Source organism: Polyodon spathula, chromosome 12 (assembly GCF_017654505.1).
Source record: "Polyodon spathula isolate WHYD16114869_AA chromosome 12, ASM1765450v1, whole genome shotgun sequence".
NCBI lineage: Eukaryota > Metazoa > Chordata > Actinopteri > Acipenseriformes > Polyodontidae > Polyodon > Polyodon spathula.
The window spans coordinates 33,443,565-33,587,743 of NC_054545.1; the positions used below are offsets into that span (position 1 = coordinate 33,443,565).

General features: G+C 37.7%; 2 protein-coding genes across 11 annotated transcripts; one reads left to right on the forward strand and one right to left on the reverse strand.

Annotated features, from left to right (window-relative positions):
* Positions 1-11,215: 11,215 nt before the first annotated feature.
* LOC121324437 (rho GTPase-activating protein 26-like) lies at positions 11,216-69,053 on the forward strand. 6 transcript variants are annotated; one of them, XM_041266305.1, is made up of 25 exons: positions 11,216-11,790; positions 36,431-36,526; positions 37,270-37,331; positions 38,056-38,127; positions 39,176-39,277; positions 40,293-40,403; positions 40,521-40,625; positions 41,228-41,357; positions 41,930-42,030; positions 42,939-43,033; positions 44,302-44,380; positions 45,097-45,133; positions 45,537-45,602; positions 45,856-45,930; positions 49,505-49,592; positions 49,824-49,882; positions 50,664-50,769; positions 52,055-52,214; positions 53,826-53,967; positions 54,321-54,480; positions 59,978-60,025; positions 62,589-62,624; positions 63,663-63,773; positions 64,201-64,292; positions 68,557-69,053. In XM_041266305.1, exons 1-25 carry the CDS (start codon positions 11,637-11,639, stop codon positions 68,643-68,645), a joined length of 2,376 nt encoding a protein of 791 aa, XP_041122239.1. In that variant the 5' UTR covers positions 11,216-11,636; the 3' UTR covers positions 68,646-69,053. The 6 variants fall into 6 exon arrangements, with proteins under 6 accessions (XP_041122239.1, XP_041122244.1, XP_041122243.1 ...); XM_041266310.1 differs by lacking the exon at positions 63,663-63,773; XM_041266309.1 differs by lacking the exon at positions 59,978-60,025.
* A 10,465-nt stretch (positions 69,054-79,518) lies between these two features.
* Positions 79,519-127,574, reverse strand: LOC121324080 (glucocorticoid receptor-like). 5 transcript variants are annotated; one of them, XM_041265534.1, is made up of 10 exons: positions 127,172-127,574; positions 123,498-124,649; positions 94,374-94,528; positions 91,192-91,218; positions 89,225-89,341; positions 84,822-85,100; positions 84,401-84,545; positions 84,022-84,152; positions 82,311-82,468; positions 79,519-81,860 (listed from the first exon to the last, which is right to left on the reverse strand). In XM_041265534.1, the coding sequence occupies exons 2-10, from the start codon at positions 124,619-124,621 to the stop codon at positions 81,708-81,710; spliced, it is 2,289 nt and encodes a 762-aa protein (XP_041121468.1). In that variant the 5' UTR covers positions 124,622-124,649; positions 127,172-127,574; the 3' UTR covers positions 79,519-81,707. The 5 variants fall into 5 exon arrangements, with proteins under 5 accessions (XP_041121468.1, XP_041121466.1, XP_041121467.1 ...); XM_041265532.1 differs by having other exon boundaries at positions 126,896-127,574; XM_041265533.1 differs by lacking the exon at positions 127,172-127,574 and adding an exon at positions 126,257-126,458.
* Between the last annotated feature and the right edge of the window lie 16,605 nt (positions 127,575-144,179).

The window sequence follows — 144,179 nt, forward strand, 5'->3', positions numbered from 1 at the left end:
GGACAATAATATGTGATGCATCAAAAATGTGGCTCATATTTCCATCATAGATGAGGGAGATCCACCATCAGTGTGGCTACAGCTTGAATCAGGGGAAGACAAACATGTGGCCTCAGTTCACTTTTAGCTGGAGGGGACAGTAGAGTGTTTGTGTGATTTACTGACGTTTTATCTTCCTCACTGACACAGGTCTGTCAAATTGTTTTATGATGGCGGAGTCCTGGCTCCAGTTCCTGCTCTCCTGATCACGGGAACCCCAGAGGAAGCTATACCTTGTTCAGTTTTATAGTTAATAGTCCTCTTCCTGCCCCAGCTGTGGCCTGGTTCTGGGGGTGGGCTTCCTGAAGCACCCAAACTGAGGGTAGGCTCTGTGGCACTCAGCACTCTGGAGCTGCCAATACTGAAGACAAATAGTATTCTCTCTGGTTGTCTTTACTGTGTCTATGAAGACTACACCAAGTATTTAGTGTCGGTATGCCTTTGAAGGAATACCAAGTTTTCTAATTAACGTATTTCAGCCTGTTGTAAGATTAAATAGTTTTACATGTTCCTGAAGTCTTAAATTATTAAATGACAGTAGTTTTTGAAGACTATTGGAATATGGCATGTGAAGACTATTGTAAGGACTGGTTTAAGTCTGTAAAATGTTAAAGTCACTCTTTTTATTCTGGAATGACAGAATTCCAGAGGTCTGTTATTTCCTGACAGACTGACAGCTGTTCTAAAAACAGACTCTGCCAATCTGAAGCAAATTGAATCTGTGTTCAACTTTTCGCAAAGAAAGGGCTTGTTTTTTAGGCTTGTAAAATTTAAAACAGATGTATTTTTATCCTAAGGCTCATACCCCGTTCTTGGCTATAACATGTATAAATTGTATGTATGGTGTGGCCAATCACATTTTCAATGCATGGTATTTTGTAAAGTAGTATATAAAGATGACAAGAGTGTTTCAGTTATGTTGCCACATTGGCAAATTTGTTAGCCATTTTTAAATTTATATTGCAATATTTTCTGATGCCTTATAGTGTAATAAACAAAACACTGACAAAAAACATTAAGTACAAGTGAATTTAAAAACATGGAAGTAAACTATGGTAGGTACATAATATAACCACGGGGGAAGCATTAGGAAAATGACTGTGCTAAACAGGGCACACAGCATGAATAATATACATTTGAAATAGAATTAGAAAATGGTGCTATTTGCACCATTTTTGGGAAAAAGGAAACACATTAGTTTCTCAACACATGCTATAAAACTTCAGTAGTGAGGGACAATTTAAGTGGACACCAGAGACCTTAGATTAATCTGTGGTTTGCAACACTGACGTTTATTTTCCTTTCACAAAAAACGATTCACATGGCAGAAAGCTTTGACAAACTGGGGAGAAAGCAGTTTATCAAGTACCTTTCAATTTAAGTCAGGTCTGTTGAGATACAAAAAAAGAGTACAGCACTGGCTTTGGGGAGATCCCCCCCCGTATTGTACATCACCATACATTGAGCATGAGATCAGCTTGACTGGGGAATCCTGTATGAATTACATTCCCTACTGTCGAACCAAGGTCAGAAAACACTTTGTCAATTGGTAATTCATTTAGCACAATATTTTAATTACGTCAACCTCTCTGAATGACACCTGGCCTTACCTCTGGTCTCCTTGCATATGATCTGCAGAAACCTGAAAAAACATTAAGACTCAAAGCTCAGGTGATGATACTGTTGAACCCCACAAATGCTTGTGAAATGACTAAGGCCAGCTACCGTACTTACAGTCTTCTAATGCTATTTATCTGTGTTGCAGCCACAGCATTTTGGCACAATCCTGCCTAGTGGCACAGCTTTGAGGACCACTGGGTAATGCCTCATGGGCTTGTGATACGTGCTGTTTTTGAATTCCTTTAGTGAAAGCCAATTATATAACCTGACACTGGAAAAAGAATCATCTGCAGTATGGCACAATAAGAGCTCATAACTCTGCTCATAAGACCTGCTCAGCCTAGTCAAAGGTGTTCAGTTTACATTTAATAATGCATACGTGTATTTGTTTAAATATGAGCTCTTATAGTGAACTCCCTCCCGGGTCATATAAATTTTAATTAGAAAACATGTTTTGAAAACAAATGCTGTGTTTGAGTGCCAGCTGTCACTTCTGATCTAGTACTGACACCTTGTGGCTGTGCTAAGCAACAGCACTAGGAATGAGCCCCAGGCATGCTGCAGCAAAAGGTAATTTAGCAGAAATGTCTGTTATAATAACATATGCTTGGTGGCCGTTGGTTAAAATATACCTTTGCTACTTTGCGTATTTGTAAGATATATTCTTCTTTTTATTGCAGTGTTTATAGAATGTTTTATTGTCCAATGAATGTGTATGAATTATGTGCTTTACTGGCATTCAGTGTCTTAATTGACTACTGTTATGCCAAAGAGTAAAGCTTGAATCCTATTGTCTCAGTTCATTTGTACAGCTGTGCTCAGATTAAAACAGTGGGGTGTTAGCTACAGCTGGTTATTGTAATCTTCCCTCTTCCTGTTCAAATCTATTCAAACAAGGACAGGACCATAAAATTGCAAAACATATATTTATTGAACATCACATAATCAATATTAAAAATGACCCGATTGAATTTGGTGATGGTATAATCCCACACCTAAAAGATGTACTCACACCTGAGGCACAGGTTTACTAGTTTTATCAAACTGCTGTGTATATAGCTCAAAGACAAACTGCAGGTCCATATTGTTTCAATAGAGCCAAGTTCTTTAGAGGGGATAAGCCTGGCTCCCCCATTATACAAGTTCAGTGTGAAATACTATGTGACAAAAAACATAGTGTAGAAAGCATAATGCAAATCTGGTAAATGTTTCCATGGTAACGCATAGTAAAAAATGTCGAGTCATCGTAAAACCAGTCCATTCTAGGCTACTTTGTTTAATTGTGGCATTTTAATGGCAAGCAGCCAACATCAGACCATGAAGCAGATAAATTAAACTTTTATCTCCAGGACACCCCTGCACCTTGCCTTCTGGAAGACCATGCTGCTGTTCTCTGAGAATGTTGAGCATTCCCTCTTCCCTTATCTATGACTGGTCCATAGCAATAGTGTCCTAGTAATGATGCATTTTCAGTCTCTTTTAGTGATCTGTATGTGTTTGTGTTGAAGGATAAACATTACACTGTATTTAATAGAACAGCACTTATTTTCAGGCTGCTGTTGGCCCCTGGTTCCAGTGGTCCACTCGCTGCCGGCTGAAAGAGGGAGGAAGAGAATAGCCTTCTGTCCGAGAATCTTTTCTCCAGACTTGCAGCTTCCATTCTTCTTGATTCCCACAGACCCGTTTCTGTCTTGGTGCTTTGTAAGTGGTGTAATGATTGTATTCTAGCGTTTCCAGAAAGAAGCATTCACCTGTCAGTGTCTGCTAAAAAAAAAAAAAAGCAGCAAGCTGACTAAATTAAATCATAATTATATCACAGCTCACTGCTACACTGTGCCCAGAGCAGCACTATAATTGTTCCTAATTGTTCAATTAATAATTGTTCAATTTGATTAGCACAAGCAACCCTGTTAACAAAAATACTACCAATGCCACTGTACAGTATGCATAAACAGTATTTTAAAGTGATATCATAAACTCTATAAGTCATGCCTTCAAATCCAACTTAGTCATTAGCAAGGGAAAGGGGGCACATGGCTTGAAAATATATTACACCAGTTTCTATTACCGCATTCAATTAATAATACATTAGCGCTCCCTGTATTGGAAGATTAGCCTACGGGCATTTACCGATCTGCACAGCTGTCCATCTGTGCTCATTGCTAAATATTCTCAGCTTCTAGTCCCCTTATGGACACCAACATGTGACCTGCAGTTGAACTGGAGGGACAGACACAGTTACATTCTTGATTTCTCAATAGGATGATGCTGCCCAGACACAGAAGTCTAATTAGCCGGGTCTCTCAAATATTTAGTTCAGCAATCCTGAATGGCAGTGAAAGAAACTTAAACTCTAATGTGAAAAGCATTTTGACAAGACCTCTTTTGCAGTATCTTTAATGGTGAAATGTGTGTGTGTCTGTGTGTGAGTGAATGTGTGCATGTGTGTGTGTGTGTGTGTGTTTGTGTGTGTGCATGTACAGTATGTGAGTGTGGGTGTGTGTGAGTGAGCATGCGTGCGTTTGCGTGTTTGTGTACGCGCGTGCATGTGTGTATGTGTGTATTTATGATTCAGAGGTTGATTTTATGGCCGCTTCATAAAAAAAAAAAAAAGTATTGACATTCACAGACTTTGTACCAAGCAGGGGAATATCACAAGTTTCCAGGTTGTGATGGTGCGATTGTGATTTTAAAGGGGTTATATTCGGTGGACCTTGGCTTGGACTTATCATTAGTCAATTTATCACACCAAAACAGATACTGATTGAGAGCACAGCTGCTTTAGAACCACCACATGTGTTCTGGGATAGGACTAAAAGAGTAGAAGTACCCACACAGTCCTGGCTCGTAACCTTAATAGATATCAAGTTGGGTACAACCTGGTCAAGATTGGAGGCCTCCAAGGAACACCAAGGAAAGCATATTTGAATATCTATGTAACAATCATTTATTTATTTAATCCTGTTTTCCATCTCTTTTCAATTAAGAGTTTATCACATGTTAAAAAAGTTGTATATTTTTGCTATTGCAGGGTAGTGTCTTGAATGTAGCGAAGAGCAGAAGGGAAAGTAATACTTTTAAATCTTTGTTGCTGCTGTCCCCACTGTCATTTTCATTATGATAATTTTCATTATGCTAATTTGTTTTCTGTGAATACCCGTTGTCACTGAGAAGCTGGGTGTTATAACTAACACACCAGGAGCGGAAAGCAATGGAGCCGCACACAAGTTTTGAAAGATGTCATTTTTCTTGCAATGAATTGTAGTCCTGGAAGAAAGTCCCACCATAATATCCTACAAGATAATTAGGCCAACCATGTCTGTTGTCCAAATAGCAGGCCTACATATGAGGCTGTGATGCATAACTAAAAAGGCTTTTATTTTTCTACTGCTGTTTTTGGAATATATATGTCATATAGAGATAAAGTTGTACAAACTCTTTCAGAACTGCACAAATTTATGGCATTTTGATAGTGAAAGTCCCTACAGATAAAGTACAGCACAGCACATGCTCATATTGCTGTAACATAACCTGTAAAATAAAAAAAAAAAAAAAAAAAAAAAACAAGAAGTTAAAAAAATAAGAAGTTACTTACCTATAGACCATGTAGGACCTTTGTCTGTTACGTGCTTAGATGCCTTCCTATCTGAATGTGAGTGATGCTGTATATGTAGTGTCAAAATGCCTCACCCACTTGATGAAATATATCTCCATTATATTACATCATATGTCTATATTTATACTTGAATCTCAGCCTGTTGACTATTTATGCCTAAGGATGGTCTAACTGGCCCAACACCAGCTAACTTTACCTGACAAGCAATCATGGAAAGAACTAGAAGGCTGCATCACTTGCTTTCATTTATTCACTGTTAATATGAAACAGGACAAACATGTGCTGAAATTGTAAAAGGCAATCAATCATAAATGCCAGGACTTTCATTTTTATTCTGTGGAATGTTAGTGCTGTCTCGTTAAAATTCTGAACACATTCCTGTCAAGAAACTCTCCTACAGATTCCAGCTGTTAGCAGTTGTATCACAGAGGTAGTGAACAGATTTTTGAAAGGGTGAAAAGTTGTAGATATAGGGTTTTAGTTGTTAGGGCTAGATTCATGGAAATAAAGTAATTATTGAGTCTATGAATCTGGCAACTTGTATCACAGTTTGTATTATTTCCTTTGTAAAGTTGGGAGTAGGTACCTGATGACTAATCATGCAAAGTAATATGATATCTAGACAGTTGGATTAAGGCATTTATGATTAATGATTGATCTAAATATGACACAATTTACCACTTCAGGGTCTTTGTAGAGGTTTGATCTATCACAGATAGCAACAGCTGAGCCCAGCAACACTTCTCTATTTGATTTACTGATTATTATTTTCGAAAGTGCTATGTAACTCATTCATTTAGTCGTTGGTTTTATAAATGACTGAGTGTGACTTGCTCAGCTATTGTATTCCAGGATTTTTAAGTTAAAAATAAATAAATAAATAAAGAACTGAATGTGAATTCCAGTGTTTGGTAACATAAAAAGGTAATACAAATGTGGTTTGCTTGTTATTCTAATAAAACCGCTTGGTAAATAATCAAAAGCTAAAGCACAAACAAATTCTGGATCTTGTTGCAGTTTGGTAAGCCTCAAACACAGCTCTTAGTAAGAGGCTTAGTGAAATGGGTAACATAAGTGATGCTAATAGCTGCCCTCTTACTGGCTAGCATTTGAGAGAAACAGTATAGTCCCTGGTCAGAGTCTGGGGATACAACTCATATTAAAGACCTGAATGTTGAAAAGCTGAAACAGAAAGCCAACACCGGCAGTGTCTTTAAAGATTATTCCTCACACCTGTGTTCAAGAACTTGCTCTGGATTAACCTGAAGGTGAAGCTATTTAAAAAAACAATGTTTTGTAAAGTTGAGGAGAGGTGTGGCTCTAACCCACAATACAATGCTGATTGTCTTTTGCAAATTAAAAGGCAAGATTCAACTTGCTAAAAACAAAACAAAACAAAACAATCACAGGACCCCATTTTGTCCTGTTTAACCTGTTATATCGGATAATATTGCCAATAATATTGAATTTAACTTTCATTCCACCCCCCCACCCCCCCACCACCACCATGTGGGAATTGGGGGTGCAGTGAGACAACTAGCTCTTTAATGGTCTTTGCTCAAAGGATGCAAAACAGCAGATTACACAAGTCATGACATCATAAGAATCCTCTCCAATATTATCTTCTGTATTATTTATGTTTTTTCTGATTTGAAAACATCTACAATTTTCTCTACACCCAGTTGCCTCAGACCAGACTAAAGAAATAAAACAACCCATTCACTGATTGTTCAGGTAACCGAATGCGTTGTCCTGCTGGTATATCAATAAATAAAGATTCACTCACAGGGTCACTTCAGGTATGTCACTCCGTGTCACAGCTTACTTTAAAAGATAGATTCTACCTCATCCCTACCTGCTGGAAATGACACCACACAAGCGCTGGCAGGGGGACAAGATCAACAATAGATATTTATATACATGCAGTACAGCTCGTTCCATCCGTGACTGAACTCCCTGTTCTATCTGTGTCAATAGCACAGCTTTTATTTATTTTTTAAGCTACCTCATATCTTTCAACCTGTCTCCTGAGCACTCCCTTCAGTGTCTTGATTCTGTGGCTACTGACTGATCTGTGCATGCTCTGGTTTGAAACAAGTCAGAGCATCTAATGCTGATTTTTAGCTGCAATTTAATTAAAGAACAGTTGGTTATAAGAAATGACAAAACATCTGCAGTCTCTGACTGTAAAAGTCTACCCAGTGATGAAAAATGATATATACACCAACGCCCCCTGCTGGACACTAAAACTTAACAGCTCATTGAAATCAAACGTACAGGTGCAAGTGTAGATTCCACACTTGGGCTGATCTAGCCTGTGTTACATTTATCAATGGCAGGCAACTAAAACAGAAGAGAAGCTCCAGAAGTCAGATGAAAGCAGCTTAACAAAGTTCTATCAACAAATACAATGAGAGCATTGGAGTCATTGCAATCCGGACCATGCCCCCAAACCACCCCCTCCCCCCCCTGAAGCTGTTCTTCAACTTTGTACCACCAGATGGAGCCGTTGTCTTCCTACAGAACGGTATCATAATTTAAGGCACAGATTTTATTTATGTTAAGAAGATATTATAATATTTTTTTTAAAAGTGGAGATGGACTTACTTAGAATATACAATAAAATGTGAAAAACATGGAACTTAGAAGATGTAATACATTTATATTTGCAAGAACCGGGATAACCACATTAATATTCAGTGGTCTCCACAAATGTCCATATTACTGAGCCATATATTGTCTTAGATATTGTTAATTTTAACTAAACTGTAAATATAAGTAACACTACTGAGAAAAATAAAATTATGTTGTCCGCAAAAGTGATTTAAAAATAAACTCGGACAAGCGTCTTCCTGTTAAAGATGTTTAAAAAATAAATATAACCATGGCACTGGTTTTCAATATACAAATGTAATTAAAAATAAATTAAAACTAATTCTAATAATAATAATAATAATAATAATAATAATAAATGTTTTTGATTTGGAGGTGAAGTAAGTGAAGTTCATCCCTTAGACTAGGTATGCCAAAAGAGTCCCTGACTGCACTTGATCAATGGAACAGACCATGTCACATCACTACAGCACTGTGTTTAAAAGAAATGGCTTAAAACATGGAAGACCTTGTAGAGGGGAAACGTTAAAGAGGATAGATTTTCTTTTATGAGTTTTCGTTCATTCCCCTGGGGAAGAACCACAATATTCCAGCTTCAACATCATTGCACGGAAAGAAGTAAGAATTCCCCATTGTATCTTGAGTCATGCTGGCTTTGTAGGGCTATTTTCCTGATCTTAAAGGAAACAAAGCAGGCCGGGACAAAGACACTCTTGTGTTTCCTCTTCTCTGGCTTGCTGGTGATTAATTGTGAGGAATATTTTTGCATTGATTACAATAATAAGAACTTTTTTTTTTAAATTCAATTTCCCTTCATTTCTTTATTTCTGAATTAATTCAGATCTGAATTAATTGGATCTATACAATAGTTACTGGCTTTGATCTATATAATAATAGACAGAAAGTCTATTATTATATAGCAATATTAGAATTTTAGTTTATTATTATTAACAACAACAACAACAAAAACAACAAAACAACAACAACAATAATAATAATAATAATAATAATAATAATAATAATAATAATAATAATAATGCAGAAATGAAAATATTTGCTTATGTTCTGTTTACCCTCTCTAGCTGGACAAACAATCTGGCCAAACCATATATTTCCGTTGGTAAACAGTGTACAATTACAGAGACTGAAATGAACTGCAATGCACAGCTTTGACGTCTGACCTGCTGAAAAACAATACATAAAAGTCACCATTTCAAACCGGAAAGTGCAACAAATGGCAATAAGAAGTATGTATTACAGCTGCCTTTGGCAATGTTACAGGCAGCAGCCAGCTTGCCATTGATGGAAAAGAGGCATGCTTGGCAGACCTTGTCCTGTCTTCTAGTTTGCATTGTGCAGGGTCATACAGCATACAATCTTGGTAGGAGTTGCTGAGTATTGCTTAAGGTCCAAGATCTGGATTAAGCAGAGGTGGTACATTAAACTGTTTACAAAGCATTTCCCAGGAATGTATCACAATACTACAGTACAGCTAAACTCATTAAACTACCCATGCTTCTTTACAGGATGCATGCACGGAGAAGCAGCCTCTCATTTACAGGGATGTCCTGTCTTAAGACCTGACAGGACACTAATAACAAAGTTACCTGTAGTACCACAGTGTGATTACTGGATATTGTAGGAAAACTCACTACAAGAGACTGGCAAAGGGTCAGGGTGTATCTGAGTGTGAAGGATCAGGGCCTGTCAAAGTAGAAGACACAAGGTATTTACAACCAGTCAATGTTATTTAATCGCTTTTTTACAAAATGTAAGATAGTTCTCATGCTTTATCAATAATGCTTCTACATCTAAAGTGCAGCAGAAAAACAGGGCTGGGCTGTATAATGAACGCACAAGAGGATATTTGCAGGTGTAAGAGTAGCAGCTGGTCACCTTCAAATGTGCCATGCTCAGGGTTGTGGATTTCAGATATGTTCGTTCCAGCTGTTCAGATCATAGGGTGAGAATATGATCATTCATTGTCAGTAGGTTGTACCGCAACTGCCTGGTCTGTTTATCTCTTCTTTATTTATTTTGTCAATACTAGAAAGCAATGCATGCATGCGACAACGTGACCATAGCAAGAGATGTGTATCTACAACATGTATTTCTTGACTTCTAGAATATTTATGTACATGACTTCTAGAATATTTATATAAGTGAGGCTTTGCAAGTGGCTTATTTTAATAGACCCCTGTTTGTTGCAGCAATAACACCAAACAAAAAGAAGCTTAGCACCACCTCTTTTACCTGCCCACAGACCATGTTGTCCAGTGGCATATCCACCACTCTGGGTTGTAGGACTACATGCTCCCAGATTCTATTTAAAATCTATGGTTTCTCCAGATGCAATGACTGGGTGTGATGTTTGTACTGAACCTTGGCATTGGTGTACGTACCTGATACAGCTGCATAGTCTAAATTGCATACAATTGTGAAACATATTTTAAAGAAAAAAATATACATGCCTGTTTCAGATAAATGCACATGAAGGGAAATTGCATAACACTGTGACGCAAAGGGGATGTGGAACCACCAGGATCCACTGTGTGTGGCCATGTTGTGTTCAAGCTGGTGGAGACACGGCTTGGAAAGAAAATCCTGGCTTGGTAACTCAATAGAAATTCTCCTGCCTTATTCAAAAGATTAGGGAGAGAAACACAGGAGTTTTATTTATTTATTTTTTTTTACATATTATAGTAAATCAGATTGTACCATTGGTATAGCTTTATTGGCACAACAGCGTGTCCAGACATTTCTTTCTGTAGTCGTACTACATCAATTCCAACAACAACAATTAGACATGAATTATAATTCCATACAAAGGAATCCCAACCCTGGCCTGGGGACCCCCTGTGTCTTCTGGTTTTCATTCCAGCTGAGCTCTCAATTACTTAACTAGACCCTTCATTGAACTAATAATTTGTTTAATTAGACCTTTTTTTAAAGTTGTTTTCAACTCTTAAACAGTTGCAGATTTCAAGTTAGCATTCTATAAGTAACTTGAACTCTGCAGCTATTTAGGAAATGAGAACAATGAGAAGCACAGCCTTGGAGTCACACAGACAGGAATTCATCTTTGAACGTTTTACCAAGAGCCACAAACCTCTATTCGTGTAACACTTGGGAGATTAAATGGTAAACAGACATTTGGGTTTTTTGTTCAACTGAAAACCTGACCCAGTGTTATAAAAAAATATAAAATAAACTAGATTTCGAAATTGTGCTCAGTCCGTTTAAAAGGCCGAAGTTGCGTAGCCACGCCCATAAAAACAGTCAGTCCTCTCGCCCAACCAACCTAACCTAACACTCCCTTGAATGATAAAGGAGAGGATCGTGCGTAGCAGCGTTTCGTCGTTTGAAACTGTTTGGAATAGGGCAATGCGATTGGCCACATGCTTTAAACATCACAAGATTATCTGTTTCAGGGTAGGTTGGTGTTTTAGTAGGATTGATGGGAAGAAACTGCTGTTGAAATCGTACAGAGGATACCGCTACTATCACGAATCACTTTGCACGAAATTGTCTTCAGGCATTCTGTGTATGCGTGCCAGAGCTGTACTGTTAACAGTGCATCGTTTTTAACATGTTATAGATTTGCATTAGGATTTTTTTAAACATTCTTTGCTTAATCTCTTTTGTTGGAAAGAAAAATACAACATTCTTTGAACTTTTTTTGTTTGTTTGTTTGTTTTGCTAATAATTATTTATTCGCACTGATCATATTGCTGTTGTGGGGAAAAAGATGGGACTGCCTGCTTTGGAGTTCAGCGACTGTTACCTGGACAGCCCACAGTTCAGGGAAAGGTTGAAATCTCACGAACTGGAATTGGATAAGACTAACAAATTCATCAAGGAGCTGATCAAAGATGGGAAGGCACTCGTCCAATCACTGAACAGTAAGAAATTAAATCAACTCTTTTTCAGAACACGCTGTAGCTATGCCAGTTTGCGGTTCCAGTCTGATCACTGGACTATTCCCTACACTGTACTTCTAGTTAAGACTGGGGTCCTATTTTGCATAAGGGCGACATGCATTGATCTATTTATTTTTTAGTCTTGGTCTAGTTTATTAATTTTAAAGATGACAAATAATGTACCGCAATTGTTAAAGAAAACACATAAGTACGCAATGTATTAGTGTAGTGTTTTAATATCGTAATAGCAATCATCTCCAATGCATATTGACCTGACAAGCTGCATAAAGTACTATACTTAATGTACTTTTGTGCAGCAGTAATGTTCTTAATATCAACATATATCGTTTAAAGTTAGCTTGCTCTGTCGCCAGTAAATTACTTACTGCTGACGTTCTTATCAAACACGCAAATATAATAGATAATAGTGTTGCTGTATCCTTTTGACAGGAAGCGGATAGATTCCAAAACTTAATCTGGAAATCAAGTACAGTAACAACAGCACTGGCACGGTAGGCATTATGACATTGAACGGTGTAAAACCCACCAGCAGCTCCACAGTATCCAGCATCCCATTCAGATAGACTGCAGTGGTGCCGCTATGTTGCAACTCAGATCTCTCTGGTCTTGCCTGAAACAATATACAGTGCATACAGGAGATGACATTCACAGAGCTGGAGGTCTGTTAACTACTGGTGCACTTCACCCAGGTGCAGTTCCATTACAGTAATAGAGCTGCCCCTCCACCTTGCCAATGAACCAGTGTACTTACTAAATGGCTTATTTGTATAGAGTTATAATTCATAGAATTGAATGAAAGCAGTACACCTTTTCTCCAGGATGCATCAGAACCATGGTATCATTGTACAAATGTAAACATAAATAAAGCTGTTTAGCACAGGGCTTTAATCTGATAGTCGCTCATGTATTTTGTTGCTTTAGCAGGAACTATTATCTCCTCAAACAAAACACAGGGCAGCAAATAATGAAGTATGTATGGATTCAGTGTTATGTGAACATGTGCAAGTCTGGTAAGCTTCTTTGTTTCAGGGAAATTTGTTTATTTTGTTTTTCCAGAAATTATATACAGGCGTGTTTTTTTTTTTTTTTTTTAAACTACTTTACCTTATGATTTAGTTCAATTATTGCTATTACTGGTACAATTAAAGCAATGTCCCACAGAGTGATGTGGCAGCTTTATGCCCTTGAAATATGTGCACAGCAAGAGTTTTCTCGATCTAGCTGTGTGGGTCTGCCGCTGAAGTAGGTGTTAGTTTCCTTCATATCTGGGGTGAGTTTTTCTTTTGGTGCTAACAGATAGCAACCTTCATGGCCAAGTGCATTCAGAGTGGTAGTGTGCATGTACAGTAGTGCGGTTACTTTGTGTCTGCAGCCAGCCAAGCTAACCCATGATTTCTGGGTGCTGGATTGGTAGGGTCTATTGGATTCACAGTAAAGCTGTGTTTGACAATGGAAAGTCTTTTTTAAAAATTTTTTTTTTTTTGTTAGGATACAAAGTGAATGGAAATAAGAGCCCTATTGCATAGCAGTTTCATCCATTGCAGGTTTTACTTTGAGCTTGATTAGCCAGAGTGTATAGGCACTGTAACAAGCTCAGGTGCACCTTATTAAACACATAGTAAAACCAGGTATTGATGAAAATGCTGTACAATGGGAGTCTTATTTCCATCCTTGTACAAGAACAAAAATAAATCATCATGCTGCCCCCTTGACAGATTCAGGCGAAATAAGGTTCTTAAGTTGAAAAAAAGCAAGGAATGCAGAGTGCACTGCGATTCACAAACCTGGAGAAAAAACAGCTCAGCTCTACCCTCGGAATCGAATGTTTTTCATTCAAGAGTAAGTTAGTCCATGCAATACCTTTGAAAGAGTCTGTAAATACAATGACTAGAGGAAGACTTGGATTTGAATGTTTTGCTCCTTACACTTCCTAGATCCTGCCACATGCTGTACAGATATCGGACAGGTAACGGTACAGAGTGCTTGGAGTCCAATGATTGGTAACACATTAACCGTATACCAAATAAGGATCATGGGGCTGTTTAAAAATCAATGATTTAGAACGAGGCGAGACTACAAACAGGGAGTGACCGGTTCCATAGTCTCTTCCCATTAAAAAATGCAACCCATTATTAATATTGTCATTTACTGTGCCAGCAACAAGCTAAAAGTTACATAAAAATAGAAACTTACATTATTAACTGATTGAGGTGTGGGGGCGACCACCTGACCAAGGGGAACATTCTTTGAGAAATCTCTACAATAGTGCTGCGATGAAGTGATACCAGGTAAGCTTCATTGATAACACCAAGTGTCAAAAGCCTCTTTAGTAAACGATGGAGATTACATTACAGGTGACAACAGTTTTCTACCTTCTTGAAGAGTTGCTGGAGAGGCTGCAGAATTGTTGCCACTTTACACGGCCCTGTACATTGGCCCAGTTACCAGTTAAGAGTTGGACAAACTGTAGTGCATGACACAATCACTCTTCTGGCTAAGGTTGGAAGTTACAAGGCCAAAGTGCTAATTTGTCTTGTTTATAAAAATAATCTGCTTTAGAAACTTCCCCACATTTAATCCTGATTCTTTTGGGATGTAATTTATTTAAATAGCGTGATCTTGTAATTGTTATAATAACCCCTGTTGCTGGAAAGGAATCATCTGGTGTTGTAATTTTGACTGTAGTCCAGCTTGTTTTTTGCAATGTAGGCTAGTTGGTTATTTGTAGGCAGTTGTAAAGCAAGGTTGCTATTGATGAAATCACCATCTATTTTGCACAGGTTGTAATGTGTTCTGTCTTGAGTGTGGAAATGAACCCTTGAACATGCTTGTATTGCCTTTGGCTACAATATATAGTGGGATGTGTTCTCACATGTTTCTGTTAAGGCCCTGACATGGTGTATGGTATTAAAAGCTTCTTAATTGAGGATGACAATGTAGAAAATGCATCTTTTCAGTTTTGGTTTTAAGGCAGAAAGCTTGCTGGCGTTAGGGTATTTCCATAATCCACATACACCGTAGCTTAACTCTCACGTTTCACATCCTCTGTCAGAATCTGAAGAAAACGCCACATAGTTTCTGGTTATTGAAAAGGTTTAACTGCTCTTATGAAGTGACTGTTTATACAGTAGGTCTTCTCTGCCATATACAGCCCACACATCTACAATCATCTAATGCTCTGCTTCCAATTCTTGCAGCCCGGCTCGTCCCTGGGTGGGACGACTTTCAGCTTTTATGCTTCATTGCTATATAGGTCTAATCTGGAAGTAATCTATGGCACCAAATATTTTATTATAATATTTGACCTTCAGGTTATTGAATTACATTAGAGGTCACAGCAAACACTTTGATGTTAACTAAAATAATTAGGATAGCTCCTTTTATAGCAATAAAATACATCCCTCCAGTGCTGTAATTGAAAAGGTGTCCTAGTATTCTAGGTTTAAATACATGCTGTATCATATGGTTCACAGTATGTAGTTAAAAGAGCAGCACGTTTTCAGTGCAAAGCTGATTTATAAGAATTGAGAGCAAAGCTGAGAAATGACTCATTGTGGTTTTTAGCTTCTTTTAGCTTCTTTTTTTCAGGGTCAAGTTTAGTCTTCAAAAGGCCAGTAATGTGTTTATTTTTGTTTTCAAGTAGTACATCTGGCACACCGTGAAAGGGTGATGTTACAGCATGCTCTCCTCTTAACTTAACTCTGTTTGTATTGTACTTGTAAAGTTCAACCCATGATCTGCATTGCTGCAGCCCTCCCTCTTTCGTTTCTCATTATTTGGATGGGTAGGGAACATACAGTGCCCAGCATCTTCCGTCTCTGACAAGAGCTGCCTGCAGCCTCGCTGTCCCCAGCTATTTCACGCCTCAGATACTACAGCAACTCCTCTGCTGTCAAAGTGACACGACTTTCCTCCTGTTGGACATGGGTGTCACTCATCACTTCAGTGCTTTCATGTGGCTATTAGTGTAGTCAAATTGAAGTGGCTGTCAATTGTATTAGGATTCATGGCAAGGGAAGTAGCCTGCACAAGGGCTTTAGTTTACCTTTCAAAGAAAGACTAGTTCAGTTGCCATTGCTGCTATGTTTGATGTTTTCTTTGGGACATGAATAAAGTAGCTTAGTTTATTTGAATGGTTATTGGCCATGTTAATTTGCTGTGCTAGCTTTTGAATCCACCCTTTTTGAAGATCCAGGTTGACGGATGTAAACACTGCAGGTAGTAAGTTTTGCACAGCAGGTACATTTGTGGGCCTTGATGATTATTTTAGGGGGGCTGTTCAAGATTAAGGTGCATTGGTTGGAGGTTTGAAGCATGTACTCTGCTCTATGCCTTGCAGTAGCCAGTACTTTTCCAAAACCTTTAGTCAGCAATACAAATGCTGTTGATATTGCATTTATATCTTGTAAACAAGCATTTATCTGGATCAGACTTTAGATGTCAGCATTAGCCAGGTTTTGTCCTTGAGCTCGGAATTTGAATATCGGAATGTGTTTTTAGCTGTAGATGTTAAAAACAAAACGAATGCTGACACATTCCATGCACAGTGTGCTAGTGAGTTTGCTTTGCTGCAAGCAGCTGCAGGGTATTTCATAGTGAAGCGAGGCAAAGCTTGCCCTTCTCTGTTGAATTGTATTGCAGGGATGAAGACATCTTGCTAAAGTCCTGAAGGCATGATTGCTAAATCATGAGAAACAGGATAAAACACTTACTTGTTACTATACATCTACAGGTCAAAGAGGTGTACACTGTAGCCAAGCAGCTGAGTTGTACTGCAGTGTCGGTAAAAAGACTCCTGGCATTCTAGGTTTTACTGTTTGCTTAATTAGGCCCATCTCCCCTCTCTGTGTGGTTTGCCTAATTAAGATCTGAATGTGCCATGTGCTTGGTGTTGTGCTACGCTTGTGTAATATTTACTTTTCTGTTGCGATCCAATTATGCTTAACGCCTGTAACATACGTGTGAGTTAAGGGTTCAGAAGTTTGAGTAGGTGAACCAATTCCAATTGTACTATAGGACCGATTGCTTACTGTATGGCATATTTTTACGTACAGTACTGTACACTGGATACATTAAACATGTGCTTTCTCAAGAACACCAATTCATGGAAGCCTTACAAAAAAAATTAAAAATGAAATGAAGCACTTTTATAGTAGGATACAATATTGTCCAATTACAGATAGTTTGGTAGGTGAAATGCTAGTATTTCCAGATACTGTTGTTAACATAAGGCTGTGGCCTGTCATTAAGCATAGAGGATTTAAGGCAGAGCTCTGCTATGGGCAGTCCCTCACCTTGTGGCGACTAACCCACAAGACAGCGTCTTGAGGGGGAAGGGGGGAGAGGGTTACACATCAAGAACGAGGAACGTGCTGTCAAGGCAGCTGCAAGCATCACTTGAGAAGGAAAAGGAAAATTAGGCCAACAGCCCCTGAAGATAAAGGTCACTTCCATGGCCTAATGTATTTTGACATTCAGTTGTGCAGGACTGGTATAGTAAAAGCATGTTTTTGAAAAAGAAGCCAGCAAACAGATTAACAGAACTGTACAATATTGGTTTTACAGTTTATAAACAGCCAGTGGATAATTTATAGGTTGTATTTTGCATTCAATAGCCTGGTGTGTTGTTGCAACACCCATAATGTTACTCAAAGTATACGCTGAGTTCGACCACATTTCCATCAGCACCATGAAACCATGGGGATGTAAAACTCAAATCTCGCCTCCTTCCAAAATAAAACTAGGACTGTCCCCAGTTCTGTCTGCAGTCTACAATCCAACCTGACACCCGGACACAAAAGTCCTAGATCACCTGTATGTATGTAGTTCTTTTTTTGCAGGCAGTAGTGGAATTGGAACAGCTTTTTTAGAGAACCCATTAGTGTAGATCATTGAACAGTGCAGCTGAAGATGTGCACAAAGAGCCATGTTACCGTTCATTGAACAGGACGTTATAGTGCCATGCATATTGTAGCTGAAAAGTAGGCTACAAAATGCCAAGGGACCCCTTCAAGAAATTGAAGCTGAACAGCAGCATGAAGTAGCAGCAACATTACTTGTGTGTTTAGCTTGGTGAAGGAAATTAAGTCCTTTTCCCATTCTCTTACTTTAAATACACTTGTAGCAAATAATTAAAGTCCAGCACCAACGTGGTTAAAACACAGCTGGGCTGACAAACTTTATAGATGTTCCCCTTTTCGTTTGCTTGCCTAACAAGCTGTCAAACAGTAGAAGGAAGTGGGGTTAACTTACTCTGCGTTATGATTTTATTTTTAGATTCCAACTTTTGAACCAAACTGTCGCTTAGCAACAAAAGTGTATAACAGCAGCCATGGTGAATGCAAAGTCGGAACCGAATCATTGTGTGATGTGGGCTAACCAATTCTTTTAAAATTATTTTTCTGGCCTCTCCTTTAATCTTTTTCAATACATTTTTCCAGCTGTGTCCCCTTAAAGAATAAATAATGTTTTACTGCTTTTTCTGGCTATACTGTAGCAGTAATTGAAGTTAACCCAAACAAGAGACTATATTGTACAAATCATTGTGGGGAAGACAGTGCAGTATACATTTTCAAGTCACTTTTATTCTAATAAATACTGTGTGGTACATAAATTCTTCCCTGAAGGAGGTTTTCACGATAATCCTTCCTCACTGCACACTTTAAACACTTTTAAGATCCACTTGTTAAAGTGAAAAGTGAGCTCCCTTGCTCACAGTCAGTGGCAATTTATTTGGTAAAAATAATTACCTTCGCAGAGATGTTACATGTTACTTTTTTTTTTCCCCCAAATTACAGTTCTCAAAATACAGGGTAAAGGTCCAGTTCCTTTTCCCCTGTTCTTTGTAGTTATTGGAGATGTCGCCGAAGTGCTTCAAATGTCTCAACTGTGTGTTGTTGAGAGTGAGAACTTGTACTTTGAACTTTGTATATACTGACTGTATTGATCCAGGGTAACTTCCTCATCCTTGTTGGGCTTGTGAATTATTTACATTATTGTAGAAACACAAGAATGGCGTCATTGGGACCCACTTGGATGCCCAGGAAAACATTTGTCTGTTCTTCTTACCTTACTTGGCCTAGTCAATCATTCACCCAGAAGAAAATACCTTCAGACTGGTACAGAACAGTGTGGGGCTGGGTGGTGCAGCTGCCTTACTTGGCCTTACCTTGGGCTGAAGCGTGAGTTTGGTGACCTTAATTTAGTGCCATAGACATGCAGGCAAGGGTTTTGAGGGTACTTTAAATAATGTCTGAAGACAAAAGGTGAATGCTGTATAGAGGATTTGAGTCAATGGATATTTAGATGATACGATATCTACAAACTGCTGGAGTTTACAATGTTTGCAGAGCTGAATTAGGAAACAAAACATTGACTTCTCCTTTGTTCCAATATATAAAAGGGAGATTGATTAAATAACTCCCTGATAATTACTAATTAAGCTTCCACACACACACACACACACACACACACACACACACACATACATCATCTATTGGAGTGATTGTGCACAGCCATTGACAAGCTTCTGGATTTAAAATACAATGGCCTTTTCAGATATTCTGTAGGTTTCCTGATTTGTCACACAGTAACTGTTTGTTAACTTGAATACCCAAGCTGCATCAGAAGGGTTTGGCCAGCTCCCTGTTAGGGTTCTGTGATGGAGCACCTCCATGGGAGAGATTAGATTATTCTCCAGATCCTGGTATTGCGTCCCCTTCCTAACCCCTCCCCTAATTTGAGTGCATATCCAAACCCTGTTTCCTAAACCAGATGATGTCCGGAGGTTAGGATCTGAAGATTGAACATTGAAAATGCTTAGTCATTTCAAATGTAGGTCTGTGTTGCATTGAATGATTGCTGTACAGAATGAATACCTGCAGACTAACTTGGAGGAAATAACTGTAAAAGTGCCATTCTTTAAGAATGGATGAGGCTGAATCATTGGAGTCCTTTAGGACCTGTGTGTGATCGATGAGCCTCCTGTCTTTCAGACATTTTCTTACACTTTCTTTCTTCTTTAAAACTTATTAGTAATCAGAATGTAAACTTCGGAAAGAATTTTGAGCAAAGGGTATGGATCAATCAATTAATCTTTATTTTATATAGCACCATCTCAAAGCGCTTTACAACATGCAATAAATACAAGAAAATCCATGATGTTAAAACCTTAACACCCTCCCCCCCTTCCTACCAGTGGCTATACTAATACTCTACCACTTCTTTCATGCTTGAACTCCTGTTCATAATGATCATTTACATCTCTTTACTGATTGCCTGACCTGGTTGATAGGCATGTCTGTACTGTTTTGCCAGTGTGTCTAGCTTGCAGCACTGCCTTCTGTTTTATGTTTGTGATCCTTTGTTATGTTGAATAAGGCACGCATGGAATGATTTGTATTTTTCAATAGAAAAACTAAAATAATCACCCTGGTAGCATTATTTGTTATCCAAGTCTTAAATGTTGTTTTGACTTAATTTATTCACCACATTTATATTCCTAGTTGTCCTTGCAGAATGTGGCAGTTTTGCCCTTGAGCCACACTTTCTTTTCCATGGATCGCAGAAAATCTGATGGAAATTTCATTTTGCAGGGTCTCAAAATGACTAATCTGTAACGGCTGTGATTTAGCTTATATTGGCGTTTACTGACACAGTATTTATTTTCAGATTTCTGTTTCTAGCGGTGTCCTGGACAGGCTGTTCTTGTGATTGATTATGTTGCAGCATTTTCACAAAAAGACCCTCACCACACAAGTGAGCCCCCATTGTGTCCTGGTTCATTGGAACTGACGTCATTGTGTTCTGAGATGTCTATTGGCCAGACACTGGTGTTAACAAGTTGCCAGCTTCTCGACCACCATAGACCTACAGTGCGTAGCCTAGATCATCAAAGTGTCAGTCATAGTAAGGACCAGCGTCATCTTGTGGCAATCTACTCTATATCAAGTTTTCTTTTGTACTGCTGTCCACACACAGTAGTTGTTCTATATGGTGCTGGTTCTTACAGTTTTCTACTGTATATAATAGTATGCACTGATGTCATACAGTACAGCATGTGCATTGAGTGTAGTCTTGTGCTGCACCCATGCTTTAGCTGGATAAAGCCCTGCAGGCCATGCACAAGCAAACTTCTTACTTGAGCCCCCCTGCTGCACCGGTTTTGGCCCTTGTTATTTTTGCTTAATTCAAATCCAGGTTACGCACAGATTATCACAAAGCTTTTTGTTCCTACAAGAAAAAGAAATTGACCCTCAAAAAACACCAAAAGGTTACTGGCTGGAGTCTTCATTTTACCAGGCATAAATACAGTATATTGCTTTCAGTGCCTTTCTCGAACCCCACCTACATTCCCTGTCCTGGTGAATTTGGACAAACACACACTGTTCAGCTGTCTGTGTGTGCTGTGGAATGGGGAGCAGCAGCCAGTCAAATTTGCTGTCAGGTGTCTGGTGGTGCCTTCATTTATAGATCCACTGCACCGTCCTAGCACCCTGCTCTTCGGGGAGATCAAACATAACTGCTCTTGTCATTGCTATGTCTGTGGAAGGTGTCTTGTCAGCAGCCGCGTGCTTGCTACTGAAAGTGACTACAAGGCAGGCATTCTTCTCCCCTTGTGGTTGAATAGAATGGTCTTTTACAAATCGACTGAGATGCTTAAGGGTAATAATTATGAAAGTGGTCTGTACTGGGCTTGAGTTGTGGAATATTATTGATGGGGTTAGGTTCTTTAAGCTATTATTTACTCCAAATCGTCACGAGCATTTTCTTTTTCTAAATGGATGAAAAAACACAAACATCTAAAATGAAAACAGTAAGAAACAACTTGCTTGTAATATTTAATTTGAGTTAAAAATCTTTTCACTGTGAGCAAATTGCCCATATAATACATTTACTACATTGAGGGTGATTTGCCCATAGGGGAAAATATAGGCCTTAGTTGTTTATTTCTGGTTTGGTAACTTTATTAGGTGCAGTTCTCCTTTCTGAATAAATTGTGCTTTTGACGAATTGGAGTAAATACAGTAGCTTTGAAAATGTAGCTCTGACTGTTCTAAATGCTGTAGCACTGTGCCGTTCTGTGGCAGTGAGGGCTGCAGTGGTAACGTCAGACCAGGAAATGAAGTGGCGCTGCTGCGCTGGTATTTTAAATTAAATGCAAAATAAAGATTTGAACAAAAATCAACAGACGGAGCAAATTAAATATTAAAAATAAAAACAAATCACGAACACTAAGGTCAGGCTGAGCAATTGCCTTCACTGATCCTTATCTATCTTTAGCTTTCTGTTTCAGACTCCTCCTCTCGCTTTCATTCTCTCCACTCGGAGCGCGGAAAACTGCAGGCTTTTATGCAGGTTACCTTCTTCTGATTAGCAACAATTAATCAAGGAATTAACTCTGGAGATGGTCACCTTCTGCAGAAGGTTTTTATAATGGGGTTTTAGCCCCATTCGTGCAGACAAACAGTAACAAAACACACATTGCTATTTGCCGTCATTTATATACAGTAAATCATAATAATACAAAACAACATATCCCCTTTTATAATGCGCAGGGCTCTCCTACTGCTCTGCCACAGCTTCTTATTGAGGAAGGCACGTCAACGAAAACAGGTGAACCAGGATTAATGTACAGAACTCCTAAATTCTGCAATTACTGTAGGTGCTGTTGGATATTTGAGAATAAGGAAAGTTTTACAAACCACATTAAATAAATGAATTCATCCATTTTATTAAAAAGGTCCATTAATTAAGAGAGAAGAGCAGCCAAGCTTAGTCTCACCAGAGTAGTAGGAGCTATTGAATCTGGAGCTGAAAAGCTTGGAGCTGGCGGGAGCTTTTTCTTTTCAAGTTCTAACCCATAAAGATACCAATCTAATGAGTTTCTATTATAGTTGATAGTCTTGTAATTGAAAGTTTCTAGCAGTTCCCAATGCGAGCATACGTGAAGCGCAAGCTTCAGGACAGGGTTTGTTGGACCCTAACAGCACTGCTATTTATTAGTAGCCTGTATACAACCACTGTGCTGAGTGCTATTTTATTATTTCTTAATTGCAGTAACAAAAACACACAGTGTGAGAGCCATGGGGCTGCGTGATGTCCACAGGCCCAGCATATTCTGTGTTAGGATGTGGTTACACAAACCCAAACGGCTTGCAGTACAGTAGCTGTGGAAAGCTAGCAACATTTCTCCTTTCTGGTTCAGCTTCTAGGGAAAAGCCCCTCTGTGCAGTACAGTGGAGTTTTCACAGCAGACTAGTTTTCAATTAGGCTATGACTGGTCAAGTGCTGCAGTGTTTTCAGATGGCAATAATAACTTTGTTTCAGTTTTAGTCACTGTGGTATTTATTCTCAATGTACTACCTTCTGTATTGCAGGTCACAGTACAGTGGTTCATTTGAAAAAGGTTGATTTTTAAAGATATGTAAGGGGACGTGTTAAAGAAAACCAAACAAAAATAATTGTTATAGTCATGTTTTAATATGTATAAACCAAGTTTAATTGCCTCTAGCCATAGATTACAAGCCACATTAATTCCCATACTGCATTGACCCTTTTGATGTTGGTAAATTTGTTTGTTTAACTAACTTGTCTGAAGCTGCTGGGCAGTGTGCACACTTCCGGGAAGGCACAAAGATACTGCAGGCACCCACAGATAACCTAGGAACTTGGATCATGAAAACACATGCTCACTACGTACTGTAATGTGTGGTTGCAATTTCCTCTTGTGTCATGCCTCATTGTTAATCTTGGCCCTTAATCTAATCCTAAAGGACCTGGGATTGAGTTTTCCCATGATAAGGAAAGGTCATCTTGTTATTCTATCACAGTCCTCTAGTATTCTACCCACTCATGTACAGTAGACGGCTATTAACAGCTTCCCTACCGATGTCTATTTATTTAAAATGCAGAGTATTTAATTTTATTGATTTGTATATTTAGTCAAACTGTTCATTCTGATGCTTGCTGGAACCTGCCTGTGTGTGATAGAGATGCCATTATAGAAGCCTCAGATAAGGCACATTAAACTGCTTTACCTGGATAATAAGTGCAGCAACTTGGGTGGATTAACAGTATCCCCTCTCATGCTAGTACTGTAGATACAGATACTGGACAAAGTTTTCTTCTGTGTTCGGTCACCATCAGTGGTATTTTATCTAGCCAGCAAGCCAACTTTTCAGCAGCGGGCTGAGACTCTCTCTGGGACAGGCTGCTTTCATTTGGAAGGAATTGCTTTCTTTGGCTTGAAACACAGCCTTTCGTGCTGCCGGTACTGCAGAGACGGGTCTGTGCAACCCACCACACACACATGCAAACACACACACACTGCAGGGGCTTCCAGCTACATCCTATGTTCACTGTTATGACTGTCTTAATAATGAGGTTACTCTACTGACCTAGAATTCTGCTGTTGACCTGGGCTGCATACTAGGTATATCAACCCCTACAGAGATTCTGCAGGAAAAGGAACTTCCGTGAATGCTGCCTGGCATGTTTAAAAACAACAGTTTCAGTTTCTGTGTTTTTAACACAGCTGAGAAGGGAATCCACAGCTTACTCGTTGTAAACTTGTTCTCTTAGACCTGGTGATGCACATTGCAGGCACCTGATACCAGTACAGTTGACCCTTAACCTTGCAGGGATGGAAATACATTAAGACTCTTACTGCATAGCAGTCTCACCCATTCCAGGTTTTAACACAGGCTTGATTAGCTGCAGTGTATATGTAACAAGCTCAGGTGTGTCTTATTAAAATTCTGCAGTTGACAGAAGTGCAGGTAGTTACCATCTCCTCTAGTGTGTACGAGACGCCTTGGATTTGCTTAACTTAGACTGTGCTGTATTTGGTTGCATAGTACAGTCATTTTGGGGGGAGTCAAAGCGGATCTTCCAGCAGTAGTTCTTGAGATCCAGTCACGTGTGTGTCTCAATGTCTCAGCCAGTGCTGCTTTTACATTCGTTTTACATATTTTCTGGGAAATTCTATGTCGCTTTTGATGTGTCACTTTTAAGTTTAAGTCTGGCTCTGTTTCCAAAAATAAAGGTAGACAGATTTATCACATCTGGCAGCTAAAAACATACCCATGTGGAATGCAGATTCAGGTAGTGAGGACTCCTCTGTTTGTGTAAATCACAAGAAAACCACATTAACCTTTCTTATTCTTGGATCTAGAGTTGAATAGCTTGCTTAAGTATTGCTTTGTGTTCCCACGATTTATACTGTTTGCACCTGCAGGCTCCTGTCATTACTGGTCTGGGCAGTTAAATCCTGCATTTTCCTGAAACTAGCCAAGAAAACAAATCTAATTTTGTGTTTTACAGCATCACAAAAATGGCTTGAACCAAAGCTGACGTAATGGGGTCACTGTGATAAAGCAGTGGCTAACGATGGTCAAGTAAAAGATGAATAAACAGTGTATTTAACATAAATTGGGGAGAACTAAAGATGCCAGAAGGTGTTGCAGTGTTTGTCAGTTGTAGTAAAAATAATTGTGGTGGTGTTTTTTTTTTTTTTTTTTTAAACCCAAGTTAATTCATATGTCCCAATTTAGAATCACATGTCCATTTTCCAGTTCATAGACTTGCAAGACCCATTCCCCCCCTTACAGGAACTTTTACAATCTAAATTAAATGGAAGACCTTCGGAGTTTTGCTCATCTTCAGAATGGGTTAGTAGCTTAATCAAGTCACAAAGAGCTATATCTTTAAGGCGGCAGTGTGGTCCAATGGTTAAAGCCTTGGGGCTTGTAACAAGAATGTCATTGCTTCAAATCCCACCACTGACTGACACGCTCACTGTGTGACCCTGAGCAAGTCACTTAACCTCCTTGTGCTCCATCCTGCAGATGTGATGTTAAATTGATGTCCTATGGTAATTGACTGTGCATATAATGCACAGCCTACCTTTGTGAAGCACTTTGTGATGGTGGTCCACTATGAAAAGGTGCTATAAATAAAGATATTATATTATCGTGCCCACATTTTTTATTTTCTTTAAACATAAAATACAAATATTTCCATTAACTCCCATACATCTGTAAACCTATTAGAATGTTTCAAGATCTGCAACGATTCTGATCTATTTTCATATCCTTTGTGTTCCATCACTATTTTTGTAAATCCATGGTTGTCAATTCCTTTTAACTATTTGAGATGTTGACTTCATATTTTCCATGCTATTGAAACTCTTCAGGCTACTTTTATCTACTTGTACTTATTTACCTATGTTAATACCTTGTTCAGGTCAGGTTACCTTTTAGCGTTCTGCTATGCTGCATGAAGACTTGCTTTGTATTGGTTTGCCTCGTTGTTTTAACCGTTGTCATATCAGTGTTACAGGTCACGTTCTCATGTATCCATGTATTATTATTATTATTATTGTTATTATTATTTATTTATTTCTTAGTAGACGGCCTTATCCACGGCGACTTACAATTGTTACAAAATATCACATTGTAAAATATCACATTACAGATAAGAGTACAATAAATGCAGTAGAAAAATATCAAATTCAAATAAGAGCAACAAATACAGTAAATTATTACATGTAAGAGCAGTTAACTTATATTGAAAGTATTTGCTTATACGAGTCCAGTATGAGCACGTAGTGAGTGCGACGCATGAATGGCTGAGAGTGATTTCAAATAAGAGCAATTACAAAAAACGTGAATATGGATACCTATAAGAGTAAAGTCAAATACAATATGCAGGAAGTAGTTATAATTAAGAGCAGTAGTAGAATACGATAAAGTAAGGAGCAGTGCAGTGCCAGTACAAGCTCATGCAAGTAGGGGTACAATTGGGTGCCATATAGTCCAGTATAGTCAAGAGTTTTGAGGTTTACTGTTGTAGGTTACAGGTTCAGTTTCAGCTGACCTTTTTTCTTCAGGCAATGTAGTAAAATAATTTATTTCTGGGTACCTTTTCATAGACTTTATGACCAGGGAGTTCTGTCCCAGCCCTAGGAGAATGTCACCACTTGCTAGCTTCTGGCTTGCAGGACAAATAGATTAATCCTAGGGAACACTATGATATCAATTACAATTGGGACTTTATTCCTTCATTGGGGGCAAGCCAGTGTCTGTTACTTTATTACTTCTGTATTTGTCTCTCTAACCTCCAGTGTAACCCTCTGCAACAGTAACCCTCTGTGTCTGCCACTACACTAGTGGAGGAGTTGGTACAGTTAATAGAGGTTTTGTATGAAGATGATCAATCTGTTATTGTATCCTGGACCAGGGGTGTCCAATCATGGTCCTGGAGGGCCATTTCTCTCCAGGCTTAACAGGTGATATAATGAACTACTTCAGGGTTTGGATTGAGGTTTAATTTAGAACAGGGTTGGAACAAAGACCAGGACTGGAAGTGCCGTCTTTGAACACCACTGCCCTCAACCAGCGACTGTCTCACAGTTAAGGTTTTAGGACTTCTCAGACTTGTCTTGCTGTTGCTTAGCAGCCAAGCATGCTTGAAGTGGTGGGGATGAGTAACTGAGAATATAGACTCTCATGAGTACAGTACAGTAGCTCACATACCCCCAGGTGATGTCCTTCACCTGTTTTTAATATACCCCATATTCAGGACGCTGAAGTGTAGGGCTTTGGGAGTGTGGGTGAGGCCCTGTGCTGTTTTGTTTGAGTGTTTGTTTTAAATCACGCAAGCCAGTTGTTGTAAGCTAAATACATACAGTAAAATCAGGCCCGATTTTTATAAGCCAGTAGGATTTTACTTGTGTAACAAATGGCACCATGATGATTATGATGGCACTTTTCCTAACAGGACATTTTTTCCAGTAAATCAGCAATGATGTTAGGGCTTGCATTTCATTCCAGCATCAAGTAAGTTTGTGACGGCTTCTTGGGAAAGCCAGTGCATGCAGCAAGCCATATGTACTGTGCCCTCATTGGCAGTCCTGCTGCTGGGCTCAGCAGTACAGTTTGCATGGCTTAACTCTCTCCATATACAGAAAGAGATACTGTACTGGCTGAATAAAAACTAGCTTCAACTGTGCTGGTTCTTTTTTTTTTTTTTTCTAATAGTGATACTTGCATCCTCCAATAATTAATGCTTTTAATACAAGACATTACAAAGTAATTTCAGAGCATTCAGTCCTTCGCCCTGTTTACAATCAAATATCATTCTTTGCTCATTGTAGATAAATTAATGTGGTTTACTTTCTAAATGTCCAAACAATAAATCTGTCACCCATAATTTTAATTGTGGGAACGTATCCTAAGTTTAGCATCTTGTTTTCTACTTTATTATATTATTTAGTTTTGTGGCTTAACCTTTTGAACTGCAGCATTATTATTAAAACTCTAAATAACTGGAACGTTACTTGTGGCGTAAAAGGCGGGAACATTACTTGTGGTGTAAAAGACTGTTTCATTGTTTAACTCTGGTGTTTTCTTCTTTTAATTCTCAGTTCCTCCTCTCTTGCAATCTTGCATTTGTATAATTTATTGATCTTGCATTCAGTAATGATCTTTTGGGATCCAGACATTCTTATTAATTAATGGCTTTTCCACTCCTGTCATGTCATTTAAAAAGTTCCTACTCGTAGATGGCGTGGCAGTGTTTCACTTCTATCGTTTAAAAGCGGACTTATTTTGCACCAGTAGCTTTGCATTTCTACAGGAATACTGTACAACTTTTGGGATTTCACTTCAATGTAGTTTGCAACCTGCTGTACTGTATGTTGTCCAGATTTCCGACCTAGTTTCATTCTGTCTGGTCATTTTGAAAGAGTTGATTCGCTTAGTTTCGAAGCTCAGCAGTTACCCGGTCTTCGGGGAAACTGCTGCCTTGAAAAATCTGTCTGTAGGAATGCAGTAGTTACTAAATTAGAAATTTCCAGTAAGACATGTACAATAAAAGAAATCGCCATGTATCTAAATAAATGGCAATACTTCTCATAGTAATTGCTGTACCCTGTGCTGCCTGTTTCTACAAGTCCTTGCAATCTGGTCTTTAAACACCACTCCCATTGTTGAAGAAACCAAGCTGTTGATCAATCATTGGGAAAGCTTGGTAGCAACTTCTGCTTTTTAAAAGATAAAGCTGCAAAACGTCTGTCTCTCATAGAGTACTGTAGTTCTACTGTGTCCCTGATCAAAGCACTCTGTCTCCACTAATGTCAGTGTTATTTATTCACTGGACGTTTCCCAGAGATAAAGATAAGTGGAACCAGATAGTGAATGCCTCAACTTTAAGAAAGTGGTGATATTTCAGTGCCTCCTGCTTTTATTGATGGCAGTGTTGCTTATGTGACTTGGTCAATAATTAATTATATATTATATATATATATTATATATATAATATATATATATATATATATATTATAATATATATATTTTTATATATATATATTTGTTTTAATACAATGCAATAAAACTGTCATTCAATCCAAGGCTTAAACACAAGATAATTAAAACCATGGAAGTGCATGGAACACTGGCCAAATGTGGTGAAGCTGGCTTTGAACAGCAATCACGATCCAAAAAGCATGTCAAGCTTCCTGAGCAAAATGTAGCCTAGTTTATAAATTAAGTGAACGACACCCCAACAAAAAACAGTGTGTGTGTGTGTTCTCAGAAAACAGAGATTCTAAGGGTCAAGAATTACTGTTCTGTTGGTGCTGTCCTACATATAGCGAAGGCCAAAGAAAAGTTCCTTGCAAAGCCTCACAGTCCATCTACTGAAGTACCTTTTTAAGTAAGATCACTGCTCAGACTTGTTCTGGACCTAGAACAATACAATACAGAGATACAATGGTAATGCAAGCCCTGATGCTACATTCCCATCCCATGTTGTACATGGCATCTAAGCTACAGAATTGAGAGTTATCAATGTGCTTCTATGTACTTGCTTTTTTTTGAAGACTGCTGTGCTGTCGTTGGACCTCCTCTTTCTAGAGTAACTTATGTCACAGAGAGCCTCCTTTGAAAATTCAACATCACTAAAACCCTCAGTTTTTTACACTTGTATTTAGTTGGGGCATGTAAGGAGTTTTAATGTGAAGATTTCACTTTGATCTACTGTAGGAGCAATGAAAATTGGTGTTCTGTAAAAACTGTTTTGATGGATGCAAAACTTTTTATTCATTTTTTTTTTTTTAGAAACCTCTGTTTTTCTGCTGCTGTGTCAGCAGCATGCGGCTGCCAGGAGCTTTGTAAAAGAATTCAGTGAGGTTTAAAAACCTCCAGTTCATCATGGCATCAGCTTTGTTCTGGTTGCCAAGAGACCAACGCAGTGTGGCTGTGCATTGTGTGTGAGAGATAGCCAGCAGAATAGAGGGGGAGAGAACCAGAGGAAAGTACTGGTGTTTTGGAGTCAGCATCCCCTCTTCTCTCCCTTTCCACAGCTTTAACTTGTTAGAATTTTACATTTTGTGCTGGGGGGGGGGTGGGGTTAACATGTTTGCGATTCTAAAAAGAACCTAGTGGTTTCTGTTGTATTATTTGAAATTTTAAATAGAGACATAAAGATTAAATTAATACGGTGCCTCCTTTCAGCTTATTTAGGAACCCAGAAATCGTTGACAGGTTAAAGGTGTGTCCTGTTCTGTTTTAAAAAAAAAAAAATAAAGCTTTAAGAATAGTAAATACTGTTCCAAACTAATCGACTTCAGCATTGGAATAATATTATAATGTAAAGTTAAAAACGATTCTGGCCCCTAGTGACTAATACTGTGTGCGTTTGCAGTGGTAGCTGCTGTGTTACTCGCTGCAGTGAAGGGAAAGTAAAACGTAAGCGTTTGTGCTCCTGACTCTCAGCCCTGCTGTATCAATAAATGTGCACTGGTTCCTTTGATGTGAGTGTCATTCTGCTGACATGTGCTCTTGTGATGAAAGCCAGCTGTTTGGCAAAACAATGGACTTGTTTCTGGTTTGTTTGGGCGTGCTGGTTTTGTTGGTAGTGTGTTGGAGTTGGACTTTTTTGCGCAGGCCTGCCTTTAGAAAAGTTGCAGTCCCTGATTGTGGCTCGGCACGCGAGAATGGGCTGTGCTCCTTTGTAACGGAGCGGCTTGACAATCATTTGAAGCATTGTACGTGTCCACGGCAGATATGATAGTTTGTGTGTAATAGAACATGCCTGATGTCCGGTTATGCTGCTATATTCAAGTGCATTGGGAGTGCTGGGTCGTTGAAGCAACTGAAATACTGTATCTGGAAAGCTTGCTTCTACTACTTTTACTAAAAAAAAAATCTTAACACTGTTAGAAATTACAACTAATAATGTTATTCATTATTTAGCAGGTCATTTTAGTTTCCTTGTTAAAATATTGTTGTAATTTCTGTATAGACCCATTGTCCTGTAACAAAAGTAAAGGTCTTTCGTGTTTACATCACACCATGTAGGACCAGACAAATATTGGCCAGGCATGAGTATGAGGGAGCTTTTAATTGCAGATGATTAACTTCTCAGAGTTTCCAGTGGCTGCTTACATAACAGGGTGCTAATCCTTGTGTCTCAGACTGCTGTAGCAGAATGTGTGTCGGCATTGCTTACAATCTGAGAGGTGTATCCCTGGTTATTCTGGTAGGATTACTGTATTAGCAGCAGACCAGATACAGCATTGGCTTCATGCTATACTGCATTGTAAATTCGTGTCTGTTGGGCATGCTCAAACTGCGTGAGAATTTTTGTTTTGTCGCACCTCCTTTTAAAACCTTCTGAATTTAGGAAAATGCATATGAATGGGAGAGCTGAGACCAAAAACAATTGTGTTATTCTGTAGTTATATTTGCTCAATGCTCCTGTGCACAAATGTACAGCAAACAGACACAAACTGCTCTCTAGTTTTCCTTTGCACACAAGAAAGCAGAAGGCAGAACCTGAACTGCAAACATTTTTAAATTGAACCAAAAAAAACTCTAGTTTCAGTTATGCACACTGCAGATTCTTTTTTGAGATGCTGTTAGGTTGGTGTGGTTTGCAGTATTTTTTCAGGCTTCGTGTGGCTAGTGGCTTTGCGCCGGTGTCTCACGTCAGTTGTGTTTGTGTGTGTGTGTGTGTGTGTATATGTATGTGTGTATATATATATATATATATATATATATATATATATATATATATATATATATATATATATATATATATATGGATCTGTGTGCCAGGAGCCACTTAGGCGCAGTTACTGTAGAAGGAATTGCAGAGAGCTGAACCAAGCAAAACTCAAGGGCTGCTGCATGGTTTACTCCTGGGCCACACCTAGTGGGTTCTGCTCTTGCCCTTTCAAGTCTGTCTGCAGTATGTAGTTATTTCAGCTCTACTACACTACAGCTGTGCAAAGAGTCACACTGTTCTCATAGTTAATAATAGTTCTTGTTAAGGCTTCTATACAGTGTTGTGCATGTGTCTTTGGGACACGCAGGCAGTACAAACGCCCCTTGTGACTGCAGTCATTTGCTTGGGTTGGAAAACGGTCAGAAAGGAGCAAGAAAAGGATCACCGATCTCTGTAGGGGGTGTATTTGTATTTGGTGTGCAGCAGAATATAATAGCTGACTATTTGAGAGGAACCTTTGGATTAGGAAGTCATGAGTTCTGGCGACCTTGTCTGGGCTTGAAGAAGCTGCCTGCCTGAGTATTCTAATACAGACTGGCTTGCTGGTTGGCTCTAAAGGAGTTTGCTGTTTTCTCCCACATACTGCAAGTGGAGATGGGAGATGCAGTGTGCTGTGCAGTAGGCCCAGAATTACAGGGCATGCACAGCTTGCAGAAAAGGATGCAGTTTCAGTAAGGGTTGAGGCAAGAATCTATGTGGAAAGCACTGTTAACATCACTGCAGGTGCCAGTTTCACCTGGGAGAAACCCCAGTTAGAACATTCAACCACAGACGGCACTCTGGTTGAGCTAAAAATAAAGTTAAGCAAGAGCAAATATTTTGTCTTTTTTTGTTTCTTTCAGTGCGTGTTTACTAGTGCTTAGTGACCAGTAATACTGTAAGCAAGGGTTAGCTGTGGGAGTTCTTGTATCTCTTCAGTTCTGAAATGAAATGCTGATTTAAGCAGAAGTACAGTACGGTATTTAACAGAGAATTCTCTCGAGAAATTAGTACAGTGTGTTTACTGTACACCTGCCCGATTTTTCTTGCTCACTAAAACAAATCAGGAACGTACTGCAGTAACTCACCTGAAGTGCAGAAACCTGTTTATTCTCCACTGTCTTCTCTCAGTACCCTGTCTTTGGGTGGCTACTTGCCATGTTTCTGGTTGGTTTGGCATCTACTTAAGGGAGCCACAGAGCGTTCTGCAGTATGGAGAAGATCTCTCTGCTGCTTGGCTGTTTATATTTATTGTCTTTGTTGTCATGGGAATAGTCAGCTTTCTCATTTCGTTGTTTTAACATAGGGTCAGTTGATAAACCAGTAGCATGCTTTTGAATGCATAGAACTTTCAGGCATGCTTCCTGCATACTGTGCCACTGAATGTCCCTTTTGAGTCAATGGTTAGTCAAGTTTTAAGGTTCTGATTAAGGAACATTTGCTTTGCAGTTGAAATACAAACAGAGAAGAACCGTTCACCCTTTAAACTGAATAATTCATGGAGTTTTTCATTGTGCTCTGAATTAATAAAGTCTGTTAGTAAGAGGGATGAGGAATGAATAAAGGTCTAAGTGTACCGCTAATATTTAACCTGCTGTAAGATTCCAACATTAAGCGGGACTACGACAGTACATTGTGCTGTTGATTTTGGAGTTTCTTCCTGTTAAAGATCTCAGAATGCTGTACCTCCTGGCCCCCTGTAATAAATATATTTCATACATTTTTTTTAAACTTTTTTTTGTGTATCTACAGTCTATTGCCAAACAAATAAACACTTACAGTAGCTTAATGTGTAATACTTTTGGTTTTAGTGTGTATAGTCTTGGTGGTATCATATAAGTGTTCTGCTGTGCTGTAGCTCTTGTCAGCCTGTGTCTATCTGTCAAACTTTAAATGCAGGATACTATTGTAAGTGTGAGGTACATGGTAATAAGCACTTTGCTAAGTGTTTAATGTCCTGTATAATGATACAGTATAGAGATGTTTGTTTAAATATTAGATGTCTTCAGTCTCCTTGGTTTCTCCATGCTCTTGGATCCAAGGACACCCACTGACTTTCAGCTAAATTATTGTTGGGATTAGCTATTGTGAAGGAACTGGATATTCTATTAACTTGGGGTAAAATAACTGGGCACTGTAAATTTGAAAAGTAAAATAGACCTCTGTTTCTTGGTACAGCACTAGTACTATACAGTCTATTCCTGTCTCCCTGCTTTCCTACACCAAGGTTATTTAGTGCTTAAGGTTTGCTCATATCTGGCAAGCATCCAGTTTTCCGCAGCACTAGAAATCTACTGTCAGATCTCATCCCGATTACAGTTTATAGACAATAAAAGATGTAGTAAATCTGCTTTGAAAATGAGTTCTGCATTAACTAATGCGACCAGGATGTTGCCAGGCTTATGGGTGTGTAAAAGAAAAGCAGTAACTCCAGTACAATACACCATCTGCCTCGGAGGCCTGCTGTCAAAGTGCCCTCTGACAGTGTCCTGTGGTGACAGTACTGTACCCTGCTGTAAAATGAAATCTCTGTATTGACTGCACTTACTGGAAGTGGGATTGCTTTGCAATGCTATGCTATTGTTGAGTTGTCAGTATCGGTCAAGGGTCACTTCAGTGCTTGGTTCCTGCCCAGAATGTACTTAATACTGCCAGGCTTTAAGGAATATCAGTAGTACAAAAAGGGCAATATTTACTGTTCTGTAGAATTGCCCCCCAGATAGAAACCTGATTCTTCCAGTGTTTCAAAACAACACAACTGAGTCCATTCAGACTACCTGACTATCAAAACAATGAAGTACTGTGTTGTAACTGTCCGGTTTAGTGCTGCAGGGATATTATACACAATATTACAAGAATGCCATACAGTATTGTAATATTGTGTATAATATCCCTGCAGCACTAAACCGGACAGTTACAACACAGTACTTTTTTTAATTGCTTTTACCAGCATCACATGACATTATTTCTGTATTTCTATTCTACGCTGTAAAATAATTATTGCCTACTGTACGGCAGATTGATTTTTATCAATGTGACTGTTTTAACGTATTGACATATTCATATTCAGAACCTAGCAACAATAATTCAATATCTCCTCCTCAATCTAACACACCAAACTGATACAGGTTATATACAGTATGCTTAAACTGTATAGCTTTTTACAGTCATCTGGTCACTGGTGCAGGGGCATACACAACATTGGAAGCCTGGTATAGTCAGTACAGTTAAGTCACTTTTCACTATTGTAATAACGAATAGACAGCAGCAAGGTGTATTGTAACAGTTAACCACATCTTGATGATAAATGGAAGAGGACACAGCATTTATTACAGCTGCACATGACTTGCATCATTCGCAGGCCCCTCTATTGCCTGCCTGCCTGTGTCCTTGAGTGGGAGGACAGGTGTATCGACCTCTGTGTGGCCTTTGAGAGCGTTCTGCCGCAGTGCTTGTCATGCACACTCTGGGGAGCTGATTAATGCCACACTGACCTACTGAAGGATGCGAGCTGCTCCATCCGCCCAGAATTAGCAAACAATGTGTGTTCTGTGTCGCAGGCCCCTCTATTTGCCTGTGTCCTTGAGTGGGAGGACAGGTGTATCGACCTCTGTGTGGCCTTTGAGAGCGTTCTGCCGCAGTGCTTGTTTTTGGGAGGCACTCTCTTCAGTTCTTGTGGGCTTGTTTTACTTGCACTACTGTACCCTGGCTCTACATCTCATCATTCTCCAGATTTCAAGAGTCCCGAAGGTGCTGCAGAATTTCACCTCCTGCGTTGACCTGCTGACACATTGCACAACTGAGCTAACTTTTGTAACTTGTGGCCTGTTCTTGTTTTAATTTCAGAAAATTTCTTTTGACGCTTTTTATTTACTTTTTTTTTTTTTTTTTAATTGAGATGTACTCCCATCTGTGAGAGTACATGAAAAGCTAGGAGAGGGTTTATCCAGTCCTTTGGTTAATAACCAGGACTGTTTTTTCAGATGATCTTCTTACACTTGACTTGCTCTGGATATTGAAGTCAAATTGTTACCTGTGTGTTCATTTTAAGCTTTAACCAGTTATTGGTGATAATAATCCTGGACATTTTGGTGAAATCTTGATTTATTTATGTATTTATTTATTTATTTATTTATTTATTTATTTTTCTTAGATTGACCGGTCATAGGTGACCAACTGTTTGCTTTACCCTGAACAAATCCGTTTTTTTGCCAGTGAAAATAAAGCTTAAGACTTCAGCTGCTTTTGTTGCAGTTGTTTAGATAACTGTTCTAGTATAAACTCCTGAGTATAGTTTTGTCTTTGTAGTTTTATATTGATACTGGTAGTTTCCTTCACACAGACTGTATATTCATTTCAATTAGCCGACCAGCCTACAGTAAATGGCCAGCTCGTAATTACTGTATCTGCTTTTAGAGGTTATGTACACTCCTTTGCTTCAGTAATTTGCATTACTACAGCGTTATTCACAGGTGTATTTAAGAGTCCAGAAGCTGATGATGTATCCTGAAACCTGTATTAAAATGTTCCTGTGTTTTTTTTTTTCTTTCAGATATGTCCTCAGCGAAGAGAAAGTTTGCTGAATCTCTAAATGAATTCAAGTTTCAGTGTATAGGAGATGCAGAGACTGATGATGAAATATGTATTGGTAAGTAACTTTTTTTTTTTTTTTTGTCCCCCCCCCCCCCCCCCAATCTGAACATTAGTGTCTTTTGGATTTTTATTCTCACATATGTTGTTATTACTGTATATTATCTATATAATTACTGTATATAGAGAGTTCCCATTTATAACTCAAAAGTTCCTAAGTAGCAGAGGGTGCAAAAATTATAGTTGCATACCCCTCATGGTGATGTCTAAAAAAAACACCCCCAGGAATCCAGCTTTTTCAGTGGTTAAGTAATGATCTAAGCAATAGCCATATACTGTAATGATCGAGAACACAGATCAAAGGATATGAAATATAATATAAGAAATATAATAATATTAATATTAATATGTTCATGGTATGAAGACCCCACTGCATTCCCTATGTTAATTTCACCGAATTATAATTTGCATCACTTACTCTTTGTATTTCAAGCCCTCCTGTTTTAGTACAGTACTGCTCCTTCCCCTTACTGCATTGCACATTGCAACATTCCAGCATCATAAGAAAACCTAATAGTACTGGAACTGCGCTGTACTGTCATGCAGAGTGACTTTCCCTAATGGACCGCTGAAATATAAAAGAGCTGGTTTAATGTTTGGCATTCCAGCTGGTGAATGTTACAGTGTGCTTCAGCATTACCCTACATTGATGTAAACGATGGTGCACGTTCTGGTGGTGTTGTGTTACCCTTGATTTGTAAACTCTCTAATGAAGCAGTTGCTGTTCTTTCTCCCCCGCAGCGAGGTCGCTGCAGGAGTTTGCAGGGGTGTTAAAGAATCTGGAAGACGAGAGGACAAGGATGGTGAGTTAGGGATGCCTGGATATTGTGACCAAAGCTTATAAAATACAGTATGAAACAGACCAGTGCACTGCAGAAACAGATGCTGTGATACCTGGTCCACACTACTGAGAACACTCACTAATAATCCAGATTTGTCAGGGTTCATTCTCTATTCAAGAGACTAGCTGGTGTTTTCCAGGGCATAATTATGCCTTCATAATGACAAGGGGAGGGTGGACCTCCAAATCTGTCAGTGCTGCTGGAAAAAAGGTTGAGGACTTAGTAACTGCTGAAGAATCTTTCCTAGCTTGCACAAATTCCTGTAAAGTATGCTGTCCAGCCGCAATCTTTCAGTTTTAAATGCTGCTACTGAGGTGCTTATACGTTTTATCTGATTAACAATGTTCCACATGTACAGTGTAAGAAACACATTGCAAAGCATTTTTATGTAGTATGAATTTAGTGCATGATTTTAACGGAGTAACACTGTAGAATATTGTTAGCTTATAACAAAAGCTTATGTGTGCATGGAATCTTACTTTTACAGTACAGTGCTTTATTACAGTTAAACGACAGCATGTAAATGGAAACGGTGGTGGCGTGGGGTATGAATATGTTAATATCATCAAACCATGGGCTTTGCTTTTTATATCCTTTATAAGTCAGCAATGCCATGCATGCATGTCTAATATGACCTGCTTTTGGCTCCCAAGCAGTTTTACTGTCGTTATAAAATGTCTTTCAGATTGAGAATGCCAGTGATGTGTTGATCACACCGCTAGAGCGGTTCCGCAAGGAGCAGATTGGAACGGCAAAGGTAAACTGCTTCCTTTGGGGCTTCTGTGTGGTGGTGGTTATATTACATATCATTAATACTGCAAAATACCTAGTTCTAATGCAATAACCATTAATGTGTTGAATATACTGATATTTGCTGCAGTAATAATACAGTGTGTTTTGCAAGGGAGGCATCTGCATGATACAAATGAACTTCAATACAAACAGGAACATAAATAAAAACTTTACACTTTCTCCACAGTGCCTCCTTCTTGTTGAAGAGGCATAAAGGGGGGAAGCTTGGAAAGCCAACTTCAAAAGCGTCACAATTCAGATCAATTTACAGTAACACCCCCAGATTTGTTTGTTCAGAACCAAGCAACAACTATGAAATGTTAGCACTTATCTAATGTAGATACCTCCTGTATTTAGCATTACAGCACAGCTATTTGTACAAAGATATAGTATGGATCAGTTATGCAGTACATTATGATGTGTTGCGTAGTATAGCAGTAATGTATAAGATTGCAAAACTTGCAGAAGTTAATGCAATAGTATGAAGAGGCTAATAGTATTTAAATTTTAAGATACAGCATTTTCTAATGCAATGTCACATTCATTATTAAATTAAATTTAGTCCATTAGTGGGGCTGTATCAGGAACACAAATTAAATAAATGTGCCCAGAGTACTGGTCTTCGCAAAGGGTGTAGTAGAAGATCTAAAGCAACATCACCACCTTCTGGAAAAACAGAGAATTGCAACTGTTAACATGAAATATGATTTTATAATTATTCGTTTATAAGAAGTGACAAAATGGCTGCTTTTTTGTTTGCTTCGTCTCTTCTGTAGTGCAATGCATATGCTCAGAAACAAGCCTGAAAAGGGTGCAGGCGTTCTGCAGGTGCTTTGAGGTGCTACATAAAGTTTCTATTCCATTCTGTAAATGAAGCATTCATGAAGGGGGTTGTTCCACTGCCTGGTAACTGCACTCAAGTTTACACTCTCTCTGCTGGAACTTCTCAACACTTCATTCTTCGACACTTTATCATTTTAAACGTCTCTTTCCCCTTTCTGTCTCCTTTTCAGGAAGCAAGAAAAAAATATGAGAAGGAAACAGAGAAGTACTGCAGCGTCTTGGAGAAGCACCTGAACCTGTCTTCCAAGAAAAAAGAATCGCACCTCCTTGAGGTGAGGGCGCTTCCTCCCAGTGCCCCTGCCTTATTGCGATGTTGCATTTTAATGTGTCTCTGTGCAACTGCGAACTAACTTTGTTGACCTAGTTGATTTTATTACAGTAAATCCAGACTCAAGTGCTTTAAACAACCTTATCAAAACTAAATGCCAAGCATTTTGTTTGCAGTTTTTTTTTTTTTATAGCCTGCCCACACTGTCTGGTCCCTGACTGCGTTGATTCAGCTAGACACCAAAGTCTTTGGTGTGTGGTATTTGTATCCCACATGTTTGTGAATGGCAACCAAAGCTTTACCTTTGTTAACATTACATTTCATTTGACACATTTCTGTTCAGTTCTGAATGCAGACTAAATCCCTTTTGGATTTCCTGAGCATCTGGCCACTTACCCACACTATTATACTGTGACTTTCAGTAATCTAAGCTGGGTTTATTTTAGAGATGTATCAAAAATAATTGATATAGTGTGGTAGGGTATGGGAAAAAAAAAACAAACAGAACCAAGCCTAGACTCAAAAGCTAATTGTCCTAAAATAACACTTGACTTTTCCCTCTTTGATGCACTCTGAATCATACATGGCCTCCCTGGGGTTCCAACGAGAAGGACATGGTGTGAGCACGAAGCTTGGTACAAAACTACAACAGGGCTTTATTGAGTGAAAGTTGATGGATACAGAGTGGTATTGAGGGGCTAGCTAATGAAATAGCATTTCAAAATGCCTTTATCCTGCTTGTTGCAACACACACAGACAGAGAAAAAGTTTGATCAGTTTAGTGTAGTAAATGAAAGAAAGATACTATTTAGACAGCAAATGCTACAGGAGTTCTCAATCTCGCAGCTAGAAAATGAAAAGTCTCTGGGTGTGACATGGGCCCAGTCAGCCTAAGCACTGGAATAATGTGTTGAGAACAATGAGTATGAGAAAGCAGTCTGGCAGCTGCCTTCTGGACAAGCTGAAGCCCTGTGAGTTTAGTGACAGGTATCCATTCAATGTGTTTATTTCCTTTGCAGGCAGACACTCAGGTGGACCAGGTCCGTCAGCATTTCTACGAAGTATCGCTGGAGTACGTGTTCAAAGTGCAAGAGGTCCAGGAGAGGAAGATGTTTGAGTTTGTTGAGCCTGTATGTCTACTGTTGCATTTTAATTTTGCAGAATATTATCATAATTCATTGTATTGCTACCGAATCTTTGCATCCCGTCATGGTAGCACAGCTAACTCTGTCTTTTTGTTATTGCAGTTGCTGGCTTTCCTGCAAGGGCTGTTTACATTTTATCACCATGGCTATGAGCTGGCAAAGGACTTTAGCCACTTCAAGACAGAATTAACCATCAGCATCCAAAATGTAAGTGTCACGTACTGGACGCCTTTCTGTGTCTGCATTATAGGAAAGGAAATGCAATGTCATTCACCCAGTCTTTTCTGAAGTATTCTTTTGAAAACAGCTTGTGGAAATTGTCACGTTGGGGCTTTATATTGTTCAACAAACTGAATGCTCCATTTGGCAGTGTGTACCTGTTCTTTCAGATAAGCTTGCTTTGCTTCAGTTGGTTTGAGAATAGCACTCACGCCATGGGTGCATTAAATAAAAGCTGCCGGCTAGAATCTGGCAATACCATAGTAACGGCTCTGTGCTGTTCTTCTTTTTCTGTGTATTAACCCCATGTTGTCATTTGGGAATTTGGGGCATTTTAAGTTCCTTGTTCCTCACGCCAGATATTTTCCCTGGTAATAAATATTTTGTATTTGTTTGACCACCTACAGTATGTAACCTTTGTCAGAAATTTCTTTTGAACTAATAATGTAATTTATTTATTTATTTTTTCTGGTTGTATAAACAATCTTGCTGTCTTATACGTGTCCGGATACCCAGTATAACTTCTAAGCTGCGAAGAGTCGTGGTGTAGCAGAGTGATATTAGTGCAGAGTTGGTTTTCCTCTTGACAGACCAGGAATCGTTTTGAGGGGACGAGGTCTGAGGTGGAGTGCCTGATGAAGAAGATGAAGGAGAACCCAGATGAACACAAGACCATCAGCCCCCACACCATGCAGGGCTACCTGTTTGTGCAGGAGAAGCGTGCGTATTGTATCTTTCACACTCGCTCTTCTCCACCGGCCTCCCTGGCCCTCCACATCCATCCATCTTCCTTTCAGCTCTTCTTTTCTTGTTTATTTTTTCTATCGATTCCTCTCGCAATACTTCCTTATGATGTTAGTTTGCTCTCTCTGTGTACCATGTTAAAGACCCCCTTTTAAAGAAAGACTGCCTGTTTCTAATCACTGTACACCATGAATCCAAGTATGTTGAACTTATTAACTTGCATGCATGTAAAAATAGTAAAGAAGCTAGTAAAATTGATGTCTGTATATATGGATTTATAGATATGCAGTAGATTTTAAACAACCATTATACATAGTAAACTGTATATAAACTGTCTATTAACTGTAATAACAGCAGACTTGAAGAGGAGACTGTAAAAGCAAATTACAGATCTTTTCATCCATACTTCTGGACAGACCAGAAGTATCTTGGTAGTGAGAGCAGGCTTGACATGTGGATTTTGAGAGAGATTTCAGATGCCCTTCTGTGCCTCCGTATAGCCCACAAGCTGAGCGCAGTCTAGCTCTTTTCCACTATTCCCTCGACAGGTTCCTTTGTGTCCACATGGGTGAAGCATTACTGCACTTACCAAAGAGAGCCCAAGAGGGTCACTATAGTGCTGTTTGATCAGAAATCCGGAGGGAAAGTGGTGAGTATTCATGTGTTATGTGTTGCTTTTTCTGATGGGTTAAACCAGCATATTGACCAGAGAAAGACTAGGAAGTGTTACCCAAGTATATGATTTGCATAAAAGAGCTTAAGAAACGTTTTGTTCAAATAGAGGGCCAATTTCTAGCATTAGCGGTTTGGATTGGAAACATTTTAATTAAAATATACAGTCAAATAACACAAAGTAACTTTTGTAAAAATGTACCCGGTATGTATGGGCAAACTGTACAGAGTGAAATAATCCTTCGATTTAATGAAGCATCTGAGAGAGTTAAAAGGAACATCATGTTTACATGTCCTGGTGTTTATTCAGGAAGTAATGATTGTTTCATAAAATAGTATTTGTGTTTGGTCTGTCTGTTTCATAGTAAGCACATGAGCTCTAATGTTATCAGAGAGCTGGGTTCATTACCCACAATGTCTCTGGTGAAATCCCCATCCTGAAATTCTTGGTCATTTCATTTGTCTATCCCTGCCAAATCCATGTGCAGATTTTGGCTGGGTCATAATTGATTAACTGGTGGTCAATAGAGCCTGGCCACATGGCATATAAGAGGAGCCAGCTGCTTTGTTCTGGGGAGTTAGTTTAGGGAAAGGACTGTGAGCAGCAGGTTTTGCTCCCTTTCTGTGCATCAGGAGAGCCTAGCTTGGGTGCTGTCTTTGGTCTCTTTGTTAAACCTTGACCCCAATGCCACTACCACAACAATATAATAGATAAAAAAGTTATCTAAATGGCGTTACAATCCAGTTCTTGAAGGTTGTGAACAGTCCAGGTTTTTGCTGTGTTAACCTTTAACAATTTTAAACTAATGTAGATGCCTAATGAAGTAGATTGGATATTGCAATGAGAACTGAACAACTCCAATGATCACTGTTTACTGTTCACAGGGAGAAGAAGAAACGTTCATTTTGAAGTCCTGCACTCGCAGGAAGTCTGACTCCATTGAGAAGAGGTTCTGCTTTGATGTGGAGGCAGTGGATCGGTGAGTGGCAGGAAGCCATGCCAGTCACAAGGTGGCAGTGTTGAGACAAATTTGGGCTGTCATGGGGATCCAACAGCTACAGTCCTGCATCCACCCAGGAAGCCCACTGGATGGAGCGAAACGCTGGCACTTGTCAGGATACATCCATTTAACATTAATTACCGAATAGGTGACTTTTGAGTTATATATAGACCACATTATTTTTGGTTTACATTCTTATATCCCAGGGACCACAGCAAACCCTGGGATATAAGAATGTAAACCAAAAATAATTTTAGTATGACTAATGCCACCATTGAGATATAAAGACAGACCACTTTATTTTAATAACTAACAGACTTCCGACAGCAATAACTCCACAGAAGGCGTGGCTCAGCTTTGTTTTGCCAACAGGGAAGGTGACTCTTCTAAAGGCTGAATATGGAATAAGTAAAGCAGTTTCTAAACTTGTTTGATCAATTGAGTGTTGAGGAAGAAAACAATGTGCTATACTTCACATCCTCCCCAAAAGGATAACCTGCCTATAGTGAAAAGGCTTGCCCACCTGGAGTGTGCCAGGAAACAGGAGCGGTTTGAAATGATTTCTCAGAATGAATCAATGGCTTTCCCTGGGCTGCTGCCACGTCTTAATTGTGCAATAGATAGGAAAGCGGCGACTGTGGTGAAAATGTACAACCCTGCTGTTATTTTGTGAAACTGGAGCATGATTAAAACATCTTCCCTGCAGAATAGAATCTGATCACTCTGCATGTGATCTTGCCAGTTCTCATGGAGATTGATAGGTGTCTCCAGCTTGATTCTTTCCTCTAAACTGCAGTCAGGAATACAAAGATGCATCTTTTATCATGCGCAGCTCCTCAAATCCACCTGCGCAGGGACTGTGCTGCAATACATACCGTTACTCATCTCGTTTAGTTATGGACTGGTCACTGTACTCTTCTGTGTGGAGGCCTCCTTCCTCCCGCTTGGTGTGCTTTCTCTATAAGACTGCTCAGCACAGCGGTGTGGTATTAAAGGTTTCAACATTTGCTGTCTGGTGCACAGCGAGAATCATCAGTGTCAGCTGCACTTTATAGGTAGAGCCACAGTGTGACTCATCCCACCATCAATAGACCTGGGGTTTGTGCAAAGAAAACTACAGTTATGGGCATCTTCTTTCAATTAGGTCTGCAAACCTCTTTTTTGGATGACTGGTAAGGTATTCTGGCTTGAAGAGGAAAATGATTATGAGCTTCCTGAAATTCCATTATTGTGTGTTTTGATTCCAGGCCTGGAGTGATCACCATGCAGGCTCTCTCAGAAGAAGACCGGAGACTCTGGATGGAAGCTATGGATGGTAGAGAGCCGGTAAGTTGCTAGATAAGGACCAGGACCCTGTTTGTGCTCATAACATCTGCAGCACTGTAACAACCTTGTCCCTTGAGAGAGCATTCATTCGATTTTTATTTAATGGAACAGGAGGTGTAATAAGAGTAATGGTTGGTACAAGTGGGATTAAATATGCTTTTGAATTCAAATTGGGTTTACAACAAGAACATTTGTGGCTGTAGTAATGCCTGTGTGCATCTGGACTCAATACGTTTTCGGGCCTTATTTACTTTTGAACTGAGTAGTTTGATGACTGTGCCCATTCTATAGTTTAGTACATGGATCCCATCTCCCTTTGCAAATTGCAGTTCACTTCCCTATGGCAGTGACAATGTTGTGGACACTTCTGAGCTCCTTCTGAAAACTGCTATCAGATCAATTTAAATGCATTTTTAGCCTAAGCTTTAGTAACGGCATCTTTTCACTACATCTTCCACTTCTTGGCCTTTGACCAAAACCTCTTGTTTAGTGGTAATAAAATCAGATTATAAGCATACCGTTCCATCTCATGAGCATGCTGTGTGAGCAAGGAAGCATTTACCCAGAAAGAAGTGCAATGTGAGGCCTGGGCTGGCAAAGCCAACATCATGGACCTGACTAAAGATGCCCAAAACCATGCACTCATTAATATAAAGTTAATGCTTCCCATTAGATTGATCTGCCAAGTACTTTACAATCCGTCTTTTCGTTTTCAGGTTTACAACTTGAACAGAGACAATCAGAGCGAAGGCAGTAAGTACACTCTGTGTATTAAGAGTAAAACCAGTGGTAGTCTATGATTGCTAATATAGAGTTCCCAGCTTTGTGTAATTACACTTTGTAACATGCTTGGGGCTGGCATTCACTCATCCCCCAGAAACACTGTGCTCGCCATCATATTATTTTTCTTTGTCAATCAATGTTTTGTATTGATTTAGCAAGCAGTGACCTACAATAAATTTGAACTGGGAGACAGTGGTTTTACAGAACCTTTCTTTGTAGAACAGTGGTTTTTCCTAGAGCTATCTTCTGCGGCACATGCTTCTGGTACAGCCTTGTACAATTGTATTTACCCTACAAACTGGATAATGATGGCACTTTAGAGAAACTATTCTTCCTTTTGTAGGCGATACTGAGGCTGTGCTTTTTGTTTCAGCTGCTCAGCTGGATAGCATCGGCTTTAATATTGTAAAGAAATTCATCCATGCCGTGGAGACACGAGGTAATGTCCTTTTTTTTTTTTTTGTCTGATTTTTGTAGTGATGTACTTGCAAGAATTCATTATGCTTGGTTGTCGGTATATTCAAACTGGGGCTAGTGCAACTTTTTTAATGCACACACATGCCATGAGTATTCAGATGGGATATTCACAATGCAGTTATGTACATTTGAAATATGAGGGCCTTTAATTTAATAATTAAAAAAAAGACTTGCTAGAAATAATATTTCTAACAGGTTATGTTTTAACCCAACAGGAATCAATGAGCAAGGGCTGTACAGAATAGTTGGTGTCAACTCCAAAGTGCAGAAGCTGCTGGGCTTATTGATGGGTAACTATGCCATATACACACAGTTTACCTGAGTGCACCATGGTGTCCTGAAGGGTTAAATCAAAAGGACTATTACATTGTTAACTCATCAACTGTTTAGTGAATGACATCACAAACACATTAGTAGGTTTACATAGAAATAAATGAGTGTAGTGTACTATTCTCTAAGTACCTCCACTGTTTTTCTCCAAATACAGTTTCCCTTAACAAAGGTCCGTTAAACATACCAAAGTGTTGGGAAGTTGGCTATGCTGTGGACTTGAATTAGGGGTTTGTTAATAATAGAGTTATTATACAGTATAATATACAGTCAAATAACTTGCAAGGTAGTGGTGCATGGAAACCCATTTAAATCCAGTTTGCAATGAGAGGACTGACTGTAATCCCTTCAGAACAGGAAATGTGATCAGTGTTTTTTTTTCATAGTACATCTTCATCGTAATAAAAGTGAATTATTTATTTACAAACTCGACTCCCCTCGACTCTGAGATTATGATCCACATACCTGGAGCCAGCCCGGGTCCCTGTGCTGCTGCTGGTTACCATGCAGCACGTCGCCAGATTCGGGGAGGTGAAGCCCGAATCGTGTTTACTGGCAGCCATTTTGTTTTTATTCTGTGGTTAATGGTTCATTTTTGTAATGATGGGTCAGCATATAGGCGGGTCATCTTCTGTATACCAAAGACTGCTTAGATTTCACTTGATTTTTTTTTTTTTTTATATACTCAAACAGATACTCTCTTTTTTTTAATATAACAAATACAAGTGAAACAGGTAATTTACTCCAAAATAACAAGAGATTGCAGCCGAGTTAAAGAGCAGAGAGCTTTTGGATTCATTAGGGAGCTGGAGCCCCTGCAGAAACACTGAAAGGCAACATGCCTTTAATTCAGAGGAGATCTGTTCAGGCACGTTCTAGAAAATGTGTTGAGTGAAAGAGCTGTCATTTCAAACAAGGCTTTTAAAAAGTTTAAAAACACAACATCTCATTAAAACTCTAAATCCTACAGTGTCCAGCTAAAAAATATTAATATTCTTAAAGTAAAATAAGAAAATAAGCAAAAAATATGATCTTCATAACAGACTAGTGAAGATGTTGCTAATCAATAGTTAAATATGGATTTTGAAGCCTTGGTTATTACTCCTTTAAGGTGTTATTAATGTTTTTTGTTACTATTTCCTTAAACCGTAACACGCCAATTGCATGTTAAATTACCTTAGTATAGGCCTGTTTCGTCCTGGTGTCTAGGTGAACATCTAGGGTATTGGACGTGAATATTTCTGGTAGTGGTTAAACGGTGAGGCAGAATGAGTGTGTAATGCTTGGCCATCATTAACTCAAAACAACTGAGGTAGAAATAACAGTTCCAGGCTTTATATTGTCCATTCCGTGATCAGTTGCTTCAGACTCTGTCGAAGCAAAGCCAGGACTGTCTGTTGGGACTGCGCTGGCCACATTCAACTTCCAATCTTCCAGAAGTTTCCTGCACCAGAATAATTACAGCTATGAGCAAACCACTGGGCTGCAGCTCTTCTTGTGAAGTGGGGAAGCGACATTTCAGTTTTTAAAAGCCTATTTGCTAAATTGTGCCAGCATGTTCATCAATTCGTTCTTTTTAATAATGAGCTAATGTCCTGTGGTAACATTGTATTTTGTTTTCCTCTGGCTAGCCCTACGGAGCAGAATTCCCATTTCCAAAAAGGCGCTGTTCCCGGGGAAGCAGTGTTATGTATACATTACAGCGTAGCTCCAGGGTCTTTTGTCTCCTTGTTGCCATGGGGAAATGATGATAATTATCTAGCTTGCCAATTATAAGCACTTCCTGTGTGTTGGCATGAGAGAGAGGTTTTAATACTTCCACACTTCCTAGTCTAGTCCAGAGCCAATCCTACTACCTGTTGAACGTCAAGCACTTGCGTATTGACTAGCCGGTCCTCCCTCCATTATTAATTGGTACCAGAGATTGGGTGTGGTCCAGAAGGCAAGGTGATTTTGTTTCTTGGGTTAGCACGAGCAGTCTGCACTTTACGTAACTGAGAATTTAGTGTCTAAAAGTAAATGAAATTAAATCATTGGAAGTGATACATTGCCTGTGTGTATATGTATATGTCTGTATGTATGTAGGTATGTGTGTATGTACATGTGTAAATGGATTGTAGCTTAACAGGAAAGAGAAATTATTCAGAGAGTCTGTATTGTTGGATACAAAATAAAAAGTGCTGACAATGTATTCAATCAGTGCCCAGAGCAACTACAGTACTGTACAGCTTGTTCTACTTACTTGAAGCACAAGATTTGAAATCTCAGGCATTATTTGTGAATGGTTTTAGCTATTTATTTATTTATTTATTTATTTTTGCGCAGGTATTAGAAACGGTAAAAAAAATGACATTCAGCTAAAAGTGGGGGTGGGGCGATAGTTCAAATATGGGCGTTGATGCAGCAGAATCAGGTATATATATTCATTAAAAATGTATATGCAGTGTGAAATAGAAAGCAAATCTGTGTTCCACTGGGAGAAATCTCCTCATCACACTTGAATCAGCCTATCACCCCACCTCAGCCTAAATGATTTAGAGATTGAAGTAACCAAGTGGGAAGAGATGGTATCAAATCAGAACATCTCTTGGTTTCAAATAAGAGAATCCTGTTCATTCTGCAGGCATGTTATATATAGATGGTGATTTTCTTTGCCACTTGAATTCCAAACGGACGAGGGATGCTTGCCATTTGAGTGATGTCCCTAGATAATAGTGGCTCAGGAGCTGAACACAGTAGTTGTGAATGTGTCTGTGTAACTGCCAGACGAACAGAACACACCCACAGCAAAGCCTTATGAGTAACTTGCATGTGTATTTTGTTCTTGTTAGGGGAGTTCTGCCAGTTCTGTTGTCCGTTCAGTGCTTGTCTTCTTTCTATTCCTTAAAGATATTATCTTCAAGTATTGCTCATCTTTGTTAGACAGCTTTTTGGGTCTTCCAGTCCTGGGTTTGTCAATTACAGATGATGTTTCTCTCTGCTTGTTGATTATGCTTTGGATACCACACCTTGAAAATCGAGTGATGTGAGCGATTTCAATCAGTGTTTTTCCTTCTTAATGCAAGTCAAGGTTATTATAATAGTAGAAAACACTAGTGGAGGTTTTGAGTAAAACTTGATGCTCAGCACTAATGCATATTAGTAGTAAAATCAACGTTGTTCTTAGCTCTTATATATATATATATATATATATATATATATATATATATATATATATATATATATATATATATATATATATATAGTGTGTTCATTTTTTAAATGTAAAGGTGAAAGGGGATGGCAAGGTCCTGAAAAGGTGATCTTCCCTGCACAGCTCCACCAATGAACCTCCATCCGGGCGCCATCCTGATTTACTTGAGAAGTTGTGAAGGCTAAAAAGGTCTATAGTATTGGGTCATGAACCCAATATGAAACCTCCAACCTTTTTCTGCTTTTCCATAACAAAAATTACGAAGCTCTTGAATAAAGTGGTTCAAAACTTTTTTTTAAATGACCGTCCTCTAAAATTATTTTATATCCATTTCTCTTTAGATTCCAAAACATCATCAGAAGTGGATGTGGACAGCGCCACAGAATGGGAGATTAAAACAATCACCAGTGCACTGAAGCACTATCTAAGGTAATAAGGCAAAAAGGCATTGGTTTGCAATGCTAGTGTAATATTGACTGCCTCATCATTTTGTTATGAAAGGACAGCAATTTACAGCAGAACTATATTATCAATTTGCTTTGTTGTAAGCATGCTGTAATGACATTGTTATCACCATCTTCTGGATAAAATATGGATTTATTTTTTAAAGAGTCAACATTCTCTTGTAATTTTTTTGTATAAAACCTGTTTTTCTTTCAGAATGTTGCCTGGACCTCTCATGACATACCAATTTCAAAGAAGCTTCATCAAAGCTGCCAGTAAGGGTTGTTTGTTGTGATCACAATTCTGTGCATTTGGTTCTTGAAAGCTTAAGTATTTGTTACAACTGTAACATACCATTGTATTTTACTTTTTCTCTTTTGGTTTTAAAACCAGAAATAATTGAACCCTGCCTTTTCTTTTACTGAGAATTAATTGAACTAAGTATGTGACTAACATGGTACATTTGGTGTGATTTGAAAGATTGAACGCAGATAAAGACCTCATTGTTTTTTTGTTGATCTCATCAGGACTGAATTTATTGTTATTAAACTACTGCAGGCTCTGATGTCTTGAGATATATATATATAATATATATATATATAAAAAGTCATTTGTGCACAACCCAAGTTTAGAACTCTTTTGCACAGGTACTGAGCCAAAAATATGAAGACGTAGTCTCTGTTTAGTCATCAACAATGTTGAGTAAAACACCAATCACAGTCCACTTGTTTGTTGTTCACAGAGACTGGGTGGGTAGCACACTCAGGATAGCTCAGTTATATCCTTAAAGTAATTTTAGACTTTTAAGAAGACTTTTTATTTTAAAAAGTAAAAAGCAAGCGGCAAAAAATATATATATTCTGCATTATGCATGCATGCATGTCAAAATTATATTTTCTATAGAATTAAACTCCTTTTGGAGGTCATTGTCACTAAATTAAAAAAAAACATATATATATATATATATATATATATATATATATATATATATATATATATATATATATATATATATATATAATGTGTGTGTGTGTTTTTTTTTAATCTCCTTTTCAGAACTGGACAATCAAGAGGCCAGGATCTCGGAGATCCACAGCATTATTCATAGACTCCCTGAGAAGAACAGACAGATGATGGACTTGCTTATGAAGCATTTGGCAAAGTAGCGATTGCAACTAACAAATCTTAATCCCTCCACTGTGTTGAGTCAGAGTAGCTTATTTTGTAGCTCTGTCAGGGTTCTGTATCTTATATTGGTATTTGTTGTCCCCAACTGATCGGCCTATTTTAAACACATCAGTAGACAAAAGAGGTTTATTATCTGTATAGGAGTGTGAAGCTCAGATTGGGTAGGATATCTGCACAGGGGAAATGTTTCCCATCAGACTAATGGGGCCCATTTGATGGAACAGCAAACTACAACATTTGCTTTTGAGGAATTTATAAATTGTAACATTAAAAGACTACAACAGGAAGTAACTTGGTTAGAGGAAGGAGGAGCTACATCATTGTTCTGATTTGTTTGTTTCACACGGTTAACATGATTTTATTCCCTTCTGAAATGTAGCCTTTGCATTAACAGGGCCTACTTTGTTAAAAGTGTGATTTAGCCATGGCCAAGCGATTTTGAAAGTCTGAAAAAGTTACAATAAAACAATGTGGTTATTAAGCCTTGGTTATTATTGTCCCTTAATTCCCAATGTGTACTGTGGCCTGAGAAACACTAGGGTTTATTCAATTGATCTACACAGTGCAAAATATTAAATAAGGTTGTTTATCTACCAAGGTTAGTAAAACAATCATACCTGTTCAGCGTTGTCTTCAGTAGTGTGTTAAATGCCGTAGACGCTCCTGTTTAAAATAACAATAACGGTGTCTTGGAAAAGAAGAATTATACGTTTGCAAACTTTTACGAGCATTTCCTGTCTCGATATTTCACATAAGAACAACAGCTGGCCCTGTGACAGGAACATTGTTGTTGTTGCTGTTGCTTCTTTATGCAAGAGCTGTGGAGAAGCAGCCGAGCTGAAGCTGGCTTTGCACTGAGATTGCACCGATGACAAGGAGCTGTGGTATGTCTGCTGTCCGGGGCTCAGCCCTGCCTGCAAGCAGCTTCCTATCTTTGATCTGCTTAATCTCTGAACACCACAGTAAAGTTTCCCTTTTTGCTTCAGAAGATCATGTCCCCGCAGCAAAACCACAATATGTCCTAACAAAAAAATGCAATGCAGAAAATGTAGTAAGACCACATCATGTTTACTTGGTGATTAGTAAGAAAAGTGAATCCACTCTAAACATGCTGAACTGTTACAGCTGGTTTGGTGGTATCAGCTATATCCTCTGAACGTTTTTTTGTTTTTGTGGCTCTCACGGTTTGGCAAGCTATACTGTAATTTGTCTAGAAATGTAGCAGCAGTCCAGGGCTCATGGGTATCTTTTCTCTACAGTGTGGCGAACAATCACCAGCAGAACCTAATGACAGTGGCCAACCTAGGGGTGGTGTTTGGACCAACCTTGCTGCGGCCGCAGGAGGAGACTGTGGCGGCCATCATGGACATTAAGTTCCAGAACATAGTCATTGAGATCCTGATCGAGAACCACGAGAAGGTGAGCAGCAGCACAGCAGCATGGCCCTCCAGATCCGTTAAAGTCCAGCCCAGATATTTTTTCTGCACAAGGTCCTTAATTCGTGTATTGAACCGGGTGACTCATTTAGGACTTGATTGGAACAAAGTCCTAGACTGGCCCATGAGTTGGGAACCTCTATTTTGGAATCTGTTCATATCAGATTGGGATTATGCATCAGTTAGAGTACATTTTAGGGGAACAGTTTGGCACATCCAAGCCCTTCTCTGGACGAGCTGTAGCTGACTGAGCCTGTGCCGGTGTGCTTACCAACAGAAGCTTTGGGACAAGTGGCTTACTGTAGTCGCCATGGAAACAAATTCTCTGACTAACCACCAAATATACAGTTAAGATAGTAGCAGACTAGGCCAAACCAGGACAGGGTTTGATGCTGTCAGCTTTCAACCTGCTACCCCTTATTTCATTAGCGATGATAACCTTGTGAATTAGTTTTGGGACTATTTTGAGCTAGAGAAAGAAAGACATGGACATTAACTGATTTTTAAAAAATTATTATTATTATATGTCGGTGATCTGAGAAACTGGTCTTAGATGGTTCTGTAATCCCTCACCACCAGATGCTAATAACCTTACAGACCATACGATTAATGCATATATTGACATATAATGGCAACAAAGCCATAAATGATTGTCTAGCTATATTCAATTTAATTCAAAGGCAGATTTGTCTAAAATATAATTTTAGATATAGTGAAGGTGCCTTCAGTAACACATCCATTTTTTTTTAAACTGCTACCTGCAATTCCTCATCCTGTTTAATTTAATTGTCATAGGTGAGTGGAAATACTATTATACTGCATAATTGTAAAAGTGTATATACCCTATGCAACAGTTATTGATCTTTTCCAGTGGGAGTTATTTAAAGATTGATTTGTTACTGGAGCTGTCTGTAAAAATGTACAGCACCAAATGGAACTGTGTAAACACCGTACAGAGGCTCCCATGAAAGAAATGTGAGTCAAGAGCAGGCCCCAATGCTAGTATACACTTTCCATTAGAAGAATGTCAGGTTTGAGTATTTCAAGGTGATGGATAACAGGGTCTCCCTTGAGATAGTGCTGTGTGACCCTGGTGGTCTTGGAAACCTTCTGCTCTGATGTAGAACTCTGTGTTTCGCCCAGTTATTAATGAGAACATTTCATGATTTGACATGTTTTTTTTTTTGTTTTTTTTCCCCTAGCCAGTTTGATCCAAGCTGCTGAGTTTTAAAAATGTTTTTCTAATGATTGCTAATTTAACTCTTTGCCACAATGAATATGTAATTCGATTTGGGACTCCAGCAATTCAGCATAGGGTTGAGACATCACATGCAGTACAGATTCTCTAACAGCTTTTCAGTGTGACGGGACAGCATGCTTTTAATATTGGGTCTTGTATTTTCCCTGATGGGCAAATTGTAAGAACATTGTGCCATCCATAAATCTAATACATAGGAAATTTGCCCACAGGGGAGAGCTGTCCAAGGTGTTGTAATAATGGGGTAATGATAATTGAGTCTCTTTCTGCAGGTTGTGATTGCGAAGCTGCAGTTCATGCTGATTTGTGCTTTTTTTTTAAATTTGTTTTTTTTAGATTTTTAACAGCGTGCCTGAGTCTGCAGCGGTGCAGCCGAATTCACAGCTGAACTCGCGTCGGCGGAGCTCAGAATGCAAGCCCCCCTCCTGCAGCGAGAGACCCCTCACCCTGTTCCACACCACCCCCACCACCAACAAGCGTAAGTAACACTCTCTCTTACCGCAACATTGCATGTATTTAGTCTGGATTCTAAATGCATGTCAGGGAGCAAAGGTATGCAGTAAACCTGTGAATGAATGTATCCCATTTACTGAATGCATTCAGAGTATAACATATTCAGCGCTGGGTTACTGAAAAACTGAAAGTAGAACTTTTTTGAAAACAAAGAAGAATATGGTCTGCTTGTTACAGAAAGTTTGTGCAAATAAGGATGGGATACATCACGAAGCCCCATAAAACCCATCATATTTTAAACAAATTGTAATGCCTAAATGTGTTCAGTGTTAGTTACAGTATACAGGCATTAGACCTAAAAGTTCTTTTTTCTTACAGCGGAAAAGAGAAACAGAATTTTGAACTCCAGTGCAGAGTCCACCCTGACTAACATCTCTGCGAACTCCATCAACACAGCTCGGCCCAACCTCAGTAGCCTGAACTGCAGTGATTCTGACTTGGAGACTGTGGTGACGAAGCAGAGCAGGCCTACCTCCTTGTGAGTACACTGTTAAACAGCACAGTGTAGTGTTAGTACTGTATACCCACGTAGGGCTGCAGTTTTTATAGAAGGAGCTTTGTCTGTCCAAATTCCGCACAGTGTTGAAGCCCTGACTGTAATAGAAGTATAGGTTGATTTAAAAGTGATCGGAATGAAAGCCAATCCGAACTCTGGATGGAATTGGTGGAAATTTGCCACTGGTGTTGCTAAGCAACCTCTACATTTATTATCCTGGTGGTTTAGCTAAATAATTCCTTAAATTACACTTTCACAATACATTAAGGTTCAAATGGAGAGCCGGTAATGGGAGGTACTTTTCAGCAGCAGGCTTTAAATCTCAAGTGGAATTTAAAAAAAAAAAAAAAAAAAAAAAAAAAAAAAGTCAAAATCTGATAACACACACAGAGAGTTGGGGTTGATTGACCCCCTGACAGAGCAGTTTACATGAAGCAACATGAACCTCTTGGCATTTGTGCCCTTGTATTGTAGCTCAGGTAGTTTGCCCCTTCCTGAGGAATTATTACATTTGGTTCTTTGTGTTGGGTTGGAGGGTTAGGTAGAAATATGTTGCTAAGGGATTATAAGGCACTTTCTGTGGTGTGTTAATATAGATATAGATATACATATAAATATAAATGTAGGTAAAAGCTGCAGATCGTATCATCCAATTACTTCTGGGGCATTTTAGTTGTCATTGAGCTGAATCATGACCTGTGATCTGTGTCATGGAGTGTGAGGACTTGGCATTACAACTGCTTGTAATACAATTATTTCCATTGCATTATAGGTAAGCCAAGCCAGCAAGCGGTGACATTAACAAAACCCACGTGAGAAGATCTAATGTGTTCTTCAGCAATATCAACACATATGAAGGCCACAGGGTCCTAATAGCTTCTTGCTGAGTAGAAATGGTTCTTTTTTAATAGGGAACCGATTTCTCAGTGAGCCACAGCAGTTTTTCAGCTGTCATCCACAGTCTGAAACCCTTTTGTCAGATAATAATAGTTGTTTGAATTTAGTTTTAAGATTCCCATTTCTAGCTGAAGGATCTCAGTGTTCCTGTATCACTGGGCTGGTATAGTGTTTTCTGAGAATGTCAGTGTTCATTTTGTCTTGCAACTCTATATGTAATTTTGAAAAAGGAAATAATCTAAAATCAATAGAGCTTTGTGAAACAGCAGCAGCAACAACAACAAATCATTAAAATCACTGTCTTTATCTGGGCAAGTCCACAGTGTGTAGCCAAGCCTGTAATGCTGTGCCTGCAGTGGGTCTCTGTAGTTTCACCTCTGCTGTGGAACTTGCAGATATCATAGAAAAGATTTCGATATGGATTATGTGGGTGAGGTGTCAGCTACAAAAAAGCATTTGTGAGATTAACAGTGAAGACTGTATCTGTTGTTTTGAAATGATTCTTTATTTCATAATTTTAAGTTCAATCTTTAACTCTTTGCAGTCCATTTAATCCACGCTTGTCAGGTGTGTCAGGTCCAATTTATTTTCACACGCGCTGTTTATTCACACGCGCTGTTTATTTCACACGCGCTGTTTATTTCACACACACTGTTTTAAAATTTTTTTCTTTTCAGAGTAAAACAGGTTTAAAAGGCATTGAATTGCAAAAGGACACTCAGTACTGTATCTCCAGACAAGCCCCACCCCTTGTTCGCTGTATTTTTCACATACCTTATAGACATGCTTACTGATAAATCCTCTCCTGATCACTTGTTTTATCACCAAACTCCTCAATAATGTGATCCAAGTCATTATTTTATTACTATAACATCTCAAAAAGCTCTGCAAATGTCTGTGATGTTCTTTAAGCGCTGGATGCAGAATCAGCTACCTCCTTTGTTATGTCTGTGTTATCTCTGTAGTGCATTTGGCTGTGAGATACGCCCCCTTTTCTTTCAGTTTCATTCGGCTCCTATCGTTCTCACTCAGCCATTAAAACGTGTTTGCTGCTTTTTCCAGAGAAAATATGACTAGAGACCTGTGCTTTACGTCTTTTTGATGATCTGGGACAGGGTCCAACATCGGACGGGAAAGGGAAAAAATTTAATGTCGGACCTGGTCCAACATAGGACTGCAAAGGTTAGAACTGCGAGTCCGTAACTTGGTAAAGACATTCTTTATCGCTCAATATTGAGGTTATTGACATTTCTCATGGTCACCTGCTTATATAAGTTAATTCGTTGAGTGTAGGCGGTCTCTGATTGTATAGGTCAGATTTTAGAATTTTCTTATGTTCCATGCATAAGGTCTATCCATATGATAAGATGTACTCTTCTACATTTCTTATATGATTTCATAATGGATAATGTCTGGTTGGTGATTGGGTACACAATGATGTATATGTCTTGGAACTGTGCTCTTGAATTTAACAAAACATCTCATGACCTTGTTACAAAAAGTTATTGACTTACTGCAGACCTTTTTCTATGTTAAAGCCTCTTAAAAGTACAGACAAGAATGTTAAACATCAGGTCTAGTGGGGTCGTGTCATGCTACTGCAGAATATCTGTATAGCCTATTCCTCAATTTTCAGCCAGTCTACAAAAGTCCTGCATATTTGCAGCAGTTGACCAAAATGCTACATTTTGTATTTTTTTTTAACACTTTTTCACTATACATCCTCAAGCAGTCAGCTGACTATAACTAGAACATTTAGTTGTAATCCAGAGGTGGCCACACAGCTCACTTCTAACAAGGTCAGTTTTATTTAATCTGGCTATGCAATGGGCTGATGAATCACGTTCAGGGCACAGTGCTGAATGCTAAAGCGGAGTCCAATTCAATAAAGAAGTGACAGATTGGTAGTGAGAAGTCAGCCTGCGTATAATTTAATTATAGACATTGAGAAAAACCCAGTGCAACGTTGCCGTTACTCACAGAGGGTTGATGGTCAGTGTTAAGCTTACTGTATGTTTTGCTCAGTGCAACGTGCAAGGGTCCGTGCGTAGTGAAAAGCAGTCCAGAGGATAATTACATATTTGTTTAAAGGGATAGAGGCATTGGAAGTAAGCCAGTAGGATTAAGAAGAGTGAAAAGTAAACTAGGAGTTCCTTATGGAAATACTTGGGGGGGTGGGGGCGGGAGCGGGTGAGTAACATTCCCTCTCATTGTCGTGGAATGTCCATTGCTAGTAAGTTGCACGGCATAATAATCAATTCCCTTTCTTCATTAGCATTATTTCCATTATGATCTCAGTGGTCTGAGATGCAGTGTCTTTGAATAGACAAGTATATGTAAGTCCTCGTTTGTACAAGACTGAGCGCCCGTCATGCAGCAGTTAGAAGTCATGCGGATTACCTATTTATAGGTGTGCATAACTGCGCTACTGGGAAGCGTTACACCAGGGTCAGGATAACTCCATACAAGGGCTAATGAATTGTTGTTTTCTCTACCCTGCTGTTGACCAGTAACTGAAGTTCAGCTCAAACCTGTTCTTGGTTCCTAGTTAAAGCAAAGACAAGGTACAACATCTTCCAGGAGATTTCTTATGTGTAGGATTCAAGACCACTGAGATCCATGCGTTACAACATCCAGTGCCTGAATCTTTACAATCCTTTTGTAAATGTGGTCCAAATCCAATGATAATTCAAATAGGGAGACCAACTCAACCTCATCATTAATGTTTCTCGTATTCCTAAGATGTGGAGACGATCTGTTTGTGGATGGTAGAGGTCTTCGGTTTTAGCTGCAGGATCACCCCCCTCTCTTTCAAGCTACGGAGTAACTTGGTTTAATCGTAGACTGCTTTCCACTTTTTAGCCCTGGCTCCTGAAACGGGGTCAGTTGCTTTTCTCATGGACGCGTTCCCACCAAGTACCCTTCTGGCTGTTACCTGATTCTCTGGCTTGGCATCATGTTGGAAATTGGGTGCATCTGTCCTGGGATTTCACATGCTGGGATGGCCTAGTAGGGGTATGAAATTCCAGCTGTCAGATTTGCAATTTGGGCTCCGGTGTAGCTCCACTCACAAAATACATGGCAGTATATTGAAAAAAAAATTGTAATAGCTAATGTGTTATGCATATATCTAGTATGTGAGTATATTACAAAATAGACATTGATAAATATAGTATCCTGTAGATGACAAGCAACAACTATCTTGTATTGTTGCATATACAGGTCTGGCATTAAATCACTTTAGTTAGTCACACATACTTTGGCTTTTCTGGCCAACGCAGATTGCAGTACTGCCACAGAACAAGCCATAGGCAACGTGTCTACAAATGTAGATGCTTCTTTTTAAAAAAAAAAAAAAAAAAAAAAAAAAGAAATAAAAGAAAATAAAAAATAAAGATGCATACAATCCGATAGAGCCTGAGAGTAAGTAAGTAGTAAGTAGTAAGTTTCCCTGAAAGCAAAGTACAGTAAAAATCACTGGGGATCATTTCAGGAGAGGAAATGTCAAATCTCTGAACTGAAAGGCAAAGTAAAGAAATCAATTTAAATAAATATAGAGTGTGTCTGCAGCTTGCAGTGGATACAGGAAGTGGACAAGGACAGGAAACCGATGGGGTACCAATAATGACTGAAAAAACAAAAGCGCAATAAAATAAAAACGGACTTGTGAGAATCTTGTCTGTTAGTGAGAGGCTAAAATAACTAAAAAAAAATTCATCTATCTGTAACTCTTTATGCAGGGGGAGGATTTGGGCTAATGTGGCATGAGTTAAATTGAATGCATGAGTATTTGATGCTAATAGAGCCAGGCACTGTTTATTCAATGATCTGTAATGACATTTCTGCCAAGGTTGGTTTCCTGCTAGCTGTTCTCTGGTCTTCTAGTAACAGTGAGGTCAGAAACTTAGACCACCAACTTCAGAAAAAAAGAGAACTATAGCAGTGGTGGGCGGGGCTTCACTGGTGATGTCAGGGGTACATTTAAAGCGTAGCCTGCCTGAGAGTGTCAATGATTTTCAAGTTCAACCACTTTCAAGACTATTTTAAAATACCTGTTGTGTGACTTTATTATATTGCTAAAATTATTGTAAGGGCCCTTGAAAAGTTTCATCCCTTTGCATGTCTTGGTGTTTGTCATTAAATAGATATGTTTGTTAGGATTGGTAAATGTTTTAAATCATTCAATATTAAAATGCTCGGATTTATTGATTTTATTCATCTGAACATATTATTATTATTATTTAAAGATTTTTATATTATTGGTGAAAGACACTGGCCACGGTTAAATTACATGTCCAATAGTGACACTATGTGCTATTCAAAAATCTAATTCGCAGTCAACAAAGACCTGTTTGAAAGCAGAGTAACAAGCCGCTAAAATATTTGGTTGTGTTGACCACCCCTAGTTAGTTAACATCCCAAAAGTTTAGTATCCTTGGATTGATTAATACTGTATCAAAGGGCTTGAATCTGAACATGTGGATTCAATTTAGAAGCCATTTAACTTATAAGGTATAAACAATTACCTGGCTGATTTTTAACCTGTGTTTTATAGCGATGTTCTGATCTTTTTCCCTCCCAGGATTCTGTGGTCAAATTATGCTACACTCTCAGCAGCATTCCTCAAGAGGTGACTGTATGTAATTGTGGGTTGTTTTAAAGGAAAGCCCTTGTGGCTTCATGCACGGTGGTGGACGCACGTAGCTTGAGCACCAACACAGGGTCTGATAGGCAGTGGTGTCCGAAATATAACTGCAAACACTAGCGAGCTAGCGCTGATGTGGGATGCTGTCTTCACGTAGATGTTAAGCATGTGCATTTGGTGTGCGGGAGAAGTAGTTCATTTCAAGCCCAGTCTTGCTGATGCTCGGAGACAGTGGAATTCGAGATTCAGTATCCCATTTTTGAGGTTGGAGGTGCAAAATAATAACAGGATCCACTGTGTTACAAAAAAAAAAAAAACACCTGTGCCTTAAATGAAATGCTTTCGGCGGTGTGAAATTTGGGGATTCTGGAGCAGAAAATGCCTTGGAGGTAAGTGGCATATCAGACAAATCGGGAAATCATCAACATGGTGCCGTGATCAGTTAAAAGGAAAAAGGCATCTGCTCTATAATAGATTTCAACACCCAAAAATGTAAGTTGGTCAGAACGCCAGAATTAAAATGCAGAACTGTTTTCATACTGACCTGTCAACAGCTCTAGGCATTCAGAATATAGAATGGGGGTGATGTAGGGGTTGGTGAATTTGTGACGGGTTGAAAACAAACCGATCCTTAGGGTTTACCGTCTGCAAGCAGTTTTGTACACTGCTGAGTATGTGATGTGTTTAGAGTCTGATCCAAACTGAGAAAAAGGGATACTGAATCTTAGCTTCAGAATCCACAGAATGAACAAAATCTGGAGAAATATTGCCTCACCGTGCTTCACACTAATCCATGAGTTCATTGTCTTGCTGTCTGAAATAAAAAAAATATTGCTAATAGGAGGTAAGAAAATGGAGTAGCACTCCTTTACTCATCAGCTAACACTGAATGTATATGTTTTGAAAATGTCTCCAAACAAAGCTGCAGGCTGGCTGATGTGGGTTTTTTTTTTTTTTTTTTTTTAAATCTGTTAAGTAGAACTGGTTTTTAAGACCTTAAATCTTATCTCCAATTACACTTTAATAGAATCAATTTACCCCCATATGAAGTACTTCTTGGTTTATCCATGGATTATGGCTTGTTCAGCCATAGTTAGAATCAATTAATAGGTAGAACCACTTTCCCAAGCAGTGGGGTAAAACATTAATGGTAACCTGCTTTGGAAAGGTGAGTGGAGGTTCACTGATGTTTCCATGGTGACAATTACCTTTACATGTCAGACTTTTTTTTTTTTTTTTGGGGGGGGGGGGGGACAAACACGTGAGGTGCAGACATTTACAGTTGTGGGAATCTAACAATCTGTAACTAACCCTTAATTAAATCTACGAGGTAAATGAGACTGGTTTTCACATGTTTGTCTCCACAGTGCTTGGTTCTCATCACAATTCAGTGTATATGCTTTTATATTTTATATTTGTGAACCGATATTTGACATTAAGTAGGTGTTTAACAAGTTATATTTTAACAATTCCTCAAATTAGCAAATAAACAAAAACACAATTAAATAATAATAAAAAACAAATGGCTTCACAATAAAATGGGAGATACCTTCTTGTTCAATATCTCCGAATTTGGTACAAACAGTACTAGTTTTAAATAGACTAACGTAGTAGTTGCACCACTCATTATTCTCAGCATATTCAATGTTTTGAGACAATTTCACCTACATATATTTTCCTCTCTCTGTGTGCTCTGAGAATATGGCATCCTGACCTTGTGACAGCAGCAGATGCAACAGAGAACATCCACATTTAAAACCAATTGCTCTAGATGTTTTGCTTGTTTACGCTCCAGCTGACTCTTCCAAAGGTCACACAAACCTGATTCCAGATAATAACTTTACTGCTGTGCAAATTGCTTTAATTAGCATAGGGAGCATTTTCAATGAGAACCCATTCAAAATCTGTTTCACTGGGAATAGTTTCAGGTTGATGTTTTCAGAGACCCTCAGATGGAGGAGAGATCATACTGAGAGGAGAAACTGGGGAAATGCATGAACGCCTGTGATGCATATTAGCTTGCCTGTGGCATTTTATTTATATTAATTATAGATTTACTTAGTCTTGGTATAATTAGAGAGTTATACTGAGTGGAATGCTGCATGTGGACACAGATTAAAATGTTTTTACAGGACCCAATGTGGACATTTTGCATTGCCTACAATTTTAGAAATGAGACATTGAAGCAGTGTGCAATTCAATATGTTAACGTAATATTATTCAGCAGGTTTCCTTCAACTTTATGAAGCAAAATGAGTTAATTGTGTAGGGTGGTGCAAAACTTTTGGCCATAGCGGTAGGTTTTAGATTCAACATGTTTTAGAAGACTTTCTCAACGTCTTTCTCAAAATATTTGTCATTGAATGTGTGGTGTTTCTTTTAGTGTTTCTAAATTCAGCATAATTGAGTGTTTTATAGTTCTGGATGATCTATCTATGGGATCACCAGATTGATGTAAGGTTGTAGGTAGTCAGGAGTTTTCAGACAGAATGCTAGAAGTGCCTTGATTGAAGTGACCCTATTAAACCATCTCTTCATGTGATTTCAGATTGAATCCCAAAAGCAGATCAAGCATTCCAACAAGGTAAGGACTAATTCTTCCCAAGCCTTATTTTAATGGGATATTGTGGGTATTCCCCCCATCTGGTCTGTGATCTGAGCCTGCTATTTATGTTCTGAATCTGTCCACTTGTATGAAGACACCAGCTGTGTCCTGCTCTTGCTACTGCCAGTTTTAGGCTGAAATAAAACTTGCACAATATGAAGTTAAGAACTTCTAGAATAAGAATTGTATAGTGTATCATAAAGCAAGTTAAAATCAGGGGAAAAAAATGACCACCTGGGATTTCAGATCAAATGTTATGCATTCAGAATCAGCATTTTTTTTTTCAATACCATTCTCCTGAAGACTCCTAATCCTGTTAGCCCTGCTGTAATCTGCTATTGTATGTGCTGTGCTTTATAAACTTCACTTTGTGCTTGCTTCACAATGAGTCTTGTTGCGGAATGGCTTTGGGCTGAGTGGAAACCAATATGCATCATGGCTTGTTAGGATCAGGCCTGGAAAGCTTCTATTTAGTGAATTTCTTAATAAACTAACCCCCCCCCCCCCCCCCCCCCTTTGAATCTCAGCAAAGATCAGTTAAAACATTCTGCTGGTGAATAATGGATGCAGCTATAATTGTCTAAACCTGCTAGTGCAATTACCTTTAGAACATGTACACCTGTATAAATACAGCATATTAGGGAAAACTGATCCTCACGTGTTTATGTTTTAATTAATCTTTGAAGTTTTAAAAGTTTTGTCAGGGAATTGCTAAGCCCTTCAGAAGCATTGATTCTAGTAACAGGCCAATGCAACACACAGCCACCTTTGGAATTAGATGTAGGTTATTGAGTGTTCAAAGTATAATTTCGATCTGTGTTCTTTGAGCACAGGTTGGCTTTAAAGCTGTTTGGGCGATTTGCAAATCAAGAACAGAACATTAAGAACAGTCGCAGCTTCATGAGATTTATTCCAAATTCCATCACCAAGCTACTCTGTCTATTTAGTAACCCAAGAAAGGGCTTGGTTGATTTTTTTGGAAAGATATTACATCAAGGACCTGTTTGTATCTCTCAGCCCAGCGTCTCCCAGCCCCACGTCTCCACGCTCCCCCTCTTGGCCGATGTTCTCTGCACCGTCCAGCCCTGTGCCGGCCTCCTCCACCTCCAGCGACTCCTCCCCTGTCAGGTGTGTCCCCCAGCTGCTCACGCAGAGACTCTGGACAGGACCGTTCCCCTCCGCTGCACGCACTGGCTGCTAAGTCACAAAGCCCTGTTACAGTCATACACTTTGATGTAGTCCTCAGTTTTTTTTTCTGTATGTTTGACAATTAAGATGAGCATGGCATGCAGAATTTAATTCTAAGCATCGTGTTCATGGTGCAGTTATTATTTTAATCGTTCAGGACACTGGGAGTCAAGGCTTTTTTTTTTCTCTTTTGAGTCCTGTTTTAAACTAAATGTCTGTTCCAGAACATCATCATACTGCAGTCTTTGAGTCTAGAACCCACACATCCTGAGATTAACAGAATTAATGCTGTTTCTATGCTCTGCATCCTGGAAGAAGTCATGCTTAAATCCCTGCTGTTTCCTCACACATTTGCTTGTTCCTGCAGCCCAACAGCCCGGAAGGCTCGAGCTCTGTATGCCTGCAAAGCGGAGCATGGCTCTGAACTGTCTTTCATTGCCGGCACTATATTTGATAACGGTGAGTCTTGTTCATGGTTTTAACGAAGCATAGTCTGGTGCATAAAGTAACTGCAAGGGGATTTCGGCTGAGAAGGGGAGGAAACTGTTTTCTTTAAACAGTGCAAATTCAATAGGCATCAAATAAAATAAATAAATTGTTTATTATGGCCATAACCAGGTCTGTGGTGTTGAGCGGTCATTTTTTGAAAGGGAGTCAGTGGGGTTTTATGTTGTCAAAGCCTGTAATGTCTTTCACAAACTCATAGCACTTTAACATATTTTGAAATACAGTCTTTCAAAATCATTCTAAGAAGAGTTTGGCTCCCTCAGAAGTCCAGTGTATATGCTTTTTATTTTCCTTTTGCAGTACATGATTCAAAATGACTGTAAACTCTACATGTTTGGTGTCAATTTGTTTTTATCAGTTTTCTGAACTGCAAGACCGTGGTATCTTTACAAGTAATGTATAACACTTATTAATTTTGATTGGTAGCATAAAGACTTGCGGTCTTATTGAACAATAGAGATAATTGAGTTATGTGGCGTCTGAGACACTGCTCAGCAGAAATCTTTCCTTGGAGTCATTTTAAACCTTCAGGTTTTTATGGAGGTGTTTTTCCCTGGTATTCAGGTTATATTTTGAGTAAGGCTTTAATCTACACATCATTAATATTAATTCCTGTAGGCGTAGATGATGTTAAGAGATGATTCCTTTTCTTCCTGCATATTTGTTAGTACTTGTAAAGATATTTATACAAAGTGGCTCTTTGTACACACGCAGTACGCATCTGATTGCACTCAGACAGGCCAGGCTATGCTGGGGAGAGGAAAGTGAAGGGTCTTTTGATCCAGCGTCACTCACCCACACATAGCCTATTTAACAGTTTTACACAAAATAAATAAATAAATAAAACACCATGACAACAAATGCACTTGTAGGCTGCAGCTGAATCATGCATAGAGAACCTATGCAAAGGCAGGATGTCAAAAAGGTCAGATTGTGCCAATGAATGAATTGATGAAAAATGTGATTCTTGAGGAAGACACACTTCTTAATGCAGAACCCATGAAAACCTCACACTTCTGCTCAAAATGAATTTCTCATCCTAAAAAAAACCAAAACAAAAATAAAAATTTCTGCCCTTCTGAACAGTCACCTCAGCTGACTCCATTAACAATACCACAAGCCAAATCAGTCAACAGTGCTCTCCATACTGTAATTACCTGAATTGACTGGAGATGTGCTCTAATGCAGAACTACAGTAGTAGTTCAAACAAACTTTTTGTTGCTGTGCTCTTCATTTGCGGAACTGTGTTTCAGTTGCCATTGGGCAGGTTGAAACATGAGTCTTTTTAAGTCTGAACTGAAAACCATACTTTTTTTAATGTGCTTTTATGATAGCCTTAGGGCGAAATTCAAGGGGTGGTAGCTGGGCTGATTAATTGATTATGTCTATCATAATTAACCTCCCATTTAAACCCCAATCTCACACTCCTCTGTCTAGCGTTTCGCTTTCTTGCCAAAGTTTAGATCTAAATCAGATCTTTTTGTTAAAAGAATTAATAATTTTAGTCATCGTGCCTAACTGACGCCGATTTATTCTTTCATCTAATTTAGACGCCTTAGATCAGGATTCAGAGTTTTCCTACCTGCTCTCGTGAATTGTTTCATCCTGCTGCAACTTCATTGAAGATTCCGGCGGCTCCTTTACCAGCTGCTTTCCCGATTATCCAGTCTCTAGCTCAGCAACCACGGTGTACAAAACGCAAATTCAAATAACAGCATCCTTTGCAACTTCACTGCAATCTACAAAGATTGACCCATCACCAATCTCTTAAAAGCTCTTTTTGATAATTAATATTCCAGTTGACGGATGCAGAATCACTCTCTTTAATCTCCTCTGCGAAGCAATGTCTGCTGAGCCGCACTTTCTCTTCGACTGCAAGCAGCTTCAGCTTCTCTCTTCAGTCTACCATTGCCGCACAGAATTGGATCAGTGTCTGTTCTACATAGTAGAGCTTTCCGTTGGCTACGGAGGGTCCATGTTTTGTGAATATCACAAGGCTTTTTGAGCTAAAGCCACCGCAGTCCTATCCGGTGACAGGGGACTGGTCTTCTCCCGATCCGGATCTCTTCAACTGCATCTTCAGCAGCCTGAGAGCCACATCTACAGCTCACTCTACCTCCCTTTGTCCAAAAGTGGCATCAACTTCATTCAGACCACACTCACGATCCTCCCCACCACACTTCGGTTCTATATCATCAGTTCCAAATCCCATCCATGCGTCATTTCCACAAAAATCGATCCTCAACTCGTGATAAATACAGTCGCAATTCAAGTTCGCTGGTTCGAAACAGGTTTGCAATAACTTCAACTCCTCGGTTTGCTATCGTCCATAATGCAAATTCTTACACATCTGCAGCTTTTGCGGCGACGCTCACTCAGTCTATCTGTCCAATATGTCCCAAATGACATTCAAAGATGTTCATAGTTTCCACTCCAATCAGAATTCCAGCTCTATCACAAGCGCTTCACTTTCACCCAGACAATGCGTTCACCTCATATCTCATCAATGGCCTCTCACATGGATTTTCCACAGGACTTTCCAAAATCTACAATGCATTCGCTCCCTCATCACGGCCATTTCAACTTCACTTTACGCATTATTCCCCAAGACAGAATTTTCATCTCTCGTTTCCTCGCGCACTCTGCTACACCCAAGACTTTAAATTCTCACATTAACATATCATTTGACGCTCGGAAAGACATAAAAATGTGGACTACATTGCTGTCCCACTGGAATGGTCTCTCTGTTTTACGACGACTTCATCTCAGCATCCCACGATCTCTAATAGGATTCGGCAGCTTTCTAGCCTCCCAATGGCTCGCCAGCAAATGGCATCTCATCTCAAATCTGCAGCTCTTCTTGAAGTATATCTTATCATTGCAGCTGCCCATCTCTGCGGGCACCAGTGGTCCAGAAAGTCAGTTGTCTTCTATTCTGATAATAAACCCACAGTCCAAATAATCAGTAAAGGATGCTCCTCCTCCCCCTTATTATGCAGCTACTTCAAAGGTTAATCTGGATTCTTCAGTCTCCAGTAATTTCATAATACAAGCTCGCCCGGTACCTGGTACTCCCTGGTACCCATAATAACACTGCCGACACTCTCTCTCGCTTACAGATACCTCGCTTCCACCTACTGGTCCCTTCAGCATCCCCATCCCCACTGAAAACTCCATCTCACCATCTGCTCCTGTTTGACTAACCTCAAATATTTCCAATCTCTTGCATTCTGCCTGACGCTACATCACAGCGGTCTAGCCCCATCTACCAGATCTTCATACACCACAGCTTGGACAACATTCTCAATGTTCTGCGCACAAAATCACATCCAACCCATCCTCTTCAGTCAAGACTACATCTTAGACTTCATCGCTCACGCAAGAGACTCTCTTCATCTAACTCTACAGTTAAATCATATATTGTTTCAGTTCAGTCTCCTCCCCAACTCTCCTTTTAATACCGTCAGTCCACCTAACACTTCAAGGGATCCACAAAACGTCCACTCCCGTCATCTCACCTCGACTACCGTACCTATCTCAACAGACATATTGCTCTCATTAATTACGACCCTTCGGAAAGGATATGAGGCGCTGTTCTTCGTTCGCTAGGGACGTAGCCCACTTTTATGTTCCCAGTGCCCAGTCCCAGACTAACCCATCTTTCTGTTGCAGATTCTTTGCGGGAGCTTTTTCCCAGCTTTGGAGGATCGAGCATCATCTCTTGAGGAGGCAACACTAGACCAGTCAAGGAATCCTTTTCTATTCTCCTTTCAGCCTAGGCTAGCAACTTTATCTTTTCAGATCCTCAGGAACGCTACCTTCGACCAAGCTCCATCCTCGGCAAAAGGAGAGCTCATTGGTCGGGTTCTCTTTCTGTCCTAATTTAAGTGGGGCGTTACCTAGCCCATCTAAGCCGAGTTATGGGATTGAGCCTCTATCCTTGGCCGAGCAGCACTAACTCTGCCCGTTTTACAAACAGCTCATTTCTGCTCTATCCTCACAGCCCAGCGGACACCCTGTGAAGTTTAATTACTTGTAACTGGAGTGTATTGTACATATGAGCTCTCTTGTTTTGTTTTTAACTTTGTGCAGTGCTCTGGGGTGCGATGGTGTGAAGGGCGCTATGTAAAAATAATTTGTATTGTAACGTAATGTAATGTAATGTAATGTAGACTTACACTGTACACAATCTAAACAGTGTTTCTGCTTCCACAGTTCATCCATCTCGTGAACCAGGGTGGCTGGAAGGCATGTTGGAAGGGAAGACGGGATTAATACCTGAAAACTACGTGGAGTTTTTATAGCCAGAGGCGGCGGGTGACAACCCCCTGGACCTTGCATTGTTAGCTGTTGTGATGGAAAGAAGACTGCACGAGAGCTGAGCATTGTCTCTGTGGCTCCGAAAGGCCTGCATAGTGAGGGACCAGCCTGCAGTTTTCCTTCTGTGTGTGTCCTCCTGTGTGCGGACAGTGTGCTGAATGCTTCTTTACATAGATGGAAATTCACTTTTTTTTTCAGCTTTTGAACCTTTTCGAAGAGTGCCATCATTCCTATTGGATGTACCTGCAGGATGTCTTGCCACCTTATGGACTGAGGAGTATGTCACACTGGACTGTGACAGATGAGCTTAGTTTTAGACACAGAGTGGCATAATAATAATAATAATAATAATAATAATAATAATAATAATAATAATACATTAATAATAATACATTTTTTTTTATATAGCGCCTTTCATAATGGACCACCATCACAAAGCGCTTTACAAGATACGAGACCAGGGCATGTGAACTATGCATCAGCTACAGAGTCGCTTACAAGAACGTCTCACCCCAAAGACGGAGCACAAGGAGGTTAAGTGAGATTTGAACTGGGGACCTCCTGGTTATAAGCCTGTTTCTTTAACTACTGGATCACACAGCCTCCCAATGTTCAATCTGTTGATGCTTTGTGATTGCCTCCTTTCAGTCAGGAGGCAATAGACACTTGTAAGATAGGAACAGAACCCCACTGAAATATGATCACCTGCTGAAATAAGACAATTTATTTAAAATATTTGTCATGGTCTTTAAAAAGACTGAAGTGAAGGAGTCTGATATAGAAAGGGTTAAAGTTGATTTTTTTTTGTGTGTGTGTGTGTTTTTATGTGCTGAGCTTTCACGGTCATTTGTGTCGCTGGGTTTGTTACTTTGAAATTCAAGAATGTTCTCTTGAAGTTCTCTTCAGTATTAAATGTAACATAGGCCACAACTGGGAACAGTTCAGAGGTCATTTAAAGACACTCGCAGGACACTGCAACCATTTTAAAGTCTTATTTTTTTCCATGTGAGATTTTGTTTTAAAACCAGGAAAGTCATTCTCTTTTGGGAATTTGTTTTGTGGAAGTGGCTGACCAGTGTGAAATTGTACTCCAGAAGTAATGTGGAATCGCTCTCTTATTTATGAAGCTGTAATTATCATTTTAAAGGATGCATTGTGGGGAAATTACTTTTTTGGGATGGGGAGAGTACAATATACATTGTAAATAAATATAATGTTTGTTTTTTTCATAAGAAATTTTTATATTTGATATTTGTAGCAGACTAACTTTATTCTTTAGCATTTTAGTTTTATGTAAATAGCTTCCTTTTTAATTGTAATCTTTTTTTTTTTTTTAAGTCCACTTAAATGCTGCCTTATTAATAATTCTAATTGAGATAAACTGATGGGTTTTAGACTGGAAGATGAACAAACTTGGTGTATATTAGACTGGAGTCTATACTGACCATGGGATAGATCCACTAAATTAACATCACTAACATTGTTTAACTGGAGAGAGAGAGAGAGAGAGAGAGAGAGAGAGAGAGAGAGAGAGAGAGAGAGAGAGAGAGAGAGAGAGAGAGAGAGAGAGAGAGAGAGAGAGAGAGAGAGAGAGAGAGAGAGAGAGAGAGAGAGAGAGAGAGAGAGAGAGAGAGGAGAGAGAGAGAGAGAGAGAGAGAGATTGGAGAGAGAGAGAGAGAGAGAGAGAGAGAGAGAGATTGCTTTTTAGACAGGCCTTTTTGGTCCCAATAGATGAGTACAGATGTACATTTTAAATCTTAAGGCTCACTCGTGTATTATTTAACTCGGTGGACATGTTTAAAAGGATGATTTTTCAAATCTTGGGTTTGTTTGCATCTTGTTTACCACATGAACAAACTGCTGTTAGATGCAACAATAATTCAATCCATTTATACAGCATTACTACCTTAAAACACCTTCATGATGGTATCTAACTTCAGGCATGCACATGTAAATCCACTGATATACTGGTATATTGTGGACATGCATTTGGCATTAAGTAATCACTTTGATCTGTGAGTGATAGAAGTTTCTGGTATATCAGGACTATTTATATTACAGCTTGTGCTTGCTTGTTCTGGCATGTCTTCCGATAGCCCTACATTTGTTGTTGCTAAGGGAACAATTGATTTCAACAATACTTAGGACCAGGGCTATCGCCACAGGTGGTAACTAAAGCTAGTGTCTCCTGTACACTCTAACCGGTACTGGCATTATTAAGAACATAAGGACATAAGAAAGTTTACAAACGAGAGGAGGCCATTTGGCCCATCTTGTTCGTTTGGTTGTTAGTAGCTTATTGATCCCAAAATCTCATCAAGCAGCTTCTTGAAGGATCCCAGGGTGTCAGCTTCAACAACATTACTGGGGAGTTGATTCCAGACCCTCACAATTCTCTGTGTAAAAAAGTGCCTCCGATTTTCTGTTCTAGATGCCTCTTTGTCTAATCTCCATTTGTGACCCCCTGGTCCTTGTTTCTTTTTTTCAGGCTGAAAAAGTCCCTTGGGTCGACACTGTCAATACCTTTTAGAATTTTGAATGCTTGAATTAGGTCGCCACATAGTCTTCTTTGTTCAAGACTGAACAGATTCAATTCTTTTAGCCTGTCTGCATATGACATGCCTTTTAAGCCCGGAATAATTCTGGTCGCTCTTCTTTGCACTCTTTCTAGAGCACCAATATCTTTTTTTATAGCGAGGTGACCAGAATGGAACACAATATTCAAGATGAGGTCTTACTAGTGCATTGTACAGTTTTAACATTACTTCCCTTGATTTAAATTCAACACTTTTCACAATGTGTCCGAGCCTTTTTTATAGCTTCCCCACATTGTCTAGATGAAGACATTTCTGAGTCAACAAAAACTCCTAGGTCTTTTTCATAGATTTCTTCTCCAATTTCAGTATCTCCCATATGATATTTATAATGCACATTTTTATTTCCTGTGTGCAGTACTTTACACTTTTCTCTATTAAATGTCATTTGCCATGTCTGCCCAGTTCTGAATCTTGTCCAGATCATTTTGAGTGACCTTTGCTGCTGCAACAGTGTTTGCCACTCCTACTTTTGTGTCGTCTGCAAATTTAACAAGTTTGCTTACTATACCAGAATCTAAATCATTAATGTAGATTAGGAATAGCAGAGGACCTAATACTGATCCCTGTGGTAAACCATCTCACCAAAAAAAAAAAAAAAAAAAAAAAAAAAGAATAATGGTTTTATTTAAATTTTTGTAGTGCTAGTTAACATTTTATATCCATTTTGTTTAGGATACAAACTTCTGCCAGAATGCTGTTATACATAGTAATCTGACATTGTCAACTGCTGCATGTTTCATGTTTTGTTCAATGAAGGGGTTGTTCTGCTTATAACTTATCACATGCTCTGTAAATTTAATTGAGCTAATATAAACTGATGTTTTTATCGTTTTGTGCTTCTGAGTTTATCAGTTGTTTTCAAGGGATTTATAAAGGCATTGATTCTTAATGTAGTCATTGTAAATAGTGCAGATAATTGTACCATTTAATGGAGCTCTTTTTTGGGGGTGCCATACATTTATTGCATAGAAGAATAAAATATTTTTACCTGGGTGATTTTTTTTTTTTTTTATGCTGCTGCTTCTTCTGGCTAACTTAAGACTATGTCCTACTTGCCTAGGATCAAAACTGATTGAAAGCAAAGAAAAAATGTCTAGACCTATTAACTTTACACTCTATATGGCCTTTAATTAATTAATACATACATACATAGTATAAATGTGAAGTATGACTACATGTCATGGACAGTGGTATCTGATGAGCTGCAATGCATTACTATGACATGTGGTATATTAACCTCCTAGTTAACACCAGTTTAGTTGTGAAGTACACAGAACATCTTCTGTAGATGTACAAGAGCTTCCCAATGTCTTCTGTACTAATAGATGGAAGAAGAGGGGGCATTGCCTCCCAAACATTGCTAGATATCTTGTTGCCCAGGTTGTATTGTCATTACTGGGGAGTTCATTTGTGAATATTCAAAATCAGCAGCTGGGATTGAGGTGCAACTTCTAGCAGGCCTGTGAAATGTACAGTGCATTGTGAGACTTGGCAACACCTCATCTTGAAAGTGATGATAATGAAGCCCATTTCAATCAGAAAAAGACAAACAGCTCTGCTGCCTTTCCCTTGTGGAGCATTGTACCAAGAACTGTTCTTTCTGCCACATACCAGGTGCTCTACCATGTGACATGTGCAGCTGCAAGTTTGCAACAGAGGTCATGGTCTAGTTCTGCAACATACAGAACATGCCTATATGGTGCCACAACCATACCATACCTGCTATAGATGCACTGGAGGAGAACATCGTTGGAGCTGCAAGTACAGGGAGTACTTTTCTCAACTATGTCTGCTAAACCAAAGCATGGATCAGTAAATAAAAATGTAAGGCATAAATAACTGGGATTACTGAAGGTTTTTGTTATAATAACTTTCATTAAATGGCTATATATTATACAGGGTAGCAGACCTGCCACTAGTCTTGTTGATTTTGTTCAGCTAAATAGATTGTGTTATCATAAGGGAGCTTTGGGTGGGGTGATTATGACAGATACGAATGTGTGTGCAAACTGATTCCCAGACAGTTCTTGGAAATATATAGTGTTCTACAAAGGTCTACAGCAGTAACAGGATCAACTGAAAAGTACAGTAAACTAGGCTTTGTTTGGGGTTGACTAATACGTGTGAAGAAAATCTTTTTGTAACAAAATTTTTTGTTAGAAGACAACAATCTTAATTTAAATCAGGTAAAATGCTCCTAGTGTCTGAGATTGGGCGGGGTTGAAACACTTAATCTATAATTGATGCAGGTGCTGCAACATGTACCCTGAATGCTCCCTGGCAAATTATTGTAATTTACTTAATTATAAAATGCTAATTTCAAGTCATAATTAACACATCTTTTATTATCTGAATTAGGATCGGTCAAAAATGGTTAGAAGGAAGTAGTTGCAAATCTTCAACAACTGCTAAGCCATTACATCCCAGGAAAATCTCATATAGCGTTCTCCATTTCACTTATCTGTTGTGGGACTACTGCAAGTAACTGAACAGAGTTCTTTAGTCCTCAAATGCTGGACAACAGAACCAAACACAAATATGTTTCTATCTGCGGGTTGGAATACTGTGTGATAGTGCACAGCATTGATACAGGGAGAGGCTGGTTCGATTGTGGTACACTGCTGCGCTGGGTCAGAGTGCTCTGTGACCCAATGGATTCTCCAAAATCCTTTATTATTTAGGTCAAAAGGTATTTCATCTTCAGTAACACAGGAACAGAATACATTCAAATTTCATCTATATAGTGTAGCACATTTTTTGTGGTGGTGGTGGTTGCTGTTATTAATGCAGTAAAACCAAAAATAAATAAATTATAATAATTGTCAGAACCAATTTCAAAATAAGTAAAATAACATACTGATTTAAACTGTAGCAGAGTTTTAGGGACAGTGGTGAAATTGATAGAGTAGTTTACATGAGCCAATTTTATTAGCCAAGCCTGTGGCTGCCTCACAGGTTCAGACAGTGTGTTCCGAACTCAGACGTACGAAAGCTGTTTGCATTTCTGGCTCTCAATTCCCATGACCCCTTACTACACACTAGGATTCTTAAACAAATCCTTTTGAAAACGAGTTTGTCTGGTAGTACTAGCGAAGACTCGCAATACACTAATAATACAATTTCAATAAACGATTAGTAAGATTTCAAAGATATTTAATATCTTGCTTCTTTACAAAACCCAGACTGGCTGTTTTACCGATAAGCCTATGTAAGCTAAAGGCACTCAAGATACTTCGAGTTTTAGAGTACACTGTAATTGATTTATTTTTTAATTCTGTTACTTTTGTGTTCTACATATTATTGCAAGGTTCTCATATCTGCATTCACATGATATTCACGGATACTTCTGTAAAGCCATATACTACATGAACTACCCCCGAGTAGGACTGGATTGCAAAGTCAGAGAGAACTTCCATTCTTGAATGTTAATGAACCAGCCAAATGTTGCTGAAACCACAGGCCATTGAGTCACCATGGACCAGGCTCCACTGTGCTTCGTTTGTACACAGGGCTTCTGAATCAGGCATAATGTACATTAACCACTATATTTAGTAAGGTTTATTATTTCTTTTATTCACAGTCACTATGGTGCTACTGTAATTCTGCTGGTATGAAAAGGGTTAAAATAAGAGCCATTTCTCCTCCCATATCTGGACAGTCCACACTATTAAGAAAGGGCTTTGATTCAATCTATTAAAACCCTACAAATGATCTAAAAGCTAAACAGGAGCATGTGGCTATAAATCTGTGTTTAACTGGAGTAAACACAAACCTTTTTTTTTCTTTTTAAGCTATATAAAAAGGTATATATTTAATTAAAATAAACACACTAATGACAATATGTACATATGGCCAACTGCATAAAAACTGTTCAGCTAGTTTAAAGTCTATCTTTTTCATGTAGTATTGTAAAGTACAATATATTGAGATATATCTTCCTCATAGCGCATTTGTGGTTTTATTTGTTTTACCGGTTTAAACTTTGGCAGCCTTGCACGAGGGAAAAAAAAAAACAAAAAACCCAGCAAAAACACGCTTAACCCTATCACATATAAGGAAACAATAAGAACTGTCACACGCAACAGAAGGAGAGCACATAAAGGGATGAAATGACTGCTTTTCGACCTCCTGTCAAACAGTAAAACATTTATTCTACGTAAATGTATTTTAAGTGGGTACATGCTGCCATGGGCAGCACTGGTGTAAATCTTCTCATCGTAGGTTTTAGCCAATGGATCAAGATCTCGAAAGAGAAAATAATCTAACAGGAACACACCACGTTCCAACATTTTGTTCTGCAATTAAAAAGAAAAAAAATGAAAAACCCAATAATGGAAAAGCGCATTTTATTGTATGATTACTCTGCTTCATCTGCATTATTATAAGTGGCGTACAATTATTGCACTAACCAGTTTTTACAATGGTGTTTCATTATATCAACATTATATGCAGGCAAGTACTGTAATAAAGTTTTCAAAAGTACCACACGGAAAGACATAACAGCCCAACATTTAATCCAATGAGTGAAAAGAGCGACATTTACTACAGAAGTCATAGAAAACTATTTTTTAAAACAAATACACAATCATTTTAACATTGGATTATATAATTGAAATACAAATGAAACAGATTTTAAATGAAAGCCATACACCAATGAAATATGATCTGCCCTTAATTATTTTCAGTATAGTAATCTATGTTTCATATACAAGATAGAGAAGATTGAAACTGGTATTAGTTGAGATTTCCAAGCTGTAATTGACGGATTACTTTCACACCCAGATCTGTGCCCTTAAGTTAATGCTTTTAACAGTAACATAATTTTGTCAAAAACAATTAAGTTCATTTTAGTTATTTTATTTTTAAAATATCCTATATTATATATATATATATATATATATATATATATATATATATATATATATATATATATATATACACACACACACACACAGTGCCTATAGAAAGTCTACACACTGCTTGAACTTTTTTTCACATTTTGTTGAGTCAGTGCCTCAAAGTTTGATGCATTTAAATGAGGATTTTTTCAACTTATCTACACACCATACTTCACACTGTTAAGGGGAGGAAAAAGTTTACATATTAACAATACAAAACTGAAAAATCATAATTGGATAAGTCTCCACCCCCCTGAGTTAATACTTGCTGGAAGCACCTTTGGCAGCAATTACAGCTGTGAGTCTGTTGGGATCAAAAACAAAAGAGCTTCTTCCAAGGGGGTTTTTCCTGGAGGAGGGAGGGCGATGATGGCCAGTAATCGTCAAGTCATCATAGAATATGTAGATATATATGCCACAATTTTCAATTGGATTTTTATAGTCAGAAAGAGCTCCTGACCACTGATTTTTACTGTCCTCCTATTACTCTTTTTTGCTCCTTTTCCTGGTTCCCTTTGTCTTTCCTGTCTGGGCTTTTCCTGATCTGGACTCGGAACTTTTGGCTTCGTACCTGCTCTCGACTGGTTCTACCCTACCAACTTTGCACACCTAGATTTGGCAATATTTGACCATTCTTCTTTACAAAACTGTTCAAGCTCTGTCAAGTTCCTTGAGGAGCGATGATGGACAGTAATCTTCAAGTCATGCCACAAATTTTCAATTGGATTTAGGTCAGAGCTCTGACTGGGCCACTCAAGGACATTTACCTTTTTGTTCCATAGCCACTCCAGTGTAGCTTTGGCTGTGTGCTTTGGGTTGTTGTCATGCTGAAAGGTGAACTTCCATCCCAGTTTCAGCTTTCTTGCAGAGGGCAGCAGGTTTTCCTCAAGAACTTCTCTCTACTTTGCTCCATTCATTATCCCTTCTATCCTGACAAGTGCCCCAGTCCCTGCCGATGAGAAACATCCCCATAACATGATGTTGCCACCACCATGCTTCACAGTAGCGATGACATTCTTTGGGTGATGCGCTGTGTTGGGTTTGCGCCAAATATAACGTTTTGAATTTAGGCCAAACGTTCCATTTTAGTTTCATCAGACCACAAAACTTTTTTTGCCACATGGCTGCAAAATCTACTGAGTGTTTTTTTGCATACTTCAAAACAGGATTCAAGGTGGGCTTTCTTGAGTAATGGCTTCATTCTTGCCACCCTACCATACAGGCCAGATTTGTGGAGTGCTTGGGATATTGTTGTCACATATTGTTGGCACACTTTGACCAGTCTTGGCCATAAAAGCCTGTAGCTCTTGTAAAGTTGCCTCTCTGATCAGTCTCCTTCTTGCTTGGTCATCCAGTTTGGAGGGACGGCCTGATCTAATCAGGGTCTTGGTGGTGCCATACACCTTCCACTTCTTAATAATTGTCTTGACCGTGCTCCAAGGGATATTCAAGGCCTTTGATATTTTTTTATACCCATCAACTGATCTGTGCCTTTCAACAACTTTGTCCTGGAGTTCTTTTGCAAGTGCCTTGGTGCTTATGGTTGAATCTTTGCTTTGAAATACACTACCCAGCAGAGGGAACCTACAGGAAGTGTTGATATCATGTGACTACAATTTAACACAGGTGGAGGCCACTTAACTTGGTATGTGATTTTGAAGGCGATTGGTTACACCTGAGCTAATTTAGGATTGCTATTACAAGGGGGTGGACACTTATCCAACCAAGCTATTTCAGTTTTTATTTTTAATTAATTTTCTAGAAATTTCTAGAATATTTTTTTCACTTGGAAATTGTGCGGTAGGTTGTGTAGATCAATGAAAAAAAACTTAGTGCATTTTAATTCAAGGCTATAAGACAACAAATGGTGACATTTTTTTAAAGGGGGTGTAGACTTTCTATAGGCACTATATATATATATATATATATATATATATATATATATATATATATATATATATATACACACACACACACACACACACACAATACACACACACATATATATATATATATATATATATATATATATATATATATATATACACATATATCTATACACATACACACACACACACACACACACACCTTCGCCTATATCCCCCTTTTTATCTGCTTTGGTCTCTGAAGTATAGGACTATATTTTTTTTATTGTGTTTCTACGATTCACACAGACTATATTTTCACATTTTCGCCTGAAAAATTAAAAGAATGTACATCTATTTACAAGTTGAACACAACAAAGTTTTATAAAAGCCAACTCCCCCCTGCCCCCATGCTTTGAAGCTTTCGGTTCTCAGCTCTCTTCACATTTATTTGCCATTTCGACTGGTTACAAAGTTCAGGTTTCACTTATGAGGGCAAAGTCCCATTACTATAAAAATAGAGATTACTTCTTGGTTACCAAGCTGGAGCTTTAGTTCTCTGAATCCTTGAATGGCAATGGGGTTCTATTCTAGATTCTTAGAATGCTGATGGGGTTCTAGATTCTTCGAATGCCAGCCAAAACCTGTGTTTTCACAAGAGCACTGTGGTGAATACTGACTCTTCGGTAATTGCTGCATATAGGGCTCTACAAGACAAACGCTCTGACAAACAGAACATGTTAAAGCGCTTCTTTAAAAATGGCCTATTGTTTCCACGACCTGCTCAGCAACCATTTACATCCGAATCAACTGATTGATATGCCACCAGATTGGATTATATGGGGCTTTTTTTTTTGTTTAAATGAAAAGTATTTCTCATATATTTCTCATATTAATTATATAATATATTATATTATATATATATATATATATAAATATATTATTTATATTATATATAAAAATCAGCCTATGCCTACTTGCTGCATGTGAAAGTAACCGTGAATACATTTTTGTAACATGTATGATGTTTACTTTGGGGGTAAATCTGACGAAATTATCCAGGGACACATTGTTGGTATGTTCTCTTATTCTGACATAAATAACTGCAATAGCACACACTATTCATTCTAACAAAACAATGGCTTTTATCCCCAAAGAGAATTCCACTTCAATATTCCTCTTAACAGAACTCTCAGTGACTGAGACATGGTAGGTTTCCTCTTGGAACGCCCAACATGATCTGCATAAAGGTTTGCAACAGATGACTGGTTTCAGTGGTAAAATTAAAAAAAAAATACTGAACAGGAATGTAATATTCTTCAAATGACAGCGAGTTTGCTGCAGCTATATGTGTGTTTCATATAGTATTTTTTTTAAAGGGTATTGCATGTAGGTTTAGTTCTCATGCTGAAACTTGTTAAAACAGCATTCTATCATTCAATAAAGCATCCATCTGACTTATTTTAATTGAAACAAAAGACTTTTGCCTATATAATATCTGGTTTATAATATATATATTTTCTGAAAAAGTTCAATAAAAAATAATTACATTCAGCTTTACACTGTACAATCATATCATACATTCATTTATCTTTATACTGTGAAAAGCTGCAGAGTCCCCTCTAGCACATCGCAGATCTAGTAATTAATATAAAAACGTATGGAACATATACTGTGAATAAACGTGAAAACATGCTGGTTATTTCATTTTGTATATTATGCTTTTCATGACGGTGATGAGATTACAACGTCTAAACTACATACGTCTGTAAGCTGGTGCAACAAGAGTCCAAACTGTTGAAATGAATACAATCTATTCTGTTTTGCAATGCGGATTTCCATACCTTTTGATCATGTGACTGCCTTATTTTTTTGTGAGCTGTTAACAGAGAGAGCGTTATTTAAAGGCTGAAGGGGGTTCTGCAGCCTTCAGAGTTATTTTAACAAAAGCAGTCTCTTAAGACAAGTACAGTTTGACACAAATTTAAAAAAGTAACAAACTGTATGGCACGAGATTTTAAAAGGGAGGGATGAATTGTGACCAGTCCAAACCAAACTGGACCCCTGTACTTATTACAGAAATCAATCTAGCAAACCACCAACAATAGAGGACTTGAACACTTATCTCTTCTCCAATACAGAACTTGAGCAAGAGCAATGCATGTGTGAAAAACTGTGGGAAATACTAAGGTGATTGTACAGACAGACCTGTCTGGTAACATGTTGCAGCTAGCTGTATGAATACACTGATGTTTAAACAGGACATACCAGTAAGATAGGTAGCACAATTTAAAACAACAGGCTACAATCATTTGTCTGCTCTTTGATATTAATAAGCTTCATACTTATTTTCCCCCAGTTTGATCTTTAGAGAACTTTCACTAACATTCATTATACGCTCAAGTAATGGGTGTAAATTGCCTTCATAAGATACTTAAAATACTTACTAATACGTTAACAGTAACACTGTACTGCAGTTGATATATCAATTCACAGCATCACAATCGCTGTATTATTTTTTTTTTTATATATATATATCCCCTTCATTCAATTACTAAAAATGGACTGACATTCAACAAATTACCAATTAAACAGTAAGGGAATCAGGCTTAACTGGAATAAACATGCCAATGTGTTAAGAATCTCAGTGATAATAACACATTAGCCAACATAGGGCTGCTGGGTAATAAAGCTGTGAGGGATAAGATACATTTATAAAAGGCAAAATTGCCTTAGGTGGTGAAGAGAAAACAGATGCTGCGAATTACAAAACTTTGACAGCATGCGATAAAAAACAATGATATAAAAAAAATAAAAGCAGAACCGCCAGCCTAGACAGCACTAAGGGGGTGCAGTAACATTGAAACTGCATTTAAAATCAGCTTTAAAATCATCCAACACGCATTGATTTTTGCTTAATTTATCATCATGTGTTGTACAACGAATATGGGATCAAAACATTTTTAGACTCATGGCTATAGAATACAATGCAATGATAGGATCTGCAAAAATCAGGGTGGCGGTGGGGGAATCAAACCCGGGTAAACAAAACATCCCAAAGCAGCACGGGAAAACAGTTTTTCACATCTTTTGTAACAATCAATCACTTATTTCAGATCTCCAGCTGCCCCACTTCAAAAGAAACCAAGACGGATTTAAAACAAAAGGTAAATCATCTCTAAAAGTAATATACAAAAAGTCCCATACAAATAAGGAAAGCAAGCATAACCCTCTGTGTGCAACATACCGACAGTCGACTGTTACAAAAATTGCTAACATCAGGACGGCATAAGCTTTAAAAAAAAAAAAAAAAAGAAAAAAAAAGCACAGCTTTTCCCTTTTCTGATATACAATTGTAAACTTCTATCAGTTTGCATGCATACAATTAAATCTTATACTGTAGTTTAACTATACAAAATAGTCATTTAAAAAAATGAAAAGAAAGAAAAAAGTACAATGTTTTCTTTTTTTCTGGCCAATTAAACATTCCAGCAGTTTAAAAGTAAAATCACCATATAATGAATTATTATTTTTTCTAAGTGCTGATCATCTGACCCAAACTGACCATCTGTAAACCTCATGTAGTGCATACTGTGCCTAAACAATTATACTCCAAGCATGACAGTTTGAGGGATAGAAACAATAAGCACAGATCATTTAAGGCAATTTTTCATGTTGTAAGGCAGTCATTTTTGATGAAAAAGAAGTGACTTGACACTCCCGTCTTTGAATTTTGGTAACTGGTTGCTGATCATTTCAGCCAACATCTCAGGAAACTCCACACTGAGTGATTTGTTCACAAACGTGTAGAAGCAGAAATTTAAAAGTCCACCAACCAACTGTGTGAGAGAAACAGGAGGTTAAAAAAAAAAAAACTCTCAAAAACATAAAACAAAAAACACAGAACAAAATTAACTAGCAAACTAAATTCTAAAAAAAGCTGATTTAGTGTGAACATGAAGGAGAGTGGTGATCAGGCAGGCTGCCATATATGTATAAATGATTGTAATGTTTTCTTCATAGGTATTGGTTAGATAACTGTTTATTATTTAAGAATGTGTAACATGTTTATTCAAATTCAGACATTACAAAGGATAAGGTATAAAACTTACAAGAAACAAAGTTAAGTAGAAACGTTTTGGCTGATGCGTCTTTTTCAGTCTGCACATTTCTCGGCTTGATTTCTCAAAGCTTTTACTCCAAATAGTAAATCTAATCTATGCCAATAACTATTAAAACTAATCCATTATGATTTGTTTTTGTATGGTTGGAAATGTTCCATTACTCACTTCATGCATCGAGTCTAGGAGTTTTGTCAGCTGGTAAAACCTCTGCCAGTTTTGACTGGAGTTTTCCTCTCTCTTGACGATGGCTTTTCCAAGCTCCTTTATGTAGGTCATGCGGATCTCATCAAATACACCTTGGCTCTTCAGGCCTTCTTTAGGAACTGCAGAGGAAAGAGCAGGACACACCAGGTACAGCACTCAAACTGCTAACTGCATCAGGGCCCACACCATGGTAGGATCCAATGGACACAAAAATTAGGTACAGCCACAGCCAAGTTCTTTATCACACTATAGAATGAAGTAATTTTGCTTCATAATGTAGACTGAAACCTAATGAATGTTACATTAACATCCAGAATAACGTTCGGCTTGGTAGTTTTTTCCATCTACTTCACGAGAAAAAACCAAACCAAAAAATTTTCTGGTAGACTTTTTTTGCGATATCAATTTGTAGTTTTGAATACATGATGTTAAATAAAATATCAAAATTATGTTTATTTATATATTTTTTGTTATTATTATTTTTTATTCATGTCTCAATCCTAAAACTGTAGGTAATGAAAAATGTTTGGCCATAGCTGTAAAAATCAGCTTAACAAAAAATAAAAAAAGCAGCTGTTCAAAAGTATAGCACCGCAAACTGGAGGCAACGTAATTCAGCGTGTACTTACGAATACAAAGAGAATACTTAAGTTAACGACAAGATAAAACCAGGAATGTTTTACAAGAACAAATTTAGTACTGTAATTACCGTAGACATTGCTCATATAGGGTTTAATGGTTATAGAATACCTTTTTTTATTGTCATTCAGCAGGTTTCCAAATGCCAAGCAAGTTCAAAATACAAGATAAAAGATTGTTGAGAACCAAAAAATAAAATTCAGTGAACCGTTCAGGGGCAAATGGAAACAGGCTTCTTTGTAGGTCCTAGGATGTTGGCCACTGTTGTATTATTTTTAAAGGATTAAGCAAAACAGTAGGGGGAAGCAGTTCAAAGGGCTCCGTTGCGCTCCATTTTTTTTTGTTTGATGCCACTGATAAAAAGGCATTGTGCCCCAAAATAATAAAGTACAATAGAGGCGTGGTCCTAACACATCCTACATTCTTGTAAGCATTACCACAAGTGCAGCAATTACTCTACAATCTCTCATGCACAGTTCCAGAATCTCTCTTTGGGAACCCGATTGTTACCATGACAATACTGTGCACATAAGGATTTTGAATCTCAAATAAATACTTTAGTCAGTCATCAAGATGATAATCCTAAATTCCTCAGATTGTTACAGTAGGTCCTACTGATATATTCCCTTCGGTCACACTGTGCACAATTGTAGCTTGTTAAGTTTCCAATCTGTGTATCTATTTATAATGCAATTATACAATTTATATATGTTGTTCCCCTCCTCTCCCCCAAATTATGGCAGGGCAACTTCTGGAACTCCATAGAGTTCATACAAACTGTTTTAAAATTTCAAAAAAAATAAAATCTGACAAAACACAAACAAACAAAACAAAAACATATACATTCCTAATATTACATATACATTAGCGAGTTGTTTATGTAAAATTACCTGGATTTAAAAAATACTTCATATGTATATTGTATATACTTTACTAACACAACATAGTAAAATAGTCCAAGCCTGACTTTAAATAAATAAATAAAGTAAATAAATAACCTTATTATGCAGAATCACAAATCAAACAGACTTACCTGAACTAAGCAGCAACAGAACCTTCATGCAGAGGTATTCCTCATATGAAAGCTCAAGTCGTACTAACTCGTTTGAAATCTTCAGCATTTGTTCACACTGTTCAAACATGTAAGGGAGCTTCATTCTCTCCCTGTAGCAATGAAAAAATAAATCCACTTAGAACTACCATAGACAGCCACACTCCTTTTCAAATAGATCTACTGGACTCTTTTTACACAACCTATTTATTATATATTGGGTGTTATTTTGTCTTCCTTTTCAAATGCTTTGTTATTCTACGGTACATATATCAGTGTAGGACTGTTTAAGTAACTTGAAAAGAAATTCACGTTTTTTGTAAAATTCATTTATACCTAAACATTCTTATTAGACACTTACTCGTTTATGACTAAGTCTGGTGCAAAACACAACATGCTTCCAGCGGACTGCTTGTAGGATCTCCAACCCAGACTAAAAGACATGAGAAACAGCCAGGAATACTGTAGCAGGGTCATTTGATCATCAAGGTGCAGGCTTCTAAACCCTAGATAGGAAAATAGGATTGGTTAAATACAAATATTTTTTATACATCAAGCCAAAGAAACTTCATCAATAAAAAAAAAAAAAAGCAAGAAAAAAAGCACATAAGATTTTAACAAGGATATTTCTTAGATGCAATAAATGAAAGGCTTCTGAAGAAAAAAACAAAATCGCGTTTTGGAGCATTACCGTTACCAACATCAAAACAAAACATCTTGGCTTTCTGCTGTTCTGAATGTCAGCGACTGCTTCTTAACAGTAAGCGTGAAGGGTTTCAAACCTGGTAATGACTTTGCCCACTTTACTGCAGCTACCACTTGTCTTCCCCCTAGCCTGTTCAGTGTGCTCATAAGGCGTGTGGACGTGTCAGGGATGGTACTGTCGTATCCTGAGTAGATAACTTCTGGCTCGATGGCCTCCAAGAGTGACAGCATGGTTGGCGTTAGCTGTGGCATCGATTTGGGAACCAAAGCCTGTGCCTGCTCATCTGGTAACGGTGTTGCTTGCTCAAAGGGCGTCTGAATTCCCTTTAATTTGTTGAGCTTTTTTGTTTTCCGTGCTAAAAAAATAAAAAAAGGTAAATACGATTATAAATATTCAACTGAACCCAGGCAAGAAACTAAGTATTTCTTGCAATAGTTCTGGAGTTAGCTTGCTGGCAATACTGCTCTAGCCTCACTTATAAAAAGCATTACATTCAAATTTTCTACACAGAATTCTCCAAACAAAAATTCTCACAGATTACATGTGATCTTAAAAGGAAGATGGCATGTTAAATCTTAAAATGAACCTGTGTCTTCAAAAACAGGAACGATTACAACAAAAACAAAAAAGATGTTCTACTGTTTATTTACATTTTTAGGGTGCACATTAAAGACATGGGGGCCCTTACACACTGATTGTGTCCATCACACTATAGCAGATGATCAAAGTGTATTTCACTATAACCTTATGTTTACTTAATGGATTACGAGGATCCTATGTATGTGCCTGCACAGGTTTTTCAATGTGTTCAGTGACTCACAAACCAACAAATGACCCCTTTCTAATATAAACTGACTGCATTAATGGCATCTGATCTGCAACACGGAAGACTGTGTGAATCATGTTACTGAGCAGAGCTGGCTCACTAAACACAGCAGCCAACACACATTTACTGATGGTCATTCAACAGACTGAAATTTCATGATTCATTAGCTGCCATTCTGGAGAAAACCAGTAGGTGGGATGACCTTCAGCGAACAACAACATACAGCTCAAACAGAAGGAGGCTAGAAGTTATTTTCAATGAGCACCAAACTGGTCATTAATGGTCTGGCTGTGGAATCATTTATTTTTATATTTTTTCCTTAATCTCTGGGCTGCAGAGTTTCTGCAGACATTCTCTCCTATTCAGGTAGAAGGAGCCTTATCTTTAGCAGGGTTCGACATTAACCATGGCCCGTTGGGCCAGGGCCAGTAGAGAGCACAGTTTGGCCGGTAGTTATGAAGCACCACAGGCCTGACTGGGACAGTTACATTTAACTATTATAATACATATATAGTCCCTTCCAAGTTGGGGGACTTGTAAATTGTTCTGTTTTGAAAATGTTTAATAACTGCATTTAGTTTGTATATTGTTGTTGAACAACTGTAATGCAGCCTGTTACAAGAAGAACTACAATTCCCCTTGTGCTGCCGAGCTGAAATGCATGCTGGGAGAAAGAAAGTTCGAGAAGGAAAGTTCGAGACAGAGAGAGAGAGAGATGGAAGTGACGAGAAGGAGTTGGTGACTTGTGAGGCTGCGTAAAGTACATTACGTTAGCATTCCAGATTCAAGACCAATTCAATACCCTAACATAATTAAAGAAATAAATACAAACTAAAACGAAGAGCTAAAGACAGTGTTTTGGCTCAGTGGGAAATTTGCTAAAAAAATGAAACAGCGTTTAATTCAGTTTGTACCCTTTGCTACTTGGATACCAAGAGCAGACTCGTGCTGTGACTGCTGAAGTTACGCGGGAATCGGATACACAGAGACCAGAGATTGGCTCTACTGAATCTTCATCTAAAAATCATGTTTTCCCAGTTCAAAGACTGCGTAAAAAGGACTTGTTTCTATTTCACTGCATCCTTTTAAAATAATTATATACAAAAATTTAATCAAATAAAATGCCCACGTGGTGAAGATTTGGGACTGTGTAATATTAGCCAAGGGACTGTTTAATTGGAACTGTTTATTTTTTCTTTAAACAACTGCTTTTGGAAATTGTTTTTTTTTTCTTCTCTCGCTACTCAAATACTACTGGGTCGCTCCCACAACGCAACAAGTGCGCCATCTTTAAAGTACTTGGACTGAAACAACAAAGTGCTCTCCATTTTGAATATACTTTAGTGAGTGTACTCAATTTAAAATAGCATCTGTACATTCAAGTTTCCTTCTCACTGTTTATTTATGTGGTTACTGCTATAATTTTGTACTAAAATAATAATACTTTTAATTGTGCCGGCGTTATATTATATACTATGAGTGACTGTATTTTTCTTTAGTAAACTGTATTTTTGGTTTAGTCGCTATATAATATATATTACTGAGTTATTGTACATTGAAATCAATGTATATGTGTTCAATTCAAGTGTGTATCAACAAATTATAATTGAATATAGTGTTTATTTTATTTTTTGTTTTATTTGAACTATTCAAGTAAGTGCATGTGTCTGCATGTTATGAAGCCACCTAGTGGTAGGCATTTGAGTAGTGCAGGCTGCGCTTAGCATATGTATTAAAATACATTTACTTTCATTCAAAGTATGCTTGGTTTATATTTGTGACTCCATTCTGAATTATCATTCCTATTGCACTGCTTGGTTTCAGAAAATTAGTTTTCCTGAGAGCATCCCTGGGCATCCTGGGAGGTATGCACAGTCTTTCCAGGTGGATGCATCGCGCTATTATGAACCATTGAAGATTAAACCAAATAGGAGAATTAACTTGGTGGAATACAACACCTGCTACAACTAACTCATTAAACATCTTCTGGTATCCCCAGTATATTCAGTGTTTGTGCTGAAGATAGGTACACATTCAATTGGATAGCTTGGGTGAGGGTTACATATATAGTGCATATGGCTTCCGTTTCATGAATCCAGGAAAAATGGGCCAGTGTGTCAAAAATCTGAAAATTTAATTTACAAACCATTTTTAATCCTAACTTTCCCACCATGCATCATATTTGTTGTTCAGTCAGAATCTGAGACTGCGTACTGAAGTGCTGTGTTGGTATTCGTTCCCGCGGCAAATCTTGTACAAATCGGGTTTTCTACAACTAAGCAACCAATAAACTAAAAGGAAAATCAACACTGAAATCAATAAATCATAAAGAATGTAATTATGAAAAAAATGAAGACAAACATTTAGAGTGGAAGCTTCATTATGACACAGAAAAAAAAGTAACGTTTTGCCTGGTTTGGCATCAGTTTCCCAGACTTGCAGATAAAACAGCAGCTTTATTTGTTGTGAATTCAACATTTCGTTTACATCATATCCAGTCTCACAGAAAAATGACCCAATGGATACCCAGATACGCGATCAAATTGTCTAACTTTGATTTGGGAGCCGATGTGTTCAGGTCAAAATGCCATTCAGAATCTTTCCAGGACTCGTTGGTTTCACTCAGTAAGACTGGCGCTCTTGGAAGAGGCTGCACAAGCGACAACGCTCTAAGTAGGTTACTACTTTGTATTATGAATATTGTTTTAATAGTGTTTATTATTAGGATTAGGGATGGGAATTTCAAATAGTTTCCTATTTGATTACACAGGGTGCAACCTTTTTGTGTATTCGATTACCAGAACCCTGGTCCCTTACACTACCAAGACTAAAAGGCAAATGCGTGTGCACAAGCAGACAACATAACAGTGTAAGCCGGTAAAGTTTAGCCGGGTTCACAAAGCATTCAAACAATGTCCAAGATGAGATTTCTTCGCTCACTTCCTTTTTTCCTTAGGCACAAGTTTTTTCTTTTGTTTACTGAATTAAAATACACTGAACTCAATGAACAGCAACGTCACAGCGTGTATCTCTTCCAATTAAAGCAATAGTAGCATAATATTGCACAAACCACCAAATAATAAATGTTGCTGTAGTGTATTCAGAATAAAATAGCACCTATCATATAGCTACCTAAATATTCTACATCTGTTTAATTCTAACAAATAATATTTATAAGGGGCCAGTAGTTAAAAATCTAAACATAGAGCCCTGTTTAGGACAGGACAGTCACATCTTCTGTTTAGAGAAAATAACTAATAAAACCATGGTCCTTCAAATAAAAGCAAGCAAGAACTCCAGTCAACACAATTTTTTTTAAATGACTCCCACAACTTGAACTTGAGGTTCTGACCCTGTTCAATGTTTAAAAATCTATTAAAAACAAGTCCCCCAATTTCTATAATAACCAAGGGACCACCTGTCTAAACCTAGGATGTGGTTCTAATGTGGTGTTAACATGCTTTATTGTTGGTCAATGGAATTGTGATGCTTTTTAATTTGGAAGATATGGAAGCAAAACTTCAACATATAAGGCCTGTATTTTGAAGCAAGTATTAAGGCAAAGGAATAAAACAACTGTAGCAACATGAAACTAGGAAGAAATAATGTAGTTACAGGAAGGAGCACCCAAGTTACTAGGGTAGCTATTTTACCTTCTAAGTTCATCCCTGCCTGCAGGCACTTCCGAAACCGGCAGGCAGGGCAGTTTTTCCTGCGAATCTTGTCAATGATGCAGTCATTTCTCCCAGCGCACAAATAATTGTTTTGTCCTAGGAGAAAAAGAAAAAGAAACTTACAGTTTGGTAAACAGTACCATCATAGAGGATTACACAGAATCCAATAGCAAACATCAGAATTAGATCCCCGAGATGGTTAACAGCAGAAACTAATTGAGTGGACGAGCAGTAGCTACACTGTTTATTCCATGTGAGCCTGTTAACATGTACATCTCGTCTGAAGACGTATCATGTTCTGCTATGACTAACAACTGACATTTAAAATTACCTTTTACGTCACATTATGAATCAACTCCCATGGGTAAATCAGGTCAGAAATAACTGCATTAAAACCAAATATGTTTCATTAGTTTGTTTTATAAGGAATGATTTATTTGCCTTGTAATGAATTGAACTTGTGCACATTCTATTTCTGCTCGACTCAAGAGCTTCTTTACAAAGAAACACTATCAGGAATAAACCACACCAGTATTTCCTGATTTCAGAGGACTTGCAGGTACATAAAGAGAAACTCAAATCTGTCAGATCTCATAAAACACCACGATCTGCAACATAGTAGGCTGGGCAGCAAAAGAACAAGGGAGGCCAACAAAGACATATAAAGGCAACTATATAATATTTGCAATCAGTGCTATTGCTGTATGTTACTAAGCTGCTGTTGCATCCAAACTATTGTTCTGATTCTAACTTCTAGTTGCTATTATTCAAAGAGATCACGGTGGACTGATCCTGCATTCTCAGTGTTAAGAATCCGACAGAGAGAATTGGGTAGCCTTTGAGAGGCAAACACAGGTTCAGCGATGATGTCAATTAAAAAGAAGGACACAGCGGCAAAGACGACATGCAGCGTCACCGCTGGGACAACACATTTGGATGCATTTTGTGAATTCAGTGCTCATGATAGGTGATGCAATGACATCACAGGATACAGTCACACACAAAGGACCGCCCCTCCTAATGCTGAGGATTAAACTGACTTACAGGCTGAATCTGAACCAAGTACTGGAAGTGAAAGGCTGCTTATGCACCTTAAAATGCACAGGTCCCTATACTGCACATTAATCCAATGCAACCCCATGCCTGCCCCATAGTATGCTCTACTTCAATGGAACACCATTATCTGTTTACCAACACAATAATGTGCAGTGTTGCATCAAACTCAACATCCAGGAAACCATCATAAGTACTGAGATATAAACTTCTTGTGTGCTGCATGTTGCTCAATATAAATAATACAGTGGGAATATAATTAATTATATAATGCTGCTTTTTAATTTTTTTAAAGGCAGATTTTTTTATACACTGTAAGACATTTTTAATGGGCCAACAAAAAGCAGTGATCAGTACTCTGTGTTGTACTGCGGCATTCAGTAGAAACACAGGCAGTTTATGTGGTTATTATTTAAACAAGTCATAATAACAAAACAAACACAGGCATGTTAGGAACTTAAGACAACTCATTCGAAATGCACACAAATAGTGGATTAAATATTGTAACTCTATTCAAAAGGGCTGAACTCCATAGAAACTTTACATCTTTTCAATTTTAAAAGAACAATAAAACAGAGAAGCAGAAAATTAACTACTAAGTTCCGCGAAGAGGAAATGGAACTCACAGTTGTAATCACCACATACCATCTTTATGGTGGCATGGGTAGAAATGATTCATCGTGTGCACTGTAATGTGTTACAAAAACTGTTTCTAAAAACCTTGAATCTAAATTAGTTCTTAATAAGATGTAAAACAGCACCAAAAAGAAACAAAACACAGAACGCATTTTACAGTAAATAATCACAACCATGCATTCTACAGCACAGATATACTGTAGATCATTAATTCTGATTAAGTAACAAAATGACTGAGTTAAAAGTATTTTATTTACCATCCATGTTTTGCCGAGCCCTCCATCCTTCATCAACGTGAGAACAGGAGAAATGGACGGAAGGTGGGGGGGGGGGGGGGGAACAAAAATAACAGCTATAATAAAGGATGTCTTACTGTTAGAATGTAAGAATAAAAAGTAACATTGAGATAACAGGAATTAAAAATGACATTTATTTTGACTTATAAATGACATTTTAAAATGACTTTTTCGGCACATATTCCAAGCATTTGCACTACATCTGTACATCCTGAATCATATCTGTTATTTTTGAGATTATACATATATTTTTACTTTCACACTTATGAAGGGATTCTCTATGTATTTCAAGGTTCAACATGAACCTCTACTGACTGTGCATTGGAATTGGAAAGTTTGAGATAAGCCTTCTGATCATGTGTGCATCCAATCACAACAGAAACATCTTCCGGGTAAATACATCACTTGCACCCACCTACACTGGGTTACATTAGAGATCACTTCACTCATACAAAGAAGACAAAGAAGATCAGTTTTTACAAAACTCAAAAGCAGGGCAAAGTTCCTCAGCAGGGTTCATTTTTTTTTTTTCTTCTTCGTTTGATTGACGCTTTGATTAAGAGAGAGCTTTCTGGAATACAAATAACAGATCATTTCCTCCTCTTTTTGTCATTTTCAACTTAAATCTACTTATTTATCTTTACATTGTTCAGTAAACTGGATTCTTCCTGGGTGTGCCCAACCCTTGTGGATACCAGTACCCTAGTTAATTACACTTACTAACTCACTGGGTTTCCATTCACTTACTTCTCATAGGAAGCCAGTTCTCTCATAAGTGCACAAAGAAGCAAAATATGACTGTTGTGTATAGACTCAGAAGAACTAAAATACTTATATTCTCCACGTCACCAAATTAAACTACTGAATTACTAGAAAGAAAGTAGATCACTGTGACTTACACAGTTCACCGTGTAAGCGCATGTAAAAATGTATGACACAACAGAGATAGGTAGGTTCCTCTACATTTCCACAGATTCCGATGCTCTCAATAATGTTGGTTTCAGTGTTTTTTTTTTTTTTTTTTTTAAATCATAACAATTGGTTTTAGTTAAATGCTACAATCTGTATAAACCTGTAACAAAAAACTGACTCTGGTCCAACTTTGTAGGTGGAATGGGAGGATGAGCTGGGTAAAAGTGTTAGTGTTTAAAGTAACCTGTTTTTGAAGATCTAAATCTATTCTCCAGATGGGGTTTTGTATGCAGTCACATGGGTTGGCATGCACCACACATTTCAGCTTTGCTCTTTCAAACAGCTACATATTTTTTTTTCCTTCTGAATACAGTAAAGAGTTCCAAAGGTTTCACATAGGACATGCAGGACTATCTTTTCAGATCCCCATCGTTATTTCGACTTACTCATCATAATTAACCCCCTCTATATTGTTAGAAATCCTAACAATGCATTATCTGCAGTGCTAAAACATCTCACCAAAGCCACTGCAGAGCTCGAGGGGTGTTGGTGTTGCTTCAAATGCTAAAAGTACCAACTGGATGTCATTAAATAAAAAAAAAAAAGGACCCATCAAAATCAGTCTTGGGTCTTACTTTAAATGATTTCTCTTTTTTTCTGAGAGGAATGCATATAATGAAAACTAGCACTGAAACAGGTTGTTGTTTGAGAGGGGCTGTTTTTTAAATGAGAACTGTCTTTGCTCATGTGGAAGGAAGATGCAATGCACCTGCAGTGGAAGCAGTGTGCTGTGCAAGAAAGGAATACTGTTGTACTAACTCCAGGGTCTCCGTTGGGAAAGTGCCTCATTAGTAAAGGGAAACAATGCTCATAGGGCATTCATGTACTGTATAAACACATTTAAACAAAGAAACCACAGTTATTTGCATGCCATCTAATAATCTCATAACTGGACTTTAGAGGACAGTGTGCATAACTTTAAGAATCATCTCTTAAAGAGCAAGTAGCAGGGTTCCAAAAAATACAGCGTTACACATCCTCATGTGTTGCTACAACTTTAAATAATGTACCTGTAATTCTTCTTTTCATTGTTAACATCTTGACAACTTTTTACATTTAGAACTAACTTTAAAGTTAGTTAAAGCTTTTTTCAAAATGGCCACTGTACTGCACTGGGGTTTGAAATCTGTCCTCAAAATCACTGCAGGAAGACAGAGTAAAAAAAAAGTGCTTTGGCTTAAGTTCCTGGAGAGTTATTGCTGTGTTACCTGTTTGACAATGTGGTCAATAATCCTTACACTTTCAGTGCACTAGAGTGAACATTTTGGAAAGAGCTTTATAACACACTTTAAAAAGTTAGTGTAAAAAGTTGTCAGGATGTTAACAATTAATAGATAAATTACAGGTAAGTTATTTAAACAGTTGCAGCAACACATGGGGACGTATAATGCTATATTTTTTTGGAACTCTACTACTTACTCTTTAATAAAAAATAAAAAGACAAAGTCTATGTAAAATGAAGTCAAGTTGTGATGGTGTTCTACAAAATTCAAAAACATCCATTAGTTATACAATTTTTAGGGGTAGAGGGCCTACATTGTTGATTGTTGTTTAAATCAGTTATGTTTTTGAAAGCAGTGATTTGTTTTGATGTTTTTATGCATCTGTGCTTGTATAGAAAAACTTGAGTTTTCTACCACGGAACTTGGAACAATTATTTTATTAATATGCACAAACCAAACCACTTCTCCCTTGAGTACATGTCTAGTTCTAATACAGCAATCTTCAGAAAGAATCCAAAAACAGACCAGGTTTTATTTTTTTCTGAATTAAACCCCTAATGCGTACCTTATAAAATATTTTATATCTAAAACCTTCTGCACTTAAAATATGCAATACATCCCTTGAGCTATTATTATAAAACTTGTAGTTCGGCTCTTCATTCCCCATGAATACCACTTTAAAGATTCATTTATTGTTCTCGGTCCCACTATGGTGTTTGAAGTTTCACCAGTCTTTTCTGAAGAAAATAGAACATTACTGTACCAACCCCTTCGTGTTTAAAATAACAATACAAGAAAAACATACAATTCCAGTACGCACAGTATGATCTTCTAGTCATATGGGTTTCTGGTAAAAAAATTCTTGCCAAAACGACATTCTTGTGCATCTGGTGAAGACTGTATCTACAAATACAACACATACAAATGGGCACATTCAAAACACCTTACCTTCTACTGCCCTTTTAAAGAACACTTTGCAGCTCCCACATGTAAGGACCCCATAATGGCACCCAGAAGCTTCATCCGAGCACACAAGACAGGTCTTGTGAGTAGACTTGGTGGAGGCTGCCGAAGAAGAACCAGCATTGTGCCGACTCGTAGGGCTGAAAATAGAAACAGAACAGACACAGGAATTCAGACACAAGAACACAGAATCAGCATTTGAACATTTAAATAGTACATTATACCAAACAATCATACAAAATATTTTTTTACTTCCACTATTTAATGTGAGATGTGGCTATATTGTCCCTGCTAGTGCAGCTTCGTAAGAAAGAAATCCGTTTGGTTGGACCTGATAGTTATAAAAACAGTGGAGGTTAGAATCTACAAGCAATGAAGTCCTGCGGTTTATTTTCAATCAGTGCCACTGTCAGAAATCAAAACAAATTAATAAACACAACATTAAGAGGGTGAAGTAAGTATAGGCGCAGTGCAAATAATTGCGGATGCAAAATTAAATTATTTTGCACTTGAGTTATATGCATTGCTCTTAACACGAACAAACAATGATCCACAATTATGATAAAGAGGGTCTCAATGAGTGCATCGGTCTATTCAGCTGCCACACTTGTAGAGTTAGGAGTAGAGAGAGCAGTAGTCGCTGTATGACATTTGTGGAGCACAAAAATAAAAATAAAAAAAAAATATGTCAGAGGAAGGGCAGCAGTCCTTTTGGTGCACGAAAAAAAAAAAAGTTTTATGAGGAGCTGACAGTCCTTACAGCTGAGGTTACTCAGCATGAAACGAAGTTGTTTGGAAAAGCTTCACCCAATATCAGGTATACGAGTATCCTTAGGATATGTATCGGCCTGTCCTTTTCAGCATTACATCCAGAAATTTGCCTAGCACTGGAAACGGTGGAAAAGTAGTGCAGAGAACTCGGCACTTTCACATGTGCAGGAATAGCGGTCCCCAAATTGACGCGGGGGTCTAACTCATCCCTCAATTCAGCTATTAGGTCTAGGATAGCCTGTGGAGTGAGACAATAACGCTTTAGCACTGTATCCTCTGGCTTCCCAAACAACGTGACGCTGGGATTGAACATGCAGGGTCTTCTTAGTCTTTCCCTTCTCCTCCGAATGTGTTCCTGCCCCTTTTCAACACAGCCAAGCATCACCGCATCAGGAAGTGTACCACAGCAGCCATCCTGAAGCCAACGACAAGTCTCTGCAAGTATGTGCTTTTATACATCTCTTAATTACTCACTTCTTTACCATCCTTTACAAACGCTGCATTTTTAGCAACCAATAAAAATCTGACTAAAGCTGCTAAATGTGATTTACAGCAGCATTATGGGGGTTCTGCACCCGTAAAAGTTTTGAGAACCTATGGGCATGGTCCACTCCGTTGACATGGGAGGCGTGCCTATTTCTTACTGCATAGCACAGCTCTGCTGTCTCATCTTCCCTTCCATGTTTGCTTGTGGTTGGTTGTACAGTAGGTTGACCTGATTCCTGTGTTAAAACAGCACAACTTTACTGCACATTCTTCCCCTTTCTGCATCCTAGTTTCACAGCTCTCCTGCTCTAAGCCTCTCTAATCCCCAGGTCTGTCAGCTACACTCTTGTCGGCCCTGACTCCTCCTCACACACATTTTCCAGGAGTTGATTATGAGCGGAGCAGACTGCAGACTCTTTGAAGACTCCACAGACGACTGTCAGACCTGTTAAAGTAGAAAAACCACATTGCGGAAACAACCTTCAGGTCCAGGCTGTTAGAAAAACAAAAACAGCACAAAAATATAGTTGTTGATTTAACATAAAGCATCAAAACCTTTGTTTAAAAAAAGGGTCCCAATGAGAAGTACTTTCCTCCACTTTTCAGGACCACACACATTTTAAAATCAATCAATCAATTCCACTTGAAGTACCTTGCATTTCTTTACAAAACCCTTATAAACCAAGTATAGATTACATTACATTCCTAGACATGGTACTGTAACTCATTCTAGTTGTTTAACAAACAGCAATCTACTTTAATGCGGTATTAATTAAAATGTGAAAAGCCCTGTAGAGCAAACTACTGCTTTCTGAATGAAGTAAAACAAAATAAAACTGCATTTCTGTACCTGCAGCCCTCAACTTCTGCTTTCAACGCAAGGTTAACATTTCTACTTTGTTTTGTTTTGTTTATTAAAACTCCAAGTTAAAAAAAAAAGTAACGTTATCAATTTCAGGGATTTTATATCTACCATCCCAGCCTTCCATATGGAACACTGTCTCCCAAGATTGGGATTATATAGACACAAATAAAAAGAACACTGCATATACAAGAGTTTGTTCTGCTCTGAGCATTACGATATGTAGATCATGCTATTGCCATTGCCTGCTATGACCATTATTACCACATAAAATCTGTTTGTTCAGTTGGTCGGACAGGGAAGGTTGTTGATTAGCTTAAAAGATTCAGTTGCTCTGCTGTGTGCACCTGTTCTATACCCAGAATGCTCTGTTTCACATCATCCAATAGGGAGTACCACCCATAGTGAAGCACTGTGAAGTATGGCGTGACACACCTACAGTACAAGCAAAAGCCTTGACCTTTTTCAGGTAAAAGAGAGGTCAGGTACAGTACCTGATAAAACCACGTTCCATGCACCGATAAAGCAAAGACACATTCTCAAAAGTAAGAATAAAACTTAATGAATATAGCGTAGTTGGAACTTCTGAAATCTCTAGCTCTAATGCCTGCCTTTAAACAAACAAACAGACAAAACAAAGTTAAAATCATAGCTGATAAAACTGGCCAAAAGATTTAAAAACAAGACATCAGGTTTGCTGTATCAAGGTTTGTAGAGGCTTTTAGTGAGAGCTAGACAGATTCTCAGCTATACAAAATCTGCTGCATTTAAAAGAAGAAAAAAAAACAGAAGAGGATTAAAAAATATGTATTTGTGTGGTTGTATTTAACAAGTAAATTCAATAGTTGTGACAGCCATGTGTGGTTGTGTGCTTGATCACAGCCGGGTTTTTGATTCCAGCGCCTGACGTATTGTGTTTTCTTCACCTCCTGTAACACAAGCAAGACCCTTCTTGGAAATGATCCCATGTGGCGCTCTGTTTCTTACAAAGACTCACTCCTCCAATCCTAAATTCCTGTAACGCCACTTTATTATTAAAAAGTTAACACATTGCCATTCAAGACAAGACTACCCCCCCTAACCCCCACCTCCCCTACATTAAACCCAGTTTGTTGCCCTGCATCAGGAATAGTCTGCTTCTGATATTGCACTGCAGTCCTTTTTCAAACACTGTACAGTGCACTGGATAAAAGCACTCATAAATCTCTAACTAACGTAATGCAATAGGCACAGGAGACTGTCAACACTGATGGCATTTTATTGTTTGGTTCTAGACAGAAAACGGCTTCAGAAATAGTTGAAGGTGAAAAGGTTTAACTTTGCGCAGCAGGAATTTTTGTGTGACCTGCATACTGGTATCTTGAATCTTGACAAGATTTTCACATGAAGAGGCAAATCGGCAGTAAAATATACAACCCTGCTGAGTTAAATAGCAGAGTACTGTTCCTGCTAACCATCAAATACAGCTCAATTCTCCATCGGCACACTGGAACCGACTGGCTGGGAAAAGAGGTCAAATAGGAAGGAGGACTGAACAAGAAATATAATACATAATGTGTGCCCCTTATGCATTCTTGACTTTTTCTGGGAATTTAAAACTTAGTAAGTTGGTGCTGCATACAGTGTGAGGGTATTCCTAATAGAAGCAAGGCTTTTTACACAAATTACAAAGTAGACAGTCAGTTATTGTAGCACAGCTGCTGTACCACCTGTTAGTAGGAGACACAGTTTTCTACATTAATATATGGAGTGATACTTGCTCTTATGCCTTTCCGCCAGCATGTATATTCAAGTTCAATATATGGGAGACATACTGTTAATAATCATACTAAATGTTCTCTCAATGGAGAAGCTCAATCATCGGCTCTCTCATTACTGTTATACAAACATTACGTCACCATCACTGCCTTCGTCACTTGCAGCTCACCCTCTTCCCTGTATGAATGTTTCTTTCTGCATATAAATTACAAGCCAGAGAGAATCATCTGCAATTCCTTAAAGATCATTTGTCATTTGACACAAACCATAAGAGAACTAGTGCTAGGAGAGAACTATATACAGAGATGGAAATGGAAGTTTCTGTTTTTCACTCAGGATTTGTTTTTTTAAGCTCAGTTGTGCTTAATTGAGATCACAGTAAAACCTATCCTGAAACATCTTAAACTGCATGGAATGGTCCGATTTCTATACCTGAAATCAGACAGCACTGACACCAGGCATAAAAATACTTATTTTGAAATAGAATCCCTTAATACAAAATGTTGATGTTAAATATGTATAAGTTACACCTTAAAGTGCTTCAGAAAGACATTATTGTATTCATGCTAAAGAATGTAGTATGTTTTGGTAATATGCCCATTTATTGTATATATGCTATATTCTTTAGTACGATAAGGGAAAACAAGCACAGTAATAATGTTTTTGGTTCAAGAAAGAAAATTTTGAAGTTATTAAGGCCGTAAACCATTTATACTGCTAATGTCGCTACTACAACTGAGCACAAAAAAAAAGATTTTACTTGAAAGAAACAAGTAAAACACATCTAACAGGGTGTCATTTTCTTTCTACCAACTATCACAGTGTCAGAAAAAAAAAAAACTGCTTGTATGAATTCTATGAAGAAAACTAAAGGTTACTAATCTAAAAGGTTATATGGTGCTTCATTCTATGAAAACCATTTATCAGACATTAGTTGCCAAATCATGTTACACTACTTACTGTATGTCATAGTGTGTGGAATTATTGTTGTGCTTCTGCATTTATCTAGATGGAGTAAAAAACAAACATAGTCCAATAAAAAAAAAAAGATTTCTAATGAATGCTTTTAAAAGAATTGTTGGTGAGGCTGTAACAAGACACCAGTGCAAGGTTTGGGTATGCTGATCTGCATAATCTGATGACATACACACACACACACACACACACACACACACAGAAAGTGGCTTGGATCCTCACGATATATTGTTACGTTAATTTGGACTGTCACAAGCAAGTATTTTGCTTGCGACAGTCCAAATTAATATTCGTTTAAACACTTCAACCAAATTAAAAACAAATCAGCTTGATATGAATTAATGAGTGTTTAGCTTGTAATGTTTACTCACCCAGACGTTAAGGAAAGACTTGGATCATGGCAAATTTGTACCAATTAGAAAACTACAGTTTGACTAATTGTCATTACAATTCCCCAGTCTGTGAACGCATTGCTTAAGAATACAATGATAAAAATAAGGTTTCTACAGGTGTCTTAAGAGTTCTAGAAGCCATTTGGCAAAAGATACAGGGAATGATGCAAGGACAGGCATAGTGCAAACAACTGTAGCTGCGAAATCCAAATTGGGTAGCAGCCAGGAAATTATTTTGCACTGTGGCCTATGTAAAGCTTAAGAGCAATGCAAAATTACTCAACACGCAAAAATAGAGCTGCAATCATGATAACGAAGGTCGCAATGAGGGCCGCCTGTGCATTGGGTTATTTAGCGGCCACACTTACAGCCCAGAGGTGAGGTGAGTTGGGAGTGCATAGAGCAGTAGGCGCTGTATGAGATTTGTTGAGAAAGAAAATCAACCAAACAAAAACATGTGTCACAGGAAGGGTAGCAAAGTCCTCTTGGCGCATAGAAAATAAAATAAAAGTTTTTCTGAGGAGTAGCTGACAGTCCTTACGAGTTATTTGGAAAAGCCTCAGCCAACATCAGTTATGCTACCAAAGGCATAAACCTCCATCCAGACCTGCTGAGTGAGATGATATGCCTTACCACTGTATCCTCCGGCACCCCAAACAAAGTAACCCTGGGTTTGGAAATGACTGGTCTTTCCTGTTATGCCCTTCTCCGAAGGTTTTCCTGCCTGTCTTCATCAAGTCAAGTGTTGCTGCATCAGGAAGTGTACCACAGCAGCCATTCTGAGGCCAATGACAGGTCTCTGAAGGTATGTGGTTTTATACAGCTCTTAATTACTCGCTTCTACAATGGTTTTCACTTTGTCAGAGGAGGTGCAACATTTTTGGAGGGTAAGCAATTGCCCAAGTGCAAGGCAAAAGCCTTACATTTCATTATAATGTTTGCACACACTTAGTGTTCCAGATCCCCGCCCAATTCCATGCTCTTTTATTCATTTGAATACATTTCAATATCATCTAAATGGATTAATGATGGCAAAGTGCTAATTTGATAGCGGGTGCACAATGCCAGATGAGAAACATTTTTAGGCATATGCAGCCTTTTAGTGGTTGCTAAAGTCCCACTTTACAGCCGCTAAACATGATTTCTGTGTGTAAAAGGAAGATTTTGACTTCAATATGTGCGCTTTTCAGTCACAAATCACTCTTGCAATATCACTCATACAATATTATAATGACGATTGTACTAATTGACAATGGACTAAAAAGTATAAGGCTACAGTATGCTTCATGCAACATGTGCTTACTATATTGTTGTAAACGTGGAAGAGTATACCTTATTCAACACACACCCAATGAATAAGGTATACTCTGTGTATAATTCGTAATTACGTTCAATGTATAACACACACCTCTTGTATAATGTACACATCTTGGAGAACTATCCTATCAAAAATGGCATTAGAACATCATTACCAGAGTATACTGAACTTCTCTTACAGTACATATATAAGGCACAACCACAGGCTGTATTACTTACACACACACACTTCTCCTGAAAAAGAAATAACAAAATGGTGTGCAATGCATAGTGCCAATGTTCAACTGGGAGGACAGTTCTGGTAAACTTTCTTCCCTTGTCCTAATTTCTATCATTATATCCAGTACGTTTCTCTTTCAATGTCTTAGTCATTTATGGTTTAGACACCAATAGGATAACATGAAAATGGCCACCAGATAATTCTGTTGAGATTAAGTTTGACCATTTTTGCAGTTTCTGGACCCATGCCGTGCAACATAGGGTTATCAGCAATGAGCAAGGCTCAAGGGTCATAGGGTTATCAGCAATGAGCAAGGCTCAAGGGTCAAGGCAATTGTATCATCCATAACTACAAATCAAAAATTCTAAGGTAAAACATTTACGAAACTAAGGCCTTGTACACACACACAGCCTAAATGTGGTTGCAAGATCACCTTTTGCTCTTAATACGGCAAAAGGCAACAGCACTATTTAATCCTGTTTGGAACAAGTAGCAAGTTCAGTTATTAAATCAGTTTGATTAGTTAATGCACAGCAACTGTGTGTGTGTGTATTAAAACAACAGCAGTAGGGGCAAGGTGTATTTCTGCGCAAGCAATGATATCATCGTTTAGCAGACATTTCAGTGTGATAAACATGGCTACCGACCAGTGACTCACCTGGTCCAAAGAAGAGACCAAAAAATGAACAAATGTTTGGTCTGAGGAAGGGGTCCAGGCTAAGCAGCCTAAATGCCACAGTAAAACCATAATTCGCTTTTCCACTGATACCGATGATATCTCATTTGTGTGTTCTGGCACTCCAGGAAAGGTTTCAGTAAATGACAAAGACGCATATACAACTCCTTAGACATGCGTACATTTTTAAAATCAAGTCATTCGGAGACCACTCAAGTCGTACCCACCAGCCTTCTGGTCAGAAGATCGACCAAATTTTTCGATATACCGTGATGGTACTGCAGATCGTCGCCACTGTATTTAGCAGTGCAGAAAAAGAAAAATGGCATCTCCAATGGTTTTGTAGAAAAGAGCATAGCTGTGCTTGACGAGCTCTCGATCGATTACATACAGTACTTTCTTCCAAAAGCATAAACAAAAACACACCCTCCATGCTGCCACCACACAAACCTATCGAATGTCGTGTAATGGTGGTCCAAGTTCAGTTGTTAGTTTAAAACAGTAACGAAAGACGTGTGTGTACAACAAACAACCGCAGCTAGTGCAGCTTGTTAATACAATTGTCACGCTAACCGCACTGTGTCTGTACGAGGCCCAAGTCAAGCATACAAATGTTCTGGTTAGTGCACTCATTACACTGTTGTAGTCACTAGCTGAAACATTTGTCGTATTAGTTTTCCCTCAAGCCAACTGTAACACATCATGGATGAGGATGATGAAATCGAAGACCTCTCTCAATGAAATGGCTTCTGCTCCCATTTTAGAAATCAAGACAAGGACACATTTCTAAACTGAACAAGTGACGTGTTATTTGGAGGAGCTCCAACTGCAATGGTTTCAAGGGCATAGGCAGAACTTTTTGGATAGAATAAAGAGTAGGGACTGCTGCAGCTGCACACAGTGTAGCTCTCTTCAGTGTGTGCAACAAAGGTCTTTAGAGAAAATGTCTCAATTCTTGTGCATTAGGTTTGTAACACTGCATATTCTTGCAAAAAAAAGGCTGTCCTTCCTATATAAACAGTGACCCTACTCAAACATATTTAGCTTTATACTTATTTTAAATAGCTTATGTTCTTGTCTCAATCCTCTACATTTCAGCTACAGATGTATTAGCTTTTAGGTTCAAAAACGTACCCAGATGATTGGAACTTTATTTAAAATTAAAAAAATAAATAAAAAATAAATTGTACAAATTGCACTTGGGTATAAATATAACACGTTTACACTGCCTTTAGTTTATCTCAATCTGTACCAAGTCATTTCTAAATTATTCTCACATTTTTCAGAATTACTGCCAGAGCAGAGTCATCCCTTGTATTATTATTATTTATTATTATTATTATTTTTTTAAAAACACAATCATCAGCAAAAAATCTGGAGATCGAGGATCTGGCTGGAATATTTCCATCATTACTGTGACAAACACCTCTGAATCACTCATGCCTGTTCCCCACAGCTACTCCTACATCTCACAGTTTATTGCTTAACTAAGTAAAGTTGTACAAGTAATGTAAATCCTTTCATGGGTCATCTGCTCTAGCTCTTTCGTGCATGCCAGCTATTTGTATTCTGTTAAAGGGATTTGCCATGTTTAGTTATTAAAGTGAATATTGAATAATGTTATTCCACAGTCCCCACTCTGAGAGCAGCTATCCCTGCCTCACTAATGAAATCTGTACTAGGACCCTGTTAATGATACGGACATAGTAATATAGCACGCAGAGGAAGCTATTCCTTAATCCACATGCTTTAAAAACGACATTCCGAAAAACAGAAAAAGGTGATGACCAATATAAATGTTGAGTATACTGTGTAGAAATATGTATTCTACATGTAAATGTATTTTATATAAGTGGAACTGAACACCCTGCATGCTTTTTCAATTTTCCCCAGAGGCTAGGTTCACTCCTGCTAAGATCCAATTTATTCCAGTATTTTTACAACAGCAATCAAGAATGATGCTGGTTCTAGTCACCACCAAATACAATTTACTTGGTATTCTAATGTGGTTACGTGCTCATTGGGCACATCAATGCTGGAGAACCAATGACAATGACTACCCTATTATTGCATATACAGCCGTGAAGAAATTCATATAAATTAATCAATGATTGTTTGAAGGGGTTAATACTAAGAAGAGTACAAATGCTATCTTAACTCACCACTTTGTTGGGGTTTTATTTATTTTTTTTGCGATATGCCTACTGTCTTGCATTACAATGTCCACTGTGTCTGTCTAGCCAAACTGTACAAAATAGCAATAATGAAAACTTGACTTTACAGATGTTAGCCTATTGAAGCTTGTGCTCCTAACAGAGGTGATATGGTACATCGTAATAACACAGATGTGCAGCCCATAGAAGTTATGGTTTCTTATACAGCCCGGCACACACAGTGTAAGTGGTAGTTTCAGGAACACTAACACGTACAGTATACTGTAAGACTATCAACAGAAGCTTCATGTTAAGCACTCAGACATGACAATGAAATACCAAGGCTAAGACCAGAACTCTATTACTAATGAAGCTGGCTTTTAATTCTTCATATTTTTCCAGGTTCAACCCTTTTCCTTTAAAAATCTGCTTCAAAAACATGAATAATGACAGTCGTATTGTCACGCACTGCTACAGTACCTTAATTCCAGTTTTAATAATTTCTGGATTCTTACTTATTCTTGCCAGTGATGCACTGCATTTGAATATAATACTCCACTGAAACTACTGCTTTAATTACTGCAACATATCATTAAAATCACACTTGCACTACCTTAAAACATACAACATAACACTTTTTTTCCAATAAAGTGTATCAATGAAGTAGAAATAAAACTTAGATTTCCAAACTACATGAGACAGCATGTGGTTATTAATTTTTTTTGGACCGCAGCTGATGCATTACTGAAAATCACATACATGATTTAATGGAGAGGAACCCAATAAAGAATGTGGTGATGAATGTAGCAGTGTTTTTAAAATTGACAATCCAGTGTTTTGCGATCTTTACTGGTAATCTGACCGAGATTGGCTTTGTCAGTTTACATCCGGCTATACGGCACCCAGAGCACGTTCCTGACTCGGCACAGCATATACAGTTTCCCATGAATTGCAACATCCTGTGTGTGATTGCCAGCTGTGGGATCCTAATCAGCAGGTAGATGTGTTCCAGTAGGGCATCGGGTATAGAAAGGTCCCAATTATACACCTCAGTGCTGCTGCAAGGCCATAACAAGCACCAGGATTATGACCACCCACGCTACCGAAACATCTGGTATGAGCGTCAGGATCATTACTTCTTTACAATATTTATGCACACACAAAAAACCCTCTTCATGTGTATGGCTCCTGTCCTGCCACAGAGCGGAACCAAACTGCCCACTGGCTTTATATACAGTAAGTATTTCTGCGTGTCCCAATCCGCTGCAGAAAACACAAACAACATTGATTTTCAAGTGGAGAATGAGACAGCCAACTTTGTTAACACTGTCGTTTACATTTAGAACATACAGTGAAACTTATAACAATTAAATAAAAATATGTTATTGTATATTTAAGCAGATTCAGGCTTCACTGTTGAATGGTTTCACTTTTATGTTTTTGTTTTGTTTAAAAGCATCAACATTTACAACCTGCTATTTTAACCAAATGGAAGTTTCCAACGCATTGCTTTGCCACAAATATATAGATGCTGGTTTAAAAAAAAAAAAAAAAAAAAAAAAAAGTTATCTAAACATCTACCAGGAGGTCAGTGGTTTGAACACTGTAGGTGCTGACACTAAACAAAAGATAAACTTTCTCACATTAGTAACAAAAAAGATGAATAATAATATTAATAATAATCTGTAAGGGAGTGCCCGCTTCTGTGCTACAACACAGTTGCTAAGCCTTCATGCATGTTTAAGAAACATGGCAATGCTTCCCTGCTTGTGGCTTTAAACCATTTGACTACAATTAGTATTACAGCTATACCTCAAGTGGGAAATGAAAATGAAAGCAGAAAATTAAAGTTAGAAATTAAAGCACACCCTTTGTACCACACTTAAAGCTAATGCAAGGGCCAACCTGCCTCATTGTATTCAAAAGGCTGATGAATCAGAAGGCTGTTTTTAAATAAATTTTTTTTAAAAAAGGCTTTCCTGTTTATGTGTACACAGATAGGGATTACATAATTTACTGGGAAAGTACTGACTACTTGAGAGTAATCTGAATGAAGCAATAAAGGTAATAAACCAGTGTACAGTATTAGAACCCCCACCCCATCATCGTTTGTTGTTTGACACTGGGACATTACAGCCACTTAAACACTAAACTACTTGGAAGGGGTAAGACTCAGGTGTAACTAATAGAGCCAGTTAAGTCCCTTCATATTATTGGTTTGGTAAAAACCTTTATGTACTACGATCATGGTTGTACACCTTCATTTATTTCACATTCAGTGGTTAAACTGTAGCTTTTTATATAGACAGGCAAAAATAAAAATCTATACACTTTAGCTTTCAGTGCACACTAAAGACAAAGGTTAAAATTTCCATGACTCTTTGATTTAGCAAAAAAAAAAAAACACATGAAAGCAAAGCATTTTAAAAGAAAACCATATGAGCCACGGCCTCGAAAAACACGCATAGAGAAAGCTTGGGCAAGTGTCTCTCCTCAGCAACCAGTGCGAAAGGCCAGCTGCACAAAAGCCAAAGCTCAAGCAACAGCAGAGCACCCTGCAGCACTGTGCACAATATAAGCTGCTCAAAGTACAACTCCTTAATATCCGCTGAAAACGTGTTGAAATGTCATTGGTATTATTATGTTTTTATTAGTTAACACATTACCCCTCTTTTGGCCTCTTTTCAATGGCTATGTGCAGTGCAGAATTGATTTTAAGATTTTGCTGTTAACTTACAAGGCCCTGAATGGATTAGCATCTAGTTATTTGCAGGAGTTACTGACCCCGTAACTTCCAAACCACACTCTGAGATCACAGGATGGAGGGCTGCAGATTATTCCTAGGGACAACATGGGAGGTAGGGCTTTTATCTAGTACAGCTCCTAAATTATGGAATGTTCTGCCTTCGTTTATCATGGAAGACTAAAAATTCACTTTTATAAAATGGCTTTCTTGCCTTAGTGGGTTTTAATGTAACTTTAAAATTGCTGCTTTTGTATTATGTGTACACTGTTTAAATCTGTATTTAAATGGGCTGAGTGTGGCAGTCATATGTGTGGCCTGCTGTACAAATGGATTGTCGTTTGTTCTTTTTTCTACTATGTACAGTACAGTGCTTTGCAATACTTTTGTATAAAAAGCACTATATCATGCAATAAATAAATAAATAAATAAATAAACTGCTCTTGATAAGAACTATGCTTAATGAACACACAATCTAGAAACTATTTAAGCAATTATTAAGTCCAACGATCTGAAGTCACTGTATCTTACAACATACAACTAAAAATAGACCAATGTAGTTCACTATATTCAGTCACTCAGCAGGGAAATCTGTGATGAATGCAGGAAGGATAGCAGTGCTGCACACCTAGAAGGTGGTTTGACAAGCAAAAAAAATACATATAAAAAGAACTAATACAATAAAAAGTTCCAAGTTCCAACTGCATAATCTGTCTTTGCTGTAAACTAGCTGAATACATTATGGTGTGATGATGATGATGATTGTGGTTATGGACTGCATTATGACAGTTGTACTGTACCTCTCTGACCTCACTGTACACTTCCTCTCAGGCTCATTGAAAGGATGTGGGATGTTGCAAGCCCTGACAACTGGCTGTGTAAGTGAAACCAGACAATAAAACTGAAAAAAATGTGTGCCGTATGGTAGAGGATAAATATACAGACACTGAGTTATAAAGCTCTTGGGACGAGGTCAATGTGGGAAAGAAAAGAGAAAGAAAAGATAGCAGAAAAAAAAGGATTCAGGTCAATAAAAGGGTTATTAGCCAAGCGCAAGAAAAACTATTAGAGAGCATGATTACATACCAAGTTATAAAAACGTGAAGCATTTAAAATGAACGGTGCTGGGTTAAAAAAAAACGTAAAATGTATTAACCTGTAAAGTATTGCAGGTACTGCTTAATGCAGTCATTTATAACTAGCCATTCTATACAGCTCTTGTGCAGTCAGAATTAACAGTCGAAAGCACAGGGAGAGATTAGGTACCAGGAATCTGTATCGCTGTATTTGAAAGATTTGAAAAATCTACAAATCTTGACTGTTTTTTTTTTTTAAATAATAAAGCACATCACTGATAACGTTGAAGAAACTGATTGCATGCACTGGTTATCACTCCTTTAAGACAGCTCTTATGTCAAGGACACTGCAGGAGGATGAAAATTCATATTCAGCAGTAGGGAAACTCATTGAGTTATGTTGCTGTTTTTTTTTTTTTTTCTGTTAACAAAACTGCAGTAGAGTGCTTAGCAGAAAATATACGGTTGAGATAAAGAAAACCCACAGCAAACTGTATCTTCAAATCTTGAAGCCCTTTTAAGAAGAAAAAAAGAAATTCTACCCAAGTTGGCATAAACGACAACGAACAATGAACAAATGAAACACTTAAATTGAAGAAACCTCTATTTTATCTGCCTAACTTCTAAGAACTCTCCCACTGTTTAAATACTTATGAAGATCTGTTACATCTTATGTACGGTATAAATATTTAATAACCTTTATGGGAAAAACAAAACAAAACAAAAAAAAAACACTAACAACTGGTAATTGTGAAACCACTAAAACTAAAAAACTGTAATTGTGAATCATTTGAACAAAAAGGAAACATGCAGGAAGGCATTTTGCAACCTTGAGGGTCAAACTGCAAGGCTATGGCTTGCTGCCCATTTACAGTAAGTTGTTTACTCCCGGTTAACCAATGACATTCATGGGAAGTAAGGAATGCTATTGTGCTTGCCAAAAAATACAAGAGTCTGCTTCAACAGAAGTCCCTGCAAGTCCTTTGCAATCTTACAATGCTAATGTTCTGAAGTTACTAAAACAACTTTAAATGTATTCAGAAATTCCAACTAAACACACAACCAAATTACAAAAAAAAAAAAGTTCAAAATGCAAGCTTCATTCAGTACATTACTACGCAGGCATCTATAAATCTAAAACTTCCACACACTGCACAAACAAAATGGTACAGCAGGAGTGAATCAACAACAATAGGCTTGACTTGGAACAAAAATGCATTCTCACAGCACCTGGAATAAGTTACAGATTGCTGCAGCACAATGTCAGTGGGTGTGCCTGTTCTCTACAGTGTGCAATACTGAAAAGTGTTGATGTCAGTTTAAAATAAATAAATATATAAATACATTAATTAATAATAACAATAGGTCCAAAACAGCAACAACAGTCAAAATTAGCCAAGACCCAAGTCAGTCTCCAGAAGATCCTTTGTTAAACATGTAGAACCACCTAATACATTATTCAGTGCACCATACACTATGGAATCGTACTTGAAAAATCAAACCCACAATACTCGGCTGGATGAAACAGTACTGCTTACTCTTGCATCCAAATGCAAATCCTCCTGGAATAAAAAGTGACAAGTAAATGTCTGTGCTTCTTTTGTATTGAAGTGGTGGGCTGAAGTAAGTAAGTTAGTATTGTCTGTAAAGTACTACACTTGGCTGAAGCAGGTCTCAGGGAATATTAACCATGACTGCCAAAATAGCTGCACAATGACTAACAGAATCATATAAAAAAAAAAAAAAAAAAAAAAACTCCCCCCTTTGCAATAAACAGTCACTGACACATCTGAATTTAAAGAAAGCACACAAAACACACAACAGCAGCACCATGAAGTTTGTTATTCACATTTTATGAGTTATGTATTTGATTGCTACATGTTTAAATCAATGCAGGAGCAACTGCTGTAACACTGAAATGCATTGTGTACTGCACCCAGTACAGTATGCAAAAATGGGTTCTGACAATAAGCAACTTTCTTCTGGTCATGCCCACTCTCAGTCTGATCAGGACAACATCCAGCTGACCCTGCCCACCTCCTGTTTGATCCCTGCCCATTTATAAAACGGAATCATTCCATAGCTCAGCCACTCAGAACCACAGCATGTACAGGAATATTATACCTTCCTGGAATATACAAGAAAGATTAATCAAATTTGATTTTGCGGTTCTGAAACACTAACAAACAGCAAAAGAAATACCCCGGACAACAGTGAAGGTGTGGAACTGCCTTTGACTAAACTGTACTAAATGACATTTTTAAATCAAAATGCTGTATTCCACAGTGAACTTTGCTACATTTCTACAGTTGTATGCTAACTGGTCACCATCGACAGAGGTCCTTTATAGAAATTGTATTAAAGTGAAATCCTGCTGTAAATACCATTATTAATAGCTTTGATGAACCTTTTGTAACTCGCTACTTTATTAAACTGATAAAACACTGCCTGTTAGCTATTCGTACAATGCTTTTGCAGCATAGAGCAGTTTGAATGCAGGAAAGATTGTTTTTTAATCCACCCACACATTTGCTCATGATTAATGAAGCCTTTAGATACATTATATTTGTTTGCAACAAGATGTTGCATAGAGCAGAGTTTGCATTGGGCAAAACATGATAGAAAAGAAAACAGTATCACTTTCACAAAATAAAACACAGCTACACATAGCAATGAATAATCAAGAAACTAAAATCACATTGTAAATCGCAATCCCATAATCTTGTAAAAAGGAATCTGGTAGAATCCTATACATTGTGCATCCCCTTTTAAACCACTAGTCAACTGCATTACAGCACTAGGTGTGAAACTGAAATTAGTTCTGTTTGGCATATTTTATAATGTAATTTCTTTTCAGTGCCACTTTATATAATAAGCTCCACACTTACTCACTACTTTCACCAAGTGTTCTGTAAATGCAGTAAAACTATCAATCACAGACCAGTAAATCCTGAATTTCCTAACTTCAAGTCTGGGGATTTGTACAACAGGAGAACAGGACCAGAGCAGACCAAATTCGACAACAGGGGATATGATCCTTGGCTGCGAGTTGCGTGGCTTAGACTCAAGTCTAAAGTAAGATCACTTTGGATGTGTCTGGGCAATGACCCAGAGTGAAACTAAACCTCAACACTGTGCTGGAGTAAAAAACAAAGCCCCACAAGGTGGCGGGGCCAATCAACTTCAGTAACTGGCAACATGACTGGTGCTGGAACAAAGCCAGGAGCCCAGACCGGCTTTTAACCTACTGAGATTCAACGTGGAATAAACAGTGCACTGTTCTGCTGTCATTTTCTATCCACAATAGAAAGCCACTTACAAAATGATTCTGAACTCAGGAGAACTGAGAGTCATACATTTCACAAGACAGGAGCCAACAGGCTCGTACAGTTGCTCACATGAGAAGTGTGTGTCGAACGGGAGGTTAAGACAATGTTAGTTAACTGAAGTTAGTAAATCAAGCATATATTAAAACTTTATAAAACCAACATGAACTGAAAGTCTGGAACAGAACTGGGGGGGGGGGGGGGGGGGGGGGGGGGGGCTTCCCCATCATTCGACCGAAATAAAGAGAGTCAGTGACACATCTGTCAATGTTTAAACTATTTTTCTCTTGATAAGCCTTCAAATGTTTCATTTTATATATGGGTGATTTTGTACAAGGACATATTGCTGTGAAACAAAGATTTCTGTACTGTACACATCTCACTGTAAATTAGTGTCATTTAAAACAAACATAAAAAGATGGTTGTGCAATTGTGTCAAATCAACTGCTGTGAACCTGGTCTAATTCAAGCTTCTGTACAAACAGTTGGACTGGAAGCTTACTTCCTTACAGGAGTTCTTATTGATTATTAAAACAGGCAAAGTTTGGCTTTGTGGTGAAATAACCATGGATAGGAGCAATCCAGGGAGAGTGCTAGGTTCTGTGAAATGTTGAAATAAATTTCAGTTGCGTTGTATCCCGGAGGGGTAAAGGCTGATAAGAGCAAACCCTTTGTCTTTGTTCAAGAACAGATTTTCAACACTTAAAATCCCTTGGTATTCTGGAATGTGATTATTTGTACTCCAATATTGCCTTGCAGAATATTACTCCAGGAATGACTGGGAACAAGCTGTCTTGCTGGTATAATAAGATGCAAGACAAAGAATTTATTCTGCCGGATTAAACAATACAATCAAATGAAAACTGGCCAGCATCCTATTCACATGAACACAAGTGTTGTAACTACATGAGTTACAAGGTGAAACCTATTCAAGCTCACCAGAAATTCCTTTGAACAACCTTTTTTTTTTTTTTTTTTTTTTACTCATGCAGTTATTTAATCTATTCCAATGATCCAATAGAACATTCACTTTGCAAAACTTCTAAATCTTTAGGAGATCTGATGGGGGTGGAGAAACCACAAAACATGACAAACCAACACAAAATAGGCAAATGCAAAACACTGTTAAACTGGCATGTTACCAGAAAGCTTGTCATTGGGGCAGTTCACATTCCTTTATGCTTACAATCCTGAACAGATCCTGCTCTCAAAAGCTCACTGAACTGTTTTCCGAATAATCCTTGAAATAGGATTACTGAAAGGGCAAACATAGATCACATTTTTTAAAGACTTTACCACACTGTCCATACTTTTTAAAGACGAATAAATACTTATAGAGTAAGCTCCCCAAGCTTGGACAGGAAAGAAAAGCAAGCTTTAAGAGTCTTGCAGCTATGAGGTGGAAGGTAATCTTGGCAACAGATTCTTCATTCACAGTGTCTGGGGTCTCATCTGTGAAAAAGGCTGTACAGGTTCTTACTGGCTGCACTTGGGCTATGAAACAAAGACATGTCTCTTCACCAGGCTGTATCTAGGATTGCAAGTAAAACAAATCCGAACTGCCTGCCAGGTCTGGCCTGAGTAACTGAGATCTGAATACTGCAGGCACCAAGAGAAAGCAGCTTTAGACAAACCCGAGAGCATTTGCAGAAGCACTACTAAATACACAGCGTGAAAAGTTCAATTCTTTGTCAAACTAGTTCTTCCAGCAGTGATAAAAAAATAACAAAATGGGGGCTATGGTAAAACAAAGCAAGCTTTACACAACAAGCCAACTAAAGAGATTTAAAAAGTATGATTAGCACAAATAATTTGTACTATAGGAAGCCCAGTGGGTACCAGAAAACCATAGGACTTAACTAATTCCACGTAATAACTACAGTTCACATGTGCAGAATACAATGAAAAACTGTTCTGTGACAAAAGAACCAAGTAAGGCACTAAAAAATGTTTTCATTTAATATCCCATGATTAATACCAGGTGCTTCCTTCACAAATTGCCAGGGTTACAAAAACAGCATTTGGGGAAACCCCTTTTTTTTTTTATCATCGGTTTTGCCTCAACAGAGCCGATATCAAAGCTTGCCATTCATAACCCCCAACTGCTATACGTAGTAGGAGTTTGCCAATTTGGCTCAGAGGAGTAAGAGTGCAGCTTCCTAAAAAGTAGACTGCACAGAACGCTTAACTATGCAACTACAGAGTATGTAGTAAACAGGCATAATATACTGAATTATACTGTAGCATAAACCTGAACACGACTGATGAACACTGAAGCTTGAAACAGCTGTCCCGAAAGCACCGTGAAACTTCTACAATATCTAATGTTTTCTGTCTTACTGTAAGAAAAACAAAAACAAATAAAACAAAGCTAAAATGTTCTACTAAATAGACACTGACACAACCTGTTATTAAAAGGGCTTGCCAACCTTTGAAAGAATGGACACTGCACTCAGTGCCAGCCTGTGAACTCATACAAGTTGGAGTACACAACTAAATGTCAAAGTTCACCCATCTCAGTGATGAAATTATGTTTATCAAGATGGGAAAACGTTAATTTCAAAGACATTCAGCAATATGCTTTATACTAGATACTCTAATCTAATGTACTTACTTCCAATCATCATTAAAATGTTTATTTCCGAAAGGAAAATACACCAATTACAATAAAATTTAAGATGAATTTCAAGGCCCTAAAATCAATTTGTTTATTTGTGCTTCTTTTCTTGGGTGCTTCTTTGCTTTGCATCAATTTGGAGTAGAGAATCTTCCCCATTACTCCAAGCTGCAGTTTGGATGTTAACCTTTGTACTTGTTTTAAATTAAGTCCAAACAAACAAAACCAGGTGCGTAGATCTCCAAATGCATGAAGTAAATAAGTCCAAATTGATCCACACACTGCTATTTGAAGTGTGGCGATTAAAAAAAAAAAACGCCCTACAAAATCTAAATTATTTAAAAAAAAACAAAAAAAACACATTAATGATTTCCCTCAAAATGCATACGAATCTGACTTGAGCAAACATTTTCCTTAAAGTAACTAACAGTACTTTTCAAGAAGCAATTCTTTAGGGAACATTTATGATATGACCCTTTTCAATTTATTTTTTCAATTGAAGCATTTGCATTTGTTTGCTTTGAATATAATAATTTCTACTTGTGAATATATGTGTAACTAAGTAATGGAAGGTGTGCAAGTTTACAGTTCATTCATATACAAGCATAAACGGTATAAATGGTTCTTGATGTTCTCGCACTATTATCTGCAGTTTTAAAGTGTTTACTATGATCAAATAATCTTCATAATTACTTTTTGTTCTTACCTTTGTTATTTTGATTGCAGTGGGAAATCAATAGAAGAAAACTAAAATCACTCAACCGTGTGAATTAATTATAATACTGACATGTCAAGAGTATGGGAGCCTTTTCAAGTTTACTTGGTGGAAAAAAAAAACAAACACCAACAAAACAACAAAAGACAAGCACTATAAAAGTATGGGATTTGCAAGGCTCTAATTCACTTTATAACCGTTTTAAAGTTAGACACTGACAAGCAGAATATTAGGGCACGCCAAGAAGCACTTATTGATGATTGCTATTACACGCTTCATTAACCTTGTACCCTGGTGCCTGGCACGGGAAAAGTGAAACCTCCCTCACTTTGTTCACACTGAAAATATTTTAAAGACCAACCATTCAAAGAGAAATTAGGTCTATTGGACAATACGCTTCACAGTAGGCTGTAAAACCAATAAACCAAAGAACCTAAATTAACAAGTAATTGCGAGAGGACATTTGAGATAAGGGCAATCAAAACCAGAGAGGATTAACACATACGGGTAGAGCATGGATTGTTCCCTAAGGGATGAATTTTATTGATTTTTATTGCTGCTGTTCATTCATTTACCACAAAAAAAAAAAAAAAAAACTGTGTTAAAGCAATTTGCCATGGTCCGTTTATACCAATTGTATAAAGCAGCCCCACAGACATCCGACATTATTTCAAGTCAGTAACTATCCATGTCTTTATATTGTACAGTGCCTCACAGATGATTCACTTACAGATTTAAACTTCATGTAGCTGTTTTAGAAAGTTCTAGGCCTGGATCTCTCAGAGCAATAAAAGAGTGCGCAGTTCTGCTGTGATTATATCTGTTTCTCAGACTTCCGCTTACAAGATTTTTCAGTTTCACACTTAAAAAAACAAAAACAAACTACAAAAAAACACTGGCAGCACTTGTCCAGGCATTGCAGTCTTATTGGCTGGACATCTGACTATGTTTGGTTGGAATCAGGATGCCCAACCATTTCATATTCATCAGCACCAAGATCTTATGCCATTTCTCATATTAGAAGCAGAGCTCTTCACCCGAGGCACAGAAATGCCTTCTGACCATCAACACATACCGAGTTCCTAAATTCTCCATCCTGCAACAGTTCTGATGTTAAATTGCATTGTTGCAGAAGGATACATTGGTGTGTGTGTGTGTGTGTGTGTGTAAAATATATATTACACATTACTATATGTAATAAAACAGACACACTGGCTATGTATAGTGTTGTCAATTCAATCTAATGCCGTCTGCTAGCCTAAGCAGACAAACAAATGAACACATTGCAATTCAGCCAAGCCTGCTGAAAGTAATTGGGGTTAAATGCATCTCACAGCATGGCCAGAGGCAGCTATTGGTGCACTGAAGTGCCCCTTGTAATCACTGTTAAGGAATTCCATTTTTTATTTTTATTTTTTTAAATCAGTAAGACCTGAAAATACAATTTTCTTTATGTGCATTCAATTCTATATGATCTCTTTAAGGAAATGATGGAAGTCATCTGGCATTTGATTGGGTTTTCCAGGACCTAACTAAAACAAGCCTTTTTTATTTTTATTAAATAAATATCAATTATAATTCTTCAATTCCGCTGTAGAACATAGAAGTTAAATATTAACTGCAGTTCTTGTATGTGTGTGTGTGTGTGTGTTTGCTCTTTGCTGTGCAATAGTATTCTTTGAAAACCTACCCAAAAACTTATTTAACAGACTTAAATTTGTAGGCGTTTGATGAATTACTTGCTGGTAAAAAGATATGTAGGCAACCATGGAGGGAACACAGCTCAGAGCAGATTTAGCATGGACACAAGGATTTTAAACAATATTTTCCAAATAGACAGTAATTTCAATTACAGTACTTTTCTAATGCTGTATAAAAGAGTTAACACAAAATAATAATAATAATAAATAATTAATAATAATAATAATAATAAATACTACACTCAATAACCACAGCTTTCATTGAATTATTAACACCATATAAGCCAGCTCTACATCAGTCGACATCCCACTTCTAGAACAGCTTCACATTCGGGTGCAGTTCAATCTCAAATTAAACTTTGCATGAGCAATGTGTGCATGAGTACACAACCCATCCTTCAGCTGCCATCTTGATCCAAGCGCTGCAGTTGGTTTAGTGCCTCTAAAGGAATTCCAAACCTTTAGCCAGCATCCCATTGGGACAGCACAAATGCGCTCTGGTGCAGTCCACTGCACTGCCACTAATTTAGTCACTGCCCACTCACATAACCTGATTGCACCCCTCCTGTGTCGACATCTGTGGCCTTCCATACTTATGAACCCCACAAATAGTGTACATTCTTTTAAAAAAGCCCTAGGAGAAATCACGGACGAAAAAAAAAAAAAAAAAACAACCTCAGGACAAAAAATATTAAATATACTTGCCAACTATTACAACCAATCCATATTATTTATAAACAGAACAATATTTGCAAAAATGGGTGTGTGTTTACCATCTTTATCCCACACTGGTTAGACAGCTTTCTATTGTTAGAAGGGGGAAGCAATCTGCTCTCCTGTCAGATTACAAAACCCAAAGCGATGACTGTTTACAGCTTACAAAAAAAAAAAAAAAAATCCTTGTCAGCAACTGTTCCAACCTCCTAGTAATTTCACCCATAAGAATTATCTAAAGCATTGCCCCCATGCTCTCAAGCCACAGTGATCAAAGTATCCAGGACATATTAACTCCTCGACAGCTGATTGTTCCTTGGCCTACCCCTACCCTCATCCATTTTCTTCATCCAAACAAGCTACAAGCTTTTAAAAATTGCCTGGGATTTTCATTGCGTTCTGCTGTCCGCCGATTTCTGTGGCTGATTCTGGCAGACCAGCCATAAAAATCAGTGTTCCATAAGTTTAATATCACCCCCTTCAACATCACTGGCTTCATCTCTTTTCAGCTGACCATAAGCCTTTTTCCGCTAGATGTCAGACAAAAAAAAAAAAAAAAAGGAATCCTTTGCATCTAATGCAGGACAGATCTGACAGTAACTCAATAGAATGCTACCAATGTGACCTGAATTGTGCATCCTGAAATAAGGAGCTAACTCAGCTAAAAAAAAAAAACAATTTTCATGCCACGTGAATGATTTTCACCCACCTTTTAATGACGGCATTAAAACAAAAGGGCCTTAAGCTTTCAGTGACCCTTGAAGAATCTGAAGAGAAAAAAACCCCATAAAAATAATGGTACCAAGCATTTAGAAGCCAAAGTAAAAAATGTTATCAATCATAATACCAATAACAACAAATGATCTTTAACATGTCCTTCTCTAACTTAATACACTTTAACCATGGCAGCGGCCAATGCATAGGTTCTAAGGTTTCAAGGGTCATGCCAATACATATATTTGTGCAAATCCACTTAACTAAAACCCTTCCCAGACAGGATTGTCCATTATAGAACTGCTGACTTACTTAATAAAATATTTACACAGTGACTGTACTCACAGGCGATTGGGTTTGGTTCTCAAATTCCAGGACTGTTAGAAATAAATAAATTAATAAATAAAAAACACTGGTATTACTTAGAGACTGGAACTAACATTGCCAGTCGTACCTCGACTTCTATACGGTACAGTGTGTTCTCATAAACTGTAAATAAAATCCCAGGATGACCTGGTGCAAAATGTAAACGATGCATTTCTGTTCCCTGAACTCCCTGGATAAATAGAGCCATACCTGAACAACTGACAGGGTAGAAAGAAAAAAAAAACACCACCACACAATATAATTTGAACAATTTGTTTTTATAAATGCCCGTGGCAAGACAAGGTTACATTAACACTAGAAATATAAGAAAATAAAACCACCCCTCTTCCAACAAATAATACATTTGAATCAATGTTTTTCTTCCCTGGGCTGATAAAATGGAAGTGTACTTTAAAATAAAAAGAGATTTGTGCTTCACTAACAAAAAATATAACAATGACAGAAAATGAACAAGTGGAATAAAAGGACTGCGATTCACAGACATGCACTGGATTACTCATCTGGCAAAGGATATGCGTCATACAGTGGTCTCGGCAAAGCGCAGGTCCAGTTCAGTTCGGTTACACTGAAGCATATATACTTCAGTTTCTGTAACACTCAGAGACGGTGACAAACATTTTCTTTTAACCAGGTTATTCAAAAGCCACAAATGGAGCCTACTATGGAGAATTTGACCCACCTCCACTTTTCTCTAAATAACTATATAAATGATGAACCATTGGGCTTCCTGTTCTTAATAAACCACCAACAATCTAGATCTCTGCCCTCACAGTGAAAGTAAACAGCGAGTCTGCTTAACTCCATACCACACTTAGTCCCAAAGCACTAACAAATCTCTTTCCACCTGCAAAAGTGAAATGCATTCAATTTTCTTTAGCCCCTCATAATAAATGCAGTATATTGTAAAGTTTTTAATGCAAAGCAGCTGCAGACAGGCAGATACATGCCTCGATTTAAAAAAAAAAAAAAAAAAAAAAAAAAAAAAAAAGCCATATGCTCCAAGAGATTGTGTAACATCTCATTCCACTTCATGCAAAATTACTAATACTGAATGCTACTCACGTGACAACCTTACATCAGTCTTTTTCACCATTTGATATTATCAAAAGCATATAGGTAGCTCTGCTCATAATACTGCAGTTCTGAACAAATAAACAGCAAAAGCCACAGTTGCACAGTGAAGACAACTGGTTTATCATTTTGAAGTAGAGGACATTTGAAAACAGCCCTTTTAGCAACATATTTCAAATGATCTTTGTTTAGTAACATAGCACAAATTATTAACAGAACAAGTGTATCCCCCCTTTGGGATTCTGCTGTTTAATAACATAAAAGCACAACAGAGGACAGGAATCTAATAAATGTATGAATCATTTTAAATGGGTCTTAGATGAGTACTCTGAAATGTATTTCCCAGGATTCAGGTCATGTACTTTTTTCGTACTATTTTAGAACTATAGAATGACTAACATAACTGCCTGTGATCTAAAACTTCTACTGGCATGGTTTGGAGACTTCTAGAGGACATCAAACATTATAAGAAAATTAGTGACACTTCTCTTCAGTAACAAACAATGTTGTAAAGAATATAAATCCAACATTGCAGGTGTCAGTACCTAGCCTTACAGTATACCCACAGTATCAAAACCACACAAGAGCCTTCCTTAGCTCAGCCAGTCAGGTGTCAGAACTGGATAAAAGCAGGTTTTATTTTTAGCTGCTCAGCTCATTTTAATAAGTGAATGAACGCTTATCCATTTTTGTACATTTACTGTACTAGCGTGAAACTAAACACGCAATGGGCTTCTGTGTGAAAATTGAGTTTTCCTTTGTTTTCATTTATTAACCTTAGTATAAGAAATATACACACTCCAAAGTATTTAAATTGATAACAGGTCATATCAAAGTCTTGTTGGTGGATTCATAATGGATATGCACTGCCTTCTACCTCTTCAGCTCTATGTTGTCCAGCTCACTGTAAAGCAGATATGGAGAGGATTTAAAACAACAATCTCTTAAACAAAATGATCTGTTCAGGGTAAAATCATTAATTGAAAACACCAGCATTATAAATCTAATTTGATTTTTATTCTTAACTGAAAGGGCATTAGAATATTCTTGGCAGATCTGATGTTGCCGATTTCGATTTCTAATGCATATTCATCGAATGAAAAGCAAATTTTTTATTTTTTTTTTAAATTGCCAAATAATTAGTTCTCCATTGTATATATCTATACACAAAGCAGAAATTGCTGTCCAAGCACAACTTCAGGCTTTCAGAAGATTATGTCACTACCAAATATCAGCTCACTGAACACATCTGGCAGCAATACATCAACATTTTCAGTGCTCCTTATAGTTTACTCAAATGTTTAAAAAAAAACACAACAATGTAACCTTTAGCCTATGCTAAAAACATCCTTGCAAAAACAAGCTTGCATTTTTCATTGAAGTGACACCTGGTCACTGTATTCAGAGAACTTTACAAAAACAGAATTAGTTTGGTGTCAATATCATATATTAAAGAAAGGGTGGGGAACACACTCTTCAGGAAGGTTTTGTTAACATGAAAAGGGAGTTTCTCCATTTCCTCCAATTCCCAGTTCCTACAAGAGGGTCACAACTGAATGCTTTTTGTTCACACTTGACATAAAATTAACATATGGTTCAACATACACATTTCTATACCGAATGGTAAACACTTTAAAACAACGCTAAAGAGTGGTTGCATTTGGGATATGTTCCACATTCAAGTCTTTGTTCCACTATCGTGCTGATCTCTCATGCAGCTTGTACTGAACAGTTAGGGTGTGTGTGTGTGTGTGTGTGTGTGTGTGTGTGTGTGTGTGTGTGTGTGTGTGTGTGTGTGTGTGTGTGTGTGTGGGGGGGGGGGGGGGGGGGGGGGGAGCGGACAGAAATCTGAGCACAAAGGACAATGTCAAGTTCTTAAAAAAAAAAAAATTATATTATATATATATATATATATATATATATATATATATATACACACACACACACACACACACACACACACACACACCACACTATATAGTATATATATATATATATATATATATATATATATATATATATAATACACAAATATACATCCACAGACAAAGAAAGTAAAGCTGCTTCAAAGTATATCATTAGGCAGTTATTTTGGCTCTGCAATTTGTTTCACAAATAAATAAGGACTCAATGTCCTCAAATCAAGACTTTCTACAGAACTTTGCAAAATACTACGCTAATCTGTGCAACTCATTCAACAGGTATAGGCAGATTTGGTGGTAGGGGTGTCAAGTTGATATGTGAACACGTTTTACATTTAGTCCTTCACAAAGTCTAGCAGCAATTTGTTCAGCATGTTACCAATTTGCTATTTTGTTACAGTTTATTGTAGAACATTCCGTGTCATAACAAAATATCCACCCAAATTTATTCATGCCATTTCTGAATGTTCTGAATTTCTGAAAGCTGAATTTTGTTTTCTGCAGTTAGTGTACAGGCATACAACACGCCCAAATAAGAGGCCACCTGAACCTACTAAAATACTGTATAAACCAATCAAACATTATCATCAGCATGCTACCCCACCTCACCGTTTCAAACCACTGTAAATCAGTTATGCTGCAATGTTTACAGGACTAGAATTCTGCCTTCTCTATTGCACAAATAAAAAAAAAAAAAGTGTACAAAATCGCAGGTCTTGCCAGACCCACATGTTTTAGCTGAAGTTTTGGATAGCTGCACACTCACGCTAACAACCAAATTTGGTCCGTCAGGTTTTGCAGACGTGGCCTGCTAATAACACACCCCTCCACCTCCAACTGTAATCTGGATTGACAAATAAAGATTCCATGGGCCGGTAATAATGAACTGGGTTCTGTTATTTATTTATTGAACATGTTCATGAAAAAAGGTTTTCATTTACCCTGCTCACCGGAATTTAAACACAGGTATTCACTTAATATTTTATAATTCCTTTCACTTATGTTTCTGATTTAGTACTTTTTGCAACTATATTTCTGTACTGAGATAGTTGTTGTCTGTACACATGGAAGGCCCTGTTTTCATAAATGTATTTCCTAAAGATATTATTTTTCTAAAGCCAGGTTTAGTCAGGGATTGTACTGCCCCTGCACTGCTTTCACAAGTGACTTAAACATGTTTGTAGGAGTTGGGACTTAAACCAGACCTGTTTCCTATTAGTAAAACTGGATTTAGACATGCACATGTAGCTGTGGGTTTCCAATCCTTTACTTAGATGTTGATCTGACAGCTAAACACTGAATATAATTTCTGCTGGGACTTCAGTCTTGGTGTAACAGAAAAAGGCTCATTTAAAATACTTTCTTCATTCCACTCAGCTCCGACTGTGACATAAAACACATACCATGAAAAAGAAAACAGGATCTTGACCCAAGGGCTTCTATATTTAAAGTGTTAAAAATTATAGGTGTTAAAAAGCGGTGCTTTGAGTAAGGAGGTAATGACTACTTTTAGCCAAAGCAATTCCGTTTTAAATTCATTGTTGTTTTTTTTTTGTTTTGTTTTTAAAAAACAAACACCCCAAAAAACTAAATATAGAAAAAGTACATTCATTACAAAATTATCATTTCATTATCTAGCTTCTAACGTTGCCAAAAATATACATTGCTTCACTATGAAGAAAAAGTCTTTAATCTACATAGCCAAGGAAATAAAGTGAGGGTACAATGCAACATGTTCCCAAAATGGAAAACACAATCTGTTATCTTTATTGCTTGTGTTAAAACAAACATCTATTTGTGTTGGTTTTGTTTTTTAAAACACCATTTTTGAAGAGACGTCTGAAACACAATGGAAATAGACACTACTGGCAAGCTAAATAATCCTTTTCTTTACAGTATAATGCAGACTAAACACAGATGCGGAGTAAGGCTAAACAAATTACTTTATTGTCTTTTTCAATGTCCGGACATTTGCTGAAACATCAAAACATGGATTCCAAATAAAATATAGCTTAGTTTTGGTAACTTGTAACATCAAACATCCTAGTAGTTGTAGAATGAAATGACCCAGTGCTGGCTCAGTTATGGTGTCAGCTGCGACAGGTGTACATAAAGCACATCATTCATTTTGAAGGAAAAAAGGCTTTATTAGCCAAGAAACTGTGTCAGACAGAAAAACAAAGTCAGAAGATGCCGTTAGCACTAGCCTTCTTAGCACAGGTGTTCTTACAGCAGCAGCATGGAGTAGTTCATCGTGTTGTATTTGAAATATTTGAACAACAACAACTGGAGAACCCAACGGTCCTATTAACAATTTATCTGGAGGCGGCACTAATAAAGTTAACTCTAGGAGGTAGAAAATTAATTTTAAAATTTGACAGCATTGCTTTAAACCTCTAAATGATTTTTTTTTTTCCAAAACAACATTTATGCTAGGTTGAGAAGTTCATAGATCTAAGGATGTTTTCAGACAGTGACCTCCACAATATACATGGAATTTAAAGTGTCTTTTACCTTAGGTAGTTGGGAGTAGGCAAACCCTGGACTGAAAAGGTTTCATTCCCCGTCTTGGTCACAGTAGCTTCCCCAAATCCTTGGCTCCTATTCCACCCATCAACCACGGTAGTGAGAGGTGGGTACATATTAAAAACAGGCTTCTGATCCTGAGAGGTACTCACTCCATAGTGGTATGTCTGTCCGCTTGAGGTGCTGACCCCACAAATAGAAATGGGGACAGCAAGAGGGCTTGACATGTCAGAAGAAGAGCCACTCATCTGACAGTAGCTCCTGCTTGCATTCTCCTGCTTTATCACTCCAGGTGTGGACAACTCAATGAAGCTCTCTTTCTCCAATTTTATAGTGGGGACAGGGGGGTTAAATAGCTGTCGATCCCCGTTCTTTTTGTTATTAGTTATTAAGCTACTGTTTATTATTGTTGGTTTGGTGTCTTTAGTTATATCCGCAAGAAAGGGGTCCTCTGTGGCCAGCGGGGAAAGCAAAGCGTCATCATCCTCACCATAGAAAGCATTTAAGTTCCAAGGGCTCCTGTTCATCTCCCCCTTCGGAGAGATGGGCAAATCATACTCCTGCAAGAGGTCAAGCGTGTTTTGGTCATCATTAAAGAACCCTGGGCTGATACTGGAGTCTTTCCCAACCTGTGAAAAGGAATCCTGGTCCAGAGCCAGAATGCTCTTATCCACGGGCAAATAATCCTCAGATTTCAACGAAAACGGTTCAGATCCAGTGCTCAGTGAATCGATACCGCCGGAGGACCTGTTTAGGTTTGCGATGCTCTCTTCCAATAGAGTGAAGTTGGTTTCCCCTAAAGTTAAACTGCCTGGGGTTTGTGGCTGCTGAATTCCAAAGTTGCTCCCCATCACTTTTGAATCTATGTCCTCCATGCAAAGTCCCATGGAGGCAGAAACAGCTGTCATAAGCTCCCTCTGGGGGGCATGGCTTCCTACTCCATTTGAAATGTCACTGGCAACTGTGTATATACTGGCGCTCACTTGAGCCACTGTGGATTCTGTGGAAGTTGACATTGTGTTTACTCCACCCCTGAAAGCTGTATCTCCTCCTCTGTCACAAAACCCTGCAAGTTTCAGACTCTCAACTCCATTAAAACTCTGTACTCTCATCCATTAGTTTCAACTGGTGCAATCATATCTAGAAAAGAATACAAATATCTATAAGTATAAATACATTTTTCCAGTTAGATTTTTTATACCTGACAAACAAAATGCAATACCAGTAGCATGTTACCTATATACATACACCTGTTATATGAGAGATAGAGAGAGAGAATTTAATTATTAACACAAAAAAGAAATTCTACTCTACATCAATCAGTCTTGTATTTAATAACTTCATTTCCTAGCTTTCTGTAGCTGGCAGATTGCACTCCTCTAAAATGACAGTACATTAAATATTTACAGTTCACCAAAAACACTGGCATATTATGTGGTTATTATGTTCTCAAAAAACAGTTGATGCAATTGGGATGTAAGCTTTTATTAAACCTCCAAACCTTATAAACAAACCAGTTTAAATCTGTACTTGTTTGAAATATTGGTAACATGAAAACCCCTCATAGGAAGGGTTAATTTCTTGATCCAATGTGCACATTCATACAACTTGTAAAGTGTCCTGTGTATCTTACAAAAATCGTATTATTGGTCTTTCATTTTATTTAAAATCAACTTCGGTCAATATGTGTTGTGGTTTAGCCTTCTCTTAAATCGCTTATACTGTCTGAGACACTTCCAAAATCCAGTGCAACCAATCAAAGCCGAATTTGAACTGAAAAATATATAATAACAAATTAGGCCTATCGTATCGCATACAGGTCTGTGCAATTGCAAATATAATGTCCATGTTCATCTTAATGATGGAAAACTTGAGTTTTGTGGATTTTTTTGTGCTTATATCCAGCGAGTCACTCAACAAGTATCATAATACTAACTGCCAGCGATTCAAGCAGTTCATCTGGTGACATCAATAAAACCCTAGGCTGTGAAGAACCAAAACGGATAAATTACACAATTTTTTTCTTCTGTGACTTCATGGAGTAAAAAAATAAAAAAAAGTTAAAATAAACATATATTACAAACATAAATGAGAATGTGAAATAAAAATATTTAAATTAAAAAAAAAAAAAACTGTATGTTAAAGTTATGGCAATTTACATGAATTAAAAGCCTTAGTAGTTGTGGGTTTGCATACAAGCAAAAAAAAAAAAAAAAAAAAAAAAAAAAAAAAAAGTTGCCTTGTTTATTTCCGACAAGTTCCACAAAACGGAAACAGTCCAAAAAGTAATATTACCCATTACTGTCACTTGAAAACAAATTAATAGAAATTTGGATTATCTGTAACTAAATGCTAGAAAACCAGAGAATAATTTATGTTTGTTTTTAAACGTACAGCAGTGAATACAATTAAAACATCAGTTTAAAGTCAATGTTACTGATAGAAACACATAACAACACAAACATGTCACATTGACTCTAAATAGTTCCCGCTGTCTCTCCATGCAACTTCCAAATCTGTCACAAGTTTTCGCTGTTCGTCTACACACACGATTGTAGCGGTTTTAAAATGTCAATAAGAATTTTCTAAAACAACAAACCGGATTTCTTTACTGTTAAATGTCAAGTAAACCCTTGCATCCTACCGTTCAATCGTGCGGTGCGCATTTTGCAAAGCTGTTGTTAATATTTACAGTAAATGTTATCGCTTAATCAACGCCGAATATAGAGTTCCAACAATGTTCTTACCGAAGGAAACCTTCTCACGCGAAATTTTTTTTTTTTTTTCTTGTCCACAGCTCGGTATACAACACGCAACGGGAAGCTTCCAATACTTGTCAAACAAGAAAACGCTATTTATCTGCGTTGACAGAAAAAGAAACCCGTTTAATCCGCCACAAAACTGTACAAAATGGAGCTTCCTATTCTGAACGTCAATAACCCCAAGCACAGTGGCGCAACCTGTTGGTTGTCTGGGGCTACTACATTTAAAACGTACTGATTTGCACGAGAAAAACAAAAAAACAAAAAACAAAAAAGAACTGACAAAACTAAATCCAGCATTGTCCTTGTGTGATTTTCCAGATCATCTGACAATATATTTAGGTTAAAAATTATATTCTTAATGTATGTATCGTATAATTTAACAAGATACATATGGTAAATTTGTAACACATGACGTGTGTCAACAAAGCTACTCAATGAAGTTACTGGATTTCAGTTCGGCTTCATTGCAGTTCTGTAATTTGACAGTGACACAGCGGTATGGTTTTGGCACTTCACTGTAGCCTTTATTAAGCCGTGTAGGCAAACAAGTTACTTAGAAAGAATTAGAAACAGAATGACGAAAAGGTAATCAACTCTAGTTTAAAAATCAAACATACAGACCTTTATTTTATTTTATTTCTGACACGGGGCGATTCTACGCCATTTCTTCAACACCACTCAGCAGAAAACGCGAGATCAAGTCACTCCAAACGAGTTGTCAAATTAGTATCCGTAGCATTGCCGCTGTATGTGCACAAAGAGACGAAAATAGGTTCTCTGCTGGTAAGGAAGGCTGCAGTGGCCACGGGTATATAACAAAAACCACCAGTCGGTCTTGTTTCGATTCTCAGTACTGAATGTCAATTATATATAATACATATAGAGATAGAGATATACCTTCTTCAAAAGTACTTTTTTTTCACTTCAAAAGTTGTTTTGACAAACTCGGTCCTATAATAAAAGCACGCTGCCAAAATATTTTAAGAGTTGTCTCTTGTGCTGAGCGGAGTACACGCCCCACTCAAGCAAAATAAAAGCTCCTGACAACCCAAGCCTGCTTTGCTTCTCTATCCACTGCAACTAATCAGATTCGTGTCCTTTTTATTTATTTATTTATTTTTTGATTGATTGCTGCGAACTCGTTATGCAAATGTATATGTTAGAAACGCAAGCAGATGTTGTTTTTTTTGTAAGATACGGGACTCGATCCTAAATAAAAAAAAAAAAAAACAAACAAACAAACAAAAAAAAACAGAAGGGTGTTGCTTAAGTTGTATACAGGAAGGTATTCCTGCCAAAATAAGAGCACTGGTTGCAACCCTTATGCAACTCCTTGTGAAATATTTTGGAGAATTTCTACATTTAGGACCTAACGCATTCGGTAAAATGCGAAGTACTATATAGCGACGTATATATATAATATATAATATATATCTATATATATAATATATATATATATATATTGGGAAAGGGCAATGAAAAGCCGGATTTTTATCGTTTGTTAAATTAACGTATTACCATCAGAAAATAACAGTAACACCATTATATATATATATATATATATATATATATATTATATATATATATATATATATATATATATATATATATATAATCCTTTGAAAGAATTAAAAAAAAAAAGTTTCAAGGTAGGTTATGAAGACCAGACAGGCTGGAATGTTATGACGCAGTATAGTCCATAGCCGAAACGCCCATCGCACGTATACAACTGAAACAACAACCATTAAGGAGCGGATTTGATTCCACCAGGATGACGATATTGTCCTTAATGTTAGAGTCGGAGCCCCTGTCCTTACAGCGCAAATAAACCTATGCAGACGCCATGAGGACGGGAACACAACGAACATTTACGGCCGAGAGACTTTGAAGTGCTAGTAATGGAACTTTGCCCATTTTCAAGAGACTTTGACATGCGCAAAATGAGAGGTCTGTGAAGTAGAAGTTCATCTGTTTCTTGCTAGGCAAATTAAATGAGCGGTATGGGTCTCACAGTTATGCTTATACTTGCGTTGCATTTCTTGTTAACCATTGAAATGCCATGACGTTTTATAATTACAGCCATTCTTTACATGCCTCCCCTTGTAAACACGTTTCTATAAAATAAATAAATACATAAATAAACAATGCAACAACTGATATCAAGTTTTGGGTTAAGGACAAGTGTATGTAAATGGTGTGACTGTAAATGACTTCCATTATGCAATTAAATTGTGCACTATTTTTAGACTGAAAAGTAACGGGAAAGGGTTATTCAAGTTCATATTTAATATATAGATGTCAAAGTTAAACAAAGCCAGACTTGTCAGATATAGGAAACGTGTCTGAGGGATTCAAGTTAGCACTAATTTACAGCCATCTACCTTCACAAAATATTTAGCTTCCTCCTTGCTTCTATAATATAATATATACTATATATATTATATATATAATATATATATATAATATATATATATATATGGTTGAAGGCTATATTTACATCTGAGCCATTAAAACAAGGCAGAATACCACAGCAGTGACGTCAAAAAGTGACATTCCTCTAGAGGGAAATAACTCGAGGTATGACACAGGCCCAGTTTTTGGGATGGAACCGCATAACAGTCTCGCCTTTTGATTGGTCCATGTCTGTCACATGAATATGTCGTCACACGAGTGGAAAAGCTTGCAGGCATTTTTAACATTACGATCTCCCCTAACACAAGAGGATTGTAGAACCCTTAAAAGTCACCAGGTAACGATGGGCTCACGTCTGAACTTTATAAAACATTTTCTAAAGAACTGGCACCTTTCATTCACAAGCTATATTTGGGGAGCAATGAATTTGGTTTTCTTCCGGCCTCAATGACAGAAGGCTTAATTTAATTCCAAAACCCTCAAAAGATACTTTATTTTTAGATAACTGGTGTCCCATTTGTCTTTTGAATAACAACTATAAAATAATGGCTCTAATATTTGCAAAGAAAAATAAGAATGCCCTTAATATAACTGACAAATCACAATCTGGTTTTATGAAAGATAGACACATTGCAAATAATATTAGACTAGTACTCAATATTCTGGATTACTCTGCTCTTGTATCACTAGACAGTCTTATTCTTTTCTTTCTATAAAGCTTTCGACACTCTTGAACATCATTTTATTTTTAAAGCCCTTGATTTATTTGGTTTTGGTAAAGGCTTCATTAAAACCATTCAAACCCTTTCTAGAAATGGTAATTGCTCCATCAAATTACAGCATGGAACCACTCAACGATTCACTGTAAACAGGGGGGGTTCCACAGGGCTGCCCTGTTTCTCCATACTTATTGTTATTAGCCATGCAACTATTAGCAATTCACATTAAGAAAAGACAAACAGAAGAAATCTCAATTGCTAATAAAATGATCTTTATTAGCCAATTAGCTGATGACACAACACTTAAGAGACAAAACACACGTGTCAAAAGCTATTGATGCAATATTCCTCTTTTCAAAAGCTTCTGGTTTGTTCCTCAATATAAAAAAAAGTGAGCTCCTTCCTGTTAATAAATGTACTTATGGAGATTTATGGCATCCCGGTAAAAGAAAATGTAAAGTACCTGGGAATTAACATTAATAAAGACCAACTCTCAAGAATCTCCCTAAACTTTATCAGTGTACAACAAAAACTCACTTTATGGCTCCAAAGAGATTTATCATTGAGGGGAAGGTGTTTAGTGACTAAGGCGGATGCTTTATCCAGATTAATCTATGCGGCTCTATCAATTGATGTTTCTGATGAAATATGCAAAAAAAAAAAAAAAAAAAAAAATGATGGAATATTATTTAATTTCCTTTGGAAAAACAAGACCCACTATGTAAAAAAAAAAATCTGATTTAATGAGTGATTATAAACCCGGGGGGTCTAAACTTTTTAGATTTCTCCTCCCTAAACAAAACCTTTAAAATTAAGTGGATTAAACAATTTTTTAAGAATCAATTTGGAAATTTATTCCTGCCCATGTCTTTAATAATTTAGGTGGCTTAAATTTCATACTCTTATGTAATTATGATATTAAGAAAATTCCTATAAAACTTTCATACTTCAAATTTCCATAAACAGATTATTTTATGCTGGTCTCTAATTTACAAACATAACTTCTCACCTCATAAATATTTCATTTGGAACAACAGAGATATTAGATACAAAAATAAGTCTTTATTTTTTCCCAAATGGTTTGATAAGAATATACTCTTAGTTAGGCAACTTCTCAACCCTACAGGCCAACTTTTTAGTTATGCAGAGTTTCCATCTGAGTTTACATTTCCTGTCACAGTTAAGGAATATGCTATTGTTTTTTATGCCATTTCCTGTGCTGTGAGAATGCTTTTACAAAGTGTAACCAAAGGTGCTTCTTGTCCTTTGCCCTCTTTAGAACCAAATGATATATTTATAAGACATGACTACCTTCTTCATAACAAAAAGAATAACAATAAGGAGATCAGGTCTCTTATTCAAAGTGGCAGTATCTCTGTTGCCTCTGCTGTTGCATACTGGAATTGCATTTTTGTAGGTGTTAACTGGGAAGACTCCTGGACTCTGTAATAAATACTTATTGACCAACAAGGTTAAGGAGATATGATATAGAATTTACCCAGTTAAATACACCTGAAAAAAATAAAACCTGACATTGACCTTAACTGCTCCTTCTGTAATATTTACCCTGAAACTATGACTAATTTAACAAATATTACGATCAGAGAGAAGGAGAGCGAGAGACTGGGCAGCCTATTTTTAAAACTGTGATTAAATTAGTTATAAACTAATGTATTCTGTAACAAAACTGCAATAGTATATATGATATTAAAATACATCGCGCAAACGATTACTGATATATGCCATTTGAAAGAAAACAGTACACCACTACAGAAAAAATAAATAATAATAATTCTTACATTCGTGCATAACATGATAATTGATATAAAGTAATTAAGCCATAGTTTGTTATATTAGTACAGGAAAATACCACGTTATATTTTAATTGAAAGGTTGTGGAAAGCAGATCTCTCGCTTTCTTTCTCTCTGATCGTAATGTTAAAAATGCTTGCAAGCTTTTCCACTCGTGTGATGACATATTCATGTGACAGACATAGACCAATCAAAACGCGAGACTGTTACGCGGTTCCATCCCAATAACCGGGCCTGTGTCATACCTCAAAAATATACTTGAACTTCTTGACCCACTCGACTTCGAGACCATCACTTTAAATTCAAATACAAAATGTCTAGTTTTCAATCACTCGACAACACCCACAGCACAGACTTGTTCATTAATGATCAACAAAATGAAAATAAGTTAAAAAAAGATGTAAAGCTCTCTCTCTCTCTCTCTCTCTCTCTCTCTCTCTCTCTCTCTCTCTCTCTCTCTCTCTCTCTCTCTCTCTCTCTCTCTCTCTCTCTCTCTCTCTATTAAATAAGACATTCCATAAGTGCAGCAATACCTTAAATTTAATCAATTTACACTGAACAAAAATATAAACGCAACATGCAACAATTTCAAAGATTTTACTGAGTTACAGTTCATATAAGGAAATCAGTCAATTGAAATAAATTCATTAGGCCCTAATCTAAGTCTGGGAATGCAGATATGCATCTGTTGGTCACAGATACCTTAAAAAAAAAGGTAGGTGCGTGGATCAGAAAACCAGTCAGTATCTGGTGTGACCACCATGCAGTGTGACACATCTCCTTCGGATAGAGTTGATCAGGCTGTTGATTGTGGCCTGTGGAATGTTGTTCCACTCCTCTTCAATGGCTGTGCGAAGTTGCTGGATATTGACGGGAACTGGAACACGCTGTTGTACACGTCGATCCAGAGCATCCCAAACATGCTCAATGGGTGACATTTCTGGTGAGTATGCAGGCCATGGAAGAACTGGGACATTTTCAGCTTCCAGGAATTGTGTACAGATCCTTGAGACATGGGGTCGTGCATTATCATGCTGAAACATAAAGTGATGGCGGCGGATGCATGGCACGACAATGGGCCTCAGGATCTCGTCACGGTATCTCCATTCAAATTGCCATCGATAAAATGCAATTGTGTTCGTTTTTCGTAGCTTATGCCTGCCCATACCATAACCACACTGCCACCATGGGGCACTCTGTTCACAACGTTGACATCAGCAAACCGCTTGCCCACACGACGCCATACATGCTGTCTGCCATCTGCCCGGTACAGTTGAAACTGGGATTCATCCGTGAAGAGCACACTTCCCCAGCATGCCGGTGGCCATCGAAGGTGAGCATTTGCCCACTGAAGTCTGTTACGACGCCGAACTGCAGTCAGGTCAAGACCCTGGTGAGGACGACAAGCACGAGGATGAGCTTTCCTGAGATGGTTTCTGACAGTTTGTGCAGAAATTCTTCGGTTGTGCAAACTCACAGTTTCATCAGCTATCTGAGTGGCTGGTCTCAGATGATCCCGCAGGTGAAGAAGCCGGATGTGGAGGTCCTGGGCTGGCATGGTTACACGTGGTCTGCGGTTGTGAGGCTGGTTGGACGTACTGCCAAATTCTCTAAAATGGCGTTGGAGGCAGCTTATGATAGAGAAATGAACATTCAATTCTCTGGCAACAGCTCTGGTGGACATTTCTGCAGTCAGCATGCCAATTGCACGCTCCCTCAAAACTTGAGACATCTGTGGCATTGTGTTGTCTGACAAAACTGCACATTTTAGAGTGGCCTTTTATTGTCCCCAGCACAAGGTGCACCTGTGTAATGATCATCCTGTTTAATCAGCTTCTTGATATGTCACACCTGTCAGGTGGACATATTATCTTGGCAAAGGAGAAATGCTCACTAACAGGGATGTAAACAAATTTGTGCACGCAATTTGAGAGAAATAAGCTTTTCGTGCCATGGAAAATTTCTGGGAACTTTTATTCCGAAATATGGGACCAACACTTTACATGTTGCGTTTATATTTCTGTTCAGTGTACTTCTAATCTACAATTGCTGGGTGGGATATTTATCTTAACATTAATAAAAAAAAAAAAAAATCTTACATTTAATCAATATCTCAGACTCGGACTATACTTAAAAGAGATGTACCAAAGATTTTTAGACAAGCACTCATTATTTAAGGTAGATATCTGGAAATGCAACATGTTGGCATGGCAGCAGCTTATCTTCCCACAGACTCACTCTAACTGTCTGTTATCAATGATATTTATGCTGTTCTAGGCAAAAAGGGTAAAAAGGGGCACATGTACTGTCAGTTTGTAATACGGTTAGTAAGAGCAGGTGCTTATTAGTGGCAGAAGGGGCTTATTACAAATTGTGTTAAATTGTGTTAAATTAGATGTTACAAAACACTATTAACCAACTTGTATAAGACACGTTGAAAAAAAGTGACAAAAACATATAACCTAATTATGTGTACCGTCCCTTAGCTTTGATCAGCAGAACTAATACTGTAAGTACCAATGTCTAATTATTCTTGCCTGCTTGTTATATAATGTCCCCATTTATTCCAGACTGCTTTGAATGCAGCATTCACTGCAAAGAAATGAAGGCATCACATGTTGTGCATGGATCACATTCTAAAATATTTTAAATTCCTCCTGAATTCTAGGTTTCTTAGTTGAAGAAATAATTATTCTATAAAATGACACACCACACCAGAAAATATAATAACATGCCAAATTAGAAATAAAGACTATTGTCTTCATGTAATATTGTGAAATTTCAACATGTCTGCTCCACCCTTTTTGATGGAGGTCCAAATAAAGTTAATAGCAGAGAGCTGAGTATGCTTAATTATAAAACTGTCAGCGAAGTATATAATGCTATTCATTCTCTATCATCTGTCTTAAATTAATACCATAGCATGCTCAGAAAACACTGGAAGAGTCCCGTGTACAGTAATAATAATATCTTTATTTTTATGTAGCGCCTTTCATAGTGGACCATCATCACAAAGAGCTTTACAGAGCTAGGCTGTGAACTGTGCATAACTGTGCATATCCGCAGGTTGGAGCACAAGGACGTTAAGTTACTTGCTCCGGGTCACATGGTGAGTCAGTCAATGACAGAGGTGGGATTTGAACAGGTGACTTTGTTATTACAAGCCCGGGACTTCAACCACTGCCTCCTATAACTGGTTTGTGACTGGATTTAATAGAATAATGCACATATCAAAATTCTGTAATGATGTCAGTTGATTTGAGTAACACACAATGATTCTCCGAAGTTCTTTTGATTTTACTTTCATGTTGGTTGTATATAATTATAACCTGCTTGTTCCATCAATTGTGATAAAAGATAATAGAAATTATAACCTGTTCTGCCTATGAGACTTGACATGAACTAGTCATAATTCCCTAGTTTATGAATACAAATAATGTGATCTCACATAATTTGCAGGGGAATGTAGCAAAACAAGACCCACTTAGTACATACATGTAAAAACCTACTAATATAATACTGTATGAAAAACATTATTAGTACACTTTCATTAACTTGTTTAGATGGGCAAAGCTATTCATTAAATACAGCCTTTATCAAAAAAGCACTCAACATTTACAGCACATACAAATTGGTTTTATCAAAAGTAAAAGTACAGAAATAGACTTGAATACAGATGAAAAGGTACACATTGGTAGACCTGTAATTAATAATTGGAACACAGCGTAAATTTTCTTTTTATTGGGCTTGGACGACAAGAAAAATATAATGCTTGTGTTCCTAACCTAATTTTATATAATTATGTGAACAGTTTTGCAGATTACTGAACCAGAGAGATTTAGGTAGATGTTTTGGTTTTAAAGAGCATTGAATTTAAATTACTATCCCACAGTGGTGTAAGGAGTAACCCATTCACTGATAAGACCCAATGGCAAAGCTGTGTGAGTTACTAGCTATGCTCATTCCTATACTAGCAGAGGCCTCCTTCCTGCAAAGAGATTTTCTCTCAGATCTACAGGGCTACTGGTGTTTACGTTCAGTGAAGAAAAATAGAAGATCTAGAGATGAACCAAGCAGTGTCCACTTTAGCAATGGGGCAACACATGCTTATACTCTCTGTAGCAAATTGTCATCAGTTTTCCTTTAGCATTTTGGTACACAGATTAATGTCTGTCTAGTTAACCCTTACCAGCCATTAACAATACATGCACCCCTAACCTCCCTTGCTGCAGACATAGTTGTCTCTATCCAGTCTCCATTTCAGATTTGAAAAGAGCATTTTACAATGATACTTAACTTATCTAAAAGGCAAAAAAATCAAAGTTCACTATGAACACCAGGTCAATTGGCTATCCAAGAACAAGAGAGTCTTGACATTTTTTTATACATGTTAGTGAAAAGGGCGTATGAGTGTGCCATCAACATTTTTATAATAAAGAGGTAATACTATTGCCATAAATCTAACCTATCGTGCATTTGCATTCACTATGTCAATCTCACATTTGCAATTTTGAAGCAATCCCCTGTTATAACAATGGTACTTTCATAAAAAAATATCTGTTATTGTACTTGGTTAATTAAAGCGTTCAGTTTGCATACCTTTGTTGTTTTTAAATATAAAATATGTTCTTCCTGTCTTTTTATTGATGTAAATATTCAAAATAATAATAGATACTTGCTGTTTTCGAGTGGCTAGATCAATGGATCACCATCTAGTCCCATGATATTGATGTCATCCTCACTATCCTTTACCAGCCTCTAATAGACTCAAAGCCACCTATTGTCCTATATGTTGATGAGGCATCTGTAGAACTACTGACACTGTAGATGGACATGGACATAAACTACCATGCTAGCACATTTCTCATTCTGTGTTGCTTAGTACACTCGGAAAATAGCATTAAATATATTGTAAAATGCAAGCCACGCTAACCCACATTAAGTTTCAAAATGTAACAAATATCGATAATGCATAAATCAAAGAAATCATGCTCTGGGATTATGTAGTTAAATTATGGTAATGTGGAAAGCGTCTGTCCTCGTACTGAACTGTCTTGGGGGAAGGCAGCATTAATGCAGCCATGGGGCCCAATGCGAATCCTGTCATTATGAATGAACAGGCATGCCATGAGCATGTGGACATTTAGTTATGTCTGAATACAGCTGCAGACCATCAGGAATCTCAAGGGCATTTCAAACCATCTTTTTGTAAACAAAGGCTGGTGTAGTCTGTATTCTTTTTGATGTGATTTCCCATGATAGGAAAAGGACAGAGTGTAGTACAGTCTCCTGCTTTCTGTGAAGTGAGGGTGTGGAGTTGATGGCTATTGGATCTGTACATTTCACAGGGTGGTTACTAGATGGGATGCATTTTAAGACCATAGTCTACCCTCTGGATTGCTTCTAATTGTATAAAGGGGTTGAACTGAGGCACAAGTGAGTGACTAAATTGGGAATTTCCCTTTTAAAGGATAACGGATGCACTTTTATTACTATGGAATGTATTATAATTGCATAGCAATAAGCACCGAATATACTGCTATTAACATGCAAAACATGTTGCATCTACTAATCTGGGTTCTATACATTACTGGAGTCTAGTGAACAGCCCCAGAAACAAGATGTCTGATACACTGGGACATGGTGGTTGCAAATTATTGGAACTAGACAATAGAGGTAAACAGGTTTGGCTGTTGCAAAATAGATAATCTCAATGGCAAATTAATACATTGAAAAGGGTGATACAGGATAAAAGTATGATACTATCAGATGATATAGAGTAGGTCAATAATAACCTATTCACGCAGCTAACATCGGTGCAATAATCCTACAATATTTGAATCTTTCCCTTATTCCACTGACCTAGTTCCTTTTTGTTCCTTTTGAAAATCAGGCTGAAATAAACAGGTATTTACTAAAGGATTTACTATAGGATTTTACAGTCAAGCTCAAAGCAAGTTCAATGCCAGGAACAGCCTGATTTAGAGAAAAATGAAAACACAATACTGAAGCAACACCATTAAATAGTAAGGGGGTGAAATAAAGAAAATACAATTGCCTTTGAAGCTATGTACCCTTTAATACACTGTCAGTTAAAATGCTATTGTCATTACTATGTATAGTTGAAGCCAACATACAAAAGTTGATGTGTAGATGTATTTGTACTATTTAGACTCTTTGCATGTGTGTTTTAATATTATAAACAAGATTCTTGTTCTGCAAGGGGCTGTGTTTAAACACACATTAATCCACATGCCTCCCATCCAGGGCTGACTTGAATTTTTTCATATCAAATAATGTAAGGTTGACGTATGAAACACGTGTTGGTAAGAAATGCTGTTAAGGAGTAGTGTAATATGTTCTGGCCAGCTAGAGGGGAACTGTTATCTCAAAATGTACAGAGGCTCATTTGTGTATTTGTTGTAAAATTATTTACCGTGGATTGATGCCTCAGTTTTATAGACTTTTAAACTCTTTTCTTTCACCATTACCATTAGTCAACAACAGTAAGTCAACATTGCGAATGGATTCTAAAATGCAACATCTTATACACTGCACAACTGCTTCTATCAGGCTTGTCCAAAAATGTAACAAAATATGACAGCACATCATACATTATACTCTGCTGGATTAGAGTGTAGTAGCATGTTTTAGAAGTCAATGTACAGTACAACGTTTTTCAATTTGGCTAATGTTAGCTAATGTTTATTCGTGTTGGCAGAGTGTGCTTGATGGAATATAAATATATGATCTGTTTGATGTTCAAAGTAAGAGGAAGCGTTTAGTTGATTATGTAGCGGAATGATGTCACTTATCATCACAGCAGCTAAACAGCAAACAAACACAAAATAACAAAGAGCTTCATCAGTCAATCATTTGGATTAATGACCTGTACCTGGGTTTTTTCAGCAGCTACAATGTCCAACAAATAAATAAGCAACCATTTAATATCCCACATTTACTTTAATCTCAATTAAATGCAGATACCAATGGCAGCATTTAACCAGTAAAGCACTACAATTGTAAGATTATGTTTCCCTTTTAATACTATTTTATTAAGAGCTGCATAATAAAACAACCATTTTGAACTACATTATTGTCAGGAAATAAAGTAAATTATTAATACCACAAGACAGTCCATAAGTCCTGTTAGCTATTACTTGAATCTTGAATAATAATTTGATTGTGGTTTATCATATTAAACATTTTTCCCATTAAAAAGAGTCAAGACTGCAACCACTCCACAGAGTAGATAATTGAATAGATAAGAACATAAGAAAGTTTACAAACGAGAGGAGGCCATTCGGCCAATCGTTTGGTTGTTAGTAGCTTATTGATCCCAGAATCTCATCAAGCAGCTTCTTGAAGGATCCCAGGGTGTCAGCTTCAACAACATTACTGGGGAGTTGAATCCAGACCCTCACGATTCTCTGTGTAAAAAAGTGCCTCCTATTTTCTGTTCTGAATGCCCCTTTGTCTAATCTCCATTTGTGACCCCTGGTCCTTGTTTCTTTTTTCAGGTCGAAAAAGTCCCTTGGGTCGACATTGTCAATACCTTTTAGAATTTTGAATGCTTGAATTAGGTCGCCGCGTAGTCTTCTTTGTTCAAGACTGAACAGATTCAGTTCTTTTAGCCTGTCTGCATATGACATGCCTTTTAAGCCCGGAATAATTCTGGTCACTCTTCTTTGCACTCTTTCTAGAGCACCAATATCTTTTTTATAACGAGGTGACCAGAACGGAACACAATATTCAAGATGAGGTCTTACTAGTGCATTGTACAGTTTTAACATTACTTCCCTTGATTTAAATTCAACACTTTTCACAATGTGTCCGAGCATCTTGTTAGCCTTTTTTATAGCTTCCCCACATTGTCTAGATGAAGACATTTCTGAGTCAACAAAAACTCCTAGGTCTTTTTCATAGATTCCTTCTCCAATTTCAGCATCTCCCATATGATATTTATAATGTACATTTTTATTTCCTGCGTGCAGTACCTTACACTTTTCTCTATTAAATGTCATTTGCCATGTGTCTGCCCAGTTCTGAATCTTGTCTAGATCATTTTGAATGACCATTGCTGCTGCAACAGTGTTTGCCACTCCTCCTACTTTTGTGTCGTCTGCAAATTTAACAAGTTTGCTTACTATACCAGAATCTAAATCATTAATGTAGATTAGGAATAGCAGAGGACCTAATACTGATCCCTGTGGTACACCACTGGTTACCACACTCCATTCTGAGGTTTTTCCTCTAATCAGTACTTTCTGTTTTCTACATGTTAACCACTCCCTAATCCATGTACATGTGTTTCCTTGAATCCCAACTGTGTTCAGTTTGAGAATTAATCTTTTGTGCAGCACTTTATCAAAAGCTTTCTGGAAATCTAAATAAACCATGTCATATGCTTTGCAATTATCCATTATCGATGTTGCATCCTCAAAAAAATCAAACAAGTTAGTTAGACACGATCTCCCTTTTCTAAAACCATGTTGACTGTCTCCCAGGACCCTGTTACCATATAGGTAATTTTCCATTTTGGATCTTATTATAGTTTCCATAAGTTTGCATATAATAGAAGTCAGGCTTACTGGTCTGTAGTTACCTGGTTCAGTTTTGTTTCCCTTTTTGTGGATCAGTATTACGTTTGCAATTTTCCAGTCTGTCGGTACCACCCCTGTGTCAAGGAACTGCTGCATGATCTTGGTTAGCGGTTTGTAAATAACTTCTTTCATTTCTTTGAGTACTATTGGGAGGAACTCATCCGGCCCAGGGGATTTGTTTATTTTAAGAGCTCCTAGTCCCTTTAACACTTCTGCCTCAGTTATGCTAAAGTTATTTAAAACTGGATAGGAACTGGATGACATGTGGGGCATGTTGTCCGTATCTTCCTTTGTAAAAACTTGTGAAAAGTAATCATTTAATATATTTGCTATTTTTTTTTCTTCATCTACGATTTTGCCATTTGTATCTCTTAAACATTTAACCTCCTCTTTGAATGTTCTCTTGCTGTTGTAATATTGGAAAAACATTTTGGAATTGGTTTTAGCCCCCTTAGCAATGTTCATTTCTATTTCTCTCTTGGCCTTTCTAACTTCCTTTTTGACTTGCGTTTGCAGTTCTGTGTACTCTTTCTGTGTACTTTCTTTTTGGTCCCTTTTTAATGCTCTGTAAAGTGCCTTTTTTCGCTGAATATTTTTTTTAATTGATCTATTAAACCATTTTGGCAATTTAGTTTTACATTTAGATTTGTCTACTTTAGGGATGTAATTGTTTTGCGCCTCTAGTACTACATTTTTGAAGAACAGCCATCCTTTTTCTGTGGATGTTTTCTCTATTTTACTCCAATCTACTTCTGTTAGTGTCTGTTTCATAACTTCATAGTTTGCTTTTCTAAAATTGTAAACCTTAGCTTTAGTCTTTACTTTTGGGGTTTTAAAAAACACTTCAAATGAGACCATGTTGTGGTCTGAGTTTGCTAGTGGTTCTCTGACCTCTGTTTTAGTTATTCTGTCTTTGTTATTTGAAAAGACTAAATCAAGGCATGCCTCCCCTCTAGTCGGTGCCTTGACAAATTGTGTTAGGAAGCAGTCATTTGTCATTTCCACCATTTCAATTTCATCCGTCGTGCTACCCACCGGGTTTTCCCATTTTATATGGGGGAAGTTGAAATCCCCCATTAGTATGGCTTCTCCTTTGCTACATGCATTTCTAATGTCATTGTATAACAGATTATTTTGCTCACCGTCTGAATCTGGCGGTCTATAGCATGCTCCTATTATTATGCCCTTTGAATTTTTGTCTGTTATTCTGACCCATATTGATTCGGCTTTATTTTCTTTGTCCAGGTTTAACACCTGGGCTTCAAGACTGTTTCTTATGTATAGCGCTAGCCCTCCTCCTCTTCTGTCCTGCCTGTCTTTCCTATACAGTGTATACCCACAAATATTATATTCGTCCCCATCACTCTCAGACAACCAAGTTTCTGTAACACCTATCACATCATAGTTACTTGTTAGTGCAGTAGCTTCAAGTTCTAGAATTTTGTTTCTGATACTTCTAGCATTTAGATAAATACATTTAATGGTTGTCTTACCTGAGTTGTTGTCCTTGTTTTGATGTGGTCTCCCTTCTGTTTTTTTGTGATTTCTCCCCCCTTCCTTTCTAGTTTAAATGCTTCTGAACCTGCTCGAGGATCTTTTCTCCAAGTAGATTGGTTCCCTTTTTATTTAAGTGCAGTCCGTCCCGTCTATACAGATAGTCCTCGTTGTAGAATGTGGTCCAATGATCAAGATAGGTGAAGCCTTCCCGTGTGCACCACGTCTTCAGGCATGTGTTTAGATTAATTATTTCCAGCTGTCCATATGGTCCTTTGCAAGGTGCCGGTAGTATACCAGAAAATACCACAGTTTTGGTTTTCTCTTTTAATTTCCTTCCTAGCTCTCTGAATTTGTTTTGCAGGGATTTTGGTCTGTCTCTTCCAATGGTGTTTGTACCGATGTGGACGACTACTACCGGATCATCTCCTGTTCGTTCTAGGAGCCTGTCCACGTTCTCAGTGATGTGCTTGACAGAGGCTCCTGGAAGGCAGCACACTGTTGTAGTAACTGTTGTAGTAAGAAAAACACACACACACACAAAAAAAAAAACCCACCTCAGGCTATTATTACCACTGGGCTCCAAAAATGTAGACAGCAACATATGCAAAACGAATAGGAATTTGAGTGCATTGCTAATGGCCAAGCATTATGTAAGGTTTAACATACCAAACGACAAAGCATGCATTCAATAAAAATCTTATCTTTATTCCATGATCAGAAATCCATATGTAACATGTGATCAGTTAAGCAATTTCAAAATAGATGTTTTCTTGAGAGAGCTGACAAAATGTTGCCAACAGCAATAGTTTTTTTTTTTTTTTGTAAAAAAAAAACAAAAACAAAACAAAAGAAAACCTTAACACTAACAAACTATGTTCCAGAGTTGCTTCCATCTCCATTTAAAAATGAGTCATCTGCAGTTTATTCCAGTTGCTTGAAACAAATAGAGAAGACAGACCCAATATTACGGACCTCAGTTGCTATAAATCTAAACACTTCTGCTGTTTAGATAATTACAATAGAGCTCTTTGTCTGTCAAGGTTGCAAGAGTGACTAATAGCACATGACAGTTTCTTCAGTTCATTGTAGTCCTTGGAAGTATGTCCAATGCCAGAAAAGGGCCTAGGTTAATAATTTAACCACCATTTCTTTCGTTAAAATTGGGCCTTTTAATGCAGATTTAATGCAAATATTTCAGAACATGGTTGGAACAAGACACCTGGACTGAAGTATAATGGCTGTAGTATAACATTAGATATCACCAGTGATTAGGTCCATATCCTTACAAGATAACGCTCAGATGTTTCGAATTTATGCAGCTTGGGTCAAAGTATTTCTTGCCAATCACCCGGTTTCTTTATAGGACAATATAATTGCTGGTTCACTGGATTTGTTATTCTGTTGGTAGATTAGCTAAACTGAATCAGATAAATCTGCACAGCAGAGTAAATCTCTAGTAAGCATTTTAGGAGATCATTCATTAAAATTATATTTTATTATAAACGAAGCTTTAATATCAGTATAGATTATATATATATATATATATATATATATATATATATATATATATATATATATATATATATATATATATATATATATATATATATATATATATATATATATATATATGTTAAGTACCCTTAAAGTTTCATGTTTATGTCTCATTACAGCAGATAATGTTATCTAGCTTGTCTGTTTGGTTTTAAAAGATAATAACAAACCTACATCATGTATGGGAAATTATAAGTGTCAATCACTTTGCAAAAATAAATAACTGTTATCTCTTAACTGCTGAGTCCAGAGTTCAATAATCATTGCCAATACTGATCCCTGCCAGGAACTGAAACATTATATGTTGGAAAACAAATAAACCACAATTTTTAATCAAGAACCACAAAGACTATATCTTTCCATGTATTCTGGATAAAAATGAAAGACCCTGTAAGAAAACGTGGCCCACTGATTCTTAATATTTCCCGGAGACACTGAGAGGGTAAGCACCAAACACGGCAAACGATTTCCAGTCACAGTAATCAGGTTTCATTAAGATACAAGTAAAGTGATACAGAGAAATCCACAACTAGCCCTATTACAGAGTAACAGATAATAGGTTAGTACTTTCCAATAGTTGTTGGCACTGTACAGTTGGTCATGTCAGCCCTATTCTCCTCCCTTTTAACAACTGTGCTGAGTTTAACAGTGTAACACTACATATAACCTAACCTCCACCCTCTACTCGCCACAACCCACACATTCCCCAGACAAGAAGAGAGAGCCCCTCTCCTTATCTCTCCTTTTACCAACACAGACCCCAAATATGTCTCAGCCTATCATAACTTGGCAGGCAGTCAGCAGCTCCTCAATTAACAAAGATGTCAACTCTCCTGACAGTTCTCAGACATTACATGTATAGAAAAAGTTCAGTTCTCAGCAAGAAAAAAAAAAAGAATAAATGATTATTAAAAATATATTAAAATACTAAAATGGTTAAAAGTACTAGATGTGACAACCCCCTATTTACTGCTTGTCATTAGATGATAACCCATATGCTTTTTATTTTAGAATTAATGTGTGATTAAGAGTTCATAATGTGGATTGAGGAGCTCCTTTCCAGGTTATTTACTTCTGTCTGAACATTATGTGGTCTTAAATGGTATTATACTGTAAATTGCATTATTATATGGATTTATTTGTATTTCCCTTAACCTCCATGAAAACAGAGTAGTACCCATTCTAGACTTATGAGTGTTTCAGTGAATGCTTCACAGAGTGTGTCTACATTGGAATTGTCATGTGCTTATCTAATCTAAATATAGGCCAGCATTTCTGGAGACTGATCAAAGCTGAGGGAGGGTTTCA

Bases quoted from the DNA above. Each gene is read 5' to 3' on its own strand.
- LOC121324437 (XM_041266305.1), top strand. From the start codon at position 11,637: ATGGGACTGCCTGCTTTGGAGTTCAGCGACTGTTACCTGGACAGCCCA. The intron at 39,278-40,292 runs GTGAGGGCGCTT...TTTCCTTTGCAG, and splicing joins AAGAATCGCACCTCCTTGAG to GCAGACACTCAGGTGGACCA. The intron at 62,625-63,662 runs GTAAGGACTAAT...TGTATCTCTCAG, and splicing joins AGATCAAGCATTCCAACAAG to CCCAGCGTCTCCCAGCCCCA.
- LOC121324080 (XM_041265534.1), bottom strand. From the start codon at position 124,621: ATGAGAGTACAGAGTTTTAATGGAGTTGAGAGTCTGAAACTTGCAGGG. The intron at 91,219-94,373 runs GTAAGGTGTTTT...ACGTTGATGAAG, and splicing joins CTTTAAAAGGGCAGTAGAAG to GATGGAGGGCTCGGCAAAAC. The intron at 84,546-84,821 runs GTTTGAAACCCT...TTTCCTATCTAG, and splicing joins GTGGGCAAAGTCATTACCAG to GGTTTAGAAGCCTGCACCTT.